The following is a 121,896-nucleotide window of genomic DNA, read 5'->3' as shown; positions in this document are numbered from 1 at the left end:
GTTAACTAGGCTGGCCTAAAGCCTTTGGCCCTCCGTTCAGCCTCCTGAGTGCTGGGAGTATAGTCATGTGCCCTGCTGCCTGGCTTAAGTTTGTTACCATTATTTGTGGGGGTGACAAGATAGAAATTATTGACAGAGCTCCTGGACTGTACAACTAAGGTCCCAAGTGTGCTCTTGGGAACAGCTTCCTCAACTAAAGTTGTGCCAGGACAAGTGGACAGTATCTTAGGAGGACTCTCCTGTCACTGATGTGTCAGTAGTTGTTCGCATAGGCTTGCCTGTAGCTAGGATGATGGAGTCCTCTGGCCATCATTGCCTGTCAGGGATATATGTGCAGGGATGACTAGAGCCAGGGCAAATAGCTTATGGCAGGGCCATTCATCATTTACTGAAGCCCATCTGCCCATGACTGCTGGGTCCAAGTGTCCAACAACTGGACTCCACAGCATTTGCTCAAGCTCTAGTCAATTCTACCTAGAAAGTTCTTTCCTCATTATCTTTTCCCCCATTGTTTTGAGTCAGGGTCTCATGTAGTTCAGGCCATTCTCAGACTTGCCAATAAGCCAAGATGATTCTGAACTCTTGGTCCTCCTGCCTTCATTGCTCATGTTCTGGCATTGCACATGTGCACCACACCATCCTTGGTTTATGCAGTGCTGAGTATCAAACCCAGGTTTTTATGCACGTTAAGAAATTATGACAGAACTGTCTCTCCAGCCTCTCCCTCTTTTCTATAAATGGTTATCCAGTACTACTTAGCAGTGTTCTTTCTATACAGTGAAGCAGATGAAAGCACCTGCTGTTGCTTGCTTTATCTAGCAGAGACAGATAAAAATTCAGTAACAAATCAACAAGTAAAATAGTAGTTTACAAAGTTGAATGCTAAGGAAAAACACAGAGTAGAGGAAGTGAATGGGAGGAACCATGAATACAGGGTAGTGAAAAAATTGAGCTGCTCTGAGAAGGTACGGCAGAGCCCATACAGTGGAAAGCCCTGAGTCTGCTTTCCAGCATTGCGAAAGAAGAGGATGAACCAAGATTGGGATTTGGTGAGTAGCCAACCTGGGTTCTAGGCAGCTTGATAAGCTAATATTGAGGCCCTAGAGAGGGAGGTGTTTGGTATGTTCCCCGAGCAGCCAGGTAGTGACTGGCCCACAGGGAGGCCAGTGGGCTGTAGCCAGTGACACTGAGGCTGGTTGGGGGAGGGGGGCACCAGTGCAGATCGCTGGGGATCTTGGGAGCCCTGTGAGGAACCCAGTTTAGACTTTAGAAATTGGGTTTTGCTTAGAGAAATAACATACTCTGATTTAAATTTCAAAAGTGGGATTGGAAGATGTGCTTAAACCCTGATTTCAACCCCAGCACAATTTACCTAAAACTGGGGGTGGTGGCACATGCCAGTATACCTAGGGCTTGGGAAGGTGGAAACAGCAGGATCAGAAGGTCAAGGACCTCCTCAACTGCATAGCCAGTTCTAGGCCAGCGTGAGACTCAGAAGTCTGAGACTCAGTGTGGAGGGGTGTCTCCATGCACAGGACTTCCAGTGCCTTCTCCTTATCACCTCCTCTCAGGAAGTCTCAAAGCTTTTCTCCAGTTCAGGAACCCAGGTGACTTCCTGGCTCACCCAGATTAGGGAGGCCTGGCTTTTTCTTCAGGGCTCTTCCTAGCTATAAGCCCAAGAGACACCGTTTTCCAGGAATAGTGTTCGTGGAGCACATTTTAGGAAATTTGAAATACTTTTCTTGTTTGTTTTGTTTTTGGTTTTTGAGACAGTATTTGCCTGTGTAGCATTCGCTGACTTAGAACGCACTGTGTAGACCATGCTGGCCTGGAACTCAAAGATCTGCCTGCCTCTGCCTCCAAGTGCTGGGATTAAATGCATGAGCTATGACTGCCCAACTGAAATACATTCGATTTTAGTCATATAGAAGCTTGTTTAACTCAGTGTATAGCAACTTCTCTAAGAAGAAACCAAGTAGTTGGGTTAAATAATTAGGTGTGCAATCATCCGTGTGCTTCCCTTTGTTTACACAGAAGTAATAAAACATAATTTCTCTTTTATCATTTCCGTCCCCTGTCTGAGTCCACTTCCCAGGAGTTCAAACACATTTTTAAAACAAACGACATTGTGGACATAGCCCACGTTTTTGCCTTTTCAGTTTATCTGGCCTGGATGTTTCCCCTCCTCCAGACAATTGATTCCATCGTTCTTTGTGACAAGAATAATGTTTCCCAACTGAGGGATATCCAGGTGGTTTCCAGAAACTTGCACAACAGACTTAACCCGCAAGGAACTGTGTCAGCCTTCAGCAGGCACCACTTGGGTCCCTGGGGGTGGTGTGTGTTTGTGTGTGGGTGTGTGTGTTTGTGTGTGGGTGTGTGTGGGTGTGTGTGGGTGTGTGTGGGTGTGAGGGTATGGGAGTGTGGCGGTATGGGTGTGTGTGTGTGTGTGTGTGTGTGTGTGTGTGTGTGTGTAGGGGTGTGGTGGTGGGGTGGAGCGGAATGCAACCTGTCTGAAGATGTTACTGCGTTTGAGGCTTGCACCAGGTGCGCACAGCCAGGATTGTGGTCCACTTCGGCCGGCAGGGGGCGCGCCAGGCTGGGCGCAGCCTGCGGGGCACAGGATAAGGGCGCAGGTGGCGTTCAGTGTGGCGGAGCCGCCTCCTTAGCGTTCCAGAAACCTGACACAGCTCGTGGCTGGGTCAGGTCCACGGATTTGGTGTCAGTTGGCCTCCTGCCCCACTGACCTGGGATTGCCAGGGAGCACCCCTCCCCGGCTGAGCACTGTAACACTAGCTGGAGTCCTTGCTCCTAGTCTTTTACAAACCCCAGGGTTGCAACCACTTTCTAAGGACTGGAACCCTGGACCTTAGACAGCTTGCCCATTTTGCTGCTCTTACCAATGTTCTCTGTCTTCTGGTCCCTTCTTATAGGCATCTGGGGACACAGAAAGAGGCTAGATGCTTTTGTGTCCTTCCTGCCTTTGGTTCACCAGTGCCCCAGTTTGCTTCCCTGTTGGTGTGATAAAATACTGCCCCAAACCAAGTTGAGGGCAGAAAAGGTTTATTTCATTTTATAGCATACACTCTATCACCATGGGAAGCCAAGGCAGGGACTGAAGCAGAGATCACCAGGAAGGCTGCTTCTCTGTTTACTTCCTTAGCTACCTTGTAGAGATCAGGCCCACCTGCCTAGAAACGGCACAGTGGGCGGGGTCCTTCCTCAGCAATCCGCAATATACCCACAGACTTATCTGATGGAAGCGATTCCTCAATTGAGGTTTCCTCTTCCCAGGTGACTAGCATGTATCAAGTTGATAAAGACTACCCAGTACGCATGGTGAGAAGACAAAAATAACCACGTCGGAGGCAGGGTTAGGCTGGAGAAGAATGACTGGCTGGGCACTGAGGGGAGCCAGAGCTCCAGTGGTAGCAGTCGGTAGAAGTTGTGGTGAGGAAGGAAAGGTGGGAAAGATCCTGGTCTGGCCATAGTTCTGTCTCAGTAGGAGTTCCTTTGTGGAGGCTTTCAGCTCTGAGTCACATTGGGAGAAAGGGACTGACCTGAGAGGAGAGTGGCTAGCTGCTGCACTCCATTTTGGTCCTGTGAGCCTAGCTGGTGAGAATCGGCTTAGTTCTGGTACCTTTATGCACTTTATGCAGAGGGAGAAATAGTCACACTCACTAGTGCCTTCTATGCCTTTTGGGTGCCAGATCCATCTTCCATCCTTAGGGAAGGGGAGACACGAATGTTACCAATTCAGCCAGCTCAGTGCCATATCCTATCTGCCTGTTTTCCCCTGAGAGGATTGCAGCTTTAAACTACCAATAGTATGTCAAATTTGAAACCTGAGTAGAATGCTGGTGCAGCAGTTTACTGGCTGGATAGCCACGGGCATGCTCTACCTTTCCTGAGCTTTCCTGTTTGGAAAAAGGGCACCAGTGAGCAGCTCTGCAAGCAAGTTTAGAGAGGAGCCTGGTAGTCTCAGCAAGAGCAGCTCCTACCCCCCTCCCATGCCAGAGGTAGCCCCCACAAAGCAGAAGCCAGGATGCTTCTGTTAAGGCACAAAGTTAAGTTTGCTTTGTGGTAAAGGACATGGACAACAAAAATATCATCATCAACAATAACTCCCAAATGGCCCCCTGGAGAGGCATATGCAAAGCTTCTTAGGGAAAGATAAAACGATATCCTCTTTATGACCATGAACATCCCTACATTTCCTCTACTGATTCCATTTTGTTCTCCTCCTTGAACCCAGTACAGATAGGAGGGGAGACTTTTCCTCCCTGAGGCACTTAGTAATACCTCAGTCTTCCAGGTGCCCTCAAATGAGGAAGGTGAAATAGATGCAGCGTGGAACTGGGGATCCCAAAAGCTTCTGAATGTTTCATAGGCCTCTGCTTGACATTGGCTCAAAAGACATGGCATTAGTCGGCAAAGCTACTTCTTCCCCACCCCCTCTTATCTGCAGGGGAGGGATCAGTTCTCAGCTGGCCAGGCCAGTGTCACTGATACAGCTGGTGTCATTGTTACCTTCCACTAACAGATCACTCGACACCTACCAACCCAGGCAGGGCTGGGTCTGAGTAGAGGTTTGGACCCTTATTGTCCCAGAACTCCAGGTGAAGCTATGACACAAGGCACTGCTAAAACACAGGTATCAGTAAGGAATCTAGGACTAGACTGTTCCCTGCCTCTGCTTCCCTTCACAGCTCCTTGATTCTTGCTGCGTGGCTGTACATTTCTGTCCTGGCGGATATGAGTTCATCGCTGGCTGGGAGCTGAGACAGAACAAAGATGCTATACAAGGAAAGGACATCTGGAGTGACCCCAAAGTGAGGAGCTAGGACAGAAGATTGGCTCCAGTCACTATCCCGGGCCAGGGATCTGCCTGGCGCCGCAGTTCTGACCAGCTGCTCTTCGGTGTGTATCCTTCCACAGCATCATGCTGCAGCAGATCCTGCATGACATGTACATCGACCCAGAGCTTCTGGCTGAGCTCAGTGATGTGCAAAAACACATCCTTTTCTACAAGATGCGAGAGGAGCAGCTTCGGCGTTGGAGGGAGCGGGAGGCATGGGACACCCTGGCTCAGGCAGAAGGCCTCAGGCCCTCGAAGGTCAAGCGAGGTATGTGGCTTGGAGTCACCAATCTTCCAGGAGGTTAAAAAGTTAATGAGTCAAGGCTGGGCTCTTCTTTCATATGCGTGATAAAGACTGGGGATTTGGAACTCTTGTGCTGGGGCTTTGTTCCTCCTAGGTTGGTCTTCCAACCAGGATTATAGTTGAAGGATGTGGCAGGGACTATGCGGGACCAAGATGGGCTATGGAAATGGAGACTTGCTTTCTCTTGTAGAAAGCCCCAGTTCTGAGAAGGCACCATTGAAACTATATTCTGATGGTTGACAGTTGCATGGTTGGTAATAGAAAACATAGTTTTTTCTTTCTTTCTTTTTCTGATTGCAGGAATTGACTCTAAGGTCTTGTGCATGCTAGGTAGGCACTCTACCACGAGGATATGTGCCCAGGCCAAGGGCATATTTTTCTCCCTCACTACCAGGTCTAGTCAGAGTTCACTGGAGATACATAGGTCCTTTCTCCCTGGAGTGTAGACTTTGGTTCTCAGCTCAGACCTGTATGCTGCACCATGTCTTCATATTTATGTGTTCACATGAGAGGATGCTGTGGGATGTGTTTAAAGTCCCACAGCACATCTGTCAGAAGGATGACAGGAAATTTCCTTATACAAGAAAATGTATCTCCAAATGGCAATAGCAACTTATACAAGGAAATGTATCTCCAAATGGCAATAGCAACTTCAGACAAGAAGCAAGAACCCAACCTGTCTTTCATGTGGTTTATATCCAAAGTCATTTGTTAGGCAAAGTGAAAGACTGGTGCTAACTGACCTGCTTGGGACTTTTAGCCAGCACCAGGTAGACTAATACATCTTGCAAAGATTTGAGATCCTGCTATGGAGAATAGCTTTTGTGTATGTTGCCTTCATTTATGGCCTCTTTGAATACATTACCATACAGTAAATTCAGAGTCACTATAATGTGCTGGTGTTGCATGCATTAGGGACAGAGATCGATCAAGCATTGTCCTTAGGTGTCATTTGATCAAGAGTTCAATTGAAGAATCTTCAATCTTTCTATGTCTTCCATCTCCTTCTGTCTGCTGTATTAGTCTGATTATGTGCTTGACTGAAGGCTGTCTTGTGTATCTGTCTGTCCATGTCTGTGTGTATGCCTGTCCCTAAAAAAGCATTTTCCCTCTCTTTTATTGAGCAGTACAGAAAGTATCACTTGGGGGAAGGAATGATGGGGACTATACAGAAATCTTTAACAACATTTTACAAGAGATTAAGTCACTGACCCCAATTGACCCAGATAACAAAGAGTACTACAAATATCACTGTTTATCAAGTGATATTTGTATGTTATATTCAACATTTATGGTGGATAACCATTTTATAAGATTACTTTCAACCTATGTTTGCACTTTCAGCAATTGATTATTATAACACATGTCACAAAACACATGCATTATTCTTCAGTGAGGCACGGAAGCTGTCGTGTGTGACACCTAGCTCCTGGTCCTTGAGTTAACAGTATTTTCTATCCTGATTCTTCAGTCAACTGTGTGCCCTATTGACCCGTCTATTTAAAGTCTCAAAGGCTCAAACTTGGTGCAGTTCACTAATGCCAGATGGATTAAGATAACAGCTATGCATTAGGTTGTAAAAGTTCATTACATGGGAAATCCGAGACAATTAAGGTTGGCTGTTGTATTGCACTCTTAAAGGCAGATTAAACAAACACTCAGAGCATACAGTAGGAGAGCAATATTAAGTCTTAAATGACCTCAAGGTGTATTACTAACTTTGGCTGTTAGGTCCAGAAAAAGTTCTGTTCTCTTAGAATATAAGGTTTTGTTTTGTTTTAGTCAAATTTGAATCAAGCTTCATTTAATATTAGACAGGTACATGGATACTGCTCAGAACCATACTCAGGATTCACAGAGTATTGCACCAAAGTACTTATAAGGGATACTTTTATTAAAACACAACTCTATACTTTGTAACAAAAATCCACTTGCTTTCTTTTTTGCTCCCATGACCCTCACATGTCCTGCATTTGTTCATCAAGTGAAGTGTAGCTTTGATCTGTTCAAAATGTTCAATCCAGGTCAAGTGCTGTTCAGGGTTGGGCATACAGGCCTGTTGGTGACCTGTTTTCTGACTTCCGATCCAGCCTTTCTCTTGGTCTACTCCAATACATGCCGTAAGCACGGTGGTACCACCTATGATGGCCACTCCCACTGTGGGCTTTGCATATGTTTTTCTAACTGTTGGCAGTGTTCTCTTGTTTTATCTATCTGTCCCGACCCTGGACCCTTAGGAGATAGCATTGGTGTCGGGAGGACTTGCTCCTCTGTAGCTTCCTGGCACATAGGATCAACTGCAGCTTTCGTATTTGCCACCTGACATTGTTTTTCATCATTCACTTGCCTGTAGATTCCAAACTGCGCTAAAACTTGAAGCTATACTTCACTAGGTTTTTGTCCCTTGAGACCTACCATAAAGATAGGACAATGTTGAATACCTATCTTGAACAAGAAATAGCAGGAAAACTCCTACCACACACACACACACACACACACACACACACACACACAGAGAGAGAGAGAGAGAGAGAGAGACTGAGAGAGAGACTGAGAGAGAGAGAGAGAGGTTGTGACAGAGCTCTGACAGGACTTTAGGTGGCTGCTGCAAACTCTGGGCTCGATGCTCTAACAACCAAATCATCAGTTGGGGAAGTCCACAAGCTGAAGTTTCCCTGCCCCACTCAGCCTGAGTCCTCAGGCCTCATACCTGTCTGGTAACTCCTTTGGAAAAGAAAAGATGGATTCCTAAAAATTTAACTGCAAAAATATTTATGTGGAGATTCATTACACATTGACAAATATATTTTCATATATAAATTATACATTAAACTCATTCAGGTTTTTTGGTGCAAAAGATTTTTTTCTGGGTAATTAAGTTTGTGATTTATTAAGAATAGAAAAGAGGAGGAACTTGATGAGTAATGTATGTATCCTAGGCCAAAATCCAATTCAGATTTTAGCCACACACTTCAGTGCTGCCCCTGAGAACCACTTGGACCCAACTCTGAAGAGTTCTAGAGGAGGGACTGGTTCTGCTCCAGGAGCCAAAAAGCTTTTTTTCTGGGTGGTTGAGGATGCATAGTGCCTGATTCATGTCCTAGAATCATGATGAGTTTTGAAGGCCCTATACCCTGTGTGTGAGCTTTGTTCAGGCACAGACCTGAAGGCTCCGCATGTCTCTGGGGGTTGAAAGGCAAGAACTTCTTACCCTACTTTAGGTGAGAGTGCTGAGCCTCACAGAGCAGATGTGGTACAGCCAAGGCCACCCAACTGCTGAGAAATGAAGCCACATGCACTTTAACTCAGTCTCATGACTAAGATTTTCTGATCTGGAAATCCAATTAAATGAATAATCTGTCACTTGTTCTCTGGTCTAGCCACTCACCTGTTCCTTCAATGTCCCAAGGGCTGACCTTGACAGACTGCATAGAGTTTTAGCCTTTAGAACTTTGAATAGAAGTGTCATCATAGTTAGACAGTTGATACAAGTATCAGGAGCCAGGTATCATTCAAGGCATTTGTGAGTGGCTCACAGTAGGAACATTCATCCCTTGGGTCTTTTCCTTCCCTGCATATGCACTTGTCTTCCCAGTCTCCCTTCTCCTAATTTTTTCTGAAGGAAACATCTGCTGTGCCCCTGTCGAGCTATGTATTGGCCTCTTGGGATCTTATTGTACAACACTGTTCAGCCTAAAATGGTATTGTGTTCTTTCTGGCCATTGTCCCCATCAAGCTTCTTTCTTTATTGAGAAATTTCCCAGCTTCTAGTAGGCCTGAGCTTATCACCTCTGAGCTCAGGTCATACTCTGGCATGTATAGGCAGGTAAGGTTAAATTATGTCTGATGAGGCTGTGAGTAAACCAGGGGATCATCCTAGTTCACAAAACTTTGTGACTTTCCAAACTCTAGGACACAGTTAGGACTACAGAAACAAGGTGGAATGATAGCTTAGACCTCTATTACAAGGAGAAAGGAGAGGATGTTGGGGTCTGAGATGGGCACACATTGTTTCTCTCACTATGAGACACTTCTGTTTTCACTTTCTTCTTTATAGCCATCTCTTGATGCGGTTGCAGCAAATGGAGACCCTCAGCTTGAAAGGCTCCTCATCTGCTGTCATATTGACTGTTTATGTTCAGTGACTCAGTGGAGTCAATTATTGTAGTTGTTATTTGTTATTCAATGGGAAGTTGTGTTGTCACGTTGAGATTCTGGTATAGTATCATACATAACTATGTTCCTGCAAGATTTCATCCAGTCACTCCAACATTCCTAGGATCCATGCATCCTCCTCTTTCTTTGTTCCTCTTGGTGACACCAAAACTTATGCTTCAAGTTGGGAGTCTTACTCCCTCCCACTTCCTTGGGAATACAGTTAAATTCTTAAGTTAATTCTGAGACAGTGCTCAAGAGGAGTACTGTCTCAGTTCCTCTGCTCTTGTATTGTATTCATTCTATTTTTAAAATGCTTATAGCCTGAGAGATGGAACCATGTCACTTGGATTTTCTCACCTGGTGGTATAACCTTGGAAATTCACCTTACAATGGGAGTAACAAAGTTTTTCAAACAGTAATGGGATAATTCAAAAAGTGTAGAAACTCTCAACCACCATGCAAACACAAAGCATAAGAGGCAGGTCATACTCATCTCCTTCTTTTCCTGGTATGGTGGTGTGGGAGGAGGGCATCTCTACTTGGCCAACCCCAGTTGTTCTAGAGTCCAGGAGATAAAGGTGTAGCTTAGAATGCAGAGCATTTTTCTGTGACTCTCAAGCCACCACTCTTAGTATGATTTGTAAATTTATTTTCAATGTGTAGGATAAATGAAGAGAGTCAATCATTCCAGAAGACCGCCCTTGGTTTTGTGGGTATTGATAAATATTCTTATGGGTGAAATGAAGACGTGTTTTATGATGGGCATGGAAATAGTTCTCTGAGAACTGTTGTGATCTGCTGACAATGGGAGGCATAGCCTATGGCCTGTAATAATCCTGGCTGTGGCTGTGCCTATACATGGGATCCCTGTCTGATCAGAGCAATGGAACAAAGCTGGTGATCTCTGAAAGGGAGTATGAAGCTTGGTGTATGTTTATGCATTTTTCTGATAGTCTGTGACATCAAGAGAAGATCCCATAGACACACCTATATTATGTATCAATCTGTTTTGTGTGATCTAATGGGCCTTCCATGAGTAGTTGTTCTGCCAGGCTCATGGCCTTGACTTTGATAGAGACTCACTTTGTGGCTCATATTCTATCCTGAAACCATATCCAGGATAGTGGGACAGTAGCCAGTGAATGATCATCTAGGGGTACAGTTTCAGCATCACTGGCCACATCACTTCCCTCATGCAGCTCAGTCTTTGCTCTGTACTAGGAGAGAGTTGCTAAAACTATCTTACTTTATAACTGGTTGCTAGTAGCTCATTGGGCAGAGTTCTTGGTGCCTTCAATATACACATGGCCCCATCTGATAGCCTCTGGTCCTTTTCAAGTACCTTGTTTTTATTCCTGTTTCACCTCCCCCAACTCTCCTGAGGCAGCTCTATCTGTGAAAAAGCACCAAGGTTCACAACTCCCTGCCTCCATGACAGCCTTTCAGAAGCTTCAGCACTCCAGATTTACCAGGTAGGTAGTGAGAGGGACCAGAGTAGAGCCTGCTGTCAAAGAATATGGAGTCATCTGTAGGGACTGTGGTAATATCTCCTGGGATCTGAGAGGCATGAGTGACCCTAAGGATGAGGTATATTTTTTTGAAGTTATTGAGAAAAAGAGTTATGTTGTGTGGAATCCTTTAAATACCAGCTTTAGACAGTCTAAATCTACAAGGAGTATCAGATGAGAGCTTTTGATAGGGGGATTATGAAGGGGTCCTCAGCAAGTGAATGTTGGAAGCTAAAAAGCAGAGTACCAGGGAAGCTAGCAATGCAAGAGTGGTTGCATTCTTTGGGAAAGAACCCTCCCAGATGGAGACCTGCCAGGCCTGCATTAACCCTGTTTAGTCTCACTCTCTTACTGACCTGGAAGCTGCCCCTATATGTATTTTATAAATTAAATCCTGGTGAACTGTTGATTGTAAGACACATCCTGATTGCAGAGATGTTAAAATGCATGTCTTTGAATTGAGGAAGTAAGAGATGACTCTGTTTGAGTTGGGCAGATGAAATCTCAGGCAGGCTTAGCAGCCTACACTGGGGAAGTAGGAGCGGAAGTAGGATCTGAATACCAACCAGCCCTCTAGGAGTCAAGTTTCCAGTCTTCCTACCTCTACACACAGCATTTTTGTACAGTTTCTTCTCCGCATACAAAACTTTATTTATTTATTTATTCATTCATTTAATTTTGAGGTGTTATTTATTTATTTATTTTTTTTTCTTTATTAGTTACACTTTATTCACTTTGTATCCCCCTGTGGTTCCCTCCCTCTTCCTGTCCCAATCCCTCCCTTCCTCCCCCCTCTGCATGCATGCCTCTCCTCAAGTCCACTGATAGGGGAGGTCTTGTTTTCCTTCCTTCTGATCCTAGTCAATTAGGTTTCATCAGGAGTGGCTGAATTGTCTTCTTCTGTGGCCTGGTAATGCTGCTCCCCCCTCAGGGGGAGGTAATTAAAGAGCAGGCCAATTAGTTCTTGTCAGAACTAATTGTTCTGTTTCTATTACTATGGAACACATGGATACTGAACTTCTATGGGCTACATCTGTGCAGGGGTCTTAGGTTATCTCCATGCATGGTCCTTGGTTGGAGTATCAATCTGAGGAAAGACCCCTGTGTTCAGATTTTTTGGTTCTGTGTATGAGTGCTTACCTGAATGTATGTCGCTGCAGTACCATGTTGGTACAGTACCCTTAGAGGCTAGAAGAGATATTAGATCCCCTGGGATTGGAACCACAGATGAATGTGAAAACTGAATCCACATACAGCCAGTGCTTACTTACTTGTTGAAGTATCTCTTTAACCCCTAAAAAGACATATAAAAATAATTAAAAGCCAGTGTACGAAAAAGCAAAAGGGTAACAAAATTATTAAAGAAATAAAGGAAAATGCAAAGTAAAGAAGTTTAAAATATAGAACAAGGAAAATAAAGTAAAACTTCATTAAATAAAAAAAAAACAATTTCCTTAAATATTTTTGAAAAGTAAAAAGGCCATCAAGATGGTCCAGTTGGTAAAATTTTTTGTGCAAGCCTGATGACTTGAATTTAACCTCACATTAAAAAGTCAGGTGTGGCCGCTTGCATCAGTAGTCTGTTACTCCTGCCTTGAGGTGGGAAAGTAAAGATAGGAGTCGAGTCCAGAAGCTCAGGGCCAGCTGGCCTGGAGTATGCTATGCAACATGCAGAAGAAAGTGAGACTGTATATCAAATCACAGGAGACAGTCAACTCCTGGAAGTTGTCCTCTCATCTTCACACTCATGCTATGACACACAATAGTCTACACAAAAGTCATACACATGTGCAAACATAGGCACACACAATAACAAAAATTTTTAAAAGAACAAAAGAGAAGATAAATGGGAGGAAAAGATTATAACATATAAAATAAAGTATTAGTATTCAGGAAATATAAACAAGTTCTCCATATCAATTAGGAAAAGACAAGAGAAAAATTAAGAAAATATCTAAATAAGCAGTTTACAAAAGGACTACTTTAAAGCATAATGAAGATGAAAAAACAAAAGCAAAACAACAACAACAAAAAAAAACCCACACACACAAGCACATTACAACACTAGTTGTAATGGCTAATCTTGATATCAACCCTACAGGGCTTATATTCAGTTAAGAGACAAACCTACCCTGATCCCAACCCTGCAACTCCCCAACCCATCAAAAAGTAGCAGCTTAAGCAGATATCCATGGAAGAGAACTCTTAAAAATGCGAGGATGTTGAAATTGGCTCTCTACAATTGCTGGCTTCCAGGAAAGGTGCTGGAGAACAGCTCAGTAAGCTGGAGGCCACTGAAAAGTTTGACCATGCCGCAATGACTATATAGATAACACAAGTTGGACTTTTTTATTTTTTATTTAAAAAATTTTGGGGGGGGTAGTATGTCACAAGGGTGGCAGAACGGACATGGAAAAGTTAGTAGGAAATGAGTGTGATGGGGTGCATGATGTGAAATTCCCAAAGAATCAATAAAAATATTATTATATTGAAAGAGAGAGAGGGAGAAAGAGAAGGATGGAGGGAGGAAGGGAAAGAGAGGAAGAAACAGAGAGAGAGACAGAGACAGAGAGAGATAGAGACAGAGACAGAGAGAGACAGAGAGACCTCTGCTGTGAGACCCTCTCACAACATGGAGGCAGGTGTCTTTCCTGACTGGTATGGAACCCCAGTTGGGGATGCTGGACTGAGCTGCCCAGATTTAATTTCTCTTACCTGTGTCAGAGACTCTTGTGGTTGTCACTTCCTGCTTCTCTCTCCCAGCCTGGAGGGCAGCAGGGACAACAGTTCCTGAGAAAGGAAACCAGCTGATTCTATCGCCTTGTAATCTTATCCCAGGTCCAGCTCTGCTGAAGTAGCAGCTTGTAGAAGGCTGCATTGCTTTTCTGTCATTCATGGTAGGTAACACTATTGCTTTCTAGTTTTTTCTCACTTAAGAATTAGCAATGCTTCTAAGGGGTTTTCCAAATGGAAATAGATCTTTACATTACATATTGAGGTCTAAATTCTTTGGGTTTGTTTTCATATTGATCTCCCTACGTCACTTCAAAATTACCTTAAACATCAGCGATCATTTATCTCTTTCCTGTTTCATGGGTGTGCTTAATTTCTGTTCACCAAAGTTGAGTTCCGGCATTTATATTCAGTGAGATGCTGAAGACTTAGGATGTCTAGTCCTTAATATATGCAACCTCCTCCAATGACAAAGTAGATTAGTGCATCAGACATTGTCCTAGATCGCCACATTGTGCTAGTATGGAACAGGACAAAGAGTAGGGTCCTGAGCGTATTTCTGTTGTTTCAGTCCATAAGGAATTCCAAAAAAAGGAGTTGGGGTTGGAGGCTGAGTGTTATGAATTTCTCAGTCATAACTGCAGTCATTTCCTTTTAACTGGTGATACGGGCTTGAGTTGGAGTTGTGTGTGTTTGTTGGGGGGCATATTGTTATCACAGCTTAGAGAGAATGTTGAACGACCAACTATGAAGTCTGTATCAACACAATGTAAAAGAAGCTGAACTTTTGACATTCTTCTGGGACTTTGTATTATTTCTGTCAGAGGAGTTTGAGGGCCATTCAGTGACTGGTTTGAATTTTGGCTCTCCACACTTACTAACTGTGGCTGTTCCACATATTAATTTGGACTTGGCAGGATACTCAAGTGTCTGTGTCGATCAAAGACAATAATAGGACATATGCCCTGGCTTCATGGGGGAAGATGAAATTAGATGGCCCCAATGAAACTGGATGCTGTAAGGTTTTGATTTGCAGTAGCTTAACAGCACTCCTTGTATACATCATCAAGTTATTTTTGTTTTCCTAGAAGATCAAATTTAAGTCTTAGAACAAATGACACCTGCATTAAGGGAACACACTCATCGCTGGGTCCCCCTACATGCAGGATTCTCTGAGAGATGTCATTAGCGCCACGTATGTTTTTACCCTTAGGATTTGTCATTAAGGTTTTACTGCTGTGAGGAGACACTATGATCAAGGCAACTCTTACACATAAAACACTTAATTGGGACTGGCTTACAGTTTCAGAGGTTCAGTTCATTACCATCATGGTGGGAATCATTGCATCGTGAGGCAGACTTGGTGTTGGAGGAGCTGAGAGTTCTACGTATTGATTGGAAGACAGCAGAAGGAGACTGTCTTCTACAGGCAGTCAGGAGAAGGCTCTCATTCCACCCTGGGAGGAGCATGAGCATAGGAAACCTCAAAGCCCACCCCACAGTGACACACTTCCTCCAACAAGGCCACACCTCCTAATAGTGCCACTCACTGTGGGCCAAGCATTCAAACACAAGAGTCTGTAGGGGCCAAACCTATTCAGACCATCACAGGAGTGGGGTATTGACATGGTGGGTAAACTGTACACTGTATCTTGTAGTCTCCAGTGTCTTCTGGTTCCTTATTGCCTAGATGTTCTGATTCAGTCATTTCGTGATCAGCTAGCCAGCATATTTCTAAGTCCAGGTTCTCCAGAGATACAGAACCACTGGAATAGGAATGTATTTAGAACTTTATTTTAGGAAACTAGTTCACAGAGAATAGTAAGTCTGAACTCTGTGTCCTTGAAACTCAAGCAGCATTTCTAGGCATAGTCTTCTTTTGGGGAAAATCTTGGTTTTCTTTCTCTCTGTCTCTTTCTCTTTCTCTTTTTTTATTTTTATTTTTTTGCTAAGGCTTATAGCTGATTGGATGAGGCCTGCTACATTGTGGAGTCAACTGATTATAAATATTAATAAATCCTTTTGAGTAATACTCACCCTACATAACAACCAACTTAGCACCCTACCGAATCATGTAATCACATAAAATTAACCATCTCAGGAGAGATGGCTCGGCAGGTAAAGGTGTTTGTCACCAAGCATGACAACCTCAGTTCGATCTCCAGGACCCATATGATGGAAGGAGGAAAGTAACTGTTGCAAGTTGGCCTCTGACCTCTGCATATGTTCTGCATCATGCACATCCACACATATGCATACACACATACAGATAAAGAAATGAATGTAATAATAAAAAATTACCTACACAGTATGCAATTAATCATAGCCACATATAGTAAGCACCTATTAAATGTAGTGTGCCTTTACTGTGAGAGATTCAGGTGTTCTGCTCACCAGACTCTGATATCAGGCTATGTCCTCAGGCACGTTGTTGAAGATATCTTATGGAAAAGAAGATTCTTCCAAGTAATATATCAGAATCTAACGAGATCAAGGAAAATCAGTCTGGAACCAGAAAGTATTATGAAGGCAGGGCTGTTTTCTCCATCGCCTAGTCATGCTTCTCTGTACACTGTTCCAGCTGAAAAGTTCCTCCTGCTCTTCTTAGAAAGCAGCATCTCCACCTTGCAATCTGGTGCCTCCCTCATTCTATCCAGTGTTTTCCCCATGCTACCCAATGTCTCCTTCATGCTATCCAATGTCATTATCGTACCATCCAGTGTCTCTGAAATACTATCCAATTGTCAGAACATAGCCTATGAAAAGTGCTTGTGAGAAAAGTTCAAGAAAACAAACAAGAGTCTTTTAACCTCGATGCTAACATGAAAACATGGAATTGTTCTTGAAATGTGTTTTCGTGTCCCTCCCAAGGGTAGTGGATAGGAGTGAGTTCACTTCAGATTTTTCATCACAACTGGGTATTGTTGTTTATGCCTGTATGGAAAAGCATGTCTTTGCCATGTGCAGCTTGTCCTTGTGATTGTACACTTTACTCAGATGACTCTAACCCTCAGAGTGTAAATTGTCTGATACACTGAATTAAGTTGGCTATTGAATGAGACTCTAGTCTGCCTCAGTTTTAGGCTCCATTCTCCCAGGTCCCACCAGTGTCTCCTCCCTGCTACCCAGTGTCTCCTCCATGCTACCTGGTGCCTCCTCCATGCTATCCAGTGTCTCCTCCATGCACTCCAAGTCCAAATTCATGTGGCCTTAAACCACGCCCATTCTTTTGCATCTTAGTTTAGATTTCATACCTCCATATTCCAGTCTATGTTTGTGAGAAAAGAGGGCCATGTTGTAGGTGATTCTACTTTCTGTCAGAGTTTAAGATTTGAAAGGGAGCACTAGGAAACAATTCAGATGTATTAGGCAAAATAGTAGCTAATATCTCAGTTAGGGTGATGATCCATTTTGTTCTGGTTGGCCAGGATTTTCTTTGTTTGAAAGCCCTACATCTTGGGGACCTTCCACCGTTTAGGTTGACTAGGACTGCTGACCACCCCATTCTTGCATTATTAAATACACTTTGGTGAAAACACCAGGGGTAAAACTTGGTGCCTTGTAACTGCAGGGAAGACCCATCAAGGAGATGAGCAATCTTTCAGGAGCTCTCCTGGAGACACTGACCAGGCAGCTAGGATTTGGAGGAAAGCATATTAAATCCATTGTTTTCTGTCTTGGGCTTTCCAGCATTTTCAAGTACCAAGTAGCCTTTTATCTGGGAAGAACCCAAATGTACAGACTGTGCTAGTGTTCTAATTCCTTAACAGCTTGAATGTAGACACATGAGTGATGTAAGGTGGGAGGCAAATATGCCTGTGAATGTTAGTTTCTCAGTATTGTTTATTGAAAACAAACCCTTTAAAAATTTCATTGTCTTGGTACTCTTGTTGAAAAGCAACTGGCCAAATAAGTATGGGTAGCTCTATTCCTCAATTCTATCTACTAGTTAACCAGTGTATGTGTCTACCTTACATAAGCATAATAGTGGTTGTGGCTTCCTAGTAAACTTCTTTCTTGAAACTGCAGATTTGTAGTAAATTTCTAAATGTAAATATAGGTCATTCAACTTTCTCTTCTTTAAGATTTGTTCATTATAGCTCTTTTATTATACCAAATCTTAAAATCCAATTTTATGTTGGAAATTTAAGGTAGCACCAAATTTTTGGATTCCAGAACATTTGTTGTTCTTTTCAAGAGGAGGTCTGGCTGTGTAGTTCAAGCTGGCATTTGATGACCCTTTTGAACCCCTGCTACTGGGGGTGTAGGTATGACCCACTATCCTGTGGCCGTCTTTGTTCACTCATTATTTTGTTAATAATGGAACCATGGCTTAATTGCCCTTTTTAGGCTATTGTGGGCAATACTTCTATAGACATTTATGTACAATTTTTTCTGTTGGCTGGTTGGTTGTTCTTTTTGAGGTAGAGCTTTAATATATAGCATAGGCTGGCCTCAAACTCACAGGAATCCTCCTGCCTCAGCCTTCCAAGTGGTGGAATTACATGTGTATGGTACTATGCCTGGCTTCACATGTACATTTTTCTGTGCAAAAACATGTTTTTATTTCTCTTGGTTGGAATCAATGGAATCATCATGTAGCCTTACATATCAAGCAGCAGTTACAAGGAGACTTGTTTTTCCCTATTTTTGCCAATTCTTGTTATTATCTGTCTTATTAATGCCCCATGGCCGTGGCAAAATTTACTATTATAATATTATTCATTTGTATGTGTTTGTGTGTGTACATGTACCATCACATGTGTGTAGAGGTCAGAAGACAACTTGTAGGAGTCAGTTCTCTCATGTCACTATATGAGTTTCCAGGGTCAAACTCAGGTCAGGTCATCAGATTTGGCAGCAAGCACTTTTATCAACATAGTATGTCTTTAAAAATAATATTTAAAAATTTCTCATTAAAATAATTTGAACCTATAGGCAGAGTAAAAATAGAATAAATTCCACGGTCTTTAATACCTTTGTCAAATGTCTATGTTTGTACTTTTTCATTAAACCATTCAGATGCATTTCAAAGCCATTTTGATGGCATCTAGAGCCTATAATTTTGTTCTTTGATTCTCACAGTATATTCAACTGTTACTCAGATTCAATGTGTATCGTGCTTATGTCTATTCCTTATTTTAATGTTTTGTGTCCATAAGCAATATGCTGCATAATCTGTATGTTAATTCTATCATACTATGGTAACCTGAACTTAATTTTGTGGGTCATTTTTTAAAGAGATATAATTATGTTGTTTAGCATACACTGTGGTGACATAAAATATACTATCATTTTTTATCCATTTTCCTATATTATTTACGTCATTTTCAGTTGTTCAAATTTTGAGCAATGCTTCCAGGAATCATCTTGTTCAGGTCTCTCTGAACACACATGCAAGACAGCTCTCAGATTAGTTACTGGGAAGTATTACCTTTTAGTCATAATGGGGAACTTTACACTTTATATTAAATATTGCTAATTATCTTCAAAATGGTTATGACGAGCCTTCTCCTTTGAGATAATTTTAAGAATTTTTATTGATCTGTATTCTTTCCACTCTTGACACCATTATACCTTTCCATGCTTTCCAGTGTCATAAGAGCAAAATGATAGTCCATTCCTGTGTGCATACTATATATTTAATTGGTGGTGAAGCTGAGTATTTTTGATATGTTTATGAGCTATTCACAGGAATTCTCTGTGTATCCCAGGTATTAGCTCCGTCCCTTCAATTAGTATAACAAAATTAATCTACCATGTTATGGAATGATTCTCAAGGTGTGGTTCCTGGATTCCTGGGAAAATTTGAGACCCTTCTGTGTTGGTCAACCTAGAAAGTTAAAACTATGCTCCTTTTAATCAGACTTGTCCTGAGGTTGTAAGGACAAAATTTATACAAATGATAGAATTCCTGCTTTCAAGCAAAAAGGCTAAATTTTTTAAAAAATGTCTATGTTGTACAAAGAGCTTTCAAGTTGCCCAAGGTGTAATCCTTTTCCCCATAAGATCATGATTGCATCTACAAATGCAGCTTTTCTGATACTGTAAGATAAAACCTATATTTGGATGACCCGTTTGATGCATTGACCCAACATTTTCCAAGGAACCAGTGAGCAAAGTACCAAAGTCATGCATGAGTACAAGGTCAGTTCAGAGTAGAATATGAACCAGTTTTATTAATAAAAAAGACATGTCTTGTTATGTAGCCAGGCTGGCCTCAAGTGCTGATTCTTTCATCTCTGCATCCATATGGCCCGGATCATGACCTGTATAAAAGCATGCTTTTTTTTTTTTTTTTTTTTCAATGCAGTTTATTCAGGAACATTGAACAATCCTCGGACCCCGGGGAAAGCCAGCCCACAGCTTAAATAGCCTCTGGGTAGCCAACCCAGGCGTGCCACGGGGGCAATGCAGATAGGTCCACATACATGGAAGCAAGCCAGATCCTCGGCCTTAGCCAAATGTGGAGTTGTTCGTGACAGAGAGCACTCACCATCGGGAAGGTGGAAGGCGGAAACCAGCTCCATCTTTAAGGCATAGCATTCCGCAGCTCTCTACAGTTAATCCCAGTGCTCGGGAGGCAGATGCAGGCAGATCTCTGTGAGTTTGAGGCTAGCCTGCTCTACCCAGTGAATTTGAGTACATGGCTACATACACAGAGAGATTCTGTCTCAATAAACAAAAACAGTAACAACGAACAAACAAAAGACTGTTTGGGGCTGGAGAGATGGCTTAGTGCTTGGCGCTTGTCTGAGGAGTGCGGTTTGGTTTCTAGCACCCATCTCAGGCCTATCTCAACCACCTGGAGCCCCAGCTCCAGGAGACTTGGTGCCCTGTTTTATTAACCACACACGCTCCCAAACAAAACAGAAACAAAAGCTTGTAAAAAAATCTTTAGACCTTTTATTTTGAATTAATTATTATAAAAATATTAAGCTCATTAATTCAGACTTATTTCAGAATTGCAAGTTTGGAGAATTCCTACAGCACTCCTACCCAACTTCTCCAAATGGTAACATATTTATGTCATCACAATCAATGACTTTTAATGTAAAAGGCTTAATGGCCTTATTGGCAGATTTTGTGTTGTAACTAACGTTTAAGCATCTACTACCAGCTGGGCATGGTAATACATGACTATAATCCAGTGCTGGAGAGGCTGAGGTGGGAGGAGCAGCATACATTCAAGACCATTGGGGCTATAGAATAAATTCAGGGCAAGCCTCGGCTGCATAGCAAGATCCTCTGTTTTGTTTGTCTAAAACAAACAAACAAACAAACAAATAGGTTATCTATTACTCATTTGAGCCTTCATACAGTAAATAAGACATCCCGAGGGAAAAGCTGTGAAGTCTTTTCCATTCTTCTTTTTACATGTGCATGTGATTTTTTTAAAAAAAATATACTTCAACCCAAATTATCTATCATGAAAGCTTAAGCTCAGGAGAAGATATGAGAACCTCCTGTACTTTCAATTAGGCTACGTAGTAAATAGATTTACAAAAATGTAAAATAAGACACATTTTGAAAATAATAAATCACAAAGAAACCTATTTTAAAACAAATCTTTGGTATACATAAAGCTTTATCATTTATTAAAGAAAAGAGAAAATTCACACACTAATGAGATAGATGCTTTAAATATTTTTATTTTTGAGATTTCATACATGTATACAATTAAATATTATCATCTATCCCTGTTTTATCTCCAACTCTTTCTATGTTTCCCAGTAGATCCCCTCCTCACTTCATGTCTTTTTAAATAACCTAATAAGTCTGGTTAGTGCTATGCATACATGCAACCAGAGAGACATGGATTTATTTCAGCATCCCTCTAACCTCTCTCCCCCTTTACGCCCCATATATCTGTGAGCTCATATGATAGTTTTGTTTTTGTGCCTGGCTTTTTTCACTTTTCTTTCACTTGCCACACTTCCTCCAGGTTCCCATATATGGTTGAAAATGCTACGATCTCATACTTTTCTCATACCAGATAGTATTCCTCTGTACATATGGATCATATTTTCTTTATTCAGTCTTTAATTTTTTTAATTGTTTTTGTGTGTTCCTGTCTCTTGGTGGACACAGATGAATTCCGTGTCATTCAATGAACATGAATGTGCAGACATCTCTGACATAACGACTTAATTTCTTTTGGATACATATGCATATGTATGTGTGTGTACATATTCACATCTTTAGTTTTGGTTTTCAGAGAAATTTCTGTTCTGTTTTCTACAATGACTGAATTTATTCTCATTCTTATATCAGAGTACAAATGTTCCTTTATCTCTATGCTCTCCAAGCTTTTGTTTAAAAAATGCTTTATGGGTATGGGTGTTTTGCCTGCATGTATGTCTTGTGCTGTGCCTATTAGGCTAGAAGAGTGTGTTAGTTCCCCTGAAACTGGAGTTCCAGATGGTTGTAAGCTGCCATCTGGGGAATGGGAATAGAATTCAGGTCCTCTGCAAAAGCACCAAGTAACTGCCAAGCCATCTCTCCAGCCCAGTGGTTCTCAACCTTCTTAATGCCGCAATCCTTTAATGTACATCTTTATGTTTATTGTACTGCCCCTCAACCATAAAATTATTTCTTTGCTACTTCATAACTGTAAATTTGCTGCTGTAATGAATTACAATGTTCATACCTGACATGCAGGATATATGATAGGTGAACCCTGTAAAAGGTTGTTTGAACCCCCAAAGAGGTCATGACCCACATGAGAACCACTTCTCTAGCCCCTACCCCTGAGATTTTTAGCTTTATAGATTTGCTGCTCATCCTTCTAACTGGCGTGGAGTGACATCCCACAGTGTTTTGACCTGAGCTTCTCTGATAATTAATCAGGTTGAATGTTTTCTCTCACAGTTGGCCATTTGTATGTATTCTTTCGAGAAGTGTCTGTTTAAGCCCTTTGCTCATTTTAAAACAGAATTATTTGTTTGCTTGATCCTGTGTTGCTTGAGTTTCTTATTCATTTGGGCACTAACTCTTAATGAGGTGTATGGTTTGCAGGGATTTTTTTCTCCCTCTATAGATTGCCTCTTCGCTCTGATCATTATTATTATTATTTTAATCAGATATGTATCTAGAAGAAAGGCAGGTAGCTGAGCCTTCAGAGCAGCAGCTCCATGATTGGTGCTCTAATGATAATTCTGTTGTTTTACAATATACAGTTATTTTTTTCATGAAACCATTTTATATTATTACATAATATGTTTATCACTGTTTAAAATAAATTTTTATTTATTTTTTCCTCACATGATCTTGAGTAAGGGAGGAAGGGAGGCCTGGAGCTTTATTGTAGAGAGCCATGGAATGCAAAAAAAGAAGTCAAACATCTCAGTCATGAGCCTGTCATGCTCAGTCAGAGCCTGGAGCAACCTCATGGATAAACAGCCATGGGCAGACACAATATTCTGGAGGCTGGAGGTTTTATTCAGTGCCACTGGCTGTGTGTGTATGAGAGAGAGAGAGTGAGAGTGACAGAGAGAGAGAGAGACAGACAGACAGAATATTTCACCACATTGCACAGTTAGTGTGGAATTCATGATCCTCCTGCCTCAACGTACAGAATGCTGGAATCACAGGTATTCCAAAACCAGTTCATCTTTTCCAATTTGGAACCTAAATTTTTTCAGTCCAAAATTTCTGTATTCTCTCCTTTCTCTTTCAATTCCCCCTGCAAAGCACTTGATTCCTTCTTGAACTTGGTTCCTTCTTCTCTTGACATAGTGTCAGATTCATCCAACATACATTGCTAATGTTTCATCTTCAGCTCCCCAATTCAGAAAACACAGGGTATGCCTTTTAAGTTCATGAGTCTGTGACATTTCTACCAGCTGTTTTGTTCCCCCATGCATGGATCTCCAGCTGTTTGGCCTACTGGATATCACTCACCCAGCTGCTAAAGCCAGATGCAGTGTTTCTATTGCTGTGGCAACCGTGCCACCACGGAGCATCACTGTTCTAGTCACAGTCATCAGTGGAGCCTGCTGTTATTGGCAAACTAAGGGCTCTCACTGGCTGCACATATTAAAGGTTCATTTCTTGCTCAAATTACAGCATGATGTGTATCACAGGGACACCAGGCTCTGGGCTGCTTCATCTTGCAACTCTACCATTTTTTATTTTTTTATTCCTAGTCAGTGGATAGGAAAACAAGAGAGCAGAGAACGTTCACTGGCATGCCACAGCTTCAGTCCAGGAGTAGCACAAATCATTTCCTACAGAAACTATAACACTGTCCCTTGACATTTTTGCTCATTTGGACCTCATGAAAGCTCAGGTGCTGATTTGGTGTTCTGTTGCTGACTAAAGGGGATGATATAAGGAAATTTCTTGAATTTGCATTCAGGCCCCTCTTGCTCTGTTGAGTTGTGTGATGACAATAGAGCATGTGCTATGCACCAGCTCGGCCTGCTCACAAGTTGTTTCTTTTTTCTCTCTCTGTTCCTCCTTCTACCATGAGGCAGCGAGCAACAAACATATCCAGTGGCTGCTGGGAGAAGATGGCGAGGTCTGGGTGTGGGTCATGGGTGAAGGCCCCGGAGACAAGCCCTACGAAGAGATCTCTGAGGAGCTGATTGCAGAGAGAGCACGGCTCCAAGCACAGAGAGAGGCTGAGGAGCTCTGGTGAGAGGTGCTGGCTGGGAGGGTACTGGGGGAGGTGGGTTGAGCCTGGAGTGCTAGGTATATCTAAGCTATGGGTGGGAAAATGAGATGCTGGTCAGTGGCAGGCTGTGTTTAGTTCTATAAAGATCAAGTAACCAAGGCATTGGAGTCTTCCATCAGTGAATCTTGTGGGTTCAAGTATTAGATCTACCAGTCAGCTAACCTGGGACCTCAGTTTTCTCTTGTTGGTGATATAACCTAAAAACCTAACACCCCTTCTTGTATACATGAAGTGTGCATTCATCTGGACAGTATGGGCAGCATGGTGTGTGTGTGTGTGCGCGCATGTGTATGTAAAAGCCGGAGGTCAATGTTAGATGTCTTCTTCTGTTGCTCTCCATACTATTTTTTGAGGCAGGGTCTCTTGTGGATCCTGTGGGGCCAGTTAGTTTTGGTATCTTCCTTTTTCTGTCTCCCCAGTGCAGGGATTATAAGCATCCATTACTGCATCCACATTTATAAGAGAGTGCTAGGGATCTGAATTTATTTCCTGGACTCACATGGCAAGTACTTCATCAAACGGAACCATTTCTACAGCCTCAGCCACTTTGCAAAGTTCTCCCAAGGATGATCTAGCAGTAGGGCTTCACCTTGGCTCTGTGTTGCTCCTCTGCACATTATTTAGATTTCACAGTAGAAGGGCAGCTCAGCCCTCAGGGAAGTTTGGAATCAGACTCCTTTTTTTTTTTGTTTATTATTATTAGTTACATTTTATTAACTCTGTATCCCAGCTGTATCCCACTCCCTTATTCCCTCCAATCCCACCCACCCTCCCTCCCTCAGCTTCTCCCTGCCCTTTCCAAGTCCACAGATTGCGGAGGACCTCCTCCCCTTTTGTCTGACCCTGTTTTATCAGGTATCTTCAGGGCTGGCTGCTGCAAAGTCCTCCTCTGTGGCCTAGCAGGACTGCTCCTCCTTTGGGGGGTGGGGAGGTTAAAGAACCCACCATTGAGTTCCTGTCAGAGATAGTCCCTGTTCCCCTTACTATGGGAAACCAATTGGTTATTGAGCTACCAAGAGCTTCATCCAAATAAAGGTTCTAGGTTATATCCATACATGGTCCTTGGTTGGAGAAACAGTTTCCTGAAAAAACCCCTGTGCCAGATATGTTTGGTCCTTGTGGGACTCCTATCCTCAGAGAAAGGATAGGAATCAGACTCCTTTTGTCAACAAATTTTAACTTTTTGTTTTATTCTTCTTGCCAATCTTGGAAATCCATGTAATGGTATCTCCAGAGTCCTCTACCATCAAGTTTGAATGATGATATCTTAGTTGTCAAATTGTGAAAACATGTAAACAAAACTGAAGACTACAATGAATTAAAGAACACCCACCACCTATTGCTCAAGCTAACATGAAGAGTATTTAAGAGACAAAAAAAAAAAAAAAAAAGTACTGTTTTATTTACAGCTTGACAAATCTTATCACTTCAAATCCTAACGCAGTTGAAGATTCCCAAATAGTGGTTTATTACACAGGAAAGCAACCTAGTTCTTAGTTGTGTTTTTGACAGATGTTTAAGTTGCTTACCATTTTTAATAAAACTCTGCTGAACATCTGCTACATACATCTTTGTCTACTTGAATGAGAAATAAGATTTTCATGTCTTGTTTCTTGGCTTCCAGAATGGTTCTGCTGGTTAATCTTCCTTATGAGTGTCATCTCTCCCCTCTTTTGCCTTCTTGAGTTGTGTTGATCTTTGTGCTTACTGTTCTGTGTATCAAAGGAAGACTGCTTCTTGTTTTTACTTGAAGTTGCATTCTAGTTTTTCACCCAACCTCACCCCTGCTGCTGCTTTCTTGGAAGGAGACAAAAGGAAGCAGAGATCACCAAGAAGTTCCGGGATGCCTTAGCCAATGAGAAAGCTCGGATCTTGGCAGAGAAGTGGAAAGTGGAGATGGAGGACCGCAAGGCTGCCAAAATCCTAGAGGAACGCATCCATGAGGAATTCAAGGTGGGCCACTGCACAGGGCACCTAGGAGGGCCACCTGCTCTTACCACACAGCTCAGTTGGCCACTGTTTGGTTTGACTCTGTTCTTGGCCATTGGTTGGCCTTGGGTTGTGCTATGAGACAGAAATCTGGCATGTCTGAGCAGGAAGGAACTTGACACACATTAAATGTATTTTCTTGTATAGATAAGCGAAGTAAGAGCCAGACAAGGAAAATGAATTTCTAAGGCCACATATGAGAGTGGTTGGGTACAGAGTTAGGAACAGAATACTGGCCTTCTCTGTCCCAAACTGAGAGTGTTATGAAATGTGGCCCCAGGAACTAACTTCTGACCAGATGAGCCAGAATTCATACCCAGCTCTACTACTAACTGCTCTGTGACCTTGAGATACTTGTTAAACTTTTGAGTTATCACCTTGATTTTGGTAAAATGGTAATAAGAATAGACTACTTCAGATTTTATTTTTTTTGGGGGGGGTGAGTATCAAGGTCTTACTATAGAGCCTTGGACTCCCTGGACATTCATTCACTTCTGCCTCTCAAGTCCTGAGATTAAAGATCTGTGCCCACATGCCTGGAAAGTCTTTTATTTTTATGAAAATTTATGGAGAGGACATATGTACTTTTCTTGGCCAAGGAATGTCTTGTCACTTGGTGTTATTAACTAAATCAATAAGATTTTGAAATTGATAAATGAGTTTCACTACTCTCTGCTAGTGTGATTGTTGGGTTTAATTGTCATTGTGATGCAATATGGAATCACTGAAAAAGGGGTCTTCATGAGGAATGTCTGAATTCTGGGCTCATGGACCTGTCTGTGGGGGAATCATCTTGATTACAGTAATTGATATGTGAAGACTCAGCTTAAAAACGTCATCAAGTCCATGGGCTTGGACCCTGGACTGTATAAAAGAGAGGGTTAGCTGAATGCAAGCATACCCACTTTGGTTCTCTCTCTGCTCTTGACTGGATATGATCAGTAGTTTCAAGTTCCTGCTGCCTTGACTTCACCACATTGATGGACAACAACCACAATCATGAGCATAAATAACTCCTTTTCTTTTGAGTTGCTTTTGTCAGGGTATTTTATCACAGCAACAGAAAGGAAACTGCAACAGGTTTGGAACTTAAATTACCTGAAAATATTTTTCATTATAATATAGGTGCAATACATTTATTTAATAGAAAACAGAAAATACAAATAAGCAGAAAACAACAAAAAAAGTCATGCTAAACATTGTACTGTTTTTCAAGTTGTATTGTTGAAATCAAACACAGCTGGATATCAGACAAAGCAAGAAAACAGAGTTTGGGTCTCGGAATACAGCATGTATAAGGTTTAATATTTAACATTTGCCACAAATAAAACATGAAACAAAATAGATTTTTCTTCCTGCTAACTACTGACAGTTGGGAGAGAGAGCCGAAATCCCTCACAGTGCCTGTAGAGGAGATTTACAGGAATGAACACTCAAGGACAGGGCAGAGGATAGCCTGCTCTCAGCAGTTAGAGAAGTGAAGAAGCTAGAAGCAGAAGCAGATCAGCTTCTAATTAGATACTGCATTCCTTTAGCCAAGCAGTTTGTGAAGTGGGGGATCTGTCTTCCCTCAGAAGCTGGGGTAAGGAGCCCCTCGTTCTAGTAGTTATGGTGCCAAAGAACAGCTCTCAGGGCCTCTGGACACATGCTTCTGAGTCTAAGAGATGTCGCCACAAGTCGGGAGCACTGTAAGAATACAGCCTCATCAGTGTAGGCTAGACTGCATTGCACATTTTTCTGTCTGATGAGCTTGCTCAAGTCTCTCCACTCACAGCTGTGGAAGGAGCGATGTTTTGAGTTTTGCTTGTCAGTATTTTCACAGCATCTGCCCTTCCTCCACGGTGATTGCATAGTGAGGATGCTGAGATACTTTCCTCAGCAGCCATTGCTTTTCTTAGTTTTGGTTATTGTATTTAATGTCCAGGAGTCAAGTTCAACAATCTTTTTCTTTATCATGTGTTCTGAGCCCAGAAAGCTTACCTACATTTGCTTTTATACCTTTCATGCCTTTTTTCTCTGTATTGAATGTTCCTCCGTCTTGGGAGAGTCACACAGTATCGTGTACCGACTTTATTCAATTTTTGCAGCTACTCTGTGCTGCAGCACAGGGCTGGCCTCTCCCTTTCCATTTGCCTGCTGTCTTGACAAACGTTTACTGTATACTTGCCCCCAGATCTTTTCATTTTCCCTTCATGATTTATTGCTCCTGAGCCAGACTAATTGTTCAGTTATTGTAGCCTTAAATTAATTTTTAATACGCATTTATATAAGAACCCCATAACTTATGATTTGCAAAATTTCTTTGCCTAATAATGTCATCTATTTTTTCTACCAGCAGAACTTTTGACTTTTTTTAACTGTTCTTCAAATAATAATCCATGATGATTTTTATTGGGATTGTGTTAAATTGTAGCTGTGTTTATGAAAGTGGACATTTAAAAAATACTGAATTTTGGAATCTTCTTCTGGAATATGCTATTTCTCTTTTGACCCAAAGCTTCTTTTGTCTTTTTAACTTTTTATTACAAACTTGTGAAGGTCAATGGTTTTCTAGTTCTAAACAGTCTCAGTAACTTCTATTAATCTATAACTTTTTCTAGACCCTGGTAAAAATACTGAGTATTTCACACTATCTTTTTAGTTAAACCATAGGCTGAGGCTGGGTGTGGTGGCACATGCTTGTACTCCCAACACTCAAGGAAGCAGAGACAGGAGGATCTCTGTGAGTTCAAGGCCAGCCTGTTTTTCAAAGGTAGTTCATGACAGCAAAGGCTACATAGAGAAACCCTATTTCAAAATACAAAAATCAAACAACAAACAAAAAACCCCACAGGCTCAGTATTTTTTGCTGTTTTGGATGTGGTGACCTTAGTGTATAGTATACACACATATACATACATGCATACATACTAACATGTGTATTTTCCTGATACGGGGTCTGTCTATGTAGTCCATGCTGGTCTTAAACATATGCCAGTCTTCTTGCACCTGCCTCCCAAGGGTTGGAATTACAAATATATGCTACATACAGGCTCAAACAGTATATTTATATCTATTGCAGTTACTGTTGGGTTTGCTGTGGTTTATAACTTTTGAGGAGAAATTTTTAAGTTTTTAAATGAAGTAGTATTCACTACTTTATTTTATCAACAATTTTAAAGATGTAGAAAAGTTGGAAAAATGAACATTTATATATTTTTCACTTAAGTTTACTAATTAATAATATTTGCCAAAATTTACTCTTTCACACACATATGCATACATATGAATATATGCACACATGTATGCATGTCTTTACACATACATCTGTTCATGTCTGAAAACATGTACAGACATATACAAACACACACGTGTACAAAGACACATGTGTGTATGTGGATGCATATATACAGATACACATATGTACATTTGTGTATCTTTTTTCTTTCATGGTTTGGCTGGGCAATTTGAAAATAAGGTTGTATCAGCTAAGTACTTTCTGAACGTTGCCAGGTAACATTGTTAGGCTGTAAGAGCCATGGCATCTATGTCACACTCCTCAATGCACTACTATTGCATTGTAGTGCAATAGTCACTGCCTACAATATGCATGTGGCTATGTCCAAAGAAGACGTCTTTTTTAAAGACAGGTAGAGGTTAGAGTTTTCCTCTTGGCCTGATGAGACTTGAAGCTCTTCTGCATGCATCTTCTTTGAGGTGGCTGAGGAAGAAAAGTAGTTCTTTTTCTCTCTCTCTGGCAGTGATCATTATAGGTTCCATTTTGGCCTCTTCTCTCTATACGTGGGGCTGAGTCTAGGTGCTTGGAGGGAGGTGAGGTAGAGCTGGGTGTTGAGCTCACTTCACAGAAAGATCACAGAGGGGTCATGTTACTGGTTGAGGTTCTCTGGCTGATGGTCTCCTTGAAAGCCTCTGTGATGGAAGGGTGATATGTTGTAGAGTGCTTTGCCAGGGCTCGCAGTGGTATCAGTGAGACTATCTGGCCAGGCCTTCAAGCCACCAACGGACTCAAAATTAAGTGTCTGGTTCTAATTTTGACATATGTGTCTTTGTTCTAAAATTCAAGTTGCTACATATGCATGTTTGAACTTTTTTTTAACTTTTGTTAATTACACTTTATTCACTTTGTATCCCCCCGTAAACCCCTACCTCCTCCCCTCCTAATCCTACCTTCCCTCCCCCTTCTTCACGAATGCCCCTTCCCAAGTCCACTGATAGGGGAGGTTTTCCTCTCCTTCCTTCTGATCTTAGTCTATCAGGTCTCATCAGGAGTGGCTGCATTGTCATCTTCTGTGGCCTGGTAAGGCTGCTCCTCCCTCAGCGGGGGGTGATCAAAGAGCAGGCCAATCAGTTTATGTCAGAGGCAGTCCCTCTTTCCATTACTATGTAACCCACTTGGACACTGAACTGCGTGTTTGAACTTTAATACAAGTAGGAACCTTGGTTCAGCATGGCTTCACTGTGAGGAGTAAGTTTGAGGTCAGCTGGGCTACATAGTGGGACTATGTCATTGTCTTAGTCTCACAGCAGGGCTCTGGGTGGCTTGGTCCAGGCTGGAAAGCTGTGTGTGTGTTTGTGTGTGTGTGTGTGTGTGTGTGTGTGTGTGGTCTTTCTTGCACACACCACTCTTCATTGTGGAGCTCTTTATCCCAGGAAATAGTTAAGATATACTGAAATGTCTTGGAAAGATTTTCTGGTTGACTAAATATGGCTGGCAGCAAATCCTTTTGCCAATTTTCCTTTTAGAGTGGGGTTATCAGAGTCTGTACATTGGCCTTGAAAGCTGTTTTGATGTGTGGAATGTAATAGAAACAATTATCGGTTACTTTTAATTAAAATCCCCGTTTACAAATAGTTGATTTAGCTAATTATTTATTCTGTGAGTGGTTTGAATATGTATGGACTCATAGACTCATGTGTTTGAATGCTTGGCCACAGGGAATGGCGCCATTAGGAGGTATGGCCTTGTTGGAATAGTTATGGCCTTGTTGGAGGAAGTGTGTTACTGTAGGGTGGGCTTGGAGCTCCTCTATGCTCAAACTATGCCCAAAGTGGCACACAGTCCCCTTTTGCTGCTTGTGGATCAAGATGTAGAACTCGTAGCTCCTTCTCCAGCACCATGTCTGCCTGCATGCTGCCATTCTTCCCACCACGATGATAATGAACTGAACCTCTGAAACTGTAAGCCAGCCCCAATTATATGATTTTCTTTATGAGAGTTTCTTTGGTCATGGTGTCTTTTCACTGCAATGAATACCTACTAAGACAGTGACATAGTCCCACTATGTAGTCCAGGCTAACCTAAAATTTGCTGTGTAGCCCAGGTGACCTCAAACTTAAAATCCTTCCATCTTAGTCCCTCTCTTGAGCATTGAGATTACAGCTGTATAAAAATCAAATATTTTTTAAACAAAACATGTAAATATTCCCCCCAAAAATCTAACTAGGAGATGCAACAAACAGAATTTCCTGTTTTGCTTTGTGTTTAAAACATACCATTATTTCTAAAATAACTAAGGTCCCACATATTATTTTCCATTAATTAATTAGTTAATTAATGTATTGATTTATTTGTATATGTGTACATTTTCCTGAGTTAATGTTCACTGTGTATGCAGGTGCCTGCAAGGCCAAAGGGTATCTGAACCCCTGTGACTGGATTTGCAGGTGATTATGAACCACCGTAGGGCTGCTGGAACTGAACACAGGTCTTCTGTACGAACAGTAAACTTTTTATCCATCTGGGTGGAGTGTCATGTGCCTTTAATCCCAGTACTCAGAAGACAGAGTCAGATGGGTCTTTGTGTTCAAGGTCAGCATGGCTACGCAGAGAGTTCCAGGACAGCCAGGGTTGTGGAGAAAGACTAGGTCTCAAGCAAGCAAGCAAGAAGCAAGCAAGCAAGCAAACCAACCTTTTTAACTCTTGAGCCACTCTGTTGCTCCTTATTTTACTTTTTACAGGTTATGCCATTATCTATATAAATTGTTTAATTTAGAAATCAATTGCTTAAATTTTTTATTCATGTTAATGGATTTCTAAGTTTGAATGAGCAGATTGTGTTTTAGTATTTTCTAGTTTTTTCCTTGTTGAATCAGGGTATTTTCAGCTTGGGCTAGGATAGAATGAAGATTAAACATCTTTAGACAGCATTCCTATATGTGTAAGGTACTTGGGTATATTCTGTCCATGTCCCTTTCAGCACAGCCTGCAGAAGACTCAAGCTTCAGCTTACACCTCCTGTAGTGATTATTGTGGGGAGAGGCTCACAGATAGTCCTATACCCTAGGTTAGCCTATTGAAATCGAGCCCATGTGACAATGTGGAGGGTATTAAAGCAGCCAGCATGTACGGAATCCCTCCTGATCCTGCAAGTCCACCCAGGGAATGAGCTCAGCCAAACGACTAACCTCAGCTGATACTACGTAGTACAGAAGAGCTGAGTTGCCCAGCCCTGCCTGATTTATTAACCTGCAGAATCCCAAGTGAATGAAGTGATTGGTGGTTGTTAAGCAGTTCATTTTCTAATAGTTTATTTTGTAGCAGTAAAGAACCCAAACCATGAATTTATGTATCAGGTTAAAGACTGACGTGACTTATTCTTTCTATTGCACATTTTGATGTTAAGATCCCAACATTCAGAGATTCTTGAATGTAGGAATGCAATAACTAATATGTATATATTTTTTATTTTCCTGGGAACCCATGTATAGGTAACTCTAGTTCCAGGGGATCCAACGCCCTCTTCTGGCTTTCTCAGGCACTGAACACAAGTTATACAAAAATATGCAAAACACCCACATACATAAAATAAAAATAAATAAATCTTTAAAAACATTGTAGGTTCTCCACAAGGTTGCCAGCAACAGGGCAGCATGACCTAGTTCACCTTCTTTCTCTCATGGGTTATCCTAATCCCTTCTGTATTTAATAATCATTCATCTATTTGGCATTTAAGGAGCACCTGCTCTGCCAGGCTCTGCCCTGTTACTTGGAGAGGAAGGAGTGAAAAACATGGTTTCAGCCCTGTTGTTCTGGAATATAGTATCTCACAGGGTACAGTGGCATTGTAGGAACAAGAATACAGTAAAAATGTTGATGCCTTCCAGAAAAAGCATTTGTCTCTATGATATCTTTTATTGGTGTTAGGGACCCAAGCCTTGGCAGTGTGCTGTTACTGATGAGTTATCAGAAGGGTGACTGAATAATCTCAGAGGGCCTCAAGCATCCAGCACAGAGCAGGGTCCTCAGTGAAACGTGAGTATTTGTGGAGCTGTCTCTTGGTTGGGTTGGCCCTTGGCTGCTCAACTTAATAAGATGAACTTTTCTTCAGTGATCTTAAACTGGCCCAACAGGTCAGATGGTTACCACAACAATGAGAATGCTTAGGTAATTTTAGCTGGGAGAGTTGAGTCATTTTAGTGTGTCCTTGAGGAGAAAGATGCAATTTTGTGGATTTGTAGTTACAAACTGTTATCTTTTGTTGTCCCCATCTTTGTGAAGAGATTTGCCTTTGTCACAGTAATGGCCAGTCATTTTCCTTTGAGAGAGGAGTTTGCAGCAGACCACTGGCTGCCTGGGCAGTGTCCCACTCTCAAGAGGAGAAACAGCTGAACAATAAGACTGTTGTTTAACAGTCTGCCTCTGGTCACCTACAGCTGGGTGGGGAAGAAACTTCACACTGTAATTTCAAGTACAGAATCAGATAATTTACGGCACACCAGTCCTGACCCTTTGCACCTTCACTCGAGTGCAGTGTTCTTACTGTGGACTCACTTGCCATCTACCACCTTCCCACACCTATTCTCCACTCATCTTTGTCTACACTGAAGCCTGAAACTCCCCATACTTCAGAACATAACTGTATTTGAAGGCAAGGTCCTTACATAGGCAACTTTAGCTAAAATGTAAGGGGAAGAGGACTCAGGACTCAGTCCTAATGCAACTTGATGAACTGGGGCGGATGGGAAAGGGAGCTCCCCTTTTCTGAGAAAGAGGTGAGGGAAGGGAAGGGGAGCAACAACCAGGATGTAAAGTGAGTAAAAAACAAATAAATTTTCAAAAATGGAATATTTAGTGTTGGTTGGTCCTGAATACAACATTACTGGTGTCCTTCAAAGGAGAATAAATTGAACTCAGTGTGAAGCAGGGGGAAGGCGGCCACCTTCAGGTCAAGGAGAAGCCTCAGAATGAACCAACCCTGCTGATCTGTGTTGGGACTTGCCACCTCTAGAACTGTGAGGAAACACTATCTTGTTTAAGCCACACAGCCAGTGGTGCTTTGTAACAGTGAATTAATACAGTTCATATCTGAGACTCTTGGCTCTGACAGCCGTGTGGACTGAATGACACAGTGACCATTGTCAGAGATTATGGAGCCCTGTGGGGAGGAAAAGGAAATATATTAACTGAAATACAAAGGGCTGTGCCAGCATTAGTCTAAACAGCTTACTATGCATTAGAGTTGGAGACATGGTTTCCGGTTTTGCATCAGTCAGAAACTGCCTTAAGATTTCCCCTGTCAAAGATAATGATCTAACTGACCCTTCCTATGTCTGTTTTTGAGAGATCTTTGCCAAAAAGCTTTGAAGCCATCTGGTGGTTACCTAAACCCCACATTTCTCTCATCGTGGATGCCCTGATGAGTTTTCTGTGGTTATCTCTTATTTTCTCTCTGTGGTGTCTAGATAACTGTCTCTTTGTTCTGTGGAGGCTTCTCTTGTCACAATCTCTAGTCACTTCCAATGACACACCCAGCTGTCTCTGGTAGATTTCTTATCTTTGTAATGTCTCAGCAGCTTCATTTCAGCTTACTACTCTCTGCTTTAAATGCTCCCTCTTCCTGATAGTTCAGAGTCATCCTTCCTTCTAGGTTATCTTTTTTAAAAAAGCTTTAATTTAATTTTATTTTATGTGCATTAGTGTGTAGGTATCAGATCCCTTGGAATCAGCATTACAGACAGTTGTGAGCTGCCATGTGGGTGTTGGGAATTGAACACTGCTCCCTTGGGAGAGCATATAGTACTCTTAAACACTGAGCCATCTTGCCAGCCCCTAGATTATTATCTTAATCTTGGCTTTTTTTTATTAGTCTTTTTTAATTTTAATTACAGTTTATTTACTTTGTATCCCAGCTGTAGCCCCCTCCTTCATACCCTTCCAATCCCACCCTTCCTCCCTCATCTCATATCATGCCCCTCTCCAAGTCCACTGATAGGGGAGGTACTCCTCCCCTTCCATCTGACCCTAGTTTATCAGGTCTTATCAGGACTGGCTGCAATGTCCTCCTCTGTGGCCTAGCAAGGCTGCTCCTCCCTTGGGGGCTGGGGGGGGGGAGATCAAAGAACCAGCCACTGAGTTCATGTCAGAGACAATCCCTGTTCCCCTTACTAGGGAATACACTTAGATACTGAGCTGCTATGGGCTACATCTGAGCAGGGGTTCTAGGTTGTATCCATGCATGGTCCTTGGTTGGAGAATCAGTCTTAGAAAAGACCCTATATGCCCAGATATATTTGCTCCTTGTGGAGTTCCTGTCCTCTCCAGGTCTTACTAACTCCCCCTTCTTTCATATGATTCCCTGTACTCTGGCCAAGATTTGGTTATTAGTCTTTTCTAAGACACCCTTTTAATCTGCTATCTTTTAGTCACACTGCTAGGTCACATCTGTCCGTATTCAGATGTGTCATCCTTCCCCTACCCCCCGTTAGTATGCATACTTGAGCCCCTTAACCTCAGCATCTTATTACTCACTGTGGCCTCCTGTATGTCAGAAGGCTTTTGGAGCACACACACCTTAGAATTCTGACTTTTCCACTCCATCCCAATGAGTAACTTTGTACTAAAAAAGGCTGACATGTACTGTAACACATGGGCTTCTGTGTAGGCAGCTCTGCTCTCCAAAAATTTCTTCCCCTGTACTCATTCGGCTGTGTTCCACCATATGCCATCTCCTATGACAGATCTTCATACCTTAGGTCCCATGGCCTATGGTAGCCTCCTAGACAATGTTATATACACTGTTCATTCTTGGTGGAGTTCCTTGAACTGTAACTTCTTTATTTAGTGTTCTCACCACCAGAAGGCAATCTCCGAGTAAGTGAGTACTCAGTTTCTCATATTTCACCTACAGTAGGCTTGTGAGTCTCAATAGGGCCAATAGATGAGTGATAGTGACAAGTAGAGGTGAAGACTTGTCTGATGTGGCCACACTGGGAAGAGGAGCAAATAAAAAGGTCCAGCAGAGTCGTTTCTTCTCCATCCTCACAGCCTTGACATGAGGTTTAGATTTAAGGTGTATTCTCACCAGTCATCGACCCATCATTGATTGTCTTTACTCCAGTTTTCTCCAATAAGATGGTCTGACAGGTTATCAGAACTGTGCGAAGGGAGGCAAGCTCCTCAGTGTCTGGCAGCAGACTCCAACCTTTTCCTTGTCCCAGTATGAGATTCCTGAAAATGCTGATTTCTTGGGGACAGTTGTTTCAATAGTCGTATGTAGCCAAAGGAGCAGAGCACAATGTTTCTGTAGACTGTATACATTCCTTCCAGGAGGGCTATTCTACTTATTTCACTTGGATGACCACTAGTTCTTTTGTTTTAATATGAATTATTAATATTAACTCTGAAACCACACATAATACAGTAGTAAGTATGTGCTACAGAATGGCTCTGAACAGGTCAGAGAGGCATTCAGGGTTCAGTGGTGGTAAAGAGGCTATCTAGACATAAGGAAAAGTTTCAGTAGAGAACAAGATAAGTGGTTTTACACTCCACATCTGTAGAGCTATTCAAAACATAGGATGGCCAGATAGTTCCGAATGTTATTTTATGATTGCATGCATGTCATACGCAAGAGAAACTGCTTGAGCTAGAGCCTGAGACAAAGGCAGAACTCCTTTCCTGTGGCAAGTTTTCAGGATGAAACTTGTGACAAGTGGCTAGGTGGTGAGTCAGTATGCTTCTACACATCAGTCTTACAATGCTGCTTTTTACCATCTTAAAGGAGGGGCTGCTATCTGGTATGATTGATAAACTCATGTATGATGTTTCCAATATGATTCCATATATTCACATGTGTAGTAATTTATTGGTTTGTGCCTCATGATGATGGTTGTTTACTTGCATAAACAAGTTATAATGTTATCCTATCTTACCTCTAATGATCAGGATTTAGTAATTCAGGTTAAAACTGTTCTCTTGGGGATGGTGAGAAGGCTTAGCAAGTAAAGGTCCTTGTTGCTAAGTCCCATGACCTGACTCCTATCCCTGGGATCCACCTGGTTGAAGGAGAGAACCAACTCCCACAAACTGTCCTGTGATCTCTACCTGAGTGCCATGGCATGCATGTGCCTTTCACACAAACATACAAGCACATGAAATAAACTTCAAAGAAGTAATAAGAAACTCTTGCTTTGTAAATTGCAGTATTTCAAGCATACCCTGAAAGCTGCTGGTCTGCACAGTTTAGGACACTGCTGGCTGTCCACACTCATATAGTGGGGAGAGGGGTACAGAGCATGTGAGATGAATAAACAGGAACCAGAACTCATGCAGCACTTTGTCTAGCCTTGGACAACAGGGTTGTTCCTCTCAACCCTGCTGGGGAAAGAGCTTGAGGAAGAAATTGACAAATAAGGCATTTTAAGATAGGAATTTCCATAAAGCAGTAGTGTCCAACCCTCTTGATACTGTGACCCTTTAAAACAGTTCCTATGTTGTGGTAACCCCAACCAAAAAAATCATTGGTACTTTATAACTGTAATTTTGCTACTGTTTTGAATCATAATGTAAAATGTCTGATATGCAGCCCCCAAAGGGGTTGCAACCAACAGGTTGAGAACTACTGCCATAAATCATGAGGCCCAGATTTAAGGACAGTTCTATCTGCAGCCTGCTCACTTCTGACTCCTGGTCAAACACCACATGGGAAGAATAGAAGACTCTGTTACGGACTAATAGAAGACTCTTACAGAAAGGCACTCCAGAAACTCCCATCTGATGGTTTTTCAAAGAAATGGCTGGTTTCTCATGCAAAGACCATAGAGTGAAGCCTTGTCTCTTAGTGAAGCTGGCTACATACTTAGCTTCCCAATCAAGTCTGACTTCTCTCTTAACTGTGACCAGTCAAGGAGGGCATATCTGATGAAAGCCTTCTTTTTTTAGGATGGCATATACAGAGTCAAATAAATGCAACAAAACAAAACAGAAAAAATAAATCTCAGCCAGAGCAGAGGGAAATAATAAGGTCTCAATCTTCAGAGAGCTGGGTTGTCGCATTTCTGAAACAAATACAGGATGCAAGCACAAGAAAGAGACAGTTAGCAAATATGAAAAGGGGCTTAGACATCACACTTGCCACTATGAAAAGTGGACGATAAAGTCATTGACTTCAACCAGGAATAATAAAAGACAAGACATGGGGAACAAGAGAGAAGGTATGGAGTCTTTAGGAGACTGACTCAACTGACTGGTGCTTGACTAATAGAAGTCCTATAAAAAAGAAAAGTAAGGGAACTCATCAAAGAAGAGTTTTGTCCCAGCCAAAGAAGATTTATTTCACTGGAGAGACAAGAGATACTAGTCTGAAGAAAAATCATAGCAAGGCACTTCATTGAAAAATACTTTAGAATCAACAACCAAGCAGGACAAAAGAAGATACAACAATACAAGCCAAAACCCCTCATATTAAGGCTGGACAAGGAAATTCAGTAGCAGGAGGAGTCCCAAGAGCAGGAAAAGAGTCAGAGACAAATGCATTCCAACCGTTAAGAGTTCCACAAAACCACCAAGCTAAGAGCCATAACATATATGCAGAGGTCCTGGTGCAGATCCATGCAGGCCCATGCTCCTCCTTCAGTCTCTGTAAGCTTACATGAGCTGTTTAGTTGATTTGGTAGGACATGTTTTGCTCCTTTCTGAAGGAAAATAGAGGGGGAGTGCATGTGGGAGGAGGAAATGGGAGAGGTGGAGGGAGGAGAAACTGTGCTTGGGATATATTTATTGAGAGAAGAATCTATTTTCAATTAAAAAATTAAGATAAAAAACAAAAAAGAACAAAGAAAAGAAAATGCTTTAGAATACCCATGGTAATGAGACTTTGCAGATTTCCAGGGAGAAAACCAAGTGGCCTATGTAGTATATGACAATCAGAGTGACATCAGTGCTGGAAGACAAGGCAGAAATGTCTGTAATTAATCAGGTTTTATGCTCAGCTAATGAAGAGTTGGTGTGAGTCTGGCCTAGCAGTATTTTCACCCAATGCTCAGAAAGTGTCTTTGGGTATCCTGAAATATTGTTGAAGGAGAGTAGCTACCGGTGACACAGTTCTTTATCTCAGAGAAGGTTCAGAGGTGGGTTCTGGAGTATAGATGGAGAAGTATTTTGGAAGCAGCCAGCACAGCCCATAGAAGAAGAAAAAATGGCTATCAGGGGAAGGGTGTCCCTCTGAACAAGGAAGCAGTACTGTCTTTGTAAGAATTCAAACTTGGCTTAACTCAGACAAAGATTACTATACTTGATAGGAGTTTGGAAAAATTCAATATTCGACTTTAAGGTAAAGCAATTGTTAACCCGGGATAGACAACTATGACAAAGACACTTGAAGGAAAAGTCCCTTCCTTGCCATATTTTACAGGATTTAATATGTCATCATATATAAAAACATATTATTGTGAGAAGAAAACAGCTGTTGTTTGGTAGAAAGGCAAGTTGTGAGTTAAACAGCACATACAGGTTGAGGTGTATTAAAAGGTTTAAACATATTATAAGGGATGAAACTAGCAACCTATTTGGCTTTGCAGTATGGCTGTCCATTTCAATGTTAATAGGTCATGTAACAACAACAACAACCAAGAAAATGTTGTTTTGTTTTTGATTAAAGATAGAGGTTTATTTTTTTTCTCATTTTTTATTCTTCTCTCATACACTAGAACTCAATTGCAGTTTCCTCTTCCTCCACTCCTCCTAGCTCCCCTTCTTCCCTCTGTCCCCCTCCTTCCCTTCTTTCCCCTAATATACTCCTACTCTGTTTCCTTTTAGACCAAAGGGAGAGTTTAATGTTTAGAATCAGTAAATCAAGAATGAACAGTATTAAGGGCTAGGAATTTGTCTGACTCTGGCCATGCATGCTTACCATATGAGCAGGAAGACTTGAATACAATTCTCAGCACCTATGTAAAATGTAGGGCTCAAAAGCACATTGGGGTGGGGAAGAGGCTTGGTGAGCTATTTTTTTTTAATAGCTACTTATGTAAGTTTTGGGTGCAGAGAAATGCTATTTTTTGTCAACAAATGTAGGAAAATATAAACAAAATAATTTTGGAACCTGTAGGCAGGACTTGTAAGAAACAAGAGATTTAAAACCCAGAGATCTTTGGTCTTGTCAATACTGTATCCAGACTGGTCAAGACATCTCCCTGTGCCCAAATGGAAAGGCTTTAGAAAGACCAGACCATCTTTCTTGACCTCTTTTGGAAGCAAGTCTGAGGATGGCTTAGTCCTTTTAGCTCTGTAGAAAATTTTAGTTAGAGTTTATAAGCATTGCTGGCTGGAATGTCACAGTGTTGGACATTTGCCTAGCATAATGAGGCTCTAGAGCAGGATTTTTCAACCTTTGGGTCATGATCCCCTTGGTGGTCAAAAGACCCTTTCACAAGGCTTACCTAAGACCATTGAAAAACACAGACATGTACATTGCGATTTGTAACAGAAGCAAAATTACAGTTATAAAGTAGCAATGAAAATAATTTTATGGTAGTGGCCAATCATAACATGAGGAACTATACAAAAAGTTCTCAGCATTAGGAAGGTTGATCACCACTGATCTATAGTCTAGGTTCAATCCTCTGTCCTGTAAAACAGCAAATCAAATTTGCTTCAATACATTTCTTACTAAGTGTGACTACCACATTTCATTGACATGGGGACCAGGAGTTGAATGGTCACTGCTGGACACTTTATTCTAGGCAGCTCAGCTTAACCTGCTGCAGAATCCCACAGACAGTTCCCCATTCTAATGTCATTCTGTTTCGATAATTTTTCAGAGGAAAGAGGAAGAAGAGAGGAGGCGAGGAGAAGAACAGATTCGCCTCCAAGAGGAGCAGAGAGCAAAGGAACTCTATTGGACCCTGAAGCAGGCCCAGCTGCACTGTCAAGCCAGTGAGAAAGAGGAGCGTGAGTGGGAAGAACAGTGTAAGTTGAGCTGTGTCCTGAGCCTAGAGGCCTGTCCCACTTTCCCCACCTAGTTCCTCCCACTCTCATGTGCTTTGCCATCATTTTATCCTTCTTCTTTACTACACAAGGCTTTACCCATGTGTATGGTCCTGATAGGACACAGACCCGACACTCTAATAGCTTATGCACCTGCCTTGGAGATACCTTACATTAAAGAATGAAACATTATATTTACTGAGTTACCAATACCTTCCTGACTCTATGCTGTTGTCTAAATTAGTGTTCTATTGCTGTGAAAGGACACAAAGACCAAGGCAACTCTTATTAAAGAAAATATTTAATTGGGAGCTTGCTTAGAGTTTCACAGAGTTAATCTGTGGCCATCATGGCAGAAAGCAGACAGGCATGGCACTAGAGCAGTGGCTGAGGGCTTTGTAACCTTCAGGAAGCAGTCAGAAGAAGAGGGGACAATGCAAAGAGAGACAGACAAAGATAGAGAGACATACAGAGAGTGACAGATCAGAGATACAGAGAGACAGAGACAGAGAGACATAGACAGAAGAGACTGAGGGAGACAGAGACTGAGAGAGACAGATACAAAGAGAGAGGAGAGAGAAAAAGAGAGAGACAGAGACCAAGAAATAGAGACACAGACACACACACACACACACACACACACACACACACACAGAGAGAGAGAGAGAGAGAGAGAGAGAGAGAGAGAGGGAGGAGAATGGATCTGGAGTGGACTTTTGAAACTTCAAAGTACACCCCTGGTGACACACTTCCTTCAACAAGACCACATTTCGCAATTCTTCTCAAACCATTAACTGGGGACCAAGTACCACTAACTGGGGATGAAACATTGAAACATACGAGCCTGTGGGACCATTCCCATTTAAACTTCCACATTTGTGCTGTGGAGACTTCAGATATGGACATTTACGGACCTTATGTTGAAGGTACTTCCAACCAAAGCAGATGGATACATGGAATCAGTGCTTTGAGGGAGAATGTGACAGACTCAGGGCTGGATGTCCTAGTGGGCTCCAAAAAAGTAGTGTGAAGTGAATAGTTGTGACAAAGAACACTGTAAGAATATCTATCTATCTATCTATCTATCTATCTATCTATCTATCTGTCTACCTAACTTCCTATTTGTGTGTGTATGTATGCATATACACATATGGGCACCTTTGGAGGTCAGAAGAAGATGCCAGATTTCCTGAAGCTGGAATTATAGGTAGCTGTGAATGTCCTGACATGGATGCTGGGAACTGATCTCTGGTCCTCTTCAAGAGCAGCAACCAATCTTAACCACCGAGTCATGTCTCCAGTCCCAAAGAGAGGGGCCAGCATGCACAAAGGCACAGTGACAATGGGATATTGCTGGGTAAGAAATGTTGAATATGGAAATTCTAGGGAGTATCTGGTGCAAGAAATTAAGTGGGAAAACAAGGTGGAGCCAGGTCTGGAGGGTGAAATTGTAACAGGTGCCCAGGAGCTGCTGAGACCAGGTTTATATCACATGAGCACAAATGTGACTCCTAAGGTGTCTTTACTTATAGCTCCTAGACACCAAGGAGTAACACACAATGCAGGATCACATAGGAAACATCAGGGTCAGTGACACGTACGAGACCCAGGCAGGAACATTTATTGTGGCTGCAGGAATAGCAAGACAGACAGGGTTAGGAATAGCTGATGTGAATGGTCCCATGACACTGCTAAATACAAGCACTGGCTCCAGTTGTTTGTGTCTGGCCTCTAGGGTAAGTAGGTCAGATGGATGCTGGCTCAGCTATAATGGCCTCAGTAAATGTTCCTCAGTAGAGGCAGTGGCTTCTGTTTGGATTGCTTTCTTACAAAAAGCAGGGTCTTTATTACCTCTAGTAGTTGCCTGACCCTGAGAGGGAGGGACAGCCCTCTAGGACAACAAGGGCTCAAAGCATCAGTAAAAACAAAACAGTAAACATGCTTGTCTAATACAGGTGGTCATTTGAGTGTGTGAATATGTTAGGTCAAGGAAAAAATGAGCAGGGTTGGGTAGGTGTTTGCAACCTGTTCATTACAGATACTGCAACTAGAGCCCACAGTAGGAGCTGAGAGGTGGGTGTTCTCCCGGATAGCCCTCTGCTTCCCAGTATGCCTCTGCTATATGAATATATATATATGGCAGGTACTGTCAGTGTATTTTTAAAATCTATTTTATTGGGTTCTTATACCTCTCCCTCCCTTCCAACCCCCAATACTAGGTAGGAGAGAAAGAAGGTTAGAGCGGAAGAAGGGCATAGATCTCTATAGTCTACTTTCTGCTGATTAAGGGCACATCTAATCTTTGCCATCAGGATATCCAGCAATCCAGCAATAGCAAATACAGCAGCAGGATGAAGCAACAACAGCTAGGGTAACAGCAGGGGGAGCAGTAGCTGCCACAGACCCTCTTGGGACTCTCTCATTTATACCCTCTCTAGGTGTGCAAGTGTAAAAGTTAAGCTGAGCACTGTGGGAGCACTGACTGGAGAGCGTGGCCACTTACCAGAGTGACTTCAAACAGGTTCCATGGGGTTACTTCTGCCACATGAATAGAGAGGACCTAAGGCTGGGGTACTTCTGCAGAGCTCCTGGGCTGCTGTTTCACTGGGGGTGGAGACCAGGAATCTTGTCCTATGAGAGCTGCCTGATTGTAGCTCAATGTGCTGCGTGGCCGCTAATATAGAATAACCTCTGAAAGACTTAGAATATGTGATAATTCAGGCTCTCTGATTGGAGGTTTTCATTTTTTACTCTTTCTTAAAGAATGATGAGCTGAACTCTGAACATGTCATTCAAATCTAGAAAATCTATTCTGCACTTAATTAATTTAATCTGAAAGATATAGTGGGCCATTAATCTACCAGGAATAGCAAGATTTGATAAAAAAGTCAAATTAAGTTCTCCAACTGAGAGAAAAAAATGGGAAAGATGGCTCTCAGTATCATGTGATTGGAGAGTTAAGTACTCAGCTGAAATCTCTCCCCAGACAGATTTTCCTGCATAGCCTTGGCTGTCCTGGACTTGCTTTGTAGACCAGGTTGGCCTTGAACTCATAGCCTGCCTCTGCCTCTCTGAGTGCTGGAACTAAAGGCCTATGCCATCATGCCAGGCTCAGCTCAAATCTTAAAGGTCTGGCTTCTGAAACTCTCTTGGTAGGTCAGGCATGGCAGTGTGTTTAAATCCTCTTCCACTGTGAACTTGTAGGGTTATGGAGTCGGAGACTTTTAGTTGGTCAGAAATTTAGAGAGGATCCAGCAGATGATAGCAATTACTATTTTAGATGAGGTTAAAATGTAAAGGAGGTTTGGCCATCCTGAGTAGGAGTTTTGGTCACTCTGTGTCTTCTAGCTGTGTGGTTTGGGTTATAGCCCCAAATCAACCTCCTACATGCCATTGCCACATTTCTTGCCTGGTTACTGAAACAGATGCCCAAGAAAACTTCACAAAGCCTTGCACAGGAATCCTTCAATGTTGGTTCTATCCATTTCTCTCTCAAAAAGAAATGGTTCTGGGTTCTTGGTTGAACAATGGTGGTTCTAAAGTTCTAGATGTGGGACAGGCTAAGCCTGGAGGAGCTGCTGAGCATGGTGCTGGGCTGGAAGTGGCCTGGAGCAGAAAAGAATATGGACCAGAAAGAGAGAGAGAGGAAAGAAGGACTTTTGTTACCTTCATGGGGTGTGTAAGTGCAATGGTTGATTCTAGTGGGAAAGCTTGGTTGGATTAAGAAATCTCTATGTCACTTGTGACATTTCACCTCCAGTCTGAGAGTTTTTCCAGAGAAGATTAACTGAGGGAGAAGACCCATGGTGAAAATGGGTGGTACCTGACTGAGTAGCAAGGGAGAATGAGAAAGCCAGCAGAGCACCAGCCATTTCTCTGCTTCCTGTTGGCTCAGGCTCCTACCACCATCCTGCAGGACAAACTGTATCATCAAACTCAATTAAGATGCTTCTTAACAGGTAATTGGTCTCAGCAAACAGAAAAATTACTGATATCTTGTTGTTAGTTGTACATAGCCACAGTTGAAACTCAACTTTTAAGAAAGTTATGTCCCTGAAGCCTGAAGTTGAAATTGTGACTGTAATCCTAAACTACACAACCTCCTGGCTCAACAACACAGCCCACTTGAGGGGTACAAGCTGTGATCTGCTCAAGCAATGGTTCACTGCCACCGATCAGCATCAGCACACGCGTGCTCCTTTCATTGGACCAGTTTAAGTCCAGATGAATCTCACGTGTTTTCTCAGATGTGGATGCTCACCTTTCAGCCTTCTCAGTCTCTATCGCTAAAGGCTTGGATTTATGCAGGTGACCTGGCTCCAGCAGGCTGAGTCACAGGACATCTGTGAAAATGGATACCCTAAACATACCCTCTCCAGAGGCAAAGAAGCCTGCTCTTTCTACATGTTCATTTTTTTCAGTTTCTTGGTAGGAGCTCCTGATTTTACCTAAACACTCTTCTCCCCACTAGTTGTTCCTCTCCCCCCCCCCATCAGGGAATGGACTTTTTCTAGTTGGTATGTTCAGTCCCCAGAACGCACAGCTTCTACAATAAGAACCCTGAATACATTTTACGCACACCTCTGTGGTAGGACCTTAGCAAACCCCTCCCATTTGCTCCCTCATTGAGATCTCAAAGCAACTTCATGAAGTCTTTCTTTTCTAGAAAGGAAAAGAAAATATGGATAGTTAATTCTCTAAGTCACAGAGAGACCAAGGGAACTTGTGATTGTCTAGGTTGGTACAGGTAACTGCTGCCAAGACTGATTACCTAAGTTCGATTCTTGGGATTCATATGGTGAAAAGAGAACTGAATCTCACAGTTTTTCTCTGACTTTTCCAAACACACACACACACACACACACACACACACACACACACACACACACTCTAATCTTCCACTCCCTGAAAATAAAGTAATAGTAATAATACTAATAATTCAACCTAATTGTGTGGGTTCTGCCCCTTTTATTTCTCTGAATTTATATGCTGTCGCTTCAGACATTTTCTTTGCTCAGTGCATTCCAGTTTTCTACATCTTCATTCTCATTCTTGTGTTCACTCCCAGTGCGCCAACGCTCAAGCAACCTGTTAGAGTGCAGCCAGAACTCTACCCTCTGGTGGCTTTCAGTAATTTCTCAGGACAACACAAGAACACGTGATTCTGGAGTTACGGGTCTTTAAGTGGCCTTTTTCTGGTCTATCTGCCCTGCAGGCCTCCAGTGATGCTACACTGGTCCAGGAGGGGCACCTCCTCCATCTGGCCTCTAAGCCTACCCTACTAAAAATGCCCTTCCATGGGCCACTTTTGACCAAATCTCTTGAACTCACCAGGCATCAGCTTAGATCTCTCCTTATGTCCAGAAGATATCAGTTTCTGGATGAGCTGTTTCTCCTCAGAGAGCCTGAGGGTCAATGAACACCTCATCACAGCTACACTGTTTAGTGCTGTTTTTTCCCCCCACTAGACTCTGAGGCTTAAGCATGACAACTGGGTCTTCTGGAGATATGTGGTGTGTGGCTTCATAGTATTAAATGGTAGTCCCATGCAATATTCAGAGATGGCACAAGTAGAAAACTAAATATACCCATCTGATTATGCCATTCATTCATTCATTTATATTTTTGAGACATTATTATATAGTCAGGTTGTCTTGAAGCTTTCAGTTTTCCTGTATCAACCTCCAAGGTCCTAGAAGTATAGGAGTGTATTACCACACCCAGCCAACATGTTATTTGAAGTGGTAATACCCTTTCAATAGTGGGCTCTTTACACTTCTGGAGCTGTGTGGCTACTTACACAGATTCTGCCAAGAGGAAAAGCAGACACTGCTGGATTTCCTTTCGGTGTTAGAGAACTGAGGGGAAGCCCCAAGTACCATCAGAGATGTGCCTCTGGCATAGCCCGGCAGTGTGGCAGCTCTTGGACTTAGGGTGGCACTGTCTCTATCATTCAGTGAAAGAGAACTAAAGAATAATATTGTTCCATGTCAGAGAGAGGTTCAGGACCAACACCTATGTCTGTCTATCTTTCTGTATTGTCTCTCAGGTACTGTAAACTCCATGAGGTTGCTTGTCTTTGTATGGCAGAAGCTTTCAATACTTCACTGCATAATGGCTATGAAATTTGTCCTGGGTTTCCTGACCCTGTGTGATCCTCTACCCACAGTCCAATCAGGCTTCACAGAATTCTTGTTTCCAAAGGCCTCTACTATGTCACTGAAGCCTAGAGTTTCTTCCTGAAATGGGTGCCTCTCCTCCTTTCTCTAGAAAATACTTGATCTTCCCATCCTGTCTTGTTCATTTTCTTTCACTGTAATTTACAAGACTCAGTAATTAACAAGGAAAACAGATTTATTCTCTGTCTGAGAGCAAGAGGAGGCAGAGGGGGGACAAAAAAGCTGATCTATTAGCCTTTTGTTTCCCAAGAACTGGTCTATCCCTGAGAAAATTAATCCAGCCCTATGAAGGTCACTCTCAGACTAGCTCTCTTAAAGGCCCTACATCCCAACACAAGTTTTGGCGGAAACAGAGCACTTCCTTCTAACCACAGTCCCTGGCTGACTCTCCTCTGACAGCCCTGGTCCCTGCACATTATGAAAGCTGTAGACCCCAAACTCTCACTTATTATTTCTTCTTCCTCTTCCTCCTCCTTTTTAATTGACACTCATGAGTTTTTTCATTAAGGTTAGTCATGTTTATCTGTCCTTTCTCCAACTTGGACAGAGCAGTTGAAATAAGGGTCTGCTTTCATGTCTTCTCTCTACGCAGCCTAGAATCAAACGAGGAGCCAAATCGTGGAATGCTTTTTATTTAATTTTTTATTTAACTTTTATTAATTACACTTTATTCATTTTGTATCCACCCATAAGCCCCTCCCTCCTTCCCTCCTGGTCCCACCCTCCCTCCCCTTTCTGCATGCATGCCCCTCCCCAAGTCCACTGATAGGGGAGGTCCTCCTCTCCTTCTTTCTGATCTTAGTCTATCAGTTTTTATTAGGAGTGGCTAATTGTCTTCTTCTGTGGCCTGGTAAGGCTGCTCCCCCCTTAGGGGGAGGTGATCAAAGAGCAGGCCAATCAGATTATGTCAGAGGCATCTTTTTAAAGTCATTACTTTTTAGTGTGTGTGTGTGTGTGTGTGTGTGTGTGCATCTGCTGAGGCCAGTGGTTGACTTTGAATGTCTTCTTCTATCACTTTCTACTTTGTGTTCTGAACAGGGTCTCTCCTTGAATCTGAAGCTCACAGATTTATCTAGTTTGGCTGGCCAGCAAGCTCTAGGGATCCTTCTCTCTCTGTTCCTCCCTCCCACAGCTGGATTTCTGGCACATGGCATCATGTCCATTTTTTTATAGGATGTTGAGGATCGAACTCACATCTTTATTTGTGTATGGCAAGCATGTTACACATGAGCCATCTCTCAGCATACTGGATGCCTAGAATGATATCCTGTCTGCCAACCCTGTTCTAGACACTGGAGTTTGGCAATGAGCAGGCCAAAGAACTCTCCCCTCAAATGAAGGGAAGCATCACTCAGTAAATGCCTCTGTAGGCACAGATGATGTGCTTGGATCTGGGAAATGCTATGTTCTCAGGAAAGGATGCTGACTATTTGCTGACTTTGTGAGGACCAGTACAACTCACCTGTGTCTTCCCAACACAAAGTATGGTTCCAGAGCTCTATGGGAGCCTGTGATGCATGTTGAATGGATGAATAAGATTTTCTTTCTTGGGAGGAGAGGTGGCTTGCCAGGGCCAGTGTAATTACTAATCTTGCACAACTTGAAGTCCAGGGCCAGCTTCCAGTGCTCTCTATTAAGAACTCTTAGATTTTAGAGGCAGGTAGAGGCCTAGTAAGAAGCAGTCAGACTCCAGGATGACCAGTTCAGATAGGAGGAGCCCTCAATGCAAGTAGGCTTTGTTCAGTCTTCACTTTCTCAACCCTACACTTCTCTTAAGAATGCATGTGTGCATGCATACACACATACACACAACAGACATGCACACACACAGACACACAGACATGCAGAGACATATACATATACAGATGCATAGACATACAAGCCATGAACGTGCATATACATACACATATGCACAGATATGCATAAGGAGACACAAAAACACATAGACACAGACACACATACAAACACACATGTACATGGCTGGCCATGTGTGGCCATCCCTAGAGGAACCATGCCTCCTGCAGTACATGGTGTTCTGGATGGCCAGGGAATCATGGAATTTCAAGTATAGTGTCTGGTGCAGTCTATGCTTTCCCAGTGCATAGCCTGGGCTGTGGGCCAAGGCCAACCATACAGTTCTCCTTTCCAGTACGCAGATCCAAGGCAGCTGATGAAGAGAGGAGCCGTCGTGCTCAGCGAGCCCGAGATGAGTACCGGCGCCACTCACTCCGAGCCATCCAGAAGGGCACTGTTGCTGGCTTAAGCACCATGTTCCAAGAACTTGGCCAGAACCATGAGCAGGAGACAAGACTCTATCACCAGCTTCCTGGCAGCAGTCCACCATCACCCCTCACAGGACCTGACAGGTGTGTTAGGATGGTCAGAACTCCAAGAAGAGCCATTAGTACTATGAGGAAATCTCCATGGGTTCTAGTCCAGGCTCTGTCTCTTTCTTGTGGGTCATTTGCCTTTCCTTGGTCTCAACATTCCGATCAAGGTAATGGGCAGAGCATATAGATAGGTGGGCTCTGGACCTTTCTAACAACTTGGCAGTTTTGAGAGTTAAACTTTCAGAGGTCAAGGATTCTTGTAATCCCTGATAATCTAAAGAAAGCTGTACATCTTCTTTCCCTCAAAATCTGCTTATACAAATACTCCAAATGTTTCCATAATTGTAGACTCCTTGGCCTTTGTCAAAACCTTGTAATGAAAGACATAAGATGTGGAAAAAATGGTCCAGTAAATGGGAACTAGGACCACAGCCTTTTCTAATTATGGTGTAACTGCTTTGTAACTAGTTTGAACAACAGGTTTGCAGACTAATGTGGATAGATTGAGAGGTCCTTACACACATTTGCATCCCTAGAGGGGTTGTTTGCCAAGGACATTTCAGTTACAACCCATGACTGGCAAAGCCAAAGACACCTGGAGCCTCCCATGTTCTGCCTGTCTGGCTGTATAGCCCTGAGGTTTGGACTCTTGTCTCGAGGCCAAGCCATCTTTACAGAGTAGCTACATCTCTGTGGAGGGGAAATGTGGGATTGAGTGCCTGTGGCTTCCTTATCCTCAGGGAATGGTCAGGAGTCAGTTCACCCCCAGATAATGTGGTTCGTCCAATTTTGTTCTGATTAAAGTTCGGGGTTGTTCATAATCTACCATTCCTCTCTGCTAAAGTCTAGCAAGAGCTTAGTCTGCTTTTATAGCTTCTCTGCCCATACTCCCTCCCTCCCTCCCTCCCTCCCTCCCTCCCTCCCTCCCTCCCTCCCTCCCTTCTTTCCTTTCTTCATCATCGGATATGATTATTAAGTTAGAAGGTCTGAGAAGGTATTATGCTCATAGAGAAATCTGGTTCCTTCACTGTGTACCGTCTCCTCACTGTACCATCATAGACACTGTTCTTAGCTTCTTACCTATACTTCATCCCAACCCATGGGCTTTTTGTGCAGTTGCCAACCTAAAAACAAACAACAAACCTTATTTCTCTTTTCTTTAATAGCCACCTTGTGTTCTTCTGTGTGTGTTAGTTATCAGAGAGTCCATCAGTGGGCATTGCTATTTCAAACATACTACAATCAACAGGCCTCTGTGAAGATAAACTTGCAGAAATTTATTTTGCATTGGGCAATCATATTTGCAAAGATATTCTTCCCAGCAGGGTCTTTGCTCAAGCGCTGTGTGCTTTTGAGATTGACTGGCCCTGCACAGGGCTAGCACCAATGCTTTGCATCTTTACATCCTTTGGCCCACCTTGTTTTGTTGCCAACCTTATTTTGTGTGAGTAAATATGTCTTGGAGTAAGGTTAAATGCTCACTTGTGTCTACGAGCCAAACTAGGGATCTCCCATATGTTGAAAAGCCTGTGGTCCAGTCCACCCTTTCACTGTGTGGTCCATGCTCGCCTTATTCATTTCTAGGAACTCCCTAAGCTAGAAAAAAATTGTGACAAATCTGTTTTTTCAGTTTGTCATTTATCTTTTGGTTTTTGGAGGCAGAATTTTCTAGCATGCAGAAATGCTTGATTTATATGAGATAAATTTCTTGTGTGTTTTTGAACCTGGCAAATAATTAGAAATGCCTCCCTACTTCCATGTTTTTAAAACTTTCTCTTTTTCTCTCTTTCTCTTTCTTCTTCTTCCTCCTCCTCCTCTCTCTCTCTGACTCTCTCTCTCTCTCTGTATATGTGTGTGTGCATGCACATATATACATGCCAGGCCTTGCTAATGGAGGTCAGAGGATAACCTGTTAGAGTCAATTCTCTGTATGTGGGTTTCTCGAATCAAAATCACATGGTCTGACTTGGCATCAAATGCCTTTATCTGCTGAACCACCCCATCCCACTTAATGTCTTCCTTTTCTCCTCCATATTCCTCTTCTTTCCTTCGTTTTTATCTTTGATACATCCCCTCCCTCACTCTTTTTCTTCCTTGCAGGACCTGGGAGCGTCCTTTGCGTCCACTCTCCAGAGAAGTCATTGTGCGCTGGTTCAAGGAGGAACAGCTCCCTCGCCGAGCTGGCTTTGAGAGGAATACCAAGTCCATCGCCCCCTGGTTTCATGGTAGTATACTTTCTGGGCCCCATGGAAGATGATGTTCACACTTCCAACTCTAGAAGGACAGCTAAGGCCTTACTGGTCTTGGAGAGTCCTGGATGCTCATGTGAACTTCTGTATTCCAGTAGTCTAGCCCAGACCATCAAGTTTCTGCACCTTTTTCTCTGAGCCTTCCTTCCCTAACCAGCACTTAGAGCAGGTTAGGAAAGCCTCTCCTGCCATTGTTATTACCCACCTGACCTTTATGTGCCTGTTTCCCTGTTGTCACATCTCCTAGTGGATTGAAGGGCCTTTGTGTTGACCTGTGTTTTCTGTATTTCTCTTGGTAATGAACTGCCCTCTTATTCCAGACCAGCTTCTGTGTACTCTCAATTCTATCCAGTTGGAGGGATAAACCTTGTGTCATGTGGGTGTAGAATTCTGGTGTCTTGATGGTTGATTGGCAGCTAGCAAAGGCAGGCCCTGATGGTCATGTACTGGAGACAGCTCTAACTCTGAGAAAGGCAACAGAAGTGCTTAGCAGGAAAACGTGCTAACTGAGCAAAGCTATGTGCACTTTTGCTCTAGCCTGCTGGAGCCCAAAGAGTATGTGACTTCTGAATTACAGGCTGCAGGCAGCTGAGATGCAGTATTGTTAGGATCTCTGAAGGTCACAAAGGTGATGACACTTGCAGTGCAGGTCCTGGGAGTGTCTTTCCCTGGTCTGTCCTCTTTGTGGCTCACCCTTCACAAAGCATTCTGGAACTCATTTTAAGTGCAGTCAGATCCTGTCACATCTTTGTTGTGTTATCCCCTACTTCTCTTCATGCATGTCACTCTGCCCCCACCCCCATCCTGAGGTCCACAAGGCCCAGGTGACAAGTTGTTTCCCACACCACATTTACATTAACCAGCTGTGCCCAGCTTGCCTTTCTTCTGACCTTTTTCTATCCTTAAATGAGCCAAGCCACCCTTCACTCCAGCTCAGGCCCTTTGTCCTTGTGATGATGTTGCCTGCCATTTGCTGTTTCTCCCAGCTCTTTGCTTGGCAGATAACAATGCTATTTTCCACCTGTAATATCTGCTCCTCAGAGAGGCCTTTCCTGAATTTCTTTCTGAAGTCTGTTTTTCTTTAAGCTCTGTCAATTTGTCTTCTATCATTCCTAAATAGTTCCCTATACCACTGGTATTTATCTTAATGTTTGTTGTCTACTTTCCTATATGATTATAAGTCTGGAAATCCAAGAACCTGGCCTGTGTTACCCAGGGCTTGTTACAGTAGGCATCTGTGGAGGAATGGGCAAAGGAGAGCCTTAGCTTTCAGAGTTAGGATGATATCCCAGGCTTTCTAGCTCCAAATAACAGCTCTTGGTACTCAGCTCTGGGTCCTGGTAGCTGTATGAGCCACCACATCACAGGGCCTAGTAACAATGTGACAGCCCAGAGCTGTGACAGAGAGGGATGACTTGTTTTACTAAATGGTTATTTGCCCAACAGATGCAGCACACATGTCTTAGGCACCTCTATGTCCACCTGTTACCTCTGCCTCCCAGCTGCACAAGGGTCAGATGCAGAAACACAGCCAAGAGAAGCTTGTCATTTTCCATTGCCATCATTATTGTTGACTTCTGGAAGATCACTATAACATTGCCACTATGTGGGTCACAATATGTATGTAGGCTTTGTTACGCCTCAGAACACAGGTGCCCAAAGACTCAGTGGCTACAACCAACTAAGGATTATTTTATACTGTGGTCTCATGTTTATTGGCTTAGACATCTAGGCCTCAGACTGAAGTTTTGTTTTTACTGGAAAGCCTGATGGTTTCATGGCCTAGGGGAAGGAAAGAATGAGTGAGTCACACAGCAATCTCAGAGTTTCTGGGTAGAACAGACAGCTGCTGTGATTGCACAGGTGTCATTAGCCAAAGGCAGCCTGGTGTCTATGGTGTGGTTGTGAGTTTTGAACTTTTGAGACTCTTCCTTCTCTTAGGCCTCCACACATCTAACAGAATCATGGATTATCTCTTCATGGCCCAGAGAAAGCACAATCAACACTCATGGGTGACTGAGCCATGTGTTCCTGGAGCTGGTACCAGAGACCCTCTGTCTTCTGTCATATTGTGTGATCTGAAGCCCCTGGGGGAGCCTCCAATTGAGATACTACTCCCCCCATGTGTATATTATTACCACCATAGAAGTAGTAGATGTTATTTTGGGTGGCTACAGATTGCATCTCAAATATCCCCATGGAGCTGAGGTTTGGTGGCTGTGCTGGTTGCTTAGTGGTAGCCAGTGAGGAAGGTACAATAGAGGTAATCAAATTTCTCTTTTTTGGAAGATCTTAGAGTTTTTAATTTTATGTACAAAGACTAGCATGGTTTCTTTCTCTGGGCACACTGTCTTGAATAATTCATTTAATTAAGGAAGCCTGTGCCCTTTGTGTAGTGGCAGAAACACTACGTACACATCCTCAGCAGTGACTCCCATAAAGCTACTGGTCACCCATGTTGCCTTCAGATGTCCAGCTAGGGAAAAGGAAATTTATTTTTAATTTTACTTTCTATTTCAGTGGAGAAAAGGGTAAATTTTATGTTGTCACAGAACAAACAGAACTGAGATTTAAGTCTTACAATTTATGTAATTGACTTCATGTTCTTCTGACAGTTCCTACCATAAAGCATGTAGGGAAGTTGTTAACACACGGAACAGAACTATTTAGTGACCAAGCTTTCATTGATTTGTGACAGAATGAAAGAAAAAGGTTCATATGTGGAAAATGGCCAACTTCCTTTGCTTAGAAAGAACCGTGCTATATTTATATTCTAGGATTATATTCCTTCTCAGTTTTAGTGTTAAAATGACTCCTCTTTTATGAATTGATGGTGATAGTTAATAGTAGTTACTTTAATATATTTCACTTTGGGGTAAAAACAAAACATTAGCAGCCCAATTTTGGTTCCTAAGACTTGTGTGTGTGTGTGTGTTTAACTTGATTCATTTCTAAAACACTGAAGTTGAGACTACCTAGAAGGTCCCAACTTTCTTTCTAACATGGGGATTTCCTGATGGGTGGGTGGGACTCCCTCTGTACCAATCCTCACAGAGACAGAGAACTTATCAGCCTACAGGTAGCCTGTACCAGTCTGTTAACCCCCATTGACAGAGGCTCTGTTCCTGCCTTGGGTGACTGGGTGTCTCTGCCAGGGAGTAGAGCTACCTACTTTATGTAGCTCTCATCTTCTAGGAGCACTGGGCCCACTTAGATATGCTGCTGTCACAGTGGTGGTATAGGTAAAAGAGAATGGTGGGCAGCATGTGTGTTTCCTGAAGTCTCACGTGTAGGACTAGCATACTGTCCGTTCTGCTTCATGCCACTGGCTACAATTTGTCACCTCTTATGTTCATCTTCCTCCTCTTTCTCCTTCTATTTCTCCTGCACCTCCCCCTCCTTTCTTGCAAGAAATTTCAAAGTCATACATCAGTGGGTATGGACACAGTGAGTTAAGAAGAATTTGAGTCAATGATGCAATCTATCAAAATTAAAGTATAATTCTTTTCTTTTCCTGAATGAGACATTCCTAGTCAATTCAGATGGATTTTGATGAAGGCTAAGAATGACTACTGTAATTTATAGTTCTGTTTTCTCAGACATTTCAGATATACTCATTCTCAGATATACTGTGTTAAAATCCAAACAGCAAGACACAGAGGGATCTCAAGATACAGGACCTTTCTCTGACCTTGAGTACATCATTTAATGTCTTCTGGAAAACTGACATAGCATTTATTTCATAGGATGCCTTTACAAATCAAACCAACAAAACCACCTTGTTCCCCTAAAGAGCCACATGTCAGTACCAGTATTGGTTTGCCTTTTGAGTGTGGGACCAACTACCAGAAGAGATTCACCTCTTTCAGGAAATACAGTGTAAAGAAGTGCATGCAGTGTGCAGATGGGAGGACAAGTGGAATGGAGATTGTCTTCCCCGAGACCAACCTGGGAACTTAATCAGTCCTTCGTTAAAAAGAGTAGCAGAAAAGCAATCCTTTTTTTTCTTTGGTCATTGCCACATCCCAAGAATTATGAGAGACTTGAAATTCTTCCTGAAAAGTGCCAGCACATAAGCTTGACTCTGGAAAAAAACAATATTGGAACTTCAGCATGTGTTTGATATTATTGAGTATTCTCTGTCTGAACACTGGCTCATTCAGAACAAATTTCTCTTCCTTAGCTTTACTTCTTGAAAATATTTAAAATATGCTCTATGGTATGTTGTCTTGGCAATAACCCATGGTGGCCTTGATAATGCCCTTAAGGCTTGGCACAGAAAAGGATTATGCAGTTGATGATGGGCCTGGCATTGGTAAGTGAGTCCTGTTGAATTCTGCTTAGACACTGGGAATGGATCCCAAGTTAGGACACACCTTTAACTTAAGTAGGGCTGGGTTCACTCAAGTAATATGTTACTAGCATGGTGCTTTTTCTGACAAGCACAAAGTATGAAGCTGGCATTCCCCATCTTTGTAGACAGTGCTGTCTTCAGGGAGCCTAGAAGTTAGGATGGCTTTTCTTTACAATCCTACTGATCTTCCACTTCCATGTAGTCCTTCATATTTTACTTGAACTGTGTCATTTGATATACACCATCTCACATCACTGTCAAGGGCTTCTTGAACCGGGTATGGACATCCCTGGAAAGCTGAAGAAACTGATCTAATCTTTCCTAGCCAGTAAACCCAGGAAGTTGAATAAAACATAGGATTTTGTATATTCTATTCTGAGTGTTTCATTTTTCCTTGAATTCTCTGCTTTCCACAAATGGATATTGGGATAACAAAATGTCCTCTTTGGATTTATTTATTTATTTATTATTTTTTATTTTTTTTAAAAGGAGAGAACTGGAATTTTTTTTTTCATTTCTTTATTTTACATATGAGTGCTCTATTTGCATGTATATCTGCATGACAGACGAGGGCACCAGATCTTATCATAGATGGTTGTGAGCCACCATGTGGTTGCCGGGAATTGAACTCAGGACCTCTGGAAGAGCAGACAGTGCTCTTAACCTCTGAGCCATCTCTCCAGCCCTCTCTTTGGATTTATAATCCAAATTTGTAATCACTTTTTGTACAACCTGTGTCTCATTCTCCCTGCCCCATGACCTTGCCGAGCTAAGCTGATGTGCATCCTCTAACGTAGCATGAGAAACTGCCTGGAAATGCCCAATTTGTTCTTGGTGATTACTTTCTAGGCCTAGAGTTTCTGACACAGATGAAAAGAGTGTGAGCCCATGAGGCACTTACCATTAGCTTTCAAGATCAGTGAGGAAGAACCTGGAGTGAAACATTGGATGATATTTCTGTTGATGGTTAGAGCCAGGAATAGCTGCTGAGGTCTCAGGACTATGAGCTCAAACACTAAAAATTCATGTGAAACATCAACCAACACTCAGCCCTATGCTGAGGGTTACAAGTATCAAATTCTACAAATAAATGTTATGCTTGCTATATGCAATAATCAACATGGTAGCCTTAGAATGTGAAAAAGGGACTTGAATTGTATATACCAGTGGTTGCATACCTATAAAGCACACTGTTAATCAGTCTTCTCACTCAGATAAGAAAACAGTGACAGCATATGGCTACACCAAAAGAAGATGATACTAATTTAGTCCCTCTCAAAACCAAATGAACAAATCAAAGATTATAATTGTCTTAGGGTTTTCATTGCTGTAAAGAGACACCATGACCAAGGCAACTCTTACAAAGGAAAACATTTAATTGGGGCTAGCTTCTAGTTTCAGAGGTTTAGTCCATTGTTTTCCTGGTGGGAAAAATGGCAGCATGCAGGCAGACATGATGCTGGAGGAGCTGAGAGTTCTTCATTTTGGTCTGAAGGCAGCAGAATAAGACTGTTTCACATTGAGAGTAGCTTAAGCATAGGAGACATCACAGTGACATACATCCTCCTACAAGGCTACACCTACTCCAACAAGGCCACACCTAATAGTGTCACTCCCTAAGGGCCAAGCATTCAAACACAGGAGTTTATGGGGACCGTTCCTACTCAAACTACCACAGTGATCATTATCTGGAAGTCGTTTCTAGAAGCCATAGGCATAACACAGGCCATTTGGAGGGCTGACTTACATTTCAAGTTAAAGAGTTCTCTGAGCCCCTCTTCTGAGCAGAATTTGAAAAGAAAAATCTTCCACCAGTTCTGCTCTCAAATGAAAAACTTCCTAAAGGTGAAAAGAGTAGGTTGCTTGGACCCATTTTCTTTGTTTTTGTAGTGCTGAAGATTGAACCAGGGCTTTGCATGGGCTAGACAAACATTCTTCGACTGAGCTATCTTCTCAGCTTCTGCAATTTTTGCTTAAGGTATTCCCACCAAGAAATAGGAATTGTTTTCATTCTTTTTTCTGAAAGTGTGCATTGGTTAGATAGTCCCAAAAGGGATTACAAAGAACAATATTACTTTAGCTTAAGGAAAGCAGATTGCGCTGGTATCCCTAAGGTTTTGACTTTACTTTAGCTGTCCATAATTCTAGTGCTGGCTCTGCTTACGATATGGGCTTGTGCATTTGAACACACAAAAGCATCATTTAGCTCCATGGCTTCTGTGGATGGGTGACTTGGACAGTTGGACTTTTGGCTACTTCACTGGGTTCTTTTTCTTACCTCCCTCCACCACTCCTATCCCTTCCAAACACCCAACAGTAGGTAGGACAGAAAGAAGTTTAAAGGAGAAAGGGGGTGTCCTAATCAGCTACTTCCTGCTGACTAGGAATGTCAGATTTCTTGGGGCAAATTTGATCTTTGTCATTAGGATGTCTCCAACCAGCAACCAGCAACCAGCAACCAGCAACCAGCAACCAGCAACCAGCAACCAGCAACAACTGAAGCAACCGGCAACCAACAACAGTAATGGCAGCAGAAGGGTAGCAGCATCCCCTTCTTGGGCTCTGGCATTTATAAGGGTCCTAGATTTCTAAATGTAAACTATTTTCAGCTGGCATAATCACATGCCTGCCAGAGCATAGGACAACACATAATTAGCTGCTGTGGACAATCTGAAGCAACCCCATAGCCCACATCCAGGATTAAAACAAAAACATATCCTCTAACATTCCTATGTGTTTAAACACACCAAAATTTCTCACTACAGACTTGTTCTTAAGCATGCACTTTGGGGCTGTATCTGGCCACACCCGTGGAAGTATGATGGCTTTCCCCTATTTATGTATGTATGTATGTATGTATGTATGTATGTATGTATTTAATTCCAATTTATTCACTTTGCATCCCAGCTGTAGCCCCTCCCTTGTCCCCTCCCAACCCCACCCTCTCTCCCACTTCTTTCCCTATGCTCCGCCTCCAGTCCACTGATAAGGGAGAACCTCCTCCCCTTCCATCTAACCCTTACCTATCAGGTCTCATCAGGACTGGCTACATTGTCTTCCTCTGTGGCCTGGTAAGGCTGCCCCCATCTTCCATGGGGAGGTGATCAAAGAGACAGCCACTGAGTGTATGATGGCTTTTTACATTTCAATATGTTTTTGAACATTTACTTTGTTTTGGCCCTATATCAAATACAGATTGGCTATCGAATATTTCATTTACTCTTCTCCTAGCTATATGGAGTAGATAATATTTTGTGTATGGAGCACACAGTATTCTAGACATTATTTTTTAGACTCCATACATGCTCACTTAGTCTGTCTTGGTAACATCACCATGCACAGGCCATGCTATTGTATATATGAAGAAATGGAGGCCCAAAGAATTGAAACCAGTTGCCTCAGCCTACCATGCTAGTAAATGGGCATGAGGGGATTCACACTCAGTGATCTGGCTTCAGAATCTCAGAAGCTTCTCACCATATTGCAGGTCAGCCATGTCAACATATCACCAGTGAGGAAACTGAGACTCTGAAATCACCTCAGCGAGTGCATTGATGGGGATTAGTTTCTTGTAGATCCTGGACATCTTGAGGTGAAAGAGATGATCGTGTCTTCAGGGGACACTCAGTTGTTCTGGGATATGGGGCTCCCTTAGTTGCCATGCCTCATTTTTGCCTGGGGCATGTCACTTCTCCTGAGATTAATGGTATTTTTTTTTTTTTTTTTTTGTTTAGAACTAAAGTGTGCTATATGAGTTTTTATTCAGTCCTGTAAATTCTTAGGCAATAAATACAGTAAATCAGAAACTTACTAGTTTTGGGGGTTGTTGAATTACCTGAATGGGGACATTAGGAGGTTGGCTCCCTGTGTTAAGGCATTTAAATAAATTTTTAAAAAGTGCATGAATTTGGGAGGGAAAGTGCTAGGGATATGAGAGGAATTGGAAGAGGAGTTGGGGCTGGGTTTGATCAAATTTCATTATCAAAGAATAAATTTAAAAAATAGCAGGCTCATAACAATAACTGCTTGTAAAAGGTCAGAAACAGAGGGCTTCGTCCAGGTTGTAACAAAGTGTGGTAGCTGCACAGTATAGTGGAGGGGGGCCCTGGTCTCCATTGTGCTCATACTTATCAAGCAAAGAACCTAGAACAGAGGGGACTGGGTGCACAGCCCTCAGGAGGGAGCTGTGTAGCACTCAGGGAACCCTGGTCAGTTCCCAGAGAGTGCTTTATTGTAGAACAGAGCAAGACTGTCTCCCACCTGGTCTTCATGACCTGTCATGAGCCATCTTCTGCATGTACAAATTTGATTTCTGTTCGTCTACCATTTTGTTTTCCAGCCAAAGGCTTTCACCAGATGTGTAGTTGATGAAGCTGCTCAATCTTATATTTTTAGTCTCTCAAAGTCTATCTTTGACTTTGAGAGACTGTATGTATGTATGTATTTATTTATTTAATTCTAATTTATTAACTTTGCATCCCAGCTGTAGCCCCTCCCTTGTCCCCTCCCAACCCCACCCTCTCTCCCTCTTCTTTCCCTATGCTCCTATGTGCCAGATAAGTCTATCTTTGAGCAAATAAATAAATAAGCAGCTAGTTGATTACTCATGCAACAACTTAAGTAAGAAACAAAAGGGCTTAGCCCCCCCCCATCCTTATGAAACTTATGTTCAGTTGCAGGTGATATAAAAATATACAGCAACAGAATCAAAAGGAAATTCAGCTCACATGACTGAAAAGTATCCCCTAAACCCAAAAGCTAGGTCCAGTTTCAGGCTTTAGCTGACCTAAGAAGCATGTTTCAGCCACTGACCCCTTTCCACTCAGCATTGCTTTTATTCTGAAGTAGTCATTGTTTAAGATGCCATACCTACGTTCTCCCAAGTTCAAATGCAGCAGCAGAGGGGATGTCCTTTTACTCAACAGCCCCCAGTATTGTTTCTGTTTGCTTGGTTGGCTCTAATTTGGTCATATGATCACATGTAAGCCAATCTCTTTGGCCTTGTCAATGAGCTGCCTGATTGGGCTGTCTTAAGAATATCCAGAGCAGATGTAAACAGAGTCCACCTCTGTTGAAATGGCATAGACAGAAAGCAAAGGAAGGTCCCAATTTCTTTGACAGAAGATTGTAGGTAGGACTAAACAGGCGAGGTAGATCTCTACAGAAGAAAACTGCCTGGTCTCTGCTCTAATGAAGCAGTTGGGTGGGTTACAAGACTGATATTACACAAGTAATCATGCCATAAATGAATAAGTCCAGTTGAGGTGTTATACAGAATACACAGCCAGCTTCAGAAATCATTTTGCTAGGTGGTGTCTGTGACTCCGTTTAAGGTGGTGTACTGTTTTGTCATGTACAAAATTTGGATGTTCATTGTTTCCACAGGTCCATCTGATAAAGGCTGTTCACTGGGTCTTGTGCTTAGGATGTGGACAAACCTTGGGAGGCTATTAGGATGTGTGACCTAAAATGGGATTATAGGTGGAGATTCCTCCCCAGGAGATGAGCCTGATCCCATTGTGATGCCATTTTTCTTCTTCTTTTAATTTACTTTTAATCAATGTTTTGTCTCTATGTCTGTGTGAGGGTTTTGGATCCTGGAGTTACAGACAGTTGTGAGCTGTCAAGTGGGTGCTGGGAATTGAACTCAGGTTCTCTCAAAGAACAGTCAGTGCTTTTAACCCCTGAACCATCTCTCAAGTCACACCCCCTATGCTATTATTAATAATGCTAGCCAGCTCCTCCTCCAGAAGCCTACAATGGGTCTGCCTGACCATAAGTAAACCTTGCCTGTCTCTGTGTTGACTAAGGTTCTTTTTGTAGAGTCAGAACATGGACCTGCACAAGTGTCTTTAGAACCTGGCATATCAGCTATGAATAAATATAAAGTAATGGACAATAATCTTTCTTGTACATAAGTATACTTGGAGCTAGGAAGCCTGTCTACTGAAACTCTTGTCTCAGCAGTTAGCCATGGTTCAAATTCATTTAGAAGTATAAAAAAATGAAGGCATTTGTCATCACAATCTCTGTGGCTTTCAGATGCTTGAGAAACTGTTGAGAAGGAAGAGCTTAATAACTCCAGCCTTCTTAATGATATTGTCTGCAAAGTGTGGCAATAAGAAAGGAAAGTCACAAAAAAAGAATGAGAGATAGCTAAGCAGTAATGGGGGAGTTGTCAGCCAGTGAGGCAAAGAGAGGCAAAAGCTTTAAGAAATATGCATGTCAGATAAATTGAGGCTCATAAAAAGGGAACCTGGGCAGCCAGCCCGCCTGTGCTTCTTTCTTTCTCAGAGTGAAGCACTGACAGGAATAAAAGGAGCTCATTTGGTTACTTGGGTTTCTTCAGTTCCCAGCTAATGATTTCCAGGGATGGAATAGGGGTTGAAGAGACAGAGCCCTGGGTCAGGTTTGAGGCTGTGTTAGCTGGTAGATTTATGGATCTATTAGAGCATGGCAAATTTTGAGACTATGAAGTGCCCTCCTTTTGCTGAGTAAGTATTTTGATAAAGAACATGATGCTCAGGGTGTCTGAGAGCATCCTAGTGGGATACGGGGCAAGAGTTAGGGGGTGTCAGTTATGTGTCTACTTATGGTCTGTACTTAAGATGCAACAAGTGGAAGCTGGGTGCTACTGCCCCCCATTGCCAGGTTGCTGACTGCAAACGCTAGCTTTAGTACAGTAAGGTGTTGCTGGTGGGAGGGTGGAGTTAGCCTGGCTTGTTTTCTAACTCAGCATACATTCCTGCTTCTGCATTGTCATTCTTCAGTAGCCAGTAACCCTGGGCAACTCCAAGGAAGGGCTTATCTCCTGGTGGTCGCCCTATTATTTTCTGATGATACCCAGCAGAGTGCACTGTAGTTATTAGGCTGCTAGGAGCTCTGGACACCTGCAGGGAGATTCAGGTGCGTGCCTCCTCCTTCATTCCCATTAAACGTCCAGGTAGGCACAGAGGCTGTTTGCTTCAGTGTGTCGCTATAGCTGTGACATTTGAAGTATATAAAGGAGGACAAGACCAGCTGGGTTTGTGCTCCATTTTGTAGCAACAGCACCCTACCTCTCATATGGTCACAGCCTCCATGATCCCTGGTGTGTTTCACTTAATACGTCCTTTATGCCCTCTATGTCTGTGGGTTCTGTATTCATGCATTCAACTGAGGATGGAAAATGTAGTTAAATCTACAAAGATTTCATCTATATACAGACTTATTTTCTGTCATTGTTGCCTAATATGTCATCAAATTAGAGAGTATGAGCCGTCTAGAGATGATTTAAAGTGCCCAATGCAGAAGGTTTTCATAGGTTATGTCCAAATACCAATCCATGTTATATAAAGGATTCAGATGGTGGAATCGCCTCCCTCAGTTACACTGGGGTCACTGAACTTAATCTCTCAGTCTCTGGTGATGAGTCTTCTGAACTGGAAAGACTTCAAACCTGGGTACAAGTTCTTCCTTGCAGATTCTAGTTGCTATCTCCACTCCACATCACACCCTTAGGCATTGCTTCTTCAAGACTAGTTAGACTTCCTCTCTGTACCTGGAGCCCTGGTCCTGGCTCACCCTGAACCCAGGCTGCTGAGAAGCTTCTGTGCACTTCCTGGTTGAGTCTTCTTGGGGTAGGAACTGATTTTGCTGATCTATGCTTTCCTTTCACAGTCCTCCAGTTTCCTGCATAGGAGGTTCTGGGCTGTACGGTGTTTGTGTTGGGGAAATAGACTGGCAGATAGAATGTACCTCTATCCTGCCTCTGCTTTTCACTAGTTGAGAGACCTTGGTGAGGAACTCAGTCTTTTCTCATTGTTTACTCTGCAAAATGGGGGGGGTAGGGATAAAAGTATCTGCCTCAAAAGATTATTGTGAGGATTCAGCACACTAATGCTTCACAGTGGCTGTCACAATCCCACTGTCTCATAGATGCTAGTCATAGGATTGCAGTTCCAGCTAGTCATTATTCTCTGTTACTTATTGATGGCCCAAGTTCCAGACACATTCCGGGACATGAGGATAGAGTAGAAGAAAAGAAAAAAAAAAAAACCTGAAAAGTCATTATTCTCATAGGTCTTAGATTTGTGAAGATATGAATATATCTTCAATATAAAGTACCACTGAAACCATACATTTGATATAATTGTATGATGTATCATACAGTAGTATGATCTGTTTTTGTTGTTGTTCGGTTATTAACAGGCAGTCAGAGATGCATGCAAATTTGTGCCCATGGTGGGGGTTCTCAGCAGGTGATTGTACCTCAATGTGAGACATTTTTGGTGGTAACAACTGGGAGGTGCTTTTGGTATTTGAGAGGAAGAGGCCAGAGATTCTGGTAAACGTCAGTCTAAAATGTTAGTAGTGCTCAGGCTGATAAGGCCTGGAGTATCTGTGTTTCTTACTGTGTCCTTGTACAGCTTTCAGGGCCTTGTTCTCACTGGGGCAGCAGCGGAATGAAAAGAAGACAATCGCTGACATCAAACTCCAGTTGTTAAAGTCTTATAAGTGCACAGTATGTGCATATTAGCTTGTACATCCCCCTCCCACATACATTATTTCTGGATGACTTATAGTGACATATATGATGCATGTGCTGTCTACAGAGATGTTCGGAAATAATGAGAAGGGAAAATGTCTGCACATATTCAGTACAGAGTAGATGCCCCCATCTTGTCTTCTACTATTGTAGAACCCGCAGGTATAGAAAGGGCTGACTATGAACTATATATGTGTCACCCACAGGAAAGAGCTGTGGTCACACTTTTCCCCCCATGGTAATGTTGTATGTGATTTGACCTTGCTGCTTCTCTGTGACCAACTTTTTGTGTGAAATTCACTTTCTTGATCTTTTCCAGGGGAGATATTTCCGACTCACAGAACTTCCTCTAGTCTACGTCTGTAGTGTTTACAGGCAGAGTAGCTGACTTTCTGAGACAGCTAGTGTCTTAGGCAATGTTCTGTTGTTGTGAAGAAACAGACACCATGACCAAGGCAACACTAATAAGGGAAACATTTAATTAGGGATGACTTACAGTTCAGAGGTTTAGTCCATTGTCATCATGGCAGGAAGTATGGCTACATGCAGGCAGATGCGGTCCTGGAGAGTAATTGAGAGATCTACATCCAGATCTGCAGTCAGCAAGAAGAGAGAAACACTGGGCCTGGATTGAGCATAGGAGACTTCAAAGCCTGCCCCAAGGACACACTTTCTCCAGTAATGCCTTACCTCCTAATAGTGCCCCTCATCATGACCAAGCATTCAAATTTATGAGCCTCTGGGGAGCATTCTTAGTGAAACTGCCTCAGCTAGACTCTGCCCCTTTGCTCTGATGAATGTGGACCTATATTCTCTCCTTTATTTATGTCTGCATCTTGCTGAGTTTTGTTTTCATTTTTTATTAAACAGTATTATTTATTACAATTTATTCACTCTGCTGAGTTTTGATTCTATTCTTACTGGTTGAAGGTGGTCCTGTGCAGTCTCACCTTGACTTCTTGCGTTCACATGTAGCCTTCTAGTTTCATTTAATCTGCCTTCTTCTTTATGTTTAATTCTTCCTGACTCTCCTCAGATCCATCTGTTTGTTTTGTTTTTGTCCTTCTGTATAGGCTCTTATTCCATGAAGGTCTTGTGATAGCATCTTGTTTTTGGTACATTTGCACAATGGAACACTACTCAGCAATTAAAAACAAAGAAGTCATGAAATTTGCAGGCAAATGGTGGGAGCTAGAAATGATCATCCTGAGTGAGGTATCCCAGAAGCAGAAAGACACACATAGTATATACTCACTTATAAGTGGATATTAGACATATAATATAGGATAATCATACTAAAATCTATACACCTAAGGAAACTAATCAAGAAGGAGGACCCTGGGTAAGATGCTCAATCTTCATTCAGAAAGGCAAATGGGATAGACATAAGAAGAGGGAGAAAACAGGAAACAGAACAGGAGCCTATCACAGAGGGCCTCTGAAAGACTCTACCAAGCAGGGTATCAAAACATATGCTGAGATTCATAGCCAAAAATTGGGCAGAGTACAGAGAATCTTGTGAAAGAAGAGGGAGATAGAAAGACCTGGCAGGGACAGGAGCTCACAAGGAGAGCAATAGAACCAAAAAATCTGGGTCTTTTGTGAGACTGATACTCCAAACAAGGACCATGCAAGGAGATAACCTAGAACCCCTGCACAGATGTAGCCCATGGCATCTCAGTGTCCAAGAGGGTTCTCCAATAATAGGAACAGGGACCGTCTCTGACATGAACTCATGGGCTGGCTCTTTGATCACCTCCATCTGAGGGGGAAGCAGCCTTCCTGAGAAGGAAGACAAAGAAGCCAGTCCTGATGAGACCTGGTAGACTAAGGTCAGATGGAAGGGGAGGAGGACCCCCCCCCATCATTTGGACTGGGGGAGGGGCATAGGAGAAGAAGAGGGAGGGAGGATGAGATTGGGAGGGAATGGGGCATGGGCCTACAGCTGGGATACAAAATGAATAAACTGTAATTAATAAAAATAAAACAAAAATTAAAAAAAAACAAAAAAGAAAACAAAACAAAAAAATCATCTCCCTGTCTGTTTTTATTATGCTGTCAGGTTAGTTTTTTTGTTTGTTTTTAGTCTGACTCACAGCATATACTCACCATTCCTTCTGGATCCTTACATTCTCTGCCCAGGATATGTTTTTCTTTTTGCATGAAGTATATCCTTTATTAATCAACTCCCTTAAGTTTACTTTTCTGAGGATAAATTTTTGTGCCTATCTCCTTGAAAGATTGTTTTATTAAATATAGTTGTTTTGCTCTTAGCACATTCAGCATATTATTTTAATTTTCTATAGATTTTATTAACAAAACTAAGTAGTTACTCTAACTGTTTGGTCTTTACTGGTGATCTGCCCTCTCTCCCTGGTTGACAAAGGAATATTAAGTGACTTTGTACAGGTTCACTCTATGTCTTTGATAATTTTTAACCACTCAGTTGAGAAGTACTGAGTTTTAAGTACTATCTTTATGCTCCCCTCCCTTCTCCTCTTCTTGCCCCCAGTCTGGGATTAGAGTATACACTTATAAGTTCTTCTGTTTTCCATGTCTCTGAGTCTCCTGAGGTTCTTTTCCACTTCCTTCACAGGAATCGACCTCTTTACTTTTTTCATCCCATGTTCTTCCATTAAAACCTTACTATTATTTTCCTTGATGTTGACTCATAATCTACCAAGTTATCAAGCTCTACTTTTTGTCCCTCTCCAATGCCTTAATACAGCCTACCTCATCCTCCTTTTTATTGTTTCTTTCTAGCATTTTCTGTCCTTTAAGTGCTAAAGTGCTAACATGGTATAGAGCAAAAAAAAAAAAAAAAAAAAAAAAAAAAAAACCAACAACAACAACAACAATAACAAAAACAAAAACAAACTTGCACCTGGAGGTCTGAAGACCCAAGATAAAGTCTGGGGTCTACCTTCAACACCTCCATGTCCTTGGGAAGTCCTGAACCTCAGTACTCTCCATTACAATATGGTGATAATAAGATGGTATAAATACTAGATGTAATAGGGAGGTCATAGTATATTCAGCTTACACCCAATTATGGCCCTGACATGAGTTTCTCATGACCCTTAGTACAACCTTTGCTCTTCATGCCACAATATTGAAGCATTTATAGGAGATTCATGATGAGAGAACTGGATGCCATTGTTAGGACTCAAAAATGTAGTAATGATGTAGTTCCTAGAGTAGGAAGCACCTCACAATGCACAGCCTTGTTTTAAAATAATTTCTGTTGCTGGAACAGAATGCCTGGACAAGTAGCAATTTAGGGGATAAATGATTTATTTGGCTTACAGTTTTAGATGATAGTCTGCCACTGTAAGTTGAATCAGGGCCAGGGACTTGTACATCACAACTTCAGTGAAGAGCAGAAAAAAAGGTGAAAGTGTGCATGCTTAGTGTTCACCTAGGTTTCTCGACTCTTATACAGTCCAGGATTCCAAACCAGGGAATGGTGCTGCCTACTTTTCTGCTGGGTCTCCCACCATGAAGTTAAGACATTCAAGACAGTTCTGCATAGATATGCACAGAAGCGAGTTGGAAGTAGGTAGTCCCTCAGGTGATTTTACATTGTGTCAAGCTGACAATTAAAACTAACAATCACAATCAATTTTTCTGTGCCTCTTATATAGGGTCACTCTTCAGACCAACTCTGACATAGGACAATATACTTTCTTTAGTTCTGTGGCTAGGCAGTCTTCCTTCTCCTCTTTTATCTCCTGGACTATCCATGTACTTTGCCTGGTTAGGGAGAGCTAGCCATCTTGGTTGCCATTAGTCCTAAAACATGATGTGAGCAGTAGCCTTCAAGCATACTGACTGTCTTTAAAAGGGGTATTTGGCAGTGTGTGTACATATGTCCCCTGCCTAGGCACAGGGAACATAAAGGGTGTGTGCCTTGTCAAGTAGGCAAGTAGGTACACAGAGTTGATGTGCTACAATTCATTTGCTCTCCTCAAACAGCAGGAAATGAGATGGCCCCAACACCCAACAACTATCGTCAGGATCAAAATCAACCAACCAACCAACCAACCAACCAACCAACCAACCAACCAACCAACTAAAAACATGTGAAACCTTTTACTGGGCTTGAAAACCATAATGTACCTGTGAAATAGACTTGGGTTATAATCACATAAATATCAAAGAGCACTGGAGAAGTTAAGGATTTGGCAGAAGATCTCTTGGTGGGGGCAGGTGTTGAAGAATGTATATACCTCTTCTGGCTCCCTCCCTTCTCCCTACTTCCCTGCTCTCCAGAGTTTGACCCACCAAATACTTGGCTTTTCCAGTCACCTGGATGAAGACAGCTTTCAAGCATTTCTAGGGTTTGCTGCCAATGTATAGGTAATTCCAAGGCAAGACCTGACTTCTATGCTGTGGTGGTGCCACTGGACATAGGTTGAAGCACATTAGGAGGTCCTAGTCCTTGTGTGAAATGGAGTTCCATTATTTTTCCCACCAAGGAACTTGTGCTCAGTATGCATAGGCACTCAGAGAAAGCTTAAATCATGTGCAGGGGCTGCATGTAAGATTGTAAACACATTCAAAGCATTATGATTGTGCATTATTTTAGAGTGAGTTTTATTGATGAAAATTTTGTATTTCAATTCCACAAGGTTACATCTTCCTGCCTTAAGGGAAAGTGCTATTCAGGTTTCACCTATTGTACCAGGTCAATGTGGTATGGTCCTCCATCATTCTGGCTAGTCATTAACTCTGGGCTTTAAGGCTCTGTAGTATTTGTAATCAATAGATGCTATAATTCCAGTTCATTAGTAATTCCTTGCTTACCTAATTAATCCAAATTAGCCTGGTTTAATTTGGAGAAGAGCATGCTCCACTCTGGTCCTTTTAGAAATGTTGTCCCCAGGCTTATAGCTGGTTGTTCTGGGTCAATGTACTTTTGCAGCAACAGGAAGGGACCATCCAACCCCTCCCCCCCCCTCAAAGGCTTTCTCCTCTCTTCCCACACCCTAGACAGCAGGGTTGGCCTATGAATTGAGCCAAAGAGAAAGGAGTGGGGAATGACTTGGCAGTGGAATAGAAGAAGGTACAGAACCTATTTTAACTATTTTCCTTTCCTCTCTTCTTTTAAATTAGGAATTATTAGTCGAGAGAGTGCAGAAGACCTTCTGGAGAATATGACAGAGGGAGCTTTTTTGGTCCGGGTCAGTGAGAAGATTTGGGGTTACACCCTGTCCTACCGCCTGCAGAAAGGATTCAAGCACTTTCTTGTGGATGCTTCTGGGGACTTCTACAGCTTTCTGGGAGTGGACCCTAATCGCCATGCCACCCTCACAGACCTCATTGATTTCCACAAGGTATCCCTCGTTGAAGTGTTAGTAGGGCATGGAATTGGCAGAAACTCTGGCTGAGGAGAGCCTGGAGCAAGTGCAGCAGGTACAGGCTCCAAGCTAAGGCTGTAGGGTCTCAGTGCTATGGTGCGTTGGGGTAGAAGAGGCCAACGGTTGTCCAGGGCAGGCCTTGGGGCCCAAGTTCTTCCCTATGCCCCATGTCTTGACCTGCCTGGTGTACATGTAATTTTATTTTATTTATTTTTTTTTTCATGTTTGTAGCAGCTTTATTTGTTTTTTTTTTATGTTATTTTTTTTTTATTTTTTTTTATCAGTTACATTTTATTAACTCTGTATCCCAGCCGTGTCCCGATCCCTCATTCCCTCCCAGTCCCTCCCTCCCTCCCTCCCTCATCTCCACCGTGCCCCTTTCCAAGTCCACTGATGGGGGGGACCTCCTCCCCATTCATCTGATCCTGTTTTATCAGGTATCTTCAGGACTGGCTGCAAAGCCCTCCTCTGTGGCCTAACAGGACTGCTCCTCCCTTCGGGGGTGGGGAGACCAAAGAGCCAGTCATCGAGTTCCTGTTAGAAATAGTCCCTGTTCCCCTCACTTTGGGAAACCAATTGGTTACTGAGCTACCACAGGCTACATCTGAGTGGAGGTTCTAGGTTATGTCCATACATGGTCCTTGGTTGAATGTCAGTCTCAGAAAAGACCCTGTGCCCAGATGTATTTGGTCCTTGTGGAGCTCCTATCCTTTCCCCATCAGACTAACTCCCCTTCTTTCTTATGATTCCCTGTACTCTGCCAAAGGTTTGGTCATGAGTCTTTGCTTTGAAAACACTGCTAGTTAGAGTCTTTCAGATGCGCTCAGTAGACTCCTGTCATACGTTCGATGCACATCCCATCTGTCTTTCTAAATGAGGATTGATCATCTTACCCCATGTCCGCTCAATTGATTATCTTTTTTAGGTGTATAGATTTCATTATGTTTATCATATCTTATAGGTCTATATAAGTGAGTATATCCCATGTTTGTCTTTCTCCTTCTGGGATATTTCACTCAGAATGATCTTTTCTAGATCCCACCATTTGCCTGCAAATTTCATGATTTCCTCCTTTTTGATTGCTGAGTAGTATTCCATTGTATAAAAATACCACAATTTCTGTACCCATTCCACCGTTGATGGACATCTGGGTTGTTTCCAGGTTCTGGCTATTACAAATAGAGCTGCTATAAACATGGTTGAGCAAGTGTCCTTTTTGTGTACTTGAACAAACTTTGGGTATATACCTAGCAGTGGTATAGCTGGGTCTGTAGGAAGCACTATTCCTATTTGTCTTAGAAAGCGCCAGATAGCTTTCCAGAGTGGTTGTACCAGTTTACATTCCCACCAGCAGTGGAGCAGGGTTCCCCTTTCTCCACAACCTCTCCAGCATGTGTTATCGCTTGAGTTTTTCATCTTGGCCATTCTGATGGGTGTAAGGTGATATCTCAGGGTCGTTTTGATTTGCATTTCCCTGATGGCTAATGAGGATGAGCATTTCTTTAAGTGTTTTTCTGCCATTCGATATTCCTCTGTCGAGAATTCTCTGTTTAGCTCTGTTCCCCATTTTTTAATTGGATTACTTGGTTTGCTGCTTTTCAGCTTCTTTAGTTCTTTGTATATACTGGATATTAGTCCTCTGTCAGATAAAGGGTTAGTGAAGATTCTTTCCCAATCTGTAGGCAGTCATTTTGTTTTGATGACGGTATCCTTTGCTTTACAGAAACTTTTCAGTTTCATGAGGTCCCATTTATTGATTGTTGCTCTTAGAGCCTGTGCTGTTGGTGTTCTGTTCAGGAAGTTGTCTCCTGTGCCAATGAGTTCTAGGCTGTTCCCCACTTTTTTTTCCAATTGATTTAGCGTATCTGGTTTTATGTTGAGGTCCTTGATCCACTTTGACTTTAGTTTTGTGCAGGGTGATAAATATGGATCTATTTTCATTTTTCTGCATGTAGACATCCAGTTGGTCCAGCACCATTTGTTGAAGATGCTGTCTTTTTTCCATTGAATGGAATTGGCTTCTTTGTCGAATATCGAGTATTCATAGGTGTGTGGATTTATTTCTGGGTCTTCTATGCGGTTCCATTGATCCTCCTTTCTGTTTCTATGCCAGTACCATGCAGTTTTTATTACTGTTGCCCTGTAGTACAGCTTGAGATCAGGGATGGAGATACCTCCAGATGATCTGTTGTTGTACAGGATCGTTTTGGAGATTCTGGGTTTTTTGTTTCTCCATATGAAGCTGAGAATCTTTTTTTCAAGGTCTGTAAAGAATTGAGATGGTATTTTGATGGGAATTGCATTGAATCTGTAGATTGCTTTTGGCAGTATGGCCATTTTCACAATGTTAATCCTACCAATCCATGAGCACGGGAGATCTTTCCATCTTCTGATATCTTCTTCTATTTCTTTCTTCAGAGACTTGAAGTTTTTCTCAAACAGGTCTTTCACTTGCTTGGTTAGGGTCACACCAAGGTACTTTATGTTATTAGTGGCTATTGTGAAGGGTGTTGTTTCCCTAATTTCTTTCTCAGCCTTTTTGTCTTTGGTATATAGGAGGGCTTCTGATTTTTTTGAGTTGATTTTGTATCCTGCCACTTTGCTGAAGGTGTTTATCAGCTGAAGGAGTTCTCTGGTTGAATTTTTGGGGTCGCTCATGTATACTATCATATCATCTGCAAATAGTGACACTTTGACCTCTTCCTTTCCGATTTGTATCCCCTTGATCTCCTTTAGTTGTCTTATTGCTCTGGCTAGGACTTCAAGTACTATGTTGAAGAGATATGGGGACAATGGACAGCCTTGTCTTGTCCCTGATTTCAGTGGGATTGATTTAAGTTTCTCTCCATTGAGTTTGATGTTAGCTATAGGCTTGCTATATATTGCCTTTACTATGTTTAGGTATGTGCCTTGTATCCCTGATCTCTCCAAGACTTTAAACATGAATGGGTGTTGGACTTTGTCAAATGCTTTTTCGGCGTCTAAGGAGATGATCATGTGGTTTTTCTCCTTCAGTTTGTTTATGTAGTGGATTACATTGATGGATTTCCGTATGTTGAACCACCCTTGCATGCCAGGGATGAAGCCTACTTGGTCATGGTGGATCATATCTTTGATGTGTTCTTGGATTCGGTTTGCAAGTATTTTATTGAGTATTTTTGCGTCAATGTTCATAAGAGAGATAGGCCTAAAGTTCTCTTTTTTTGTTGGGTCTTTGTGTGGTTTAGGTATTAAGGTGACTGTGGCTTCATAGAATGAGTTTGGTAGTGTTCCTTCTGTTTCTATTTTGTGGAATAGCTTGAGGAGAATTGGAGTTAGCACTTCTTTGAAGGTCTTGTAGAATTCTGCGCTGAAGCCATCTGGTCCAGGGCTTTTTTTGGAGGGGAGACTGTTAATGACTGCTTCGATTTCCTTGGGAGATATAGGGCTATTCAGTCTTTCTACCTGATCTTGACTTAGTTTTGGTAGATGGAATCTTTCCAGAAAATTATCCATTTCATTTAGATTCTCAAATTTTGTGGCATATAGGCTTTTGTAGTATGACCTAATAATTGTTTGGATTTCCTCAATGTCTGTGGTTATGTCCCCATTTTCATTTCTGATTTTGCTGATCTGGATAGTTTCTCTCTGCTTTTTAGTTAGTTTGGCTAAGGGTTTGTCTATCTTGTTGATTTTCTCAAAGAACCAGCTTTTTGTTTCATTGATTCTTTGGATAGTTTTATTTGTTTCTAGTTGATTGATTTCAGCCCTTAGTTTGATTATTTCCAGCCGTCTGCTCCTTTTGGGTGTATCTGCTTCTTTTTGTTCTAGGGTTTTCAGTTGGGCCATTAAGTTGTTTGTATGTGATGTTACGAATTTCTTCTTGCAGGCACTTAGTGCTATAAATTTTCCTCTGAGCACTGCTTTCAGTGTGTCCCATAAATTTGGGTATGTTGTGCCTTCCTTTTCATTGAATTCTAGGAAGTCTTTAATTTCTTTCTTTATTTCTTCCTTAACCCAGCTGTCATTGAGTAGTAAGTTGTTTAGTTTCCATGTGTGTGTCGGCTTTTTGTTGTTTCTGTTGTTGTTGAGGTCGAGCTTTAGTCCATGGTGGTCAGATAGTATACAAGGGATTATTTCAATCCTTTTGTATCTGTTGAGGCTTGCTTTGTGGCCCACTATATGGTCTATTTTGTAAAAGGTTCCATGGGGTGCTGAAAAGAAGGTGTACTCTTTTGAGTTTGGGTGAAATGATCTGTAGACGTCTATTAGGTCCATTTGATTTAGGGATTCTGTGAGTGCTTTTATTTCCCTATTTGGTGTCTGTCTAGTTGATCTGTCCCTTGGTGAGAGTGGAGTGTTGAAGTCTCCCACTATTAAGGTATTAGGATCAATGTATGATTTAAGCTTTAATAATGTTTCATTTACGAATGTCGGTGCTCTTGTATTTGGGGCATAGATATTCAAGATTGTGATGTCCTCTTGGTGGATTTTTCCTTTGATGAGAATATAGTGGCCCTCCTTATCTTTTTTGATTAACTTGGGTTGAAAGTCTATTTTATTAGATATTAGGATGGCTACTCCAGCTTGTTTTCTGGAACCGTTTGCTTGAAAAACATTTTTCCAGCCCTTTACTCTGAGGTAGTGTTTGTCTTTGTTGCATAGGTGTGTTTCTTGGATGCAACAGAATGTTGGATCCTGTTTCCTTAACCATTCTGTTAGCCTGTGTCTTTTTATTGGTGAGTTGAGTCCATTGATATTGATTGATAATAGTGACCAATGCATGTTAGTTCCTTTTGTAATGGAGTCGATGATCTAACCCTGATTCATTGCTTGTTTTCTTTTCATTTTTGTTGGGACATTATCTGTATGCCCTGTTTTCTTGGGTGAATTTGTTTTCATTGGATTGGAGTTTTCCTTCTAGTATCTTCTGTAGGGATGGTTTGCTGTGTAGAAATTGTATAAATTTAGTTTTGTCATGGAATATTTTGTTTTCTCCATCTATGTTGATTGAAAGCTTTGCAGGGTATAGTAGTCTGGGTTGACATTTGTGATCTCTTAGAGTCTCCATGATACTTGCCCAGGCCCTTCTGGCTTTCATAGTTTCTGATGAGAAGTCCGGCGTGATTCTGATAGGTCTACCTTCATATGTTACTTGGCCTTTTTCCCTTGCTGCTTTTAATATCTTTTCTTTGTTCTGTAGATTTAGTGTTTTGACTATGATGTGACGTGATGTGTTTCTTTTCTGGTCTAGTCTATTTGGAGTTCTGTAGGCCTCTTGTATATTTATGGACATCTCTTTCTTTAAGTTGGGAAAATTTTCTTCTATGATTTTCTTGAAAATATTTTCTGGACCTTGGAGTCTGGAGTCTTCTTTTTCGTGAATTCCTATTATTCTTAGATTTTGTCTTTTCATAGCATCCTTGATTTCTTGGATATTTTGTGATTGGAACTTTTCTGATTTTACTTTTTCTTTGAGAGAAGTATCCATTTCTGCAAGTGTGTCTTCAGCTCCAGAGATTCTCTCTTCCATCTCTTGTATTCTGTTGGTGATGCTTACTTTTGTGGTTCCTGATCTTTTCTCCAAGTTCTCCAGCTCAAGGGTTTTCTCATTTTGTGTTTTCTTTATTGATTCTAATTCTGTTTTCATGCCTTGCACCATTTCTTTCATGTGTTTGAATTTGGATTCCTGTCTCTCTACGATGGCCTCTATTTCTTTTTTCATTTCCTTCTTATATGCCACTAATTTTTCCTCTACTTGTGTATCTATTTGTTTGGCTATGTTTGCCTGTGTTTCTTTAAGGATATTGTCTATTTCTTCTTTCTTTGCCTCCAATTGACTGGCCATCTCTTTGAAAGACTTGTTCATTTCCTCCTTATGAGCCTCAAATAATTGGGCAAGCATGGCTTTAAAATCATTTTCCTGTGCTTCTGCTGAATTGGTGTATCCATCGATTTTGGGGTTTGCTGGTGAAGTCATGATGTCCTGATTTATGTTGGAAGTGTTCTTTCGCCTACCTCTGGCCATTGGCTTATCTGAAACCTTCCCTGCTTGTTTTTGGATTCTGCAGATCAGACTGGTGCTGTCTCTCTCTGGTGTCTGGAGAGTTCTTCAGGAAGCTGAGCACTCTCAGCGTGTGCTGAGGACTAGCTGTACAGGCAGGTCTCTTGGCCGAGATCGTGGTATCCGGGGCTCTCTGCTCTCTGGTTTGGCCCTGCTTCTTTGATGTGTTCCGCCAGTTCTGTGCTGCTGTCACTGCCAGGTTCTGAGGTCTTGCTGCAGCTGGAGATTTCAGGGTGGTCACTTCAGCAGGGATGGGGTAATCAGGCTCTCTGTTCTCTGGTTTGGCCCTGGTTAGTCTTAAACTGGAGGGCTGTGGTGCCCCGCCAGTTCAGTACTGCTCCGCTGCCACGTCCTGCTGTAACTGGAGACTGGCTTGCTAGTCCCAATGCTTTCTGGGAAGTCCTGGGATCTCTTCGTTGTGCTCTCCAAGCTTGGGAGGCCCAGCGCCTGGTGTGTCCAGGTTGTATGACGTTTCTGCCTGGTTTTGGTGAGTATATAGCGTATTCTCTGTCACTGTGGGATTGGGCGGGCCGTACCGTCAGTGATGGCGATCCTGCGGAGCTAGTATGGTGTCTAGCAGATTCGCGCCCTGGGAGGATGGTGCAGCCGCTGCGCGAATCTGGGACTCCGGGGTACGTACTGCTGGCTTTTGTCTGCCGCTAAAGTGGTTGGGGCTCCGTCTCAGCGGTTGTATACCGCAGGCAGTTAGGTCTGCGCTGAGAAAGATGAGTCCGCTGTGCCGCTGTGCCGAGGAGGAAGGAGGTCTGGGGGAAGGGAGTGCAGCAAGAACAAAGGATCTTTTCTCTCCCTCCCCAAGCAAGTCTCCGGGTGACCGGAGGCCAAAGTTTTCACCTCCTGCGATGTTCTCTGGTGTTCAGAAAGCCTCGCTGTGGTTTTCCTGGGTTGGGGGTCCTTCCATTCTCCAACTTAGAAGATCAGGTATCCCACTGCTCAGAAACTGTGTGTGCTAGTCGCCATCTTGGCTCCGCCCCCCTGTACATGTAATTTTAATCCCAGGCCTCTCTCCCTGAGTACCTGAGCACTGCCTGTTAGCACAGGAGATGAGAGCTGGTACCCTGTCAGAGCCTTTGTCTTAATTTCAGGAACACTTCTCTGAAAAAACTCCTACCCAGGACTCTGGCAGCATTGAAGCTAGCTGGAATGCAGCAAGCAGCCATGTGCCTATAGAAACTTACCTCCACAATTGAGTCATGACAGTTCTTGTCTAAATTTGCTTTTTTACTTGGGACATGGATGACCTTGGCCATGTCACTTAGTCCTACTGCTTTTGTTGCCATTACAATAGAGCACAATACATCAGAAAATTTATAAGGAAAATAAACCCATTTTTCACCCCTTTGGAGTCTGAGAAGTCCAAAATGGAGGGACTGTCATGGAGAGTTTTTTTTTTTTTTAATACATCATCTCCTGGAAATATGTGGAAGAACAAAGGAGGGTAAGAGGTAGAGAGAGGAAGAGAATGGACAAATGTAACAGGGGACACATCTGGGTCTATGGTGATGGCTCAGTGGGTCAACTGTGTGCTATATGAGAAGGAGACCTGATCTCAGATTCCCAACACCCATATGGAAGCCACTGATGCCAGCATAACTTGTTCTCCATTGCTGGGTTGAGGGTGAGGTGGTAGAGATAGGCAGATCCTGAGGGCTCATTGACCAGTCTGTGTAGCCAAAATGGCAAGCTCCAGGTTCAGAGGAGAGACACTGCCTCAAAAATCAAGTTGGAAAGTGACCTCTGGTCTCCACACTTTCCTATGTGCACAGGCAACCTCACTTGTGTATACACATGTACATGCACACATCTCTCTCGACCTCTCTTTCATACAAACACATGCATGCACACATGCAGACACAGGGGCCAAATTTACTCTATAACAAGGATCCCAGCCCTGAGACAATGGCTTTGATCCACTTCTGGAGCAGAGCTCTTAGGACCTGATTGCCTCTTCTGGGTCCTATCCCTTAAAAATATTAAGTTGCAATTATGCTTGGAACACATGCTTTTGGGGAGCACATTCAATCCATAACATTGAGCAGATGAATATACACACAGTGCTTATTTGAAATCTTGTGGACTTCCAACTATATTGTATCCATAGTGGATACATACTAGACACTGTACCCTGTGATCCTGTGCCCACTATTGTCATTTGTCCCGCCATTGAATCACCTCAGGAAAGAGACTGTCTTGCCAATGTCTCACACATATCATAGTGAGAAGCAACTATTGTGTTAATGCAGTTGTTGGCAGCTGTCATAACTGTAAGAACAGTTGTACCTCAGCAACTGTACCTCAGGAAGACCTGAGGGATTCTGAAATAAAGTTATGGGAACTTCAGGTCCAATATCTAATTGAGTTTCACAGGTGTAGAAGGAGTCACAACTTCTTGCACTGGGATTTTGCTGCTAAACGGTCTCTTCAATTATATATTGCTTTCTTTATTTTATCCATCCACAGAAGTCTTGAGAGATATTTCCTTACTGGCTTATGAATAAAGCTCATAGAAAATTGCCTGCTTAGCCAGGCATGTTGGGAAAAACCTGTAATCCCAAACTGTGGATACTGAGGCAGGAGAATCACCAGTTCAAAGACAGCTTAGGTTATGTGGCTATAAGCAAAACAACAGCAGCAAACAACACCAACACCAACAAAAATAAGATTACACCAAAAGCAGAGAGAGACAAAAAGAGAGAGGAGAAAAGAGAGAAAAGAAAATTGTTCATTTAGATACCTGGGCCAAGAGTACTGCTGTGGATCTAGACTGGGTCAGGGTGCATTTTTACTTGTGTTGGAAAGGGCCTTCTCACAGTCAGAGAAAGGTGGAAGGAAGGAAGTGTGTGGATTCTGGTAGCACTGTTCTGGGTCAAGCATACCAGCCCTCATAATCATGGTGATCTCTCTGTTATGGAGACATATTGACCTTTTTTCACAGACCAGGAAACCAAGACCCGGGAGGCCCAGACACTTGGCTAAGTTCCAATGGCTGGTACCAGCTGCAGTCAGGAGTTAGGCTCCCAGAGGCCTTCCTCTCCAGTTTGTGCTTCTCACTGAGCCCCAGTGTTTGTTACTCTTGTTCAAAATAAACTACTTCAGCAGCTGTGTCTCCTTGTCTTCCCCAGTGTTTCAATCAAAGAGTCAATGCCCAGCTCCTAGGGCAGGTTCTACACAGAAAGGCCAGACCAGATATCTCTAAAGGCCTTTATTCATTCCAAATTTAAATTTTGGAGATCAACATTTTCACTTCAAGCTCCACACAGAGATATCACCTATGCCCACCTGGAGGTCTGGTGGTCAGTTTTGATAAATTAAATTTAATGACATCATTAATTTATGATTACATTAATTATGTCAGCCTCATTCATTTCAAGCTCTTGATTGCATCTTCTAACTTGCTTTACTAGCGTGTCATGTGTTATGTACTAGGCAGTAATACCAAAACTTATGCACATAAGAAAATATATAATTTTGTGATTTTTTACAACATATAGTTCAATAATTTAACTATCAAACTCCATAGTTAATAAACTGTAAGTGTTTAAAGACATGGTCCGCGATATCAGAATGTCAGGTTTAAATCCCAGCTTCTTTACTATGCATGGCTTTGGGCCACAACTCAGGCTTTTGTGGCTCAGTTTTCTCTTCAGTAAGTGGATTCAGTAACATCCCTGGAATATTTCAATGACATATCACTGTTTAGAGTGATAAAAATTATTCTTGTCATTTCAACATCATCAGTAGGAGCTGTTTGTTATTAAAATGTGGTTAGGAGGGGTTGGGAATAAATATCAGGTATTAGTGTATGCCCAGCACAAAGCCCTGTATCTGAACCCCAGCACTGCATAAACAGGTTGCATAGGCAGATAAGTAAGTCTGTAATCTCAGCACTCAAGAAGGGGGAGAAATAAGGATAAAATGTTCAATGTCAGTTTCAGCTACATAGTGAGCTTAAGGGCAGAGCATAAGAACGTGTCTCAAAAATATGCCTGGCAGATCTTTCCACATTAGTATATTTACCAGGAGTTGTAATGCTCCATGGATTCCCTCATATGGGTGTAGAGTACAGATTAATTACTCATTCCCCTCTTGTGCCCATCTTTCCACCTTCCAGTTTCATGATCAGGAACAGTGTTTCAGTGACTTCGTCACTATGGATACATATGCAGCATTTTCCAGGATTGATTCCTTGAACTAAAGTTGCTGGAAAGAAAAGTATGTACATTTTAATTACAGAAGACCTGCCAGATTGCCTTTCATAAACATGGCACCAATTCATGTTTTTGCCAGAACTATATGAGGCTGTTTTTTCCCATCAGATGGGCAGACATTATAGCTCACTATTGTCTAGCTTGCATTTCTCTCATGGCCACTGTTGCTGAGATGTCTTTTAATATACTTAATGGCTACTTCCGGTTAGTCACCGTAAATTGTCTTTTCTTATTCATGGTCCATGTTCTATTTTTAGGTATCTTTTTATTGATGTTACAATTTCTGTATCTACCAAATTGCTCTTTAGTTTTATCTATTCTGCTGAAAATATTTTTAATTTAAACAGTCACGTTTCTCAATAGCATGCTCAGTTTTTTTTTCTTCTTGTAACCAGCCTACTCTTCTTTTATGGATGACTTATTTTGTTGACATAGTGTAGATCTCTTAAAGCTTCCCTTTGTTTTCTCTATAAGTTCGGTATTTTCTTAGAAATCTGTTTTGCATCTTTCTGTTACAGTTGATGTGCTCCTTAAAAGCTTCAGTAGTGAGACAGTCTTCCAACTTTCAATCTCAAGTTTATTCATGAGTAGGCAATTTTTGTTTTTCAGATGCAGTGCTTTCTGTTGTAGGCTTGGAGCCAAAAACAAGTAGCTCTTTGAGGGGTATGGCAATGTCTGTGGTTTCAGTATCCTCAGCTTCACCAAAAACAGTGGCAAACTTTTATTTGGAGTCCTGTTTCTCACCTGTCCCAGCCTGCACTTCTTCTCAGACCATATGTTTGTTTTTCAACAATTCTTTCACATTTTCACTTGCTGGTGGTCTTCCTTCTTATTTTCTCACACTATAAAGATGCATTTCTTTTTCTTCCCCTCCTCCTCCTCTTCCTCCTCTTACACTTTCTCCTCCTCTTCTTCCTCCTCTTTTTTCTTGCATATCTTCTTAAAAGGTTTCCCCTTTTATTTCTAGAAAGTTGAGTGAGGGGGAGGTAGACGCATGGCTTTAATCTTTCTGTCTCCATCCATTCTCTACCTGACTCCCCATGAATGTTTATGTCTCTTCTGGATCTTAATTGTATTTCCTTTCTTCTTTTTCCCTTTAGGAGGAAATCATCACGGTTTCAGGTGGAGAGTTGCTGCAGGAACCCTGTGGACAGAGGGATAGCCCACCAGACTATCACCTGTTGTTTGAATGATTTGTTTTCCTCCTCTTCAAACTCCTTCGAATATTTTGATTTTGAACTGAGCTTAAGAATGTCCCAATTCAAACCTCATGGTCTTCTGGATGACCAGCATTTATTCTGATGAACAACTACATTAGTGAGTCTCCAGAATGTGACCTACGAAATGTGACTGCATTTGTGAGACTGATCCAATTCTCAAGACAGAAACCCCAAATAACAACACTCCTGGAGGCCTGTCTATCATAACTGTGCTAAGCTGAACTCCTAGAGAGAATGGATCACATTTTAGTAACCCAAAGCAATTCCAGTGCCGAACCTTACATTTAACATAGGTCCAACACTCAGTAAATATTTGTTGAGTGAATGCCCTTCTGAAAAACTCCCAACACCAATGTGCAATGGTTTCTAGCAAATTATTTTTATACCATTTCATAAAGTCTCAGAGATAACAGATACAGGCTTGTTACCTACTTCCATGGAAGACAAAAATGTTGTATCTTTCTTAGTGTTCATGGGCTTGTTGGTACCATCATGGGCATTACCTAACCTTTCTAAGCTCAGCTTTCAGAATGGGTGATTGGCTTTGTGTTGTCTTCTTTCTTTAACTACTTTTACCTCTCTCTTCCACCTTACCTCACATCTTGGCTCTGGATTTGCACTACTAAGGTAATGATTCCATGTTCATGTGTACAGGTCTGGGATGGATTATAAATCCAAGGATGGAGTTTAGATACTTGATGAGGCCTTTGCTGTCTGGAATACTCTCTGTGTGCTCTCTACTTAAAGGCTTAGCTCTGTTGTCATTTTAATTTTTCTGTCTCCTTAATCTGAGCATGTTGTTCATATTAATGAGACTAACCTCCCAGTAACTCAGAAGCTCTCAAGTATGATCTCTAATTTGAGCATAATCATGTTGTTCCCTTATGGACACAGACAAGGAGATAGCAGATGTGACAGCAAGATTGCAGGTTCTGAAATCTGGAAGGCTTCAGTTCCAATCCACACCCTGAAAATTTCTGACATTCTAATCCTTACAACACTGGGTACATATAAAAGGATGAATGAACTCTGGAAACATTAGGAAACTATACTATTTGCCTTGAGAGTTGTATCATAGGAGAAAAAGACATTTTTATTCTCTACTCAAGCTCTTGGCTCTTTTGTTTCTTGCATCCTTGGCTACGTGTGCCATTGCTCACCCCCATGGTTATTATTACAGCAAGTTTAGTGTGACTGACTCTGCTTCTACTTTTTCACCATGTTTTTCAGCCTCGTGTTTTTATATGCCAATGGTACTTTGCCACACATGGTTATTTGGAGGGTATTTATTTATTTATTTATTGTCCTTTAAACAGTGTTTTCTTTATTATTAAGAATTTCATATATCTATACAATGAGAAATGATAGTATTTATTGTTCCCTTTCTCCCATATCCAATCCTCCATATCCATACCAGTATATTCTCAGTATCATGTATATATATATATATATATTATAAAAAACAATCACTAAACAAAATTAGTGCTGCCCATATGTGCATGAGTATGACCTTTTACTCTACCATAGAAATATACTAGCAGTCACATCTTTAAAAAAATGAGTGACTGTGTCTTCTTCAGCAACTATCAACTATTTATAGCTCTTCAGCAAGGGCTAATACAAGAAGCCATCTTTTATAGTCAGTTTCTTCTGTTGAAGTCTAAACAAGATTTACATGTAGCATACATGAGTACCACTATGCTTGGCTTCCTTCTTTGTCCCTCTTCCCCCTTTGGTGGAAAAATGGCTACCATTTATTTACCCCCCAGTTGTTACAGTGAACCCTGGGTGAATGGGATGCTCAGGTTGGACAATCACTTCTTCCTTTATCCTCCTAAAAGGACTGTTCTGAAGGCCAGCTCTTGATGCAGCTTCTTAGAAGACAGTCATGCAAGATGGGGTAGCCAGGTCCATCAATATCCCTATTGTCACTCATACTCTGTCTCTTTCCTCTTTGGGAAGCTCTTCTGGGATGTCACTCTTGAGTCAAGTAGCTATCTTTTCCCTTTTGGAAACTCAAGATAAATGCCTACCATAGAAATACATATTCTGCCTTTTTTTTTTTTTTTTTTTTTTTTTACCTTGAGTCTGGGTCTTCCCATATAGCTGAAGCTGGCTTGGAAATCATTATGTAGCTTAAGTCTAGTCCTGAATCCATGATCTTCTTGTGTTAATCTTCTGAGTGCTGGGAGGACAGGTATGTGGTGGTATCACAGCTGGCCCCAATGTGTTAAATAATACCAGTTTTACGTGTCAGTTCCATAGCTTCTCTCCAGTCAGCCTGTGTCACTACATGAGTGAAATAAGGTTATGATGCAGGGACCCTGCTTTCTGAACCCTATGGTACTCTCAAACCATAGCCAAGTTTTATTCTAATTGCATTATTTCTACCAGGACTCAGAAGACCCACTTTTGTTCTGATTTCGCTATGTACCAGCTATGTGAAGTTGGTCAGGCCTCTGAATCTCATTACACCTCCGTGTAATTAGGAATAGGATTTTTTTTTTTCTGTGATCATCATTAGTTTCTTTCGGCTGATCACTTAAATGACAAACAGAAAATGTCTGTCCAGATGAAAGACCTTGCTACCCACAACCACAAAGCAGCAGCTTCCTGCCTAGCAGTGCTCTGTCAGGGGATTCCACAAGACGATTTCCCACACGCTGGAAGAAAGTTCCAACAGAAGCCTTGAAAAGAATCCAGGATGGGTTGAAAACCTGACATCCTGGACTGTGGTTCATGTCTCCTGCTAATTAATATGTGAGAAATAACAGCTGAGTTTTCCATCCCTTGCACATTTATTTCATTTTTATTTGGGGCCTGCACTTTCTGTATGTCTCATATATTTTAGGTTTTACCTGGCTTTCAAATAAATTCCTTGTAAGTTGTCCTGCAAATGAAATTACTGTCTGGAAAACTGCAATTTCATCTTGAGAGTTTTATTATGCTAATAAATGTCAGAATTCTCAAATAAAGGAATGGCCTTCTTTTTTTCCCCTGAGCCTTACAAATATAATGAAAAACAGTCAGTCAGCTCCAAGACTCAGCAGAAGGAAAATTTACAATCTATAACTAGAAAGAGAAGCTGTAAAAAACAATATGCATCTTAATGGAAGATAAATTTCAGCAAATTAAAGGGCAAATTGGGGTGCAGATTCTTGGAGATTCCTGCGTGGCAGGTATTCTTAGGGGATATTTAAGCATTCGTGTGCTAAAGTGGGGCTAGGGAGAAAGTAGATCTTTAGAAACATATGTGGTGGTGATGAATTGGGGCTTGGGGGACTTTGAGATCATGGTCACCTGTTGCTTTGGGCCTGGGGTGGCACTATAGGGAATGGTGGGAAGAATGTGGTAGAGGAGGTTTGTTTAACTCATGGCAGTCAGGAAACAGAGAGACAAGAGTGGCCAGGATCTCAGCAACCTCCTCAAAGGCACACCTAACTTTCTCCCTCTAAGCTCTGTCTCTCAAAGGGTCTGGCTCCTTCCAAGTAGTGTGTAGACCAGGGACCAAGGTCATAATACATAGACCTATGGGAGACACTTCCAAACCACAGCACTCAGAAAGGATTTGATGCTCATTTGTGCTGCTGTCATTTGGTCATTTGGTTACTGTAAATAATGCTAATTTGAACATAGGTATGGATCTTTTGACAATTATAATATCCTTAACTTCTTTTTTTCAAGACAGGGTTTCTCCATGTAGCCTTGGCTCTCCTGGACTGGATTTGGACACCTTGAACTCACATAGATCCAGCTTCCTCTGTTTTCCCAAGCACTGGGATCACAGGAAGCACACCCAGCTATTAATTTTTTTTTCATACAGTGTATTTTGATCATATTGCTCCCCCTTTCTCAACTTCTTCAAGATCATCCCTACTTCCCTGACCATCCAACTTCATGTTCTCTCTCCCTTGCTTCTCTCTTTCTCTAAAAATACATCAAAGACATCAGAAATGCATATTAACACACATGTATCAACAAGACAAGCAAGGCAAGGCAAGACAAGACAAGACAATATAAAACAAAACAAAAAGCACTAAAAAAAAAAAAAAAACATTGGATCTGTTTTGTATTAGCTAACTACTTCTGGGCATGAGACCTGCCCTAGAGCCTGACTGATATACACAGTGGAACTTCATAGGAGAAAACTGATTTCCATTTGACAATTTGTATCAGTTGCGAATAGCATTTTGGTTAGGGGTGGGACCTTTGGTCCACCTCTCTTTTTCAGTGCTAGAAGTTTTGTCCTGTTATGATTATTCTAATAGCTCTAGAGTGTGCAGATTCAGGCCTCATAATACTGAGTACGCGTTAGTCTCAGCTCCCCGGTCTTGGTTAGCACGCTTTCCCAATTTTCCCTCTCCGTGACCTTGTGATTCCTCTGTAATGTTTTGTTTTGTTTTGTTGTTGCAGGGTCAGTCGGCTTGACGTTGGCTATGTGTGTGTTTCTAGTAGGCTTGCACTGATGGGGCATAGAGATGACATTCATAGCACCATCTGTGGCAGACACCAAGGAAGGCTCAGTGTATTGCTTTGCAGTTCTATGATGACCAGTGGTGCTGATTGTATTAGTGACTTTTCTATTGCCTCGATAAAACACCCTGACCGATGCAACTTAAAGATGGGAAGGATTTATCTGGATATGGTTCCAGAGGGATAAGAGTTTCTCACTGCAGGACAGGGAAGCGCTGCCTGCACCAGGCACAGTGGCAGGAATAGCTGATAGTTCACATTTTGAACCACAATCAGGAAGTGAGTGAAGCAGAGTGGAAATGGTGCCAGTCTTTAAGCTCTCAAAGTGTGCCTCCAGTGACATTCCCTCCAGCAAAATCCACACTTTCTAAGCCTCTCCAGATAGTGCTAGGAACCTGGGATCAAGTGTTCAGACGCCTGAGATTATGGGTGACGTCTCAATCAAACTACCACACTTATCTTTTCTCACACGTTTGTTAGCCACACATCAGTATTTTCTTTTCAGAAACATCTGCTCAGATCGTTTGCTCATTCAACAAATTAGATTATTTACTTTTTTTGCAGTTGTGTGCTTTTTTTCTATTCTACATATTTACCCCTTTGGTGTTTGTTGCTATTGTCTTTATTCTGAATATTGTCGCTTTATTCTGTTGGTTGTTTTCTTTGCTCAAGAAACTTCTTAGTTTGACACAATCCTATTTGTATAGCTTTACTTTTGTTGTCTTTAGTTTTGTTACTTTTAGTGATGTTGAAAAACCATTGCTTATATTGACATCCTGAAATGGTTCCCCTACGTAATCACCATGGAAATGCAAATCAAAATCATGATGAGTTATGAACTCACCCCAGTGAGAATGGTTACTTGCCTCAAAGTAAAATGTCCTTATTTGTGTGTGCGACACACATACTCTTACCAGTTTATCATACATAGCCCGTACATGTTCAGTATTGTCAACTAATATAGTATTTCAAAATGACTCAATATTGTGTCTGTTCTTGCTGAGCCTCATCGTGGGACTTCTGGCTGTGTTTTTACCCATGTCTAGTCTCATTTCAGAGGATGAACTCAGAGACTTGCTGATCTGTAAGTTCATCTCCCGGGAGACCGTTAAATGGGAACGATTGAAAGGCAGAGCCAAAAGCAGATTCAAAAGTACTTCTTACAGATGCTCTTCTGTAGGACCCTTGCTCGGCATGCATAGAGTTTCAGTATCAGAGGAAAGAGGTCACAAGGGCCTTCTAGAAAGAATGTGAAGGAGAGGAAACCAAAGGATGTGAATCCTATAATGGGCCCTTTACCCACTTCTCAGAGACATTCTGCTCATCCTCCAACACCTCTTTTTTATCCTTTGCCCAAAGGGGTATGGAAAAACAGGAGGGTTTGAAGGAAGAGTGATCTCTTAGGGGCTTTAAATGAAATCTGAATTGAATGTCAAGAAAAGAATGGATGAAGTCTCCAGTGAAAGGAAACAACTGGCATAATCAAAGATCTGGTGGTATCAGTGTGTGTGTTTTTGTGTGTGTGTGTGAGACAGACAGATAGACAGACAGACAGAAAGAGACACACACACACTGAGAGAGAGAGAGAGAGAGAGAGAGAGAGAGAGAGAGAGAGAGAGAGAAAGAAACAGGTAGTGGTGATGCTGAGATGGGTTTGCTAGCATTCTTGTTTTTTATTCTAATCATATACAATAAACATTTGCACAGTCAGTCTCTCCTAGAGGGAACATGTTGTTCTGATTCTGAGCCATGAGCCAAGGGTCTTGGACAATTCTGCAAATCTTTATAGTAGCAGCAATTTGTACCATTTGGGTATTGGTGAAACCCTTAACCCCATCCTACCATCACTTGGTTTGTTCTTATCACTCTTCCTTTTCACCACTGCTGTATAAGACAGCCCCTGTCTATGTCCACACACTGGCATGCCTCTCATTTCCACATCTTCATTCATTTTTATATATGGTTTATTCTGCTTGATTGCAACTCTTGTTTCTTATCTGGCAGTTCTGACTATGGGAAATATGGTAGGCAAGAGAATATGATATACTTGATGTGTGTATTGTTTTTGGCTCTGTATTTCTACAAGCAGCTGGACTGCTCAGTACTTGAGACTGCTCAGGACTAGAGGATTTCTTTGGGATAAATAAGCCTCTGTCTGTTTTCAGTGTCTGCAGACTTATGGAAAGTAAGGCATTCCTGTTAAGCACAACAAATAGAATTATCAATAGAAACCACAGTATTCTAGTAAACAGCTAAATTCCTTAAACCATTTGGAAGCTAGTAGCCCAGAGTCTGGTTCTAGCATAGTATTTTCTGCATCAGAGTTATCCCTGAATCTTCCTAACAAAATACTACACCCCATGAACAGTTTAGCAATTTAAGAGGCAAGGAGTCACCGAGTGAGCCAGCCACCAGAAAACGGATGGATGTGTTAACCCTCTCTTAACTTTAAAGAATAGCTACAGACTCTGTTGAGGCAGGCAGACATGTAAAATCCTCTTAGGAACACCTTATCTTTTATTGCATAGTACATACCAAAGGAGGACGATCGTCTGTTAACATCATTCACCCGACACATATATGAGAACAACAAGGTTCAGGTCTGAGCTGCAGTGCATCTTGTCCTTAAAGAGAAAGTGTCAGTTTTCACAATGGAGATTTATGTTTCCCATTAGGTAATTCCATTATTGTAGGGAGGTGCCATCTCTCCCAACAATTTTAGAAGGCCCTGAACACTACTTTAACCAATTGTACTCAAAAGAACAATAACGACTCAAAGAGGAGAGAAAGAGACTGATTCAGACTCATAAGCATTTTCTTAAATCTCAGTGTCTTCTTCAGGTGGAACCATTCTTCTGCCCTGCTGAATATGCAGTTTGTCTTCTACAGGAACCAAGAAGGGCTGGGGAGAAGCAGATCCAGGCGCTGCTGGGATTTGTTAGGGATCCTGTAGGAAGGATCAGGAAGAAAACAACAACAATAACAAAAACAAAACAAAAGCCAAAGAGAACAAAACAAACAAAAAGAGAGGGCCTTTTGAACTTGGCTTGTTTGTGAAGGCTTGGAATCCCACCTATTTCAGACGTTAAGGCAGGAGAATTTCCTATTCAAGTTTAGTCTGCCAACACAGACTTGGCAAGGTTCTGTTTCAAAGAATAGAAAATAACCTGCGTTTGTAGTACAGTGGTTGAATGTTTGTTTAGCATATATGAAGGCCTGGGTTCAACCTCCAGGACACAAATTTTTAAAAAGGTTTAATTGTGGAGGGATCATTTATAAAGTTGAGTTTCAGGGACCTACAGTAGAGAATGCAGTGCTCTTGCTTAATAGATTCCCAGTCTTACTCACGTAGGCCAGAAAAATAAGATAGGAGCAGAGATATACTTACAATTGGCCATCTGTGAAAAGAGGGGATGGTTTCCTGGAAGAGAACTAGTTCTAGGTAACTGTGGTGGCTTGAATTAAAAATGACCCCCATAGGCTCTTATGTTTGTATGCTTGGTCGCCAGTTAGTGGAACTATTTGGGAAGAATTAGAAGGTGTGATCTTGTTGAAAAAGGTGTCAATGAAGATGGGCTTTGAGATTTCAAATGCCTATTCTAGATCCAGTTTCTCTGTCTCTCCATCTGTCTGTCCCTCTCTGCCTTTGAATCAGGGTATAAGCTCTTAACTATTGCTCCAGCACCATGCTTGCATGCTTTCTTGTATGCTGCATCTTTCTCACCATGATGGTCATAGATACTACCCCTCTTCTGAAACTGTAAACAAGCCCCCAGTTAAATGCTTTCTTCTATAAGTTTCCTTGGTCCTAATTTTTCTTTGTAACAATATAACAGGAACGAAGAAGTGAAAATTGCAAGAATACGACTAGGACGCTAAACATATTTGAATTTACTGCTCCCCATTGCTAATCTTAGATGCTAACCTTATTAAACTCGGTTAAAGCCAGAAAGTTTGGCTCTCTTGATATAATATGCACAGGTTTGCTACCTTCCAAGGAGACTAGAGATTACATATACAAGGTTCAAGTTAGTCTTGTGCTATTTTTTTTTCATAAAGGAAAAACTTTGTTCAACATAGTACCAAATACTTAGTCTTCAGTCACCAAAGTACATGAGAATTTCTCCCTACCAACTGAGACCAGTGATGACTTATGACTTAACTCAATTCTAACATCATCTACCTGGATTTAAAGTTAGATAGATCCCACTGGCTGAAGGCTCATCCTCACGAGGTATCCCCTCCTTTCAAATGCCAGTTGCTAGCTGCAGGTCGTGACCTTGTTTCTGAGTGGATGTATATAAGTATTCTTACAGCCCCTCCTCAGGTTTGATCAGTTTTCTGTGATACCTCACAAAACTCATAAATGCAGCCATATACTCATTGTGAAGGATATAGATGAACAGCCTCAATAAAGAGAGGTGGTGTAGATCAACCATAGAATTATTTCATTGCTACTTCATCACTGTAATTTTGATACAGTTACAGATCATGATATAAATATCTGATATACAGGAGATCTGATATAAACTTCCCAAAGGGGCCAGGACCCATAGGTTGAGAACCACTGTCCTAGAGGCTTTCATAGAAAAATAACAATGTTCTAATTGCTCTGAAACTTTTAAAATCTGTGTCAAGGATCCACATCAGAGCCCAAATATTAAAACAAAAGATTCATATACTATCTCCATATACAAGGGTTTAGGAACCAAGAGCAGAGACTATGTATATATATTTTCATTATATCATCATTCATTAAGTCCTTCCAGGTATTTGAAGAGTACTCTTTCTCCACCTCCCAAGGTCCCGTTTCTGTCCTTCCAGTCCTATGGATCTTCATTTACTTCTCTTTTTTTTGAAGCCAGAAGCTATATTTCAGTAACCAGGCTCAGGCTTTCAAACTTTGCTGTGGTGTTTTAGAGTCTTCACCATAAGGTGAAGTCTCATTCCCTCTGAATGAGAAAGCAACCCAGCAGCAATCGTTGATGCCTAAGGCAGGTTGCCCATCTTTGATTCTCCAGTGTTCCTGAATGTGCTGCTTTTTTGACCAGTTTCCCAGAACCCAGTAGGCTTCATTTTTGGAACAAATTCTAATTAAGGGTTGACTCCACTCATTCCCAACTTCTCCATTCTCCCATGAGCTACAGTTTCCATTTTTTGGAGTTCCTCAAGCCGTGCAATAACAGGAGAGAGTATTCATCAGAAGAGGTCACAGTTGGAGATAGTACACTGTGAACTCTTGCTTCATGGCCTCTTATGAGGCTTTTTATCTGAATTTGTGCTTTGGATTCAGGGATGATAGTTGGGGCTTTGCTTCTGGAGAAACATGCAGACTTTGTTGGATTCTCTCCTCCCTCCAACCAGATAGCACCATTGGGTTGTTTTATGTAGAACTAGTTGTCTGTAGAACTAGGGGTCATTCAAAATGGTGGCTACCATTTTGCTGATCTATACAGGAGATAAAATAACTGGAGAGATTCCTGTAGTTAGAAAGGAGAAGTAACTTTTAACAATACTTGAGACTTTGGGATGAGTTTGACCAGACTTCAGATCAAACAAAAGAGGGAGAAAACAATCCAGAGTGGTAAAAGATCTACCTGCTTATGTCTGTCTAGTTAGTAACTAGAGAGTTACTTACCTGCCAAGCAGGAACATCAAGAGCTGACATAATTCCAGCTGTGCTTCTATTAGATTAGAATACGTTGGTCATCTTTAAACACGAAAACAGCAGTGTTTTTTTTTTTTTTTTTTTTCTGCATCGATGCTGATGTCATTGACTGGGCACAGAGCTTTGACGGGAGAATAGGGGTGATGGTTGATCTTCATGGTCAACTTGATTGCATTTAGAATCACCATGGGGACACACCTTTGGGCGTGTCTGTAGGAGTGTTTCAGAAAGGTTTAACTGAGTGAGAACAAGCACATCCCTTGACTGTTTCTCCATCTCTCATAGAAATAAAATGAGTAAAAGGAGGAGAAAGTGTGTTGAAAGCCAGCATTCATTCATCTGTCTCAGCTTCCTAACTCAGATACTGTGTGACCAGTAGCCTCATACCCTTTCACTATGCCTCCAACTCCATGGTGGAGTACACCCTCAAACTGTGATACCAAATGAACCGTTCATTCTTTAGGTTGTTTCTGCCAGGTATTTGGTCCTAATACTAAAATATAAGCTAATGCATAGACCTTAAGAAAGTTATTTTCCATTCTGTGCCTCTGGCACAGGTACACAGGGCAGGGTGGGCATGTTTCTGTGGGGATGATGGTATTTACCTTCATCACGCAGGAAGCGATACAGTAATTGCAACTCTAAATCGATTTTATTTACAACAGTTTTTGTCCTGCTGAGAATAAAACTTGCATACTTCAAGTCAAAACCAACTTAGAATCCTCTTCTTTTTGGACTGGATGGGGGTTCAGCATGAATCTTGGCATATGAATGGGACTGGCTAGATGCTGTGATATTAAAAGGCGCTTCTTTGTTTTCAAAACCCACTCATCTTTGGTGTTTGTCCCCTGTCCATGGTGGCTTCTGGTCTCAGTTAAGGAGACACATAAAAACAGCTTTGAGTCCTTCCTGGGCTTCTAAGCAATTCCAGTTCTGCTCTCACAGCCATACCGGAAACATGTCTCTTGCTTTCTGTGTTTTCTCTGCCCAGGCATAGGGGACTCTATGGCACTACTCCGAGTTTACCCTCCTGGGAAGCTCCTTCCAACCCTGTTTTTCTGAGTCTGCTGATATGGTGGACCATGGGAAATCTGGTTGCTAACTTTCAGACTCCAGCCATGACCAGCATGCTGTTTCTGGTTCCTACCTGTAGGGCTCCAAAGATGGACTCTGTTAGGGATTGCTTGACAAACATAATTATCTTGTTCTGTCCAATTCTGTTTTCCTTCCCAATGTAGAGGGTTCCTCTCTGCTCTAAGGGTTCCAGGGAGCAAGGCTGAACTGTGCTGGTCTAATCTGTTCCTTCCACTTTGTTCACTTAAGCATGGACTGAAGCACTTGGCCCTAGATCCAAACTGCACTGGTAACAATAAGGCTGGCTAATGAGCACCTGGGGAGTGATTATTCTATTATGTTCATTTGCAGACACAGTTGAAAATTTTATGTTAAAAACATGGTAGAGTTTTTGTTTTTCAAAATGCAAATAACTGGCATGGATCTTCAGGTTTCTTTGTGAAAACATCCCCAAAGCATAATTTGTATCTAGTATTCTGAAAGGGCAAGTGTCCCAGGCGCACCATAGAATCTGTGTGTGTGTGTGTGTGTGAGAGAGAGAGAGAGAGAGAGAGAGAGCCTCTGTCTCTCTATCTCTCTGTTTCTGTCTCTGTCTTTCCGTCCCTTTGTCTATCCGTCTGCCTGTGTGCATGTGTGCATGTGCACACGCATATGAGAGTGTCTGGGGTGCCACTCTGCTTCTTGACTCTAACATGAGAGAGGGAGTTGTCCCCGTCTTTGCTTTCTCAAAGGCGTAGGACTGAAAATCGCCTGTTCGATGGCACAAATCCTTTAGAGCTCTCCTGGGAAAGCTCATCTGTCAGGGGCTTACAAGCCTGTTCAGGCTTGCCTTCCACTTGCTAGCTGTTGATGAGAAGTGAGCTGCTAAGGCCAATCGCCTGTGTCTTTTGAGTGTTTCATGTGACTTCTGGAAGCTGAGGCTTCTTTTCTCCCCCCACACCAACATTCCTGCTTCAATTCAGAACTTCCAGAGATACGGTTCTATCTCTGGAGACAGTGCTCCCCAAGTAGTGACTGCATTAGATCTTTGTAGTGACAGGGGTCTCCACCTTTGGGAAAGACATGAAATATTTTCCTTTGATGCAAGTGGCCAGGACTTGTAAGACCAGAAAGAGTGTAAATCTGGGATGAAAGCCCGTGATCTTTGCCTATGTTCTTTTGTTTGGGTCTGCATACTCCCTGTTGCTTCATTTTACATTCCATAGATTGTGTACTATGTGGACAGTGTCTACTCACTCCTTTGCTGGATATTTCCTGCCATTTTGTAAGCACCCTACCCTGTTCTGGGTGCTGGGAACACAGGACAAGTCAGTCTTTGCAGCACTGGTGAGTCTGCAGGGCCACATGAAGCCATGATGTCAGAGCTCTGCCTCTCCAAAACCCCATTTACCAACACTGCTGCTAACTTCCTGCTTTCAGTTCCCACATGCTTCTCTTCCTCCAAGCACTGTTCTGGGGGCAGCTGGACTTAATGTTTCCAGCCTCCATCCCTAACTCTGCTGTCACTACCAAGGCATGCTAACTATGATGTATGGAATCCCAGTTAATTGCCTTGGGTTGGGCCAATTATGAGTTGCAGATTTGTCTAAGGTTACCCTTTAGAGATTCCTTGGAGTGAGTGGAATGTGCCAGCCTGAAGTGTTCTCTGTTCTTTTTTGTCTGGGATCTGTCACTTGCTGGCTTTGGCTTCTCCTGTTTCCTTTTCTTCTTGCTCACAGGACTGCTCTGGGAATACTTCATAAATTACCCATGAATGATTTTTCTCTGAAGGTCAGATTCTGCAAAGTATTTATAACGTTGGAATAGGACTCTAGTCAAGATAGTGCAAAACAAGATGGTTAAAATTTAGGGGTTCTGAGGGTACAGTTCTAGGGCTGTGCGTTTGCTTGTGTTATACGTGATTTGTAAAGGAGGTATATTAGGGAAGGTCTTGTACTACCATGATGCTCTGGTGGCTTGGTGGCAGGAAGGGGCAGAAAATCCTTCAGGGTGGACAGTACTGGTGAGTCTATACACTGATGGCCTCAAGTGGACACTCGTGTAGCCAAATGTGGTGGCAAAGGTGTGGTCTCTGGACTGTTCTGGAATCTTGGCTATGGTTCTGTATTTTATGATTTTTGTCTGTGGCAGTTAATCTTTCCAACTCGATGGAATTTAGAATCACCATTGAAATATGAATGTGCTTGTAAAGGGGCTTTTAGATTAGGTTAGCTGAAGTGGGAATAGCTATCCTAAATTGGGTGATATGATCCCAGACTGAATAAAGGGTAAAAGTGAGCAGATTTCTATCTCTCCGCTGCCCCTGAATACAATATGACCAGTTGCTGCAAGCTCCTGCAGCTGTGCCTTGCCTGCCATGATGGACTATGTCTTCAAACTGTGAGCCTTCCTTAAGTTGCTTTTTGTAGGAGGCATGGAGGTCTTTGTGCTCACAGATAAGCCTTAGGGAAATCTGGAACGTTAGCACACAGGGTTGTTCCCTCAAGGAAGAGATGCAACACCTGTTATCTGCCCAGAAAGCTGGGTATGGGCAAAGTCTATCCTGGTGACCTTTGCACTGTCTGTGTGACAGAAGACAACACTGTACTCTTCCCCAGGCTCTTATCATAAGCGTGTTTTTCTCAGTAAATCTGGAGAGCCTAACTTTGTAGAAGGTGTCACATGTAGTCAATCTATAGAACCCATTTTTATGGACGGTGCCACATGTACAAAGAGCTTCAGTGTAGCCAAGTCCAATCTTGCTTTGTACCTCAGAGTGATGTATGTATGCTTTATGGTGCATACAGGATTGGGTTAACTATCACCAGAGAAGTTTTCACCGAATTGTGTTATGCTTAAAATGCCCACAATAAACACTAGGCGTCAGAATATGGAAGTTTGGACCAGTACTGGCTACTGAGTTGTGTTGAATTAACTTCCTTTTTGCCTCCTGCAGATCATCACTCTGCTGACTGTGTGTTTTGTTGCAGCAACAGGACAAATAACTAATACACTGCACATTTGCATAGAGGTATCTGCTGCCTTCCCAGTGGTCTAGTCATCTCCTGAAACTTGAGTTCTGATCCTTGGGTTAGCAGGTTGTGGAACATTGAAAAAAAAAAGGAAAAAGGGTCTTGTGATTGGGTCTAGCTGTGTGTAAAATGGAATGCTTGTGAAGTTGAAGGAGTTTGGGGTTAATAAAAATGGTGCCAGGGAAGAGATAGACCTACCTGGCCAGAAGGCAGGGTCAAGGGGTAGAGAGGGAATTTCAGCAGTCTGCTTTAAGGTGCAACCCAGAGGAGGAGACAGGTCCTTTACCTTTCATGACCTAAAGTCTTTCATGATAAAATAACTTGCCATCTGCTTTGTTTTAAAATAGAGATTTCTATTACAGCCTCCTTTTCTAATGTCCTGGCCTCACATGTCCAGAGCTGACAGCAGAGAAGAGCTTTAGTTTCTCTTAGATTCTAAGCTCTCTCATTTAAGGGACACCAAGGCAAAGAGGAACAACACCTTTTAAGATCTGTACATATTTTGTGCGATGTTGTACATACTATAATCATTGTGTCCTATTACAGGTGAGGAAAATGAGGCTGCGATATCTTGTAAGATTGCTGGGGCCACTTGGTTACAGAGAGATGATTCTAGCATGGGCACACAGACCCTCTAGCTGCACAGAACAGTGTTTCTTCCTCTGTGATCACAAAGCATTTTTACCTGCAGGTCACGTTCTGGTGTCTGCTCCTAGCACATGTGAAATACAGCTCACCTCTGGTGTGGCCATGAGGCATCAATCTTAGTTCTTTTGTGTCTTCCCAGTTTGGCTATGAGAGAAAGAACAAGCACATTCATCAGGCTTGACTGAGACCACGATAAAGTGAACTGACTGTAAGCCTTGGGTTTACAGATGTAGGTTGGTCTAACCTTGGCAGCAAGGGGGCTCGTAAATGAAACTGTGACATCCATACTTTGAGATGCTGTGATTTACATCCATGTGTAAATTAGGGCTCTCACATACACTATGCATGGGCAGCAAGTTGTTGAGGATACGAACCTACGGGTGGAAAGCAATGTGATGGTAAGGGCTACCTGTCTACTTCCCATGTGCCAGAAATGTCACTCGTTTACATGCCATTTCCACACACCACACAAGAGCACGATGAAGTATACATGTTTCCTATTTTAAATAAATAGTGTTCAAGGTTGGAGATCCTTTTGATGAGATCTCATAGCTGGTAAGTGAAAATATTGAAACTTAAGCATTTGGGCTTGGTCTGTGTACCTAGATTATTATTATTATTATTATTATTTTGCTACTCAGAATATGACCCTTAGTGGGGAGCATCATTGTGAGCAATTCAGCATTCCAGGTTGTACTCTAGACCTAGCTGATGGGCACCTGCATCTTAACAAGGACTCTAGGTGATGCTTGGGTACATGGAATCTCAGGTCATTGGTCTGAGTTACATTATCTCAATTTCTTTATTTCAAGGTCTTGATACAATCCTGATTGACAATGAGCATGACTAGAACAATCTTAGAGAACACTTTCATTCCCATGATGGAGCATTCTCCCAGTTTTTTAGACAGCCATGGCAGAACTCAGATGCTTCCAAAGCTGTGATACTCTATGTGGCCAGCAGGTGGCACTGGTAGACTCTCTCCCGGCAACTTCCGCAGAGACCTCTTTTTTAAAAATACACAATTAAAAAAAAAGTTTTAAATTTATATGTCCACTTTACATCCTGATCATAGCCCACCTCTCCTCTCCTCTCAATCCCCCCTCCAAACCTCTTTTCCCTATGTCCCTCCCCTTCTCCTCAGAAAAGGGAAGCCCTCCTCTCCCAACCCACCCAAGCACATAGTCACATCCAGATTGAGCTCATCCACCGAGGCCAGGCAAGGCAGCTTGGCAAGGGAGAAGCGACCTAAAGCAGACAACAGAGTCCATGCCATAGACAGCACCCAGTCAACTCACTAGGGGATCCACCGGAAGGTTAAACTGCCCATTGGCTACACGTATGTCGGGGGTCCGGGTCCAGTCCATGAATGTTCCTTGGTTGATGCTTTCGTCCTTTATGGGTCTAGGTTAGTTGACTCTGCTAGTCCTCTTATGGCATCCCTGACCCCTCCAGGATTGCCCCTCCCCTTTGTTTCTCTCTCCACACCCTCTCCTACCAAGTTCCCTCTCTCAATCCACTTCTGCTGTCTATTCTATTTCCCCACCAGAGTGAGAGTGTTAACTTAGCTTCTTTGGGTCTGTGAATTGTAGTATAGTTATCCTGTAATATATGACAAATATCCACTTTACAAATGAGTGTATACCAGATGTGTCCTTCTGGGTCTGTGTTACCTCACTCAGGATGATCCTTTCTAGTTCTATTCATTTGTCTGAAAATTTCATGATTTCCTTATGTAAATGTACCATATTTTCTTTATTCGTTCTTTGGTTGAGGGATATTTAGGTTGTTTCCAGTTTCTGGCTATTACGAGTAAGTCTGCTACGAACCTAGTTAAGCAAAAGTTCTTTCGGAGTGGTGAAGTATGATTTGGATATATTCCCAGAAGTGGTCTAGCCGTGTCTTGAGGTAGTACTATTTCCAATTTTCTCAGAAAAGGTCAGACCGATTTCCAAAGCAGTTGTACAAGTTTGCACTCCCACTAGCAGTGCAGGAGGGTTCCCCTTTGTTCACATTCTCACCAGCATGTGTTGTCACTTGAATTTTTTTTTATCTTATCCATTCTGTCAGGTGTAAGATGGAATCTCAGAGTCATTTTGATTTGCATTTCCTTGATGACTAATGACATTGAGCATCTCTTTTTTAATTTAATTTTAATTTTTATTTATTACAGTTTATTCACTTTGTATCCCACCTGTAGCTTCCTCTCTCATCCCCTCCCAATCCCACCCTTCACCCCTCTTCTCCACCCATGCTCCTCCCCCAGTTTCTTTAAGTGCTTAGCCATTAGAAATTCCTCTGTTGTGAAGTCTCAGTTTAGCTCTGTACCCCATTTTTTTTGATTATCTGGTTTGTAGGCGTTTAATTTCTTAATTTCTTTATACATTTTGGATATTAGCCCTTTTGACAGGTGTAGGGTTGGTGAAGATCTTTTCCCAGGCTGTCATTTTGTTCTGACGACAGTGTCCTTTGCTACAGAAGGTTTTCAGTGTCATGAGGTCCCATTTATTAATTGTTGATCTTAGTGCCTGAGCTGTTGGTGTTCTGTTCAGGAAGTTGTCTCCTGTGCCAATGAGTTCAAGCCTCTTCCCCACTTTTTCTTCTAACAGATTTACTGTATCTAGTTTTATGTTGAGGTCTTTGATCCACTTGGACTTGAGTTCTGTGCATTTTTTTTTACATGTAGACATCCAGTTAGACCAACACCATTTGTTGAAGATGCTCTCAGTTTTTCATTTTATGATTTTGGCTTATTTATAAAAAAAAAAATCAAGTGTTCGTAGAGAGCTCTTTACATCAGTGAAGTCAGGGTGCTCAAATCTTGGTCACAGGAGGGTGCAATGCATGGATTAAAAATGTCACCACAGGGGAATTTTGCCTTGTAGTACTGTGGTACAGAGAAAACGGGATTTTTTTCATTAATGTTTGTGTTTCCAAGAAAGCAGTGTAAATAATTCCATGAGAAAAACATGATATACCCAGGCTCAGGAGGAAAGGCTGCAGGAGACCTGGCTACTCATTTGACTTTACCACTAATTTTCTTCAGAGCTTTGGGCCTTGGTTTTATATCCTGGCTTTGAGGAATCAAGAATATAAACTCACCTCAATGCGCAACATTCTAATATGTCATAATTAAGGTAATCTTTGTTATACTGTACAGAGATGATTATCAGGCACAAATTCATCTGGTTAATAACTTGCATTTTCTTTCTAACTTTATACTATATACTATATACTAGTGAATACAGGGACCATGGCTCAGTCAGTAAAGTGCTTGCTGTACAAAATAAGGTTCTGAGTTTAATGTCCAGTACCCATGTTTTAAACGTGAAACAGCGTATGCATGTAATTCTAGCAATGGGGAAGTAGAGACAGGTGGATCACTCAAGCTCAGTGGCAAGGCAGCCTAGCAGAAGTGGAGAGATCCAGGTGAATGACAGACCATGCCTCAGAAATAACATGAGAACAATTGAAGAAGGCAACCCATACCAACCCTCACACATGCACCCCAGCACACATCATACATGCACACAAATGAGGGTATGTATGTGCATACAAAGATACGAGAGTATATAAAACAGAAAAAGAAATTACAAAATAAAACACCTAAAAATGTTCCCCCGTATCTCAAAATTCTGGTAGCATACATAATATTTTCACTAAATAACTGCCTAACACATTCATGAGAGGATTTCCATATTTCTTCCTTTTCTTTTTCTTTGGTACAGGGTTTATGTAGCTCTGGCTGTCCTAGAACTCATTATGTAGACTAGGCTGGCCTCCAACTCACAGAGATCCGCAGGCTCCTGCCTTCCAAGTGCTGAGATTAAAAGTGTGTGTCACCACACTGAGCCTGGCTTGCCATCTCTCTACAGGTCTCTTTTGGACTTTATCTGTTTTGGTGATCTTTCCATATAATTGCCACTCAGTGATATTTTCATACAAAGTAGATAAAAAGGTGAGCTTTCTTTTCTTCTAATGTTGATTCCCATTTCTGAATGTCTTATTTTGATAGTTTGGATTTGTAAACTGTGGAATTTCAAATATAGTCTCTCTGTTGCTAGCATCGTGAAAGACCGCTTTTCAAACATGAAACCTGCAACAGTGTATTTCACTGTCCCCACCAACAAAGCACGGCCACGGTGTGTTTGTAACTATACAGTATGTATTATTGAGTGTATTCTTGAAAGAACAAACAAACAAACAAACAAAAACATCTTAGACCAAACGGCCGTTTAGAATTCTGGCTGCTGCCCTTAATTGTATTTATTTTATGATTTGAAGGCTTTCCCCCAGGTGAACTTCATATGTTTTAAACCTTCTGATTCCTCTATCCCTCACTGAATTCTGGGGACAGCTACACGAGAGCATGTTCCTAGGGAGACAGAACTGTTGGCTCTGCACAGCTACAGCATATCCTCACAGGATCCAGAGCTAGTGTGTTACTGGCTTTTGTTCCTGTTGCTGCTTGGTTGTCTTCTGGCTGTGTCTGAAATCAGGGCTGTCATGGCTGCAAAAGGATTCTCAGCTGCAGGGGGCAGTGCAGGCCACTAGCAAAGGCTCTCCAAGGCTTAAGTAGACCTTAGTAAGTTTTCCTGAGAGGGATGGTGGATAAGCAGAAAGCTGCTTTCACAGCTTATGTTTTCCTCCACCTTTCCTGGGCTGATTAAAAACAGCGACCAGTGTTACTCACATCCTTTGTTTTCATCACTATTTTCCCCACCATAATCCTGAAGCCTGGAACATTCTCAAAGCAGGTTTGGAATGGGAACAGGCAAACTGTACGTTTCCTCCTCACTTCTAAAGTGAAGGTTTATCACTTAGACAAACATTTTTAGCGAGGTCTGGCCTCTTGCTGGTGCTGGTGATTTTCCCCTGACTTTGGAACAGGTCATACTTAGGAGGATGTATCAAGTTAGATGGATAACGAGGTCAACTGAGGCAAGGTAATTTTGAGGAGTCTATTTGAGCAAAGAAGTCATGAATGAGGCAGCTCCAACCAGAAGTAGTTCAGGAGTTCTGCAATGGAAACCCAAGGGGCATCTTTGTAGGGGAACATGGATGTGTAGTAAGGGAAGTAGCTGATTGGCTGTATTGCACAACTGGCATATTTGCCTAGCCTACTGCACCATTCCTAGTTAGATAATTATACATCTGTTGACGGCTTCTGATTGATTGAGCTCAAGTTCTGTTTCTCTCTAATAGGGATTTACAAGAAATAGTCTAAAATCATTGCTTATGCTTGCAAATCAAGCAGTTAAAGCAGCTTTGGGGAGCGTGTTAGTCATCTCTCCAGCATGGTAACAAATAACTGAGATAATTAACTGCATAGGGAAAAGCCTCACAGTGGCTGTGTTTTGGAGGTTTTGGAGGCTGATGGTAGTGCTGGAGATGGGGAAGCATGTCCTAGCTAGAGTGTATGAGAAAACAATTCACTGTGCCATACAATGGAATGTGAAAGAGACACAGCTCAATAACTGTAAGGTTTCCCACTAGACCTCATCTCATAAAAGTTCAACTATTTCCCAACGATTCCACTCTGGGGGTCCAGTATTTTACCACAAGCCTTTGGGAATTTTTTTTTGTTTTTCTTTTTAAAATTAAATTGATTTATTTATTTTTATTTATTACAATTTATTTGCTTTGTATCCCATCTGCAGCCCCCTCCCATTTCCACTATCCTTCACTCTTTTCCTCCTATGACCTTTCCCTATTCCACTGATAGGGGAGGTCCTCCTCCCCTTCCATCTGACTCTAGCTGATCAGGACTGGCTGAATTGTCTTCCTCTGTGGCCTGGTAAGGCTGCTCCCTAATCCGGGGGAGGTGATCAAAAAGCTAGCCACTGAGTTAATGTCAGAGACAGCCCCTGTTCTCCTTACAAGGTAATCAATCCACTTGGAGACTGAGCTGTCAAGTGCTACTTCTGTGCAGCAGTTCTAGGTTATCTCCATGCATGGTCCTTGTTTGAGGTGTCAGTCTCAGAAAGGATCACTGTGCCCAGAGTTTTTGGTTCTGTTGCTTTCCTTGAGGAGCTTCTGTCCCCTCCAGGTCTTTCTATCTCCTCCTTCTTTCATAAGATTCCCTGCATTGTGCTCAAAATTTGGCTATGAGTCTCAGCATCTGCTTTAATACCCTGCAGGGTAGAGTCTTTCAGAGACCCTCTGTGGTAGGCTCCTGTCCTATTCCTTGTTTCCTCCTTCTTCCAATGTCTGTTCCATTTGCCTTTCTGAATGAGGATTGATCATCTTACCCAGGGACCTCCTTCTTGCTTAGCTTCTTTAAGTGTATAGATTTTAGTATGTTTATTATATATCTAATATCCACTTATAAATAAGTATATACCATGTGTGTCTTTCTGTTTCTGGGATACCTTACCCCAAATGATCTTTTCTAGCTCCCACCATTTACCTGCAAATTTCATGATCTCCTTGTTTTTAATTGCTGAGTGGTATTCCATTGTGTAAATGTACCACAATTTCTGTATCCATTCCTCAATTGAGGGACATCTGGGTTGTTTCCAGGTTCTGGCTATTACGAATAAAGCTGCTGTGAGCATGGTTGAACAAATGCTCTTGTTGTGTGTTTGAGCATATTTTGGATATATGCCCATGAGTGGTATAGCTGGATCTTGCAATAGCCCTATTCCTAGTTTTCTAAGAAAGCGCCAGATTGATTTCCAAAGTGGTTGTACAAGTTTACATTCCCATCAGCAATGGAGGAGGGTTCCCCTTTCTCCACATCCTCTCCAGCATGTGTTGTCACTTGAGTTTTTGATATTAGCCATTCTGATGGGTGTAATGTGAAATCTCAGGGTAGTTTTGTTTTACATTTCTCTCATGACTAAGGATGTTGAACATTTCTTTAAGCATCTCTTTGTCATTCAATATTCCATATTGAGATTCTCTGTTTAGCTCTGTACCCCTTTGTTTAATTGGATTACTTGATTTATTGCTTTTTAACTTCTTGAGATCTTTATGTATTCTGGATACTAGCTCTCTGTCAGATGTAGGATTGGTGAAGATCCTTTCCCAGTCTGTAGGCTGTCATTTTGTTCTGGTGAGAGTGTCCTTTGCTTTACAGAAGCTTTTCAGTTTTATGAGGTTGCCGTTGGGAAATTTTAAAAAATAAGGTCTAGCAGGGATGACTAGCTTTGCCTGGTTAGAGACTCTCTGGCCTGGTCTCTATTTTAATATACTTTAATAACTTTGTAGGGCCAATGATGCAAGTTCTTCAGAAAATAAGGTACACACAAACAAGCGTGTGTGCATGCATATGTGTATTTGTGGGGTTGGAATTGTGTACACATGAGTACATGTGTACATATGTGCGCTAGTGTGATTGTTGTATGCATTTGTGTTTGTATACATGTGTGCATTGCTTTGTAGTAGAAACTTTTATATTAAAAGAAATGTAAAAGACAAGATTATCAAGTACAATATGTGATTATTTTCTGGAAAGCTAGGGTTGGTGCATATTTATTTCTAGTCCTCCCCGCATCTTTGGTATCACTAAGTTCTGGCCAAATGCTCTACAGCTGATTGTAGTCGCTGTCACTGAATGAACCCTGGTTTGAATTGCCTACAGAAAGCGACACTTGTGGCACAAAGTGTCGTTAAACATCGTCTGGAAATTAGTGTGTAGTAAGGAATTTTTGTCAGTGTGGTCAGTAGGGTTGGATGTGATCTGGTGATAGTTTGAATTAAAGTTCAATAAATGGCTATTACTCTAAAATTGCCCTCCTCCAGTCATAGGGTATATACAGGAAGAGACAAGGCAGGGTAATATGCCCAAGAGGGATCCTGGTAAACAGGGAGGCTACACACCACTTTTCTCTTCCCATTTCTCTGTCCACCCTTTCCCATAGTTACCCCTTTCTTGCCTTGGCCTATACTTAAACCCCTTTTCAGGTACTTGCTTTGATTCTTTTTCTTCACTATGTTTCAGATTTCCTTGATCTGGGTTGGATTCTGATCTCATTTGCCTATTCTTTCCATAAACATCTACTGGACTCCTGAGTGTAGAGGCTCTAATTGTTTACAGGTCAGTGCTTGGCCACTTGTTCATCTCTCCAGCTGCATGAGCTAAATTGGGTCTGTTGTCAGCTTCATCCTTTATGCTCAGGAGATGCTTACCAATTGAAAAACACATAGATCCTTTTGCCCTCCCCCCATTTGCAAAGACAGGGCTAATTCATGCAGAACTGGTAGGCAGAGGAAGTAGAAGTAGGGATCCTGGAAGATTTGTAGGCAGATGGAGTAGAGGTAGGAATCTCAGAGGATCTATAGGCCAAGAGAGTACAGGCATCACTCCTATAGGATAATGAGAATGAGACTTTATTGTATCATGACCCATCTCTTCTGAGATGGTTGAATGATGGAGTAGTACTCTGACAAAAAGATGCTAAAAGAGAAAGGGGACAGAAGGAAAAGCAAAGGAGAGTGGAGGAGAAGGGGAAGAAAAGACTGGGGGAGGAAAAGGGAAGGGAAAGGAGAAGAAAGGATGGAGTTGTCATTTTTTACTCAGATGAGAATTTCCTGGGCTGGGAGTAGGGAGGTCTGAATTTCAACTCAGTTGCCTCCTGAAAACTAATTAAAACATAGCCTCTGGGGAATGGGTGCTGAAGCCATTCCTCCCCATCTATTCAGGTGATAACAGCCATGGCCAAAGTGGAATCACTGGGCTGTGGCTCTCTTTTCCTGACTCCAGAACTTGGATTCCATGGAGCCATTTACAAAGCTGCCAGCTGTTTCCTGTTAGCTGTGACAACCAAGGGAACACACTTAGGTATTTTACTTCTGTAAAATACAGTCAGTAGTCCCAACAGTGAGCAAAGGGAGAGTCTTAAAGCTGTATTCTTTGGAAGAAACATCAGGGCTTGGGCATCATTTCCCAGGGGAAATTCTGAGGCATAGACAGAGGTTCTCTGCAGAAGAACAGGGATTAGGTAATCAAGCCAAATTGCTTGGGAAGGGAAGAGAACGTGGAAGAGATAGCACTCAGGTTGTGTGGGAAGGGAAGAGAGTGTGGAAGAGATAGCAATCAGGGTATGTGGGAAGGGAAGAGAGTATGGAAGAGATAGCACTCAGGGTGTGTGGGAAGGGAGCAGGCAAGAGAGGAAGGAAGGAGCCCCAGGTTGTACAACCAGTCTTGAGATTCATAGTTGAAGGACGCCTAGGAGGAGTGGCTGCCCAAGGTTCTGACCTGCCATCTCCTTCCAACCCTGGACAAAGTGTCCTCTCCCTGGCCGCATGGATGAAGCCCTCTGTATTATAGCTGTTCTCACCCAGAGGAGGAGTCTTGGTGGGTACAGTTGGGAGTAAAGAGGGCAGATGTGGGCAGCTTAGGGCATCTATGAGAAGATCGTGCACTAGCCAGAGAGGAGAACCCTCTCATATTCCCGAATCAAGGATCTTCCTCCAAGCCTCATGTGACTAGCTACTCTCAGCTCTAAGTAACCAGAAGGTGAGAAAAATTACTCACATGATATTTATGGTATATAAAATGACATGTTTTTTATTCCTTCATCCTACTAGCTGAGCTCAGAGGCTTAGCTCATGAGGAAGTCAGGGCTATCACTGGCCTTTTCATAGATTAGAGTCCTGAGGCTTGTATGATCCATGATTTGCTCTGACTGCCTATTCTGTGCTGGGCTCTGCTAGCAATTATCCTGCCTGTTTAGGATGCTTGTTACAGCACCTTTCCTTCTACCTTCAGCCTGGGCCCTTCATTTAGGTATTTATTCTCTTCTTGGGTAGCTGGGAAAGAGGTGAGTTGTGTTGCCTACAAGGAACTGAAATTTTGTATTAGACCCTATTCTTTAGTTGACTAGGTAAAGCTGCCTTCACTAGTTGGTACTGAAGCTTCACCCCCCCCCTCACTTTTGGTTCCTTTTCCTTTCTGATTCCCCAGTGGAGCTTTAAGTAGCATACCGATTGGCTCTGAGCTCAGGATTCTCAGTTAATTGGTCTGAATACAGGCTGGGTATCCAGACTTAAAAGTTCCAGGTGATTCTATCTGCAGCCAAGGTTGGGAGCTACTGCCAACCCAATTCCTCTTCATTACGCACAGAGAAGTTTCATAGCCCAGCTGCCTGTAGAGAGTGAGCAGTTAGTTAGCAGCGAGACAGGTGCCAAACTCCCCACCTGGCCAGATCCAGGTCTTCAAAACCTTGTGCATAATCAAAGTAGTAGCTAAGTGTGCCCTTGGGCAACATGAGACCACTCAGCTAGGCTTTTGAAAGCAAAAACGTACTTACTTCACAGCAAAGAAAGCCTAAGTCTTTAGGTTCACAAGCCCTGGATAATCTTTTGGGGACACAAATTAAAGTTGTTTTTAAATGAAGTTGTGGCAGATTTACAAAGATATTCTGCTGTGATGAGTGCCCACACCATAAGGGCAGGTGTTATGTCTGTGAGTTTCCTGCTCTACCCCTTATTTATAGAGCAGAATATAGGATACAGTAAATTGTTATTGGAAGAACTGTGAATGAATGGATATGTGGGTCACTAGGTAAATGGGTAAATGGATGCATGTGTGGGTGCAGAGATGATAGGAGTAGGAAGACAGTGGATGGGTGCCTAGATGCACATGTGGGTCAATGTTGGATGTGTAGGTTGATGCTTGGATATGTAGTGAGTGTTTTGGTTTCTTAAAAATCCCAGTTATGTTATGTGAATATGTTAGCATTTTATTCCCAGATGTGGGATAAGAGGCTGCTTCATAGCATGTGATTATTTATGATTTGCCTGATGCACTAGCAGGGATATGATTTTGCCAGCTGAGGACAGTTGACATTTGGAATTCTTGTAACATTTAAGAAGGGATAAATACCAGAGCCCTGACAGGGGACAGGGGGGCTCTGAATAATAATAACAACAACAACAACAACAATAATAATAATGTGTCTGCTTCCTCTGCTCCTTATTGCTGTTTATTTGGTTTGTCAAGTGGTCATGAGCAAAGGAATGAAGTAAAAGAAATTGGATGTCCTGTTAGAAAATATCAACCCTGCCCCAACATATCCCTAATCAGCAGGAAGTAGTTTAAAGAGGTTATGACCCCTTTCACTTCTAATCTTTCTTGCTTACCTGGTGTTGGGGGTTGGAAGGGATTGGATAGAAAAGAGTGGTAGATATAAGAAGAAAATAAATAAAATAGTAAAAAATATATGCTAACATGGATGAATATATATAGATGAATAAGTGAGTGGGTGGGTAGTTGAATAGGTGGATGTGTAGGTGGGCAGGTAGTTGGATGGAGGATGAGTCAGAACTACTGCCTCCTGAACTATTCTGTAAAACCAGCTTCATTGGTTCCTTTCAAAAACCAATGTTGGCAAGGGACACACGAAATCAGAGAAATGCATAAGTTCAATTGCTACAAGGACTACCATCAGGTGCCTCATTAGTGCAGTAGGTAGTGTGATAGTTTGTGAAAAGGCTAGAATATGAGGGTACAGGTAAGTTTTATTTTACCTATTCATGTGGTCACAATTTAAGATTTTATGAGTTCTATGCCTTATCAACCATTCCATCTTGTGACACTCAGACTCCATGACTAAAGACCAGAAAGGAAGCACATTCTTCAGAAAGCCATTAGTCTCAAAGAGTGACCTTTTAGACACAGATTTATAAAAGAAAAAAAAAATAAATGCTGCAATGAAAAGGATGTGGGTTTCTTTCATTCCTTTTCAGTCGTCTTTAATCCTAGAGGGAACACCTATTATCTCTCCTTTGTAGAGGCCTTCCATTTACAAGCTGTACAGCGGAGTCCTCTAGGAGAAAGGGGAGAAAGAGAGAGAGAGAGAGAGAGAGAGAGAGAGAGAGAGAGAGAATCCTGAGTTGTTGGGGTGGGCAGGAAGGGGTGAGAGGCCTTGAGATTAATGTTGTCAACTGCCCTGACTTGGTTCCATTCCTGTTGCTTCTAATCAGCAGGCAGCATCTGCTGGCTTCTTATCTGTCTTCCTTGGGAATGAGCAGAAGATGTTTCATGTCTGTAAAGCACTGCCCCCTGCACCTTAACAGGGGTGATGTGTGCACATATGTCTGCAGTGACCACATCTTAGAAGGTGGCAGGTACTTTTTCTTGTCCTGTGGAAGAGGTTTCACATCTAGTGTGGGGAGAACTGCAGATAGAGGAGTGGAGAGCTCAGAGAGAGCTCTGATGGTGGCAGTCTATTCCACAAGCCTGAACTGCTTTAACTCTAGCCCCACCACTTACCCCTATAGGGTTCAATCCCATGAAAACATGTTCTTAGACTCCATCATGAATCATAATCCTATCCATGACTCCTTTGTTACAACAAAACATCTGTGAAAAACCAACGTAAGATGTAGCCCATGGCAGTTTAGTGTCCAAGTTGGTTACATAGTGATGGGAAGAGGGACTGCCTCTGACATAAACTGACTGGCCTGCTCTTTGATCACCTCCCCCTGAGGGGGAAGCAGCCTTACCAGTCCACAGAAGAAGATAATGCAGCCCTTCCTGATGTGATCTGATAGACTAAGATCAGAAGGAAGGAGAGGAGGACCTCCCCTATCAGTGGACTTGGGGAGGGGCATGCATGCAGAAAGGGAAGGAAGGGTGGGGCCGGGAGGGGAGGAGGGAGGGGCTTATGGGGGGATACAAAATGAATAAAGTGTAATTAATAATAATAATAATAATAATAATAATAATAATAATAATAAAGGGTTTAGTTAAAAAAAGATAAAAGTCTTACTTTAAGTCACAGCTTCAACGATTGTGGCTGATGAATGACTAGATTCATTGCTTTTAGGCCCTCATGTGTGCAGGAGTGGGGGTGGGGGAGCGGCACACTGCAGAAGAGAGTGTACAGTATGATGAAATTGTACATACTATGACCAGAATACAGAACGGAAGGGAAGATTCTGGGTTATTGTTATTCTCTTCCAGGGTACATTCTCAGTGACCTGAAACCTCCTAGGAGGCTCCACCCCTTAAAGGTTCACCTACCACCCAGAAGGGCCAAGCTGGGAGATAAGCTTTTAAAGTTAGACCTTTGGGAGGATATTTAAGGTCCAAACTATGGCACCATCCTCTGGAGGAAATAGCACCCTTCCTGTTTGTGGAGGAAATAGCACCCTTCCTGTTTGAGGAGGAAATAGCACCCTTCCTGTTTGAGGAAGGAAGCATGAGCTAATCAGTGAGCTGTGTAGGCCCTCCCTACTGCTCAAACGGGTAAGTGATAATCATAATGGACTTGGTGGTTCTGCAAATCTTGTCTCCAGGGGTGAACTTCCCTTGTTGGAGGTTTGTTCCTATCAGGCATGCCTTTCCACATGTTAGCAATATTATTCTGAAAGCCATGGGCAAAGATGGGCCTCTTATGGGATAGAGTTAAATTCACTGCTAAACGATACCCATATGAGGATGCCACATAAATGTTTGTTAGATGAGTCTGGGGATCAATGGAAATTTCCAAAGTGAAGCTGATGTGATTGGAAGGCCTTGATGGAGGGCTAGAGCAAAAGCCAGGGGAAGGTGAAGAAGATTCCAGAACCTAGAACAAAGGCAGAACAGGCATGCAGAGGTCCCAGCCAGCCAAGGGCAGTGAGTGGCATATGCCAAAGTGGCAGGAGAGAACTAGACCATGTGGGAATCCAATGCATGTGTCATCATGATATACATATGGGAATGGGCAAGGCTGTCAGAATGTTAACATAAGAGCTTGAATGGAAAAAGTTTCCAGCATTCAGTGGAGCGCACCAATGTGCATTACATTCATGTTTGTATAGCTCATAAAGCATTAGGAGTCATGTTCTCCTTTATCATCTGCGAGTTGTCAAATTGCCAGCATTAGTGAGTATTTTACATGAATTATTGTTTATGCTCACATTATGCAAAAGACTGAATGAGGCATCATTTTAATGAAATTATCCATATAATAGAAGGGACATTGAGTCTTAGTCTGTACATGTATGTGTATATAAAAGTATGTATGTGTGTGTATGTTCTCATGTGAGTGAATGCATGTGTGTGCAAGGGTGCGTGTGCATGGATATGTGTATTCTATGTATTTGGACAGCAGAGCTTGTTTTGGAGGTTTTTTTATTGCTCTCCACTTTATTTTACTGAGACAAAGTCTTCTTCCTGTAGCTTCTTAAATTGCTTAGTCCAGCTGGCCTGTTTCCTCTTGGGGACCTCTGACTCTGCCTTCTGAGTGCTGTGATTGCAAGCAGGTTGTTGTGCCCCACAGTGTTCATGCAGGAGCTGAGAGTCTTAACTCCAGTCTTCAAGTTTGTGCGGTAAGTGTTTTATCCATAGAACTATCTCCCAAACCCTGAACCCTGAGTCTTTAGAGGGTAATTCAACTGGACCAGGCTGACCTAGATTCACCCCACATTTACCCAACTCTAGTGTTGAGGGAAAACTCTAGGCAACACTGTGTCTTTGGGACCTGGAAAATAAGAAACAAACAAAGGGTCCTTAGAAGAGATCAGAGGTGTCATTTCAAGGCAGATACAGATCTGTTCTGTGTAGCAATGGAGAGCAGGCTGAGGATAGTGAGAAGGCTACTGAAAAGTTGATCTCATTTGATACAGGGTATCTTTCCAGTACCCAGCATGTCCTGACTCCTGGTGATGCAGATTTGTGACAGGGCTGGTCAGCTATGGCTGTCAAAGTGTGGACTGTGTTTTCTTTCCTGTTCACTCTTTCCTGTTTCTCTTTTTGCATGACAGGCTGGGGTTGGGGTTCTTTTGTGCTTTGTTTTGTGGGTTTCTCTTGTGCTTTCTGGGCCATCAAGTGTGATTAGATGGCAATAGTGAAGAATGCACCCTTTATCAGTGGACTATGGGAAGGGGATGGGGGAAGAGGGAGGGAGGGTGGGACTGGGAGAGTTGAGGGAGGGGGCTTCAATTGGGATACATAATGAATAAATTGTGAAAAAAATTTAAAGAACTGAAAAAAAATCAAAGTCCCCAATCACTCTCTCATCCAGTAAGATCTTCCATGTCTTCAGTTTTCTTAAATGAAAATCAGATGTGTTGTGGTGTGTACATAGTGCCCACAGCATCCATATTCCCCTTCAGAGGCAAGGAAACTTTAGGAATATGAGGTTGAAGAGCCAGGCTTCATTCATCATTGCAAAGTGCTTAATTCCTGTGTTTGACTATGATCATACCTTAGTGTGTTACAGATTTTTTTTAACTGTTTAGTTTCATGTGAAAACTGTCTTATCAACCTTACAGCTCAATCAAGGGATTGTGTAGGTCTTTCCACAATCCATTGCAAATAAATGGCTCTACATTGATGTTTTGGTGACAGTCCAACAGCAGATGCAAGGAATGACATGGCTGTTTTTTTCCAAACAGCAGCCATAGGCTGTAGAGATGGACATCACACCCATGCCTATAGCTGCTAGTGTTTATGCAGAACCTGATATAGCCAGAGCTCAGCCTGTAAGGCACACACCAGGCATGGAGTGTAAGAGCTCATAATAGCTTGAGAGTTCGGCTTCATGCTAATTAATTAGTTTTGGCTAATGATACATTGTCTGGGACCAACTTGCAGCTAGGATTGCAGAGTGTGTCTTTCATAATCCTGTATGATGTTGTGCTTGGGGGCTTCAGAGACAGATGCTACTAGTCCTGTTTTGCAGATGAGGGAACAAAGATCCAGAAAAGTTGAGACAAATACCCAGGGTGACAAAATCCATTAGTAGAACTACAGAGGCCCCTTTGTACATTCTGCTGCTTTCCTAAAGGCCTGACTGTACTAAGTGGTACATTGACTATGGGCCCAGACTGGGGACTCCAGCCTCTCCCCAGAGTGAGTAGGGTGAGTTGGAGGAGAAAAAAAAAAAAGGGACCAGAACCAGAAACGATTGAGTTTCTTAATGTGTAAAAATGATTATCCCAAGGTTCTAAGTCAAGAGCTTCATCTTCTGCTTGCCCATGCGTGGAGGAAAATGGTGTATTGAAAGCACACACGGTGTTACTGCTATACAAAGGCAGGCGCTGGGAGTGACTGTGCTGTGAAATACCTGGCAGCTCAGCAGTGAAACTGCAGCTAATTAATTTTGCTTGACTGTATGGAATCCTCTTCCCTCCTAATCCTCTCCCTGCTATTTGCCAGATGAATGAGGGGGCTGTGGATGGAAATGACATCTGCTACATCTGTTACATTTGAAGTAGCTTCTATGTGTGGCTGCTTGGCATTTACCCCACAGCCCACCCCAGGTTTCCATGCATGCATAAGCATTTGCTTCATATGCAGCCTGGGTGGAAAGTGAGCTGGAAGCTCCTAAGGGGGTTTCATTCACTTCTAGCAGAACTACAGAGAACTAACTGAAAATAAAGCGTCTGCAGGAGGAAGGATATGGGGATTTAAGAGTCTCACTCTGCAGAATTGATGGAGAAATTCAGGGACTTTCCTTAGAACTGGAAAGGTTTTTAGAAGCCATCTATTCTATTTTACTTTAGTGCTTTCTTGTAAAATGAGGCAATATTTTATTCAATTTGGACAGAGCCCTGGCAGCGTGACCTGGAGAAGAGATCTTGGGCAAGGACCCATGGGGCTATTGCCCAGTTCTTATTAAAAATTTACAGCTGACTTTTGAGAATGACCTGTTGCTATAAGGAGATTGCATAGCATCAGATACGAGTTATTTAAATTCATACTGAACCCACCAGATACTCTGACTCATAGAGGAACCCTTATATTAATCTAATGCTGGGATCTCAATCTCAATTGTTGCTTGAGCTCAGATCACAAGGCTTTCAAGGCAAGCGCCTAAATCTACTGAGCCATCTAGTTGGACTTAAACCTGTGATATTAATAAAACGGGAAATAGATCTCTGGTTTCTGCTCTGAGCTCCTGGTACAAGCCTTTAGAATCCTTGGCATTCCATAACTTGAATAATTTGAGTGAAATAAATATTTAATATAGTAAATACCATTCAAACATCCCTGCTGGCAATGAGATAACACTTAATGGTTTTTTTGATGGTTTTAGCAAGAAGTATAGATATCAGTGAAAGAAGCTATATGACTATAGGGTTGGAAAGCTCAGCTCCACTTTTTTAACCTCTGGGAAGTATAAAATGGCCGAAGGTTCAGTTCAGTAACCAATGACCAATGATTTGCTCAATTGTGCCTAACATGCTAAGAATTCTATCAAATTCCTCAACATTGGTGTTGGGAGAGCTTCCAGACTTGTGAACACATTGAGAAGCTGGAAGAGCAGTGACTATGGAGAGGTCATGTGACCTCTACACCCCTTTTCTTTCATCTTTGCTCTCTTCTAGTCAGTTGCTTTTGAGTTGTATCCTTTTAAAATTAAAAAAAAAATGTGTATGTGTGCGTGTATACATATGTGAGTGTGTGTGTGACTGGGGGCATACACATGCCAGAATGGACATGTAGAAATCAAACTCAAGAACAAACTCAAGGGTTGGTTGTTACCTTCTGCTTCATTTGAGACATAATCTCTTGTTGCTCATCCCTGAATACTCGAGGTTATCTGGTCCATGAGCTTATGCCAGGTTAGCTGGCTCATCAGCTGCCAGGGATTTTCCTGTTTCCACTTATCATCTGGCTAGTGCTGGGGTCATATATCTGTGCGGACATATTTGGCTTTGCGGGGTTCTAGATATCTGAACATGTTTGCGTGGCAAGCACTTTGCCCACAGAGCCATCTCCTCAGGTTAAGAAGTTGTGTACTATATAATAAACTGGTAATATTGAATATGCTTTTTCCTGAGTTTTATGAGCCATTTCAGGAAATTATGGAGCCTAAAGATGAGGCAATGGGAACCCCTTTCTAACTTTATAACTAACCTGTCAAATTGCATGTAGTCTAGGCTTCTGGATGGTATCAATAGCTAGGACAGTTCTGTGGTGCTGGCTTCATGCCCAGTCTGTAAAGTTCATGATAATTTGGGAATTAAATTATAGTATAATCAGTTGGTGTCTCTAAATATTTATTTTTTATATTAATTACAGTTTATTCACTTTGTATCCCAGCTGTAGTCCCCCGCCTCTTCCCCCTTCTAATCCTACCCTCTCTCCCTCTTCTCCTCCTATGCTCCTCTCCAAGTCCACGGATAGGGAAGGTCCTCCTCCCCTTCCATCTGACCCTAGCTTATCCGGTCTTATCAGAACTGGCTGCATTGTCCTCCTCTGTGGACTGGCAAGGCTGCTCCCCCCATCCGGGGGAGGTGGCCAAAGAGCTAGCCACTGAGTTCATGTTGGAGACAGTCCCTGTTCTCCTTACTAGGACACCCACTTAGATACTGAGCTGCCATGGGTTACATCTGATCAGGGGTTCTAGGTTATATACATGAATCATCCTTGGTTGGAGTATCAGTCTCAGAAAAGCCCCCTGAGCCCAGATATTTTGGTTTTGTTGCTCTCCTTGTGGAGCTCCCGTCCTCTCCAGGTCTTACTATCTCCCTCTTCTTTCCTAAGATTCCCTGCACTCTGCCCAAAGTTTGTTTATGAGTCTCAGTATCTGCTTTCATTCAATGCTAAGTACAATCTTTTAGAGGCCCTCTGTGGTAGGTTCCTGTCCTGTTTCCTGTTTTCTCCTTCATCCAATGTCTGTACCATTTGCTTTACTGATTGAGGACTGATCATCTTATCCAGGGTCCTCCTTCTAGCTCACCTTCTTTAGGTGTACAGATTTTTATAGGTTTTATTCTATATTATATGTCTTGTATCCACTTATAAGTGAGTATATACCATGTATGTCTTTCTGTTTCTGGAATACCTCATTCAGAATGATGTTTTCTAGTTCCCACCATTTTTCTGAAATTTTATTTTTATTTTTTATAAAGATATATTTATTTATTATTTATACAGTATTCTGTGTGCATGTGTGCCTTCAGGTAAGAAGAGAGCACCAGGTGTCATTCTAGCTGGTTATGAGCCACCATGTGGTTGCTGGGACCTGAACTCAGGACCTTTGGAAGAAAATCCAGTGTTCTTAACAGCTGAGCCATCTCTCCAAACCCCCTGAAAATTTTATGATTTCCTTGTTTTTAATTGCTGAGTAGTATTCCATTATGTAAATGTACCACAATTTCTTTATCCATTCCTCCATTGAGAGATATGTGGGTTGTTTCCAGATTCTGGTTATTATGAATAAAGGTGCCATGAACATGGTTGAACAAATGTCCTTGTTGTGTACTTTAGCATATTTTGGATATATGCCCAGAAGTGGTATAGCTGCATCTTGAGGAAGCACAATTCCTAATTGTCTGAGAAAGTGCCAGATTGATTTCCAAAGTGGTTGTGCAAGTTTACATTCCCACCAGCAATAGAGGAGGGTTCCCCTTTCTTCACATCCTCTCCAGCATGTATTGTCACTTGAGTTTTTTATCTCTTGAGTCTTTTACCCATTCTGATGGGTAAAAGGTGAAATCTCAGGGTCACTTTGATTTTCATCTCCCTGATGACTAAAGACGTTGAATATTTCTTTAAGTATTTCTTTGCCAGTCTATATTCCTCTAGAGATGAATTCTCTGTTTAGTTTTGTATGCCATTTTTAAATTGGATTACTTGATTTGTCACTGTGAAACTTATTTAGTTCTTCATATATTCTGGATATTAGCTCTTGAGTGAAAGACCTGTTTGAAAAAAACCTTCAAGTCTCTGAAGAAAGAAATTAAAGAAGATATCAGAAGATGGAAAGATCTCCTGTGCTCATGGATTAGTAGGATTAACATAGTGAAAATGGCCATCCTGCCAAAAGCAATCTACAGATTCAACACAATTCCCATCAAAATACCAACACAATTCTTTACATAACTTGAAAGAAAAATACTCAACTTCATATGGAAAAACAAAAAACCCAGGATTGCCAAAATTATCCTGTATAACAACAGATCATCTGGAAGTATCTCCATCCCCAACCTCAAGCTGTACTACAGAGCAATAGTAATAAAAACAACATGGTACTGGCATAGAAACAGAATAGTGGATCAATGGAATCGAATAAACCCACACACCTATATGGATACTTAATTTTTGACAAAGAAGCTAAAACCATACAATGGAAAAAAGACAGCCTCTTCAATAAATGGTGCTGGTCTAACTGGATATCTACATGTAGAAAATGCAAATAAATCCATACTTATACCCTGCACAAAACTAAAGTCCAAGTGGATCAAAGACCTCAATATAAAACCAGACACACTAAAACTGTTAGAAGGAAAGTGGGGAAGAGCCTTGAACTCATTGGCACAGGAGACAACTTCCTGAACAGAACACTAACAGCACAGGCTCTAAGATCAACAATCAATAAATGGGATCTCATGAAACTGAAAATCTTCTATAGAGCAAAAGACACTGTTGTCAGAACAAAATGACAGCCTACAGACTGAGAAAGGTTCTTCACCAACCCTATATTTGACAGAGGGCTTATTATTTTCTTTATCTTAATGTTACTTGCATATATATATGTGTGTGCATATATATATATACATATATATATATATATATATATATATATATATATCACAATTGATTACCCGATGTTTACATGTTGTTAGCTGACATCCATCCTACATTCTAATTTTCTTCATCTTACTGGACCCCTTTCCATTCCAGAATTGCATCTGGAAAGCCAATCACATTAGTCATTCTACAACTTGGGCTGCTCTCCTCATCTGCAAGAGTTCCTCAGATCCATGGAGGAATGGAATGTGGTTCTTGGACCTGAGGGAGGTAAAATGGGTATCCTTGCAAAGATGAGATGGACCTGAGTGTGGAAGGATGACAGGTGAGCTTGCCTCTGTCTGAGCTGAGATTCTTTCTTTAGAGGGCCAGAGTCTGGGTTGTGGTACTGGATGCTCACTTTTTCAAAGCTGTGTTCTGTTCCTGCCAAGATTTGTTCTTTTTATTTAAGTTATCAAATTTATTAACATATAGTGGCTGTATTTATTATCTTTTTTCTTTATTATGTCTGCAGATATTTTCTACTTCGTCCTATAGATAACTTATTTTATATTTTTCCCTTTATCAGCATTTCCAGAATCAGGTTCGTTGTTCAGTTTTTTAAACAACTGGGTTTTATTTTTATAAATGTCAAACTTTAAAATATCAGTTTCATTTATTTTTGCCATTGACAATATTGTTTCTTTTTCTTTGTCCTATTATAATTCTTACAGCTTATCTATATTTATTTATTTACTTATTTTTTGTTTCTTTAAAGTTTTATTTGAAAGACTTTTATTTGCACACATATGGTGACACACAGAGTGTCTACTCTTATTCCTGTATTTTTTAATTCTTTATTAATTATACTTTATTCACTTTGTATCCCCCCTGTGGTTCCCTCCCTCCTCCCATCCTAATCCCTCCCTTCCTCCACCCTCTGCTTTCATGTCCCTCCTGAAGTCCACTGATAAGGAAGATCTTCCTCCTCTTCCTTCTTATCCTAGTCAATTAGGTCTCATTAGGAGTGGCTGAATTGTCTTCTTCTGTGGCCTGGTAATGCTGCTTCCTCCCTCAGGGGAAGGTAATTAAAGAGCAGGTCAATCAGTTCATGTCAGAGATAGTCCCTGTTCCTATTACAATGGAACCCACTTGAATACTATATAATATTTTCAAACTCATTGTCTTATAATTTCATGCATGTATACAATGTATCTTGATTATAATCACTCCAGACTGTTAACCTTCCCCTCTCCTTTGACTTCTTCACACATATCTGTTTCCAACCTTCATATTCTTTTCTTAAAAAAAAAAAAACCCAAAACTTATTGGATCCAATTCATGCTGTATACATGTATATAGGTATAGGGTCATTTATCAGAATATGGGCAACCTCTCAGCGGCCATACCCCAAGTGAAAACTGACTTCCTGCCATCAGCAGCCATACACGGTTAGTATCTCCTCAGCTAAGGCTGGGGCCCCATGAGCTAGTTTCTAATCCATACTGAAATTATTGACTGCTTGCATCTTGTGCAGGTAACCACAGATTCTTGGAGTTTATAAATGCACCAGCCATATCGTGTTCAGAAGACAGAGTTTTGCAGCGCTTCTCCTTATCCTCTTGCTCTTACATTCTCTCTGTCACCACTTCTGAGGTATTCCCTGGGCCTGGGGAGGCATAGCGTTAAATATAGATGTCTCATTTAGGTCTGAGCACTTACCAGTCACTTGTTCTCAGCACTTTATCAGCTATAAGCCTCTGCCCACTGTAAAAAGAAGCCTACTTTAAAAAAAGTTGAGAGCAGGACTAATTTATGAGCATCAACACAAATATTTATAAGATAGTTTGACAACATATCCATACAGCAAGACAACAGTAGCAGATTATCATCTGGGCCCACGATATCCTGACAGATGGGCTTTTGACCGAGTTTAGAGTATAGGTATATATTCCTATTGTGGGGAGGTCTTCAGATCGAAGCAAGTGGCTGGTGACTCTTATAACTGTCATGCCACTATTGTACCAGGGAACACATTTTGCCCAGCAGCTTGATATTATAGTATGGAGGTTCAACCCCTGGTAAAGACAATTGATGGCTCTTAGTTCTCCACTGGACTGCATCACACCTTGCAGCAGTATGCCATCATGAAAGCTGAGCAGTAGCGAAGAAATTTCCGGGTCAATTCAATATGATTTCTCTAGGTTCTGTAATGAAAGTGTTCTGACAGCTTTATTAGTTGAATGTTAGTGTGTAATATTATGTTTTAATAAATTTACAGACAGCTTGAATGTCTGTTTTAACTCTTCTCCCAAAATTTGAGATGGAGGTATTTCAAGTTTTACTGAGTTTTAAGCACAAATTTTATTTCTTGTTTTGCTACATTAAATGTCTATAATGTTTGTAATAGCCAGAAGCTGGAAACAACCCAGATGCCCCTCAACTGAAGAATGGATACAGAAATTGTGGTACATCAACACAATGGAATATTACTCAGCAATGAAAAATAAGGAAATCATGAAATTTGCAGGTAAATGGTGGGACCTGGAAAGGATCATCCTGAGTGAGTTGTCCCAGAAGCAAAAAGACACACATGGTATATACTCACTCATATAGACATACAACATAGGACAAACCCACTAAAACCTGTGCATCTAAAGAAACTAAGCAAGAGAGAGGACCCTAACTAAAATGTCCAATCCAGATCTGGAAAGGCAAAGAGGATGGACATCAGAAGAAGAAGAAAACAGGAAACAACCTAGGAACCTACCACAGAGGGCCTCTGAAAGCCCCTGCCCTCCAGACTATCAAAGCAGATGCTGAGCCTGATGGGCAACTGTTGGGCAGAGTGAATGGAATTTTAGGTAAGAACTGGGAAATAGTAAGAGCTGGAGAGGACAGGGTCTCCACATGGAGAGCAACAGAACAAGAAAATTTGAACACAGGGAACTTCCCAGAGACTCATACTCCAACCAAGGACTATTCATGGAGATAACCCAGAACCCCTGTACAGATGTAGCCCAGGGCAGTTCAGAGTCCAATTGGGTTACATAGTAATGTGAAGAGGGACTGCCTCTGACATAATCTGATTGGCCTGCTCTTTGATCACCTCCCCCTGGGGGGGAGCAGCCTTACCAGGCCATAGTAGAGGACAATGCAGCTACTTTTGATGTGAACTGATGGACTAAGATCAGAAAGGAGAGGAGAACCTCCCCTATCAGTGGACTTGGGGAGTGGCATGCATGCAGAGGGAGGAGGGAGGGTGGGATTGGGAGGGGAGGAGGGAGGAGCTTATGGGGGGATGCAGAATGAATAAAGTGTAATTGATGAAAAATTTAAAAAAAAGGGGGAAAATAATTTAAGAACCTTAAATGAGTTTCAAAAGTGGAGGAAAACATGGAGTTAGTCAATTTACATGGAGCATGTCTCGCCCCTGGGGGCAATGGTCTCCTGAACCTACTCAGACCTCGGACACCACCACTGCTAGTTCTAGAACTGATACAGGATGTTCCAACGAGGGGGTTAAGGCTTCTCATAATATTTCCTATAAGCCCACACCTGTTTGTTTATATCCCCATTTTTATTCATTATTAGCCAGATAGAGCCAAGTAATTGTGGTAATGATACTTGCTTTTTGCCCAATGCTGGAATGCTAGTGAATTTAGGTATGCTCTGGTTACTCGCATGCCTCGCTGGGTGCCTGTGCCCGTTGATGCCCCTCACGCTATGACTCTCTTCAGACAGAAAAGGGATCTTGGAACTACAGCCGCCACTGTTACTGCCATCTCATTGGCCGCTGTTGGAGCTACCACTGGGGCATTAGCCATGAGTCATACTATGCAGACTGCTCAGACCCTAAATAATCTTTTAGCCAATGTAGCTCATGCCTTAGATGTACAAAAAGGAATTAATGCTCAACTAAAAGGAAGCTTGATGTGTTCAATCAGAGGATTGACCTTGTGCAGGAGCAAATTGATACCCTATGGCAAATCGCTCAACTTGGCTGTCAATGGAAGTATGCTGGACTTAGTGTCACTAGCATACAAAATGAGAATTTTTCCTGTGCTGCAAATCTGTCTAAACAATTGTCTAGCTATATTTTAGGTAATTGGACTGGAGAATTCAATACTATGATGGAGCAGCTGAGAGTGGCCATTGTCACGGTAAATTCTACCAGAGTGGATGCAGGACTAGCCACAGGATTATCATCATGGATTGCTGCAGCCATGAATCATCTGAAGGAATGGGTGGGCATGGGAGCGTTAGCAGGCCTTCTGGTGTTGGTCTCCTTGGTTTGCCTGTGGTATATATGCAAGATTAGAGTCTCACAACAGCGTAATGCAGCCATGACCATTCAGGCCTTTACAGCCGTTGAAGCAGTCTACCCAAAATGGACAGTCTACCCAAATATGTGAGCTAAAATGTTATGCTCAGGATGTGAGGCTAAGCACTGCACTCAGGGTCAGCCGCTTTCAACCCAGAGAAGAGCAAGTCTGATTGCAGGCGGGTTGATGCCCCAGGTCCCGCCTCTGAGAAAAAGGTATCAGACAGGTCTGATGCTCTTTGGGTGGATGACACCTAAATGAACATCAGTACAAAGTCCCAATTTATTTCTAATATCAGAGATCAGACCTCTACTCTTGCCTGATGCGTCTAAAACAAAAAGGGGGAACTGTAGAGAGCTGCGGAATGTTGTGCCTTAA

At 42.0% G+C, this 121,896-nt stretch overlaps 1 protein-coding gene across 1 annotated transcript; it reads left to right on the top strand.

Moving 5' to 3' along the window:
- The first annotated feature begins 4,790 nt into the window (after positions 1 to 4,790).
- Sh2d4b (SH2 domain containing 4B) lies at positions 4,791 to 83,193 on the top strand. Its single transcript, XM_060390920.1, has 8 exons — positions 4,791 to 5,126; positions 24,040 to 24,199; positions 26,045 to 26,192; positions 41,268 to 41,415; positions 49,762 to 49,978; positions 52,043 to 52,167; positions 70,188 to 70,408; positions 81,802 to 83,193. The coding sequence occupies exons 1-8, from the start codon at positions 4,943 to 4,945 to the stop codon at positions 81,892 to 81,894; spliced, it is 1,296 nt and encodes a 431-aa protein (XP_060246903.1). The 5' UTR covers positions 4,791 to 4,942; the 3' UTR covers positions 81,895 to 83,193.
- Positions 83,194 to 121,896: the final 38,703 nt, after the last annotated feature.

This window comes from Meriones unguiculatus, chromosome 9 (genome assembly GCF_030254825.1).
Source record: "Meriones unguiculatus strain TT.TT164.6M chromosome 9, Bangor_MerUng_6.1, whole genome shotgun sequence".
In the NCBI taxonomy this organism is placed as follows: Eukaryota; Metazoa; Chordata; class Mammalia; order Rodentia; family Muridae; genus Meriones; species Meriones unguiculatus.
This window is presented reverse-complemented; position numbering and strand designations above follow the sequence as displayed.

Bases quoted from the DNA above. Each gene is read 5' to 3' on its own strand.
- Sh2d4b (XM_060390920.1), top strand. From the start codon at position 4,943: ATGCTGCAGCAGATCCTGCATGACATGTACATCGACCCAGAGCTTCTG. The intron at 41,416-49,761 runs GTAAGTTGAGCT...TCTCCTTTCCAG, and splicing joins GCGTGAGTGGGAAGAACAGT to TACGCAGATCCAAGGCAGCT. The intron at 52,168-70,187 runs GTAGTATACTTT...CTTTTAAATTAG, and splicing joins CATCGCCCCCTGGTTTCATG to GAATTATTAGTCGAGAGAGT.